General features: G+C 39.0%; 6 protein-coding genes across 16 annotated transcripts in view; 3 read left to right on the forward strand and 3 right to left on the reverse strand.

Annotated features, from left to right (window-relative positions):
• Positions 1-10,020: 10,020 nt before the first annotated feature.
• LOC126871278 (uncharacterized) lies at positions 10,021-34,943 on the reverse strand. Of its 8 annotated transcripts, none has more exons than XM_050629898.1 (12): positions 34,543-34,943; positions 33,927-34,122; positions 32,445-32,609; positions 21,716-21,843; positions 21,493-21,618; positions 19,861-20,215; positions 19,565-19,736; positions 19,383-19,482; positions 19,124-19,298; positions 18,891-19,034; positions 18,436-18,609; positions 10,021-17,961 (listed from the first exon to the last, which is right to left on the reverse strand). In XM_050629898.1, the coding sequence occupies exons 1-12, from the start codon at positions 34,924-34,926 to the stop codon at positions 13,526-13,528; spliced, it is 6,555 nt and encodes a 2,184-aa protein (XP_050485855.1). In that variant the 5' UTR covers positions 34,927-34,943; the 3' UTR covers positions 10,021-13,525. The 8 variants fall into 8 exon arrangements, with proteins under 8 accessions (XP_050485855.1, XP_050485853.1, XP_050485860.1 ...); XM_050629896.1 differs by having other exon boundaries at positions 18,436-18,672; XM_050629903.1 differs by lacking the exons at positions 32,445-32,609; positions 33,927-34,122; positions 34,543-34,943 and adding exons at positions 23,703-23,988; positions 25,637-26,056 and having other exon boundaries at positions 18,436-18,672.
• A 3,880-nt stretch (positions 34,944-38,823) lies between these two features.
• On the forward strand, positions 38,824-40,263 carry LOC126871281 (insulin-like growth factor-binding protein complex acid labile subunit). Its single transcript, XM_050629907.1, has one exon. The coding sequence runs from the start codon at positions 38,824-38,826 to the stop codon at positions 40,105-40,107; it is 1,284 nt and encodes a 427-aa protein (XP_050485864.1). The 3' UTR covers positions 40,108-40,263.
• A 570-nt stretch (positions 40,264-40,833) lies between these two features.
• Positions 40,834-89,703, reverse strand: LOC126871279 (synapsin). Of its 2 annotated transcripts, none has more exons than XM_050629905.1 (10): positions 89,542-89,703; positions 84,509-84,934; positions 82,468-82,792; positions 81,218-81,471; positions 79,795-79,930; positions 79,573-79,677; positions 52,309-52,514; positions 51,572-51,836; positions 50,952-51,198; positions 40,834-50,857 (listed from the first exon to the last, which is right to left on the reverse strand). In XM_050629905.1, exons 3-10 carry the CDS (start codon positions 82,723-82,725, stop codon positions 50,685-50,687), a joined length of 1,644 nt encoding a protein of 547 aa, XP_050485862.1. In that variant the 5' UTR covers positions 82,726-82,792; positions 84,509-84,934; positions 89,542-89,703; the 3' UTR covers positions 40,834-50,684. The 2 variants fall into 2 exon arrangements, with proteins under 2 accessions (XP_050485862.1, XP_050485863.1); XM_050629906.1 differs by having other exon boundaries at positions 82,468-82,804.
• Positions 55,800-79,510, forward strand: LOC126871282 (metalloproteinase inhibitor 3). 3 transcript variants are annotated; one of them, XM_050629909.1, is made up of 5 exons: positions 55,800-56,296; positions 76,659-76,785; positions 76,869-76,951; positions 77,028-77,264; positions 77,701-79,510. In XM_050629909.1, exons 2-5 carry the CDS (start codon positions 76,659-76,661, stop codon positions 77,920-77,922), a joined length of 669 nt encoding a protein of 222 aa, XP_050485866.1. In that variant the 5' UTR covers positions 55,800-56,296; the 3' UTR covers positions 77,923-79,510. The 3 variants fall into 3 exon arrangements, with proteins under 3 accessions (XP_050485866.1, XP_050485865.1, XP_050485867.1); XM_050629908.1 differs by lacking the exon at positions 55,800-56,296 and adding an exon at positions 65,924-66,077; XM_050629910.1 differs by lacking the exon at positions 55,800-56,296 and adding an exon at positions 66,466-66,514.
• Positions 89,704-91,962: 2,259 nt separating the features above from the next.
• On the forward strand, positions 91,963-115,306 carry LOC126871157 (uncharacterized). Its single transcript, XM_050629634.1, has 9 exons — positions 91,963-92,382; positions 111,019-111,255; positions 111,617-111,729; positions 111,854-111,963; positions 112,086-112,164; positions 112,429-112,568; positions 112,882-113,028; positions 113,250-113,472; positions 113,977-115,306. The coding sequence occupies exons 1-9, from the start codon at positions 92,293-92,295 to the stop codon at positions 114,173-114,175; spliced, it is 1,338 nt and encodes a 445-aa protein (XP_050485591.1). The 5' UTR covers positions 91,963-92,292; the 3' UTR covers positions 114,176-115,306.
• Positions 115,307-116,603: 1,297 nt separating this feature from the next.
• LOC126871154 (uncharacterized) overlaps positions 116,604-144,179 on the reverse strand; it is a 45,825-nt gene continuing 18,249 nt past the window's right edge. Inside the window, exons 2-10 of the mRNA XM_050629630.1 lie at positions 123,533-123,893; positions 123,000-123,284; positions 122,630-122,903; positions 121,655-121,859; positions 121,333-121,517; positions 120,703-120,898; positions 120,330-120,542; positions 119,495-119,725; positions 116,604-119,415 (exon numbers count right to left, since the gene is read on the reverse strand). Coding sequence (XP_050485587.1) covers positions 119,246-119,415; positions 119,495-119,725; positions 120,330-120,542; positions 120,703-120,898; positions 121,333-121,517; positions 121,655-121,859; positions 122,630-122,903; positions 123,000-123,284; positions 123,533-123,893 — 2,120 coding nt within the window. The 3' untranslated portion in view covers positions 116,604-119,245. The remainder of the gene's footprint in view (positions 119,416-119,494; positions 119,726-120,329; positions 120,543-120,702; positions 120,899-121,332; positions 121,518-121,654; positions 121,860-122,629; positions 122,904-122,999; positions 123,285-123,532; positions 123,894-144,179) is intronic.

Genomic DNA, 144,179 nt, shown 5'->3' on the forward strand with positions numbered 1-144,179 from the left:
ATTCCGTGAAACATACGAATTCATTATAATGTGTATTGTCTAATTAAATTGATTAAGTATATTATATTTCGTATCCTACACATTTTCATATCACTACAAAAATATAATAGATAAAGTGAGAATGAAATGTGTAGTACCTAATAAACAAAAGATTTCATTGGAAAGTAAGAGTACAAATAGTTATTGTAACCACTGTACTCATTTTATTCAATCTATATACAAAACCAACTAAATCATCGATTGATCATGATTGTTCAGTGAAGCATGGATCGTGCCCAGATGTTGGTTTTTATATCAAAAAAGAAACTTCACAGAACATGCGAATCCATTAAAACGCATACCTACAAAGCGTCGTAAACAGGTGGAAAGAAGGCGCGGGAGCATGAGCATCTGCGCGCAACGATATCTAAATACGTAAATTGCCAGGAGCTTCCGTGGCGGCAGCGTCGTTTGAATGAGCTGAACAGAAGATGAATGCCGGGAACGGGAGGAACGGTGGCGCGCAGAAAAATAAAAAAAAGTAAAAGTGTCCGTGCGTGTCTTTGAGCGAGAGTGGAAGCGTTTCTTTCGGTTTGCATCCGCTACCTTACCATCGCTGCATTCGAGAGTTGCAACGCGCGCTCCTTCTTGTCCGCCTTTGTATCCAGTTTGCGTGAAGACGTAAATAAAACGACACGCAATTTATTCGCCGAAGCCAAGCGCTGCCAGTTTCCTCCGTGAGAACATATATCCGCAGGTTGCTCGCTTTCCGCAGGAAACACATACGAGCGTGGTTTTCTTTCTCCTCTTGGCCACCTTCCTTTACACGCTCGTGAATACGAATCTCGCCCGGTGAGTTGACGTTCTTTTGTTACTTTCGATATGGAATTTCATTCCATCAACCGTGGCGTGGCTCGAGTATTGAAAACCCTGTCCAAAACTTCGCCGGCTTTCCTTCTTTCGGGCATCGTGACACGCAGGTTAAAATCGTGTCATTGTGCTCGCGAATCGTGGCTCGTTCGTGTTGCGCGTGTCTTTCCACGGCCAGATTCTCGTTACGTTCTTGAAAGAGTATGGACAACGTGTAACTAAGGTTACTATATCCGCAGTAACTCCATATAGGAATGATGTATGAGCCATTCAGAAGTCACGTTGACCAGTTCCAAAATTGGAAAATAAAGAATAGTGCCATATTATTATCACGGGCATTGATTCTAAAATTTATCTTGCAATTTGCTATTGTTTGTATTATCTCTCTATCACAAACGAATTTATGAAAATAAGTTATTTGTTATTTTTAGAATTGAATATCAATTGTGGGTTTGATCAGTTTAGCTTCAGAGAGGCGCAAATGTACAACATATATGCACGGTAAATGTCGTGCAATTCCTATTATACATTTCCAGATTGGTTCCAAATTTTACCAATATAATTATGATAGTCGAATTACGTTGTAGTACTAATGAAATTTCAAAAGGTTTCATATAACAGACACAATATATTCGTAAAAGTTCTCCATGTGTAATATATTCGCGAATTACTTGATTCTTGTATAATTTGTAAAGTTATAATATTTTATATGTAACTATTACACATTAATATGCTTCATATTTTGTAAGTTAGTAAGTCCAACTTTGTGAAAGATAATACAGAATACGATTGTTTCGACAGCTTTGAACTAAGAAGTAATCCTCCTTATTATACCACCTCCCCCGTTTCGTCTCCTTTTATACGATATATTCGGTATGTTAATCGTTAAAAACTTCAGTGAATATAAAAGACCGCATAATGCACCACTGACAAACACATACAAATGTTGCCCAGAGTGGTTGCATCTGCTTAATTTTCGTTTCGTATATAAATTTTCAAAAATGACAATACCACGTTCGCATTCTAGTTTAATTTAGACGAGTTAAATGTTTCAAAGGTATACTAAGAGATATAAAACTACAATTGATATTCATAAATAAGCACGTCTAACGTAAGGGTCATTTGTCTCGTCGTTATGGCGCATATTTTCAGACTGAACAAATCCTTAGAACTATAATGAAACCGTGCTCCCGCGTTCTTTCCATTCACCAGATAATTTTCATGAGTCCGGAAACGGATATTACATTACTCTGAATCCGTCGGCTTCGAAGGAAGCACAAGGTCTATCTCCCTCTCTGTCTCTCTGTCTCTCTCTCTCTCTCTCTGTCTCTCTCTCTGTCTGTCTCTCTCTCTCTCTCTTTCTGTCTCTCTGTCATTCCCTCCGTGTCCTGTACCGATCCAATGAACTAAAGAAAAAGGAAGGTAATCCCGCGACAGTCTCGCCGAAATAAAAGGATTTCTCCGGTATGCTTTCCAGAAATGTTTCAAGCAAATAGTTCAGCAGGGAGAGACAGGACTGGAACAAGTTTTCCACGAGGAACTTTGCAATCACGACAAAGAGACGCGTGATGCACGCGTGACTCTTCGTACTTTCGTTTGACGGGTGTGCGAGTTCATTCTTTCACCACGCGAGACGGAAACTGTTTCGTACCAATCCTTTTGTCCTAGTGGCTGCCGTTGCCTTTAAGGTTTGAGTGGTTTCGGGGGCCGTACTCCGTGGAAAGAATCGTCGGTGGAAGTTCGCTTTGACCGGTTAAGGTATAATTTTCGGATAGTTCCCAGGCACTTTCAGCCCGGCCACTTGTCAGCGAAGCCAATTTCGCTCGAAAGAACTTTGGAACCCGAGTTCACTGGTGAAACGGACTGGATACTCCGAAAGGAGTTCCCGTAAAGAAACGCGTCGTTTTTCCGACGAATATTAAGTACACGCAGAGATGGAAACGTCGCAAATTTGCGTGATAACGATCGAATGCCTGCCTCGACGATCTCGAATTTTTTCCCTGCAAGTAGTTTTGACATTCTTGACTGTTATCTTCGATCTGATTATTAAAACTGCAAAGATCATGGTTGATTTAATAAATACGGATGAAACCTTTTTATAAATATTTTATAATATATAATTTGTCCGTCGTTTGGAATTGAGCTACAAAAAACAGGGAAAAAAGTGAAGGAACAAGAAAAGATATGGAAGAAGAGAAGAAAGAGAGGAAAATAAATATATACCATTGTACCTCTTAGGATTGAAGCAGAAGTAATCTCATGCTTCAGATTACAAGTATTTATTAACTCTACAGAAGATTTGATTTGCCTAATACACGCGAACTTTTATAACACAGAAGATGACATTATTCGCGGAATAAACTAATTCTATTTTCAAAATAATTGAGTACCAATGTAAAATGATAATTTTGATAGACTTTAACGGCTTTCTAATCAGTATGACCCGACTTGGCGTTAGGTACCCGAAATATAAGCCAGGAACGAGTAAGTTCAGAAATTAATTTGCGAGGTCGAAAGCTGCAAGCGATACTTTACGATGTCAGCTCCAATTTCATGCGGGGTGGATTAAATCTTATGGCGCACTTATCTCGCCATTAACACTGGAAATCCGGTCCGTTTCTATTCACATTCGCTTTCCAGCAGGGTACCACGATTAAAATTCATCCGAGGCCACGATCGTTTGTCGTGTAACACCGCTACCTTGCCCGTCGTCCAGGCTGCGTATTATACAAGCAATGATTGGCCCGAAATTTCTCGAAATCTCTGGCTACCTCTTAAATTAATCGAGCCACGCCGATCCTTATTAATGCTGGACAGGCGAAACGGAAATTTGCATTATTACCGAAGCGTGTATGCTGGTCTGATGGTTCTTGACGAACGCAGCAGGCTACGCGTAATCATCGTCGGCAGGTGGAGGAAGGAATTTTGGAGACATAATGGCGAAGTTCTCCTCGACCGCCATTAGACGCCGCTGAAACGACCACTAAAAACCGACATTAAATATTCGGTGTTCGCCTCCAGCTAACCCTTGATGCCACTGATCAACAACGTATTACCATTCCTACGATTCCAAATAAGAAATCGGTTAGGGATAATAAGACAGTTATGTCGGTGATGCGACAATTATCTTGCATAATACGAATAATAATTATGAACACAAGTTAAACGTGAGCCGCTAAAGTGTAGTGACCGACGAACAAAATGACACGATTAGAAACAGAGCGTTCACCTTTTCAATGTCTTGATTCCAGAATGAAAAATGTTCTGTTCCAAGATTCAAGTGTCTGACCGAAGACAAATGATCGTTTCTTATTAAATGCGCTTACGTTATCGCGAAAGAAATTACAATTTTCCCAAGTGAATTTTTATGTTCTCTCGTTTACAGTTCTCATATAGTATCACGATTCGGAAACCGTGTTGCTTTTCCTAACAACCGTCGCGATATGTCATCTATAATCGTGATAATACGTATGCATTTCTGGTTTTGTATAATACGTTTTTTCGCTAATCAAGCTCAGATTCAAAGAGTTACCTTTCGGGACGCGAGGCACGCGATAGCGTTTCGCGATGATAATCTCTTTTCCCCGTTCTCATTTGCCATTTCCGAGATCACGCAACGCAAAGGGGCAATGTACATGCTTCCCTTTCTCTCTCTTCTTTTCTATTTTCCTCTTTCACTCTATTTCTCTCTCATTTTTTTCACGTATTCATCGAGTTGGTAATTCAAACGAATGAAAAGTTTTCAAGCGGCGCGTCCGGCATCTCCTCCTTGTGTTACACGATTCTACATCTTTCAATAATGGCGATGCGTTGGCGATTTCACTCTGTCGGATGAAAAAAAGCCGCGCAGACGGCGTATCGTCCCGCAACTTTTTATCCTTTCTCCCGCGTTGCAAGTTCATTTCCGCATCAGTGGAGGCTCCGCGTCGATGTTTCAATGCTAATGTTTCTTGCCAAAAGGCGAGCGCGTACCCCGGCACCGCTCTTATCTCAATTGAAAACCGTCAGCCCCCGATTATTACCTTCAGCAAATTTAAACATCCCATTACACTTTCTCTTGGCCCTCGCACGCCCTGTTACACCCTAACAGAGGCCGACAGAGGGGAGGATCTTGTTCAGAACATTCATAAAAATTCCGGCGATTTTTTAATGAATCGTAACTACGAGACAGAAGGTAAGTATATAATTACAGTCATGATTTTACTCATGAACACGTGCCTCGTACTTCTTCGCCACTTTTTTCCTTTATTTTTCTTTTACTGTCCTCCTCCTACCTATCCCTTTTCACTCCTGGGCTTTTCTTACCGGAAGGGAAGCCGCAGCCAGAGGAAAAAACGAACATAGTACTTCCACTAGTTAATTTAATCGATAACGAAGTGAAAAATAATGTCTCCCGTTATTTTAATAGACTTGTTAAGAAATCACGTTATTCCATCGCTCGAACTGCGTCGCTTGTATTAAGTGAACATACTCGCTGACGATCGGCCACGGCTACCATTATGCGTTAAGACAAACACGTTTGAAATGAAACTGACAATCTGCATAAAATTTTCTGGATTATTTCCAATATCTGTTTATGGTCTGAAAATGTACTATTTGTAATCCAGAATTTACATTCACGAATGGTAAATGATTTTTAAAGATCAACGTTTGCGGCGATTGCTTTCGCAACGACAATTATTATTCACGAGAATTCGGCAATATCGAGCATGCCAACGCTGTAACAGACAGGGGAAGAGACGAGGTCTGGTATTGTCACCGTTGCATTCATTGCGGGCAAGTTGGTCGCTTGCCTGATACATAATAGTTGAACCATTGTGTCATTTGATTGCATAATTCTAGTTAGACAACGAGCGACCTGTGTAACGTGCACGCGCAGCCGCGTATACTTCGCTACCATCAATTTAATATCAATTCATTACGACTAGATCCCGGCTGGATGGGACTTCACGTTCCAGATTTTGATCGATATTCCTGTAACTTTAACGCCCTCGTATTATAAACGTTCGCTGCATTGTCTTTCGCGTACCTATTGTACATCGTTTCCTTTTCAACGCGAAAATATACGAGTTAACACGAGATTCTTCTATTTTCTTTTTTCCTCCTCGACCGTATAAAACAGTGAAAGGAAAGCCATCATTTATTTCGAAAGTGCTTTTAAAACGATTCCGTTATTATTCGAGTATGCTCGTTTCATATTTAATGATACATTCTATTTAATTCAATGCCAGCAGCACAGTGGCAAAATGAAAATTCTTGCGTTGGAAAAATAAAAAAATCCTTAATTTCAAAATATAAAATTTACATGGAGAACGGAGCGACGAGGTATGAATTTCGATGGGCGAATTTCTCTAAAACTGCGCTCAACTTTACGCGGTGCGTCGCGGCGCAAGTGAAACCGTTCTATCTTTCTCGTTACAACGTTTCTATCTTCTACCATCGACGTGTGTTTTCGTATTAAAATGCAGATCGACGTACCCTATGTTCGAATACAACCGCATTTTTTTTGTTCGGGAATTTTCTCGAAAATGGTTTGGTAATTCGCGCGCGCTCCAAAGTGCGCGGGTACTTTCAAATTTTCCCATTACAATGCAGATCAATCGCGCTCTCCGGACCTCCATAGTTCTCTGGCCGCCTCTCTGAAAACGATTTTTACAGGATTGTCGAAATTTCAATGCATACTGGCCGATTCCGTGCCGCTATAGCGATCCGGTAATTTCCTTCGATTTGTCGTCGAAAGAATGAACGCTGTTGGGGCAAACAGTCGGTCAATTTCGCCGAACATTCAAGTTGTTATAACGGAAAAAATCGAAAAATCTTTTATTCTCGGTCAATTTCTACGAAGAATCCAGCGCGGCAATTTTCAAATTACTACCATTAAATCCGTATACGTCAGAGTAGAGTGTAAACTATGGAAACAGTTTGTAACACGTTATATTTCTCCTCGAACCAACCGCCATCTAACTCTCAGATCACGAAGCGGCGGGACAAGAAACAGCACACGTTCTTCGATTATTCCGATTTCGTGATGGGATTCTTGGGTGTAACTCGAGATTCAGAGCTATCGAAGATGTATTGTCAGTGGGCGTGATATGAGGGCAAGAAGCAAGAGAACCAGAGCTATTGGAGCGACATTACAGATGCAGTGGATGTTACTGATCGGATTGCCGTGTGCTCGCGCGCTCTCGTGTATACACACCTTCGGTCATGCTCATTTCCATATCGGAATAGGTGCATATTACTCTGCGTAACCACAACTCTGTGCACTCGCTTCTCTGGCCAACCACCTTTGCTTTGTGTTTCTCGTTTTTGTTCTCCATTTTTCCGGTTTTTGTGCGCTCTCTTACTTCCATCTTTCCCTTTGTACTGCTCTAGGACTTTAGTTTTTCTTATCATTTACTGTCTCTTCTTTATCATCGTTTCTTATTCTCCGAGTTCTTTGTTGTCCCTTTTCCATTACTTTCCTGGTGCTTCCATAACCAGTCCAGAAGTTCGAGTTGAAATGCAAGATGGAAATTCATACGATCGAACGGATGCCGTTTCTCGTTTCTCTTTCTTTCTCTCTCTTTTTTTCTTTTTTCTTTTTTTGTAGCTTTGTGCGCTTCTGAGGATGCTCGATCGGAATTACAGAATAATCGGAGCGAAATTTCTCGCAACATTGGACTAGAGTTGAAGCAAGACTCGCAGTATTGAAAATCGCAAGTTTCAAGAGGACATTTGCTGCTATTCCGCGAAGCATTCTGCGTCGGAAGAAATTTTTGTCAAGCTGTTTTAAACACAGCTGGTAGAAAAAATGCCCGTGATTAGTCACCGTACCTTTTCTTCTCTCGGTTTCCTTAACATTTAGTGCCTGCATTTTATCGTTACTTCTCGTTGCCTAGTTCCTTTGTTTCTGCCTTCCAGATATTTCCGTTGGTTTCTTAACCAGCCGTATATTTCAATCAAAAAATGCGAGATACAAAAGTGGATATTGGAACAATCGACATAGAAAAAAGTAACGATGTTCGTCCATTTTCAGACTCATCTTCTCTTTTTATTTTTGTCACGGATGGATTGGGCTAAAAAAAAATGTACGAGCCGGTCGGTAGTTCCTGAATTTTTTCCGGAAATTACGTGATCCGCTCGCAGTTAATCAAACGAGACCGTGAAAAAAACGCGGGGGTGGAAGGTAAACGAATTTATTACGGGAGTGAAAAAAAATATTGAATGAAAGGATCGAAGCACGGATAGGACGGTTGTTCAATCGGCGAATCGACGTTCTCCGTCCACGGGACGAACGAACTGTCGAATTGTCATTTTGCCAAACGGATAAATTGCGAGAACAGATATTTCATCGAACAAATTGCTGAATATGTTGTGTCGGCAATAAGCGAGCTCACCGGTACGTATGCCTCTTTTTCTCTCTTCATATTAAACGCGATGAATGGATTTATTAAACTTTTGTATCCTTTGGAGCGGTGCATTGCGTTGGCGTTGACTTGAAATTCTCAAAGCCACCGCAACGATCATGATTTCGATAAAAAAAAAAGACAAAATAGTGAAAAGAAGAGATAAGAGAGAAATGTTTCATGAAATCGGATTCATTTCGACGCATTTAACCCTCGACGTGTGTATTTTCGGCGATTTTCCATCCTTTCTTTCATGGTTTCGCTGTTTTCCAATGGAAAATCGAAGAATTGAAAGATGTAACGTTGGCGCGTAAAACCGAAGAATGCAAATTGCTTCTTTGTTTTATGCAGAAGCGAAATTATCTCTGAGTTTCTAGGAGTTTAAAACAATTTCTAAAAATAAAATGAATCGGTTGATCCCACTTTTAGTTGCCTCACTGACGGCAGTTTTATTTGTACGCAAATTTTTGTAATAACGCGAATCGTTTTGTTTCAATTCGTTAATATTCGAAAATATTCGTTAATATCACTTGCTACTTTTAAAACATTTAAATCAGCGTCGATTATCGAGTGAAATATAGAAAAAAAATATTCTCGCTGCGAAGTGTATTAACGCTATTACAATTCGATATATTTGTATAACATGGACAGAAACGTATCGAGTAATATCGAGTTTTAATTTTAATTCCATATCCGAATTCAAAGAAGCCCATGTGCTGAGGCACTCGGGAAAATTAAAACAGATCCTTGAGCGACGAAACCCTGGTGGTTAATAGAAAAATTCCTGAGGGAAACGTTAAAACGTTTAAAATCGGGCTGATGAGGATTTCAATATGAAAGGAATTCCGAAACAAATATCGGACAAACGTTAAATAAAAATCAGCGGGCGCTTGATAAAATTCGCTCGATTAATTCATACGGGGAGCGGGGCGAGATGTAATTGTTGCGAATACGTTTTAATTTATGAATGAAAACGTGGTCGCCCGGGGCGTTGCCGGTGTAAAACCACCGCGCGAAACAACAGGGAACTGGCGAAAGGCGAATAGGTTTCCGATTTTGTGCGTCATTAAAATTTCATTCGGGCCGACTCAAAGGTATCAGTGTTTGCCAGTTATATACATCTCGTACGGCGCATACGTACGTAGATACGTGCACACGGTCGCACGTTACCAGCCAAAGAACCCATAGTAGTCGCATATTTATCCAGGGAGGAGAGAACGAGCAGGTGTATAACACTGGACACCTTTTGATTGGTAAACATGCATATTTTATCCGGCCTCGCAATCGGATAACGTGTTGTTCGTATCAATTATTCTCCAAAACTCAACGCTACCACCTAATGGGGAACAGAGTTTTAATTGAAACGTAATCCCAATTAAAATGAGTTCACGATACTCTGCGCACGAATACGCGTAATCGTGTTAACGAAATGAAATGTCCACTCTGGCGCAAGATATCGGGGTGGTACTGTTCGCGGAAAAAGGTATGGCAAGAGCTTTTTAGTCGATAAGTTTCAACCTATTTCCTACGATAGATTTTATTTTCCTTCCCTTGCTCGTTTCTTCTATTTTCTCTCTTTCTCTCTTTTTCTTCCTCTTTCTTCTTTTAATATCCCTTTGCGAGCGAAGCGAAACGCTCCATGTTAAAATAGAATATTGTTTCCCTTTCTGATGGAGGAAAATTCTAGGAATGGTATTTTTATTAAAGGATATCGTGAATGTTATTCAATACTAGGAATTCATCCCGGTTCCACGTAAAATCGAAGAAACATCAGGACAAAGTGTATTCCTCAATGTATTTGTTCCGTTTATTTTTTATTCATAACGACTTACATCTCTATGCTCTTCAAATATACAGTCTTATATCTGGCATGATTCTCGTACCGATAGATATTTACAACAACGTCTCACAAAACGTCACGTAACAACATCATACATACCCTTTTTTTTGTAAATATAACATTTCTTTATAAATGACTTTTTTTCTAATAGGACTCGTGTGCCCTCTCGTAACAATCACGTTCTCCACAACGATCGTCACACGAAGGCAACATTCTGCTTAAAACACGCCCTTCATTTTTTCACTTCCCGATTACGTTTTTCCCTTTCGATTACCTGCGTAGAAAAAGCTCTGACCGCTGTCTGTTACGATAATTTTCATGTGTTAACTTGTGTATGTACGTTAAAAAATGCTCCCGCCGTTAAGAAGTAACCTTAGAAAACGAATCGAGAACGCCTGTTATATTGTCGGATCAACGATACATCCGGAAAGTTGTTACAAATAAAGTAAACCGAATTTATTACGAACCGAATACTGGGAATCAACGTGAACCACGCGATATTCCGCCCTTCGAAAACGACCATTCGCAAGAAACAACGAACAAACGATATTATATCATCGATTCCTTACCAGCTACCTACGTCCTAGATAGTTTTTATTCTTGTTTGTTTCCCTAACGCATCAAAATGTCTCGCTAAAGCACCTTTTACGAATACTTTCTATTCCTCACAGGCTTCTGAAACGGATCATCGGATTCGTTTCACTGGATTTGTTTGCTCGTCAGCGGAAGAACATGACGACGGCGATTCCTCGTCTTCGTTCACGTTGGCCATGAAAAATATTACGTTGTAACATCGTAGACAACGCTAATTCGTACTTACGATTACGATTTCTTTACGCAGGAGAAAAGGTTTCTTCTTATGCATCGTTTAATCGAGTGCAAAGTTATCTCATAAGCTTCGCGTGCCATGATTCACATGTTTTCTCGTAGATCGTGGTAACTGTGAATTATCTCGAGAATTATCTCTTCTTCGCGATAAAATTAGCGAATTGTATCTAGAAGCTAGTTTATAATACGCGTAGAATTTTATCTACAAGCGTGACTTTTTTTTCTTAGAGTAATCGACGTAGATAAAAAGAACTATAACCGATGTCACACGACGTCGAAAAGAATTTCTGGTTTTCTTGACGCGCAGATATTTTCTCTTTTTTTCTTTTTTTGTTTGTCCAAGTTCTCGGCATGTCGTTGTAAATTAGCCGAAACTTGACGCGGGTTGATCGCAGAGGCACATTAACGCATCCAGCTACTTCGGAAAATTTTATCAACGATCTTCGCTTCTGCTTCTAGTTAACCGTCGAGCTTATGTTTCTTCCGACTCGATTGTTGAGTATAAAAATCTGCACGCGTCAGATTGCGAATTGACGATTCTACCTGCCATCAATGATTAAATTGGACGTAATGGTCGACAGACTGTCATCTATATCGCTATGCAAGCCGATGAAAATAAATTGCATGTTATCAGCCTATGTATATTTTTTCCGTGGTGTTACTTCGTTAACGCATGTTCCAGAATTCTGAGATTAGATCTTTTATTTCTTGTCTGTCAGATTACCTTCGTGGCAATTTTGAAATTTCTGATTATCGACATGAACGACAGTTCAAATTACAATAGAATGAAACCTGTATTTATAAAATATCGATTGAAGGTGTTATAGAGGTTCGCGTTACGATCCTCTATAGGAGATATATAATTATATAAAAGATATTATATTTTAAAAGATATATATGTATATATATAATATATATTATAAAAGTAACTGAATAATATTCAATTGAAAGATTTTTCTTTAAACTTGTAGACCATTTTAAATTTAAATTTATTTGAAACAATGGATTGCCTCCTTTTCAGTCGTACCGGTAACAAAGAATATGCAAAAAGAACGATCGTTCTCGCGACAAGCGTAGCTCATTGCCAGCTAAGCTCGTTCAGTGACGGCGACGATACGAAGATTTATCTCATATTAGAAACATCTAAAAATACTACTTCTTTTATTTTATATAAAAAGATTTAGAACGACTCTCAAGCTCCACACAACCCCATTCTCTTTCCCTTCCCAACCTCTTTTTGTTTAATAATATACAATTAACGTCTATGTAGTTATGTACAATTTGTTTTTTCTGCCTTACTGCCTCTTTTGTGTCTCTGGCCTCGAATAATGGTACTTACTCGGTCTTTACTTAAACGATACGCCCACTGCACGTCTAGGTTTTGCGCGAAACGTACGGATAAATTAAGCTCTATATCGCTGCTCCGTCGTAACAACTTCTATAATTTTATACAATCTATGTGGTTGTATTATATATCGTATCTGTTCAAAGGAAATTTCACGTTACCACGGTCTCGCGATCAGTGTCATGATTTACGATCGCATGCGAGATTACCGTAGTAAAGTGAATCGCGTTCGAAGGAATGGAAGGCATTTTGTAACGTTTCCCTCGTCCTTTTTCCTTTTATTTTCCCCTTTCTTCCACTAGTAAGCTTCGTGCGCTTCCACAGACTATTTAGCATAAATTTAGTGAATAATCGAGACGCGATAACGAGGTTTTTCCTGCGTGATTGGAGGGAGATTGAAGGCATTGCATTAGAAATCGCACGAGTACGTTTCGCCAAGGATTTGTACGCTATTTTCACAAGCTTCTCTTCTTTTCTCTTCACCTTATATTTTTTCTTCTATTTGTATTTTTACATCGAAGAGATTTTTGTGTGTTAAGCTGTATGAAGCAGAGCTCGTAGAAAAAAAAATGATTTTTAATTACTCAACGTTCGTAGACTATAAACGTTTGAGGAAACGAGTTAATGATTAACATTAAAGAGTAAGTATGCGATAAATCGTGAAACTCGTGTTCAACGTTCATTTCGTTGAGCGATATCCTCGAAGTTGTGCCTCTTCTTCTGACACGTCCCTCTATACACCGTCGTAGATAATTTTATATAAATCCATATTCTTATGAATATGGTTAGAGGAACGCATGCTTAAGCAGAGATTTGTTACATCCGTCAAATATTATAACGGATACTGTGTATTCTATGCATTTTTGTATCTTTAAATTTCCCAAGCATCTGCACAAATAGAATCCACAGGGAATGTATTAATAACCGACACAATATTAGACAAGAAACGCCAACTTAGAACAAACAATCGTTTGTCGTGATCATAGTACGTTCGTGTCAGATGAAGGCAGACTTCGCAATTTCTACGATCGATATCCGCACATAAACTTACATAACGTGTTACGCTGGTAACGATTAGTTTCAGCTGTTGGCAACATCAGGCACCACAAACGATAAGTTAGGCCCATTTTGGTAATATCGTAGTCACTGTCAATGCGAACATTCCTTTAACAAAGACAATTCATCTGATACATTTCGCAGAATCAACAACAAACAACCATTTAGAACAGATAAATCAACGCGATAAACCAGAAGCAGAATTTTTATCGTCCTACACTATGACCTTTTTAACTGTCCTGTATCAGAACCTTTGGGCGAATAGAGGCCCAATTTCAGCGTAAGTTCTTTCGGCTTCCTAGGAGCGTTTCTAACGGGAAAGGGACTGAACTGCGTTTTTGGACTGGTCACAGTGTTGAAATTATTATCAGCTCCTTTACTCGAGTGTCCTATGTTACCTAAGCTAAGAGATGATTTCTTGTAACTGCTGGAACTTCTATCGGGTAATTCTGCATATTTCCCAACATTCATCTTGCCAGGGAATTCCGGATGAGAAACCGGTCGTTTCGATTCGTCAGAGAGACCTGATGAAAGTTTCGAGGTGTAGTGATGATTGATAGTAGAAGGAAAGTGATCAGGAAACTGACGATTCGGTGATAGAGAATGATAATCTCGGTGTCTCGTCGGTAAATACGATCCTGTCTCTGTTCCAGGTTCTATAGGAGGTAACGTGCCTAAGTGTCTATCATAATCCGTCGTACTCTTGGTATGAGTGTACTCCTTAGGAGACAAAGCGTCGTATTTTCGACGAAGAAGGTCGGAAGATTCGCTGGGATAGTTCAGAAACGAGGTACCACCAGTATCCAAGATTCTTTCCTCCTTAGAAATATATTTCGTAGGCGTTAACGGTTCGGTATTTCCATTGCTGAAATAAGGAGACTTGCTCGGGGTAGTAATCGATCTACTTTCTGGCTGGAGAGACATGTAATCGGTGTTAACTTCTCTGACTGGATCATCGTCGTATCTGACACGAAACTCTAGCGATTCCTTCGTCATCATTGGACTCTTCAAATGTAGATCATACGTATTGATCGAGATCTCTGGTTTATGGTTAATGTACTCGAAAGCGGTATCCACCACAGGTTTCTCATACGTAGCTGACACAAATGGATTAGTGGAAACGTGTTTAGGTGACAACTTGGGCTTGAAGTCGAAGGTCTTGTAGGGATCGTAAGAAGTCTTCAGGGGTGAAGTGTCGTATTGAGCCGGCTTGGAAGTGTACCTCAATGGTGACACATCCTTGAAGGGCGACGTATTTGGAACGTACGGAATCGAGGACAATTCCTTCTGTGGAAGCTCCAAAGTCGGATCTGGTAACACCTGTGCGGAAGAGATCTTATCGAGTTTCTCCAATTCTCTGTAGATGTCTATGTCACTTTTAGGTGATGAGTCGTCCACGTGATACTTCGGTACGGCGTATGCCGTATATTTCGGAAACTTGTCAACGGGAATGGACGGTTCCTGCGTCGAGCCTAAGTCGCTTCTCGTGTCAATGGAGTCATTGGATGATTTATAGGAAAATACGTTAGTTGAAATACTGGACAGATCCAGTCCTTCGATCTCGCTAATATTCTGGCTGGATGGTCCTTTGTCCAAACTCACCATACTAGCTGGAGAATGATCGTCGTAGTTTGCCAATAATTTCGACAATTCCTCGTTTATCTTACGATCTATTAGAGCTTCTCTCGTGTTCAAGTATTCGTGGGATATCACCTCGTCCACGTCGAAATGGTCCATTTGCTCCGTCTCGTCGATCAGAGAAAGCTTCGATAATTCCTCGTTAATCTTTGCATCAAACTCGGACACACTGGTAGCGGTCATGTTGTCGAAATCCTTGAAATTGATTCTCGCCAATTCCTCGTTAATCTCGTGTTCGTTTAATCCCATTTTCTCTAATATCGGACTAAAGATCTTCGAAATCTCCTCGTTTATAGGGCTAATGGTAATTTCTTTCGATATCTCCTCCAGGTCTGGCAGACGCTTTTTTGCCTGACACGCAAGAATCTTCTGAAGTATAGCGGAGTTTTCTTGAATGATCTTCAACGCCCTGTCGCTGTTCCTCCGCCCATTGTCACTCTTTTTACGAGGCTTCACCTTCGTCCACACGCCCAACTTCGACTCCCTGCCATCATCTGTGCCGTTACTCTTACCACAGGCCATAGTCTTCAATATGCTGTCGCTATTTTCGTCGATATTGATCTTCGGATGTACTACGTACGATTTTCTGCTTTCTCCGGTTATATTTATATCCGGTATCTCCAGACGATGTTTCGAAAAGTTCCTCGCTGAATCACTAAAGGTATCTTGCCTCCTGGCTTCTAAATTCTTCATATCCTCCCAAATATAACTGCTCTTCTTCGTCAACATCCCATTATCCGACGACCCATCGTTTGCTTTCGCTTCCAAGTGTTTAATATCTTCTAAAATGTCACTGGATCTCTTCTGCGCGATCGACGCTGAAAATTCATCGGTGGAAGCCGATGACTTCATATCAGCGTACCTTCTACTGTCCAAACTGCTTGAACTTCTTTCCAACAACTTCGATCTATCTCTATATCGATAGTTCAAATAATGTTTATCTAGCTTCTCCTGAGGCAAAGAAGGTACCACGTCTTTCTCCGATGACGGATCATCCCCTCCGTCATCAAAAATATCCTTATCCTTGCGATAGTAATCCGTACTCGTTGTTTGATAATACTTAACATCACTAACATTGATTCTTCTATCCGTCAAATTAATACTCGAATCTTCATTCCTCGTGATGAACTCTGGTCTGACGAATGTGTCACCTTTTCGTGCTGTACCGTCTACATCTTTCATATCAGACGTCTTTATGGAGGAGTCAAATTTCGACTGATAACCTAGAAACTTGTTCGACTCCCTCGAACTGGTCGATTTCTGCTCAGGTGACGTTTCGTTGCTGTCCAAACTGGATCTTCTTCTAGAAGCACTGTACGGGGACGTCGGAGTTTTTTGATTCGGATTCGAGATCGGATAAAACGGCGAGGTAGCGCTGCTCAAGTCCATTGGCGAGCCTGATACGTCATCTTGGCCCCGTCTACTGAAATTCGAGGTATACTTTATGGAGTTGGCACTTATTGGCGATTGCAGGTCCGAACTGAACGACCTCTCGGAAGACTTTAATTTACTCGGGCTACACGATTCACTGGAGCTGCTCACGACTAGTTTTGGGCTGGCTTCTGATTTCTGCAACGAGTCCATGCTGATAGGTGTCGCCGAATTGGAAATCTCATACATTTTCTTCGCGTCGGTTTTCGTGCTGTCCCTCGTACTGTCTGAATCTGCAGAATGAAGAACCAAAGTCTTCGAGTCTGAGCTAACTGACGAACACAGGGATTTGTCCATAGGGAAATCTCGAGATTCTGATCTAATCGGCGTCCTTGGGCTAACTGTCAGACTCGATGGTTTCGAATCAGGTCCCATGGTTTCACCTGAACTGAATGATTTGTTGCTTTCCGGTGTTTTAGGACTCTTCACTAGGTCTGAATAAATTTTCGTTTGAGTCGTCTGTATTCTATCGTTATATGACGTGTTCTCTAACGTTTTATGTACAATTTCAGGCGTTTCACGAGTTAATACAGTAGTATTATGCGTTGTATGTATACTGGGTGTCACTCTGCTTAATTTTTGATCAACTGTTACAGGTGAAATAGGAAGATGACCAACGTAGGCCTTGCCATAAAGCGTTCTTTCAGTATTCACTGTGTCTGCAGTGTCACTGGTTAAACTTCCTACTTTTGAAGTTTCATACGGTTTCAAGTCCAAAGATATTCTACTAGAGAAATCGAAGGATGTTTTATATCGGTCGGATCTAATTTCATTTTCTATCTCTACATCGAGGCTTGATTTATCTTTGATTCTATCGTATTTCTTGTCCAAGGATGCTGAATAATCCAAGTATATGTTTAAAGAATCCTGTTTCATAGTCGTAGTTATCTTGTCTTCAGTTTGGTCTTTCTTGATTGTCGCAACTTCGTCTCGAGGTATATCTACAATCTCGTTTGTTGTCTGTTTAGATCGATGCCTTTCGTGCACTAATACTTCATCTTCTTTCGAACTGATCTTACTGCCACTGAAACCTAGATAATCGTACTCGTTCAAGTCCAATGACGATTTTTTAATGATATTACTATCGGAAGTGTAATCTATAGATAGATCTGATATGGATTTCTCTTTTTTCAATTCTTTCGTCGATTGTTCTTCCGGTGATTCTTTGCTCTGCACGCTAAATTTTTGAGGAACCATGGAATTATTGTCATCCTCTGCTGATAATCGTCTTATTTGGTCGGTAATCTTAGCGATTGATATGTCACCAAGGTTTTCCTCGGAGCTTTTCGAGTCCTTCGAATCTTCGGCGTTGATTGGTTCTATCTTCTCCTCGAGAAACGAACGATCGAGTGGCTTCTCGCGAATCGGTGATCCGGTGATTCGAGAGTTTTTCTCCTCATCCGTACCGACGACACAGGATTCGGATGCTGACGTCAGGTCTTCGCTGTCAACGTCACTGAGACGGTCCGGTTCGTCGCACAATTCCGTCGATGTGCTGTCGCTATCACTGTCACCGTTACTCCGCTTTGGAGAAGCCAGCTCAGCTTCCGTGGATTGCATTGCTACAACGCTGCATTCCACCGTTTCTGAAAGGTACATGAAGGTACATTGGCCCATTATATACACTTGACTACAATTTGATTATCATAAAGGACGAGATATTTTTAGTTAAAGTTTCATAATAATTTTTATTTATCGACCTCTTGTTGTTTCATTATAATATTAAATTAACACATACATGCTAAATCAGCGATGTAAATGCAAAGCATGTTATTTAATTTCAAGGATACTTCCCTTTCTATCGTAGGTAAAGCAGATACAAACTAACTGTTGGTAAGAATCGTTTACCAACTGATGATACATATGAATACAATCTGTAGTTTCCTGTATTACCATTTATCGGTGCTTCATTACTTTTAATCGATAAGTAAACTATTTCGTCAAATAATATATTTAAAAACTAGCAAGTGGTGAATTAGAAGAAACAGAAATTTACCTGCTATCTGCAAACAAATCTTATAAGAACCATTGTATATAAGTATTGTTCGTGTTATTTGTACCTGGTAAATTCGAGGGTTTCTGCTTCGGTTTTTTGGTGTCTTTCCAGTGAAGCGTGACGCCTTGTCTGTCCCTTCGGTTTTGATTTAGCGTCGTAGGTCTTATCTTCGTCGTTGCAGCACCAGAAGGTAGGCTCAGGGGTCGATTCTTCCCACTCACGAGCGCACTTTTGCCCACTAAAAGATGATTCATGGCCTGAGAAGTAGGAGGTGGTACCATGGTCTGCCTTGCACATGCAGCTGCGCCAGGAAAAAAAAGTAACGTATGCATTCTTGTAGCCGTTCAATTTGCAACAGACATACTTCCATTGGTCTTATTCTACTGTCAAATGCCTTAATATATGCGAAACATTTATGTCAAGCACGCATCTCAAAAGCGATGGAGGAAACGAGATGATTTATCGTGCCTTAAACCTTAGCAAAATACATTTAATTCTATGATTAGAATCTGTAATTACCAGAAAGTATAATATGCGCTTGTCGTTGACGTTCGCGTAGCTTGGCGTACTGCTGTTTCAAAGTGGTAATGTCCAAAGCGAGCCGTTCTCGGTCGCTGCTGGGTGCCATTGCCTGCAGCGCTCCAATCGTTTGAGGTATACGATCTGCGAACATGTTTTTACGATGTGAAACAACCACAGCTAATATCCTAACGGTACAATGATTACAATGTTAACGTATTTTTATTTCGTACCTTTCTTCAATCGCTGTGCCATACTGAACATCGCAGCAGCCACGGCCAGCCTTTCATCCTCCTCCGTGTCGCTGTCCTCGTCGTCGCTCAATTTTCTTGCCCAAGGTGTGATATTGTATCTATGTTTCTCTCTTAGCCCCGTTACACCATGCAAAGATCCCATACTAACGATATTCTATCAAAGTGACACAATTATATCATTCGTCACGTATTCGATCTAATAATTCTTTCAATAATTCTATAAAGGGTTCTGGCAAACCTTTATGAGGTTATTAGTATCCGTGAACTCGAGCATCTCCCTTGTCAGCACTCCCATTATACTATAAAACTCGTCCGCCGATGTCACCGTCATAATACGACTGAAACCGAACAATATCACTCTATATGTAACTGAACAAACGAAGCTATAGAATTATAGATATTCAATCCGATTCTACTTACTCGGAAAGTCCTTCCCAGATGGCCAGTGCGGTTCTAAGCAATATCTCATCTCCTTCGAGAAATATGAGGTCCCATACGCGCAGGACAGCCTCTTGTGGCAAACAGTGACAGAAAAGAGTAAGGAACCATTGCATCGTGAACACATTCGTCAGAGGTGGCTCGTAACTGCTGCCTGAACAAATTTTTGTTGTTTTTTCGCGAATAAGATAAGCCAGTACAACGCCCCTGGGACCGATCTCGCAGTCCCTACAACTGAATTGAACAGAGAGTTACGATTGCACAACCAGTTTGGTTACCTGTCGCCTTGTCCTTAGCATCGTTCTGCAGAGCCTCCAGATGTTTCGAGAGCTTGGGCAGTCTGCCCCGGAGGAGATCTCGAAATACCGCCATGTCGACCGACAGGCCACGGAGATTGTCCGCGAAGTAACCCTCGGGCAGGACACCCTCTATCAAGTAGATCATCACCTTCACCGCGGCGGACTCGGCGCGATCCATTACTTGCAAAACGAGGGCGGCCAACACGTTCAGGCCCTGGCAATAGCCGACGGACTTGTTCCATCGGGCAAAACCAAGCAGAACTCGACGAAGCACCGCTTGATTGTCTCTGCCAGCTGCACCGCAAAACAGACTGCAGCCCGTTCTGTGTAGGTCCTAAAAAGTTCGTTCAAATACAGTGTGTATAATGGTGTACATGTTCGTGCAATATCACCTAAGCTTCAATATTATAAAATTCTAAAATTATGACTTACTAATATAACATAATCGTGAATAATTGACTATTCAAATATTTTCATGATCTTCGACGTTTCTATACATTTCTGATTTATACACATGTTCAGATTCGTTGCAAATTTTAGCAATATAATCACGACAATAATGTCGTATTACAGTGCTAATGAAATTTCAAATTTCAATATTGCGTAGTATATTCAGAAATAGCTTGTACAAGTGTTCAAACAGGGTTAGGTTTGATTTGGTCACTATTTCGTGAACCATTCATAATTATATTTATAATGTGGAATACTTAATAAAATAAAATTTGTTAGAGTTTTCCAATAGCGATAATATTTATAACAGGCGGTGTATATAGGATTTTATAGTTATGGAACTCTAACGGGACGAATTACGATTCCGATAGAAACCGAAGGAAAATGAAACGAGCTGGCTGGTGACTCGGCCAGATTCATTAAAGGTCAGTTTTTCTCGTCGCAAGCGAGTTTAATTGGAAGGCTCATTGGCGACACTTAATTGCTCGGCGTCGAAGTGATTGATGATCGAAATTTAATTGCGCTTAATTATACGAAGAATGAGGGCGAATATAAGGAAGGAATCGTAGCAGTGGTGTCAAATTTTCGTGGGCACGTGAAACGTGAATGGAAAACTGGTTTCGACTGTTTTCGTTCTGTAAAGGAAGATTATTTGGAAAGTATTTGGTTGAAACGTGGGAAAAGTAACGGAGAGTGAAAGCTATTTGGAAGTTGGGAAATATTTAAAGTGCGTGGTTTGAAACGTTGTTTGACGACAGAGATAAAAAAATATTAATAGCTATTTATACGGCGAATGAATAATTCAGTAAACGAACGACGAACAAGTATTTATTAGTAGTCAGTTTGAAGTCCTATTAGTTAACAAGCAACGGAAAATTACTTCTTCCTCTCTATCTAAATAAGCTTGTACCTAATAGCACTCGTTAATGATAAAACAAATAAAAAATGTAAGTCAATCAAAAATGTAAAAACAACGATATATACATGGAGAAAAATAAAAAGGCATAGATATATATTTGCATTTCAAATTTAGATATTGCTCTCGAAAAATCATGTCGCTCTCGTCATTACGACAGCCAGAGATGGTGAGCAATAAGTTCATAAGAACACCGATGTACATGAGCAACTGTTATAAAAAGTATGTACGTTCCGCAGCCTTACTTTAACGATTTGTATACCAAGCTCTTCATCGTCAGGATTGCTCCACTCGTTGAAGCAGATCTTTTCAGCCTGCTTCCAATCTACGCCGCGCTGCTCTAGATGACGTTCTGCCAGTGTCAGCCACAACTGTGAAATATTTAGAAAAAAAGAGGATAGAGAGAAATGAGGATGCATTCTATAGGACAATAAGCTGGTAGATGTTGGAATCTAGTCTGATACTCGCCTTCTTTCGAAATTCCGGCGGAATTCCTCCTGGTAACCTGGCAACCATTTTCATCGCGTCCAGCCATTGTATAAAACCACTTTCTCCTGGTTGCGGCGTCAGGCTAAATCTCATCTTCGTGTCTTCGACTGTAAATTCAATTTATGCTCGAGAAATATCTGGGGTTGATGAAGAAATTTGTGCAAACAGCAGTTCGACGTTGCTATGAATAAAATGAAATTGAAAAAAAGTGAAACGAAAAATATAGAGAAAAATACAAAGATATTCGAGTAACAATCCTCTAACTGAATATGGAACTTGTTAAACATTGAAGATCAAAAAGAAAAACGAGAGGATCGAGGTTAGAGAGGACACGGGCACTCGTTAAATTGCTCGAGTTGTATAAATTGCGTTGAACAAACAGAAACGTTAATATCTGTAATTCGATCGAAATGTCAACTCCCATTCAGCTTGGTTTACGAACTTTTGCAATCAAACGTCAGATCTAACACAAGGCGACGCGCAGAACAAACGACGAAAGATGGACAGTTAAATCGGAATTGAATGCTTCGATCATCATGAAACCTCGAAGCATATTAATACATTTATCGGCCAGACGGCTTTATCGTCGTTAATGCTATTATTTAATTAGCCGTCGTGAATCTTCAAATCGGATACATGACACACTCTGCGTGGACGACTCCGTTGATATTCTTACGATTGATCCATTCGATTTTGTAAAACCTCAATTCAAAATTTTGAATTTTTGAAATTTGAACTTGAAAATTTATTTTTTAATAAATATATTAATGAATACATAATAGTATATTTATTTAACGTATATTTAATTACTCCCTAAATGAATGTTTCCTTACTTTTACAGTTTCACACAAACATTTTTCTTTTCTTTTTAAGTATAGGTACGAAATATCACCTCAACCTATTACGAATTAAAATGAGAGGAACATGTTTACATTGAAATCTAATTTAGTTAAATACGAAATCATTAACTAAATAAATGTATTTCGCGTCAACAAGTTGAAATGGCCATATGTTCCATTATAAATTTTACAATCGCGCTCCGATAAATATAAAATCTATAACTCGTCTATCAGAATGTATTACGGATACAAATGTGAACTGATTTCCATTATCCCTTTGTTGCCCAAGGATAAATTCCGCAAATTCCGTAACTCGAATCACCCAGTACATGTAACCGAATTTCCTTTTGAACTGTAGGATTTGGTTTGAACGAAAAGTCCATTAATAGAGACTCGTTCGACTTGAAATAAAGTACGACGCCAATGCGTGTGATCAACTTTTCGAGAAACTCGATTCTAACTTATTCAATCGTCAAACGTTTCATGAATTTCTAGTAGTTCGTGGGAGTACATACTTTGCATCCTTGGAATTTATGTGCCTTAGAAGGAAATTCATAATCAGCGAAGCGCAACTTAAGATTTCTGTTGTGTACACAATTAAAAAGTATTCGAATTTACACAACGAAATAATATTTCCCGTTACTAATACAAGAGTAAAGACTCCTTCAAAAGCATCGTTGTTGACTCTTAGAACGACGGAGACAAAGTTACATTCCTCCGTTCCAAGAAGTTGCCAATGCAAGCATCGTATCAATCTCGGCAAACGTTTAAGTTACACAATAAATATTACCATAGTCGATCGTAAAGAATAGCCCAAGAGTCTGACTCTATCTATATTTAAAAATCCTATTTCGATCAGTGGCGAACGAATCAAGCAGTAATTACGGCGCTTTCGAATCAAGTCGAAAAATGAAATCACATCGCATTCGGTGATCTCGTTTTCAAAGCAAAAGCGATTCAGCCGAAACGAAAACAGAGCTTTGAAACGTAAAGCCGCGAAGCGAAAGTTAATTGAAATTCGCATGCACAGTCGAACGAAACGAAACCAAACGTTGATTCCCATTTGCTGAGAAACGGAGCACACAGAGACAGTCGCATGCACCGGACGTTGAAATTGTTTTGTTCACCTTCCAATTCTTCGTACTTCGAGGCAGAGCTGGCAGCGTACGCGGCTCCTGACGCGAAGTTTTTCAGGGAGTTGAAAAATCCGCTCATTCTCCAATTAGGAACGCCTCTCTTTCTTCTTCATCGTCACTTTCACCTCAGCCGCCTCTTGTTGTACGCAGTGCAGCCGCCTTTCAGCCGTTTTCGTGATTCATGATCCGTCGACCTTCCGCTTATTTCCTCGGGATCATGTTTGCTAGTCGCGCTCTGCGAACCTTCTGTCGTGCGAGATGCATTTTTATCACGTGTCTGAAATCCCGATGGCAACGTTTACCTCGCGCAAAACCTTCTCTAAAAATAACATTTGTCGGCGTTACGCGCATTCGATCTCGAGGGAAGTTTCTCCTCGATAACGCTGCGGTCGACGCTGATACGTCATGGTTGTCGACCAGTTTGAAAAGTTGATACACCGTGAGTTATGAGCAGAACAACTAGCCGTTATTATCCAACACACACGTATCGTATACGATAGCGTTCGAGTACTATATATGAAAATCGAACGAAGAAATTCCTTTAGTTACGGTTACGAATATGCATGTGTATTGATAAAATAATGGGTAACCATATATGTACCGAGAGGAGCCGATTATTAACATATGTGCCTTTTGCTTATTCAAATGGTCGATATACATAAAGCTTAGGTATTGTAGAGAACAAACGAACTTAAATAGCTACTCCACTGTTAAAAACAACGAAGGAATTATTAATTTCTTAAAAGCGTATCAAGGAATCAGGAAGCTCAGCTTGAAAACATTAATTTTTAGAAAGCACGAGCAATTTTCTAAATCGGGATCCTGGTGACAAACGAAAACGCGTTCCCAGCGTGGTTTTTGTTAATCGCGTCTACATGAAGTATACCACCTGTTACAAAGCGTTTAATGCGGACGTACCACTGATACGTAATGCACGCGCACAATTCTACGAAGAAGTTGGTGATACTGGGACAAATCGATTGGTTATCAGTGTTTCAATGGAAAGCATGTGACGCACGGAGCGTAACGTATACATTAGAAATCTCTGGTCTTCCGATGGGACGAAAATTTTTAGTATAATATAAATCATTTGGCGTCGATGAAAAGTTAACAGATTCGAATATCACTGTCGAAGATAAAAGCGGTTTGTTCTTAGACTGCGTTGGCAATAAAAAGAACAAGTTTACCACGTAACTATTTTCAATATAAATTTCTTCATAAAGTGAAGACATTTTTAATAATGCTCAAAGTATTACAGAGTTAACGATAAAAATAACAAAAGGTCATTTAAAAAGGTTGTTAAATATCTTCTAGATTCGTCCGAAAAAACTTAGAGAATGGTTTAAAAGGCTGCATATGGTTGCTACGCACCCCACGAACACGTACACGAACACAAGCACGAACCAACATCAACGCGAGCACGTACACGTTCACCGCGAATCGCAGCTTGAAACGAGGCATTAACATCGGTCGAACTGGTGTATCGAACGTTTTGGTTTATCTAATCCTATTCAGCCGTTGAATACACATCGATTTCTCCGCTCTTTGAAGGCCTACTTATTTCTTGGCCAAGGAAAAGGATGTCCCCCCTCCTCTACCGAATAGAACGTTCCAAGCAAAGAGAAGCAAAAGAACTTAACGAAACTTTCAACGTCCTCTTTCCCTTCGTCCTGTGTTCGCGTGTACTCGAAGCTGCACAGATACGAGAACGATCATTGTCGTTCGATAAATCAACGTGCTTCGACGCGGTCAAGGAAGCTACCAAAACACATCCCCGCGAGACTGCTCCAGGGACGTCTTACCATTGTCAGTGCGCGAATCAACGTCGTGAACGTGAAGTGGACGGCTTGTCCTCGGGAAAACCGCACGTCGTATTACGCATCTGGCCTCGTGTCACTGAGCACACACGTTCCTCGAACACTCACCAGAAGCACATCCCCGTAGTGCACCCCTCCGACACTGACGCGTACTGGTTCACCCTCTTGTGTACGTGAGAGAGAGAGAGACAGCAAGAGAGAGAGAGAGAGAGAGAGAGGGAAAGAGAGAAATCGTTGGAATTTACACGACGCACTGTAACGACGATACACACGACGTGATGTTTCACTTTTTGGTTCAGACCAAACTTTCTTTTTTATGGACAATTGTACTGAGCGAGAGTACACAATCAGGACGACGACAACGACGTGGTCGTAGACGAATACGTCGAGTTAGCTTAACGACCACTACGCCGGCGGAAGCACAGAGATGCGCGCGCGCGCGTACGTCCGCCGTGAAAATAACTATGGTGCCTGGCGTGTATGGGAGGGGTAGTTGTCTCGTGGAACCCTGCAATAGGCACACTGAAGCCGTTTCACGAACCGTTCGCTGTGGCAGCCTTAGCGATCAAGCCACTCCCGTTAGATCGCATGCGCTAGCGCCCCCGCACCACCCCACTGGTGAGGAATTTGTATCTGTGGGGGTGCTCGCGTGCGCCAACGTCTTCGTGGCCAACGGGAACGCCGTGACCGCTCCGTAGGGGTAGCTCGAATTCGGTTATTCGACGACGTTGCCGCGATTATTCCCGTTCTGTCCTGCTGCTATTTTTCGTTTCCACGAATACTTCGGGGCACACTTTCTCTTCGTTGTTGGACGAGTGCTGCGATTGAATAATTGGAGGAGCTCTTCCATTATCTTTCTTTTTCTTCTTCTTGTACTTTGCTTGAGAGTTCTTTTGTTAGGGAAATGGGTATCCTTAAATAGAGTTACCCTTGTCGTCGTGAGAAATTATTGCAGTTTTTTCAATGACTTTTGTTATCTTTGTACGTTGCTTCTCGTTATTGTGTTCGTTTGAAGGTAGTTTTTAAGTTTTCAGTTATTTTTATTGCAATGTTCCGTCATAAATGAGTATTTCCATAGCGTACGCGATAGTAGAAGTAAGAGATTTTATCACCACGTCATATCGCGGTGCAGCAGTCGATTTTAATCCGCGTACACAACAAAGCCATGTTCCTTCGATCGATGAACTTATCGACTCGGTCCTTTATGGGTCAGTCGGAAATGTCGTCAGAGTCAGTAGCAACACGACGAAGAGACTAAGGCCATCAGATACATTCGTGGATATAGTGTCTATCTCGACGATCCTCTTGAGTATAAAATAAAGCTCTCAAGATAAAAACTGAAAAATAGCTGTTATTTTTGTAATGCTATATTGCTCGTGTTCCGTTCTACATTATTAATAACCTTGCCAGCGTGTGAACTGATGTGTTCTAACTGATACGAATCGTTGTCGCATAGTTAACGAACTAGTATTTACGTACATATATTGTGCATGAACTTGATAATCTACTTTATCATGAACCATTCTATTTTTCTCCCCCTATAAGTATTATACAGAGTGGTTGGTAACTGGCGATATAAGCAGAAAGGGGGTGATTCTACGCGAAAAAAGAAGTCGAAAATATAGAATAAAAATTTTATTTTTTAATTTTTTTCTTTTTTTTTAAATTTTTCCATCGAGACAACGATCTGCAGTGAGATCCGTTATAACGTACCGCACGCGTACCGAGCGAAAATTCAAAGTCGATTTTCTCGAAAACAAACCCTCAAACGAAAAATTTTTATTCTATATCTTCGACTTCTTTTTTCGCGTAGAATCACTCCCTTTCCGCTTGTACCACCAGTTAACAACCACCCTGCATATCATTCAAATTTAACGAGGTTTCTGGGAGTTTCAAAATTCATTCTATAGTCAAATTTATGATAACTCATTCCGTAGTTAAATATTGAGAGTCTGAAATATGCGCATGTAAATATTTGCTTCTGATAAAAGAATAGAAATGTGAAAGAACTATGTATATCGTTTCGTTTTCTTTCGATCAGAAATGATCATTAATATTAGGCATTATCGTTGACATTGACAACTGTCGGAAATAATTAACAACAATGTCAAGATATCAGCGATACGATTCATTTTTACAGCTAACTGGAAGAAACGACGAAAATGGAAAAATTTAAGTTATCGACGTCTTTCGATCGCGTTTCCAGGACTCCCATCTCGTACATGGAAAATCTGATCGAACATGAATTAAAGACGAGCTTAGCGTTTGTAGATAGAATTACCTTTGTCCGTATCAACAATGCTACATTGCAAGTCCATATTCGATTGAGACACGCGATCCTTTTCGCGCGAATTCGACCCAATTCAATTCGTTTCAATCCAGCTGGAGTCTCGTCTGACCGCTTATTTTCAGCTTCCAGGGTTATTCTTTCTGTCGATCATCATGGTCGTGTTCCAATGGATGATACTTCCAAGCCAATGTTAGTAATTTTAGCGTGTAGTTATTTAGTGAAACCGAAAGAAATATTTTTTACGAGCTTTCTATTTTCTTATTTGCAAAAAGGAAAGTTTAATACATGACTCGTGATAGAATATAATCGTCCAAATAAAATTGTAGATTAAAATTCGAGATGATAGAATTGTAATCTATATCAAAATATAATCCGAAATATTTGAATAATTTAACGCTAGAATTTAATATTTAAAACATGTTAAAAGATAAAGGTTGAGCTGTTGTGAATTAAATATAAAAACTAAACTGGTGTATACAGTTTACGTGAAAAAAATTGCATTTTCTGCGTGACGCGAGCCAGGGGTATCACGATAATCGATGCAATCATCAACGCATAATCCGCGCGGATATATTCAGCAGATACGCTCATTTCGCAAGACCATGTTTTTGCCGCTTTTGCAAGCACATCGGGGTAATGGCTTGGAAACAGTTACTTAATATTTTGCACGCTCGGTTGAGCCATTGAAGCACTCCGGCAAAGGACAGAGTTTAGAAGCTGTGTTTGAAAAATTGTGCGAGGTCGATAAGTTTCTCGAGTTAAGGATGAAAAATTGTTCGACGAAAGTGTCATCTTGTCCTGAGTAAAACGAATACCATGACCAGGATCGTAGTGAAGGGAACGGTGAAATCGGTAATAAAAACTAATTGTTACGTCGCGTAACACTCTACCTAGCCCAGGCCACACACCGCGGGCAAGATGGCAACCAGATGTCTTCGGATACTCACTGCGTACCCTCAATAGCCTCAAGTACCTTCCATAAATCTCATAGATTTCCTAGAAAGGTCCTTCAAACCAAACAAACGTCTATTTCCGAAGAATTTCTAAAGACTATTGTTTACCAAGGACAAGGGAAAGTTAATTTTTCTCACGTACGCTGCAACTTTCCTCCACTAACCACTTTCTCTCGGGGGCGGTTAACACCCTTCGTTTAACCAATTAACAACGAAGCCTATTTCCCTCACTCTCTTAACTAACATCGGCACCAACAAATCCGATGGTCCCGTGCGCTAGACACACCCATCCTTAGCTTTCCTCCGACACAGCATCGTCTCCCAAGACAGTACTGATTTCACATCCTTCGAACGGTCAACATCCTTCCACCGGGTATACACACCCGTAGATCAGTCACTCACTCATCTCGTACATACGCACCAGCGTAACTGCCTTCGTTATAAGTTGCTGGAATAAACGGTGAAATATAACTTACTCTACTGTGTCATATTCATTTAACCACCTCTGTTATCTTAACCGAAACAGGGGAACGACTACTTCGCGGCGTCGATTCACCGAATCGTAGCGAGAATTTACGCCTCTCGCAGACGCGTTTTCCTCGCGACCGCGTCTCTCCGCGAACGGTCGTAACGCTAATAAATTGATAAATGACAGGAAGGAGATTAATTCTTCGTAAGTCGATAATGTAGAATTACAAACTGTTAAGTGCAAACTCGTTCCAGAAAAATATTTAGGATTTTTTGATTACCTAGACTAGATCCCAAATAATTTACTCGCCGTACTCGTCGTACTTACTGCATATAATATTAAAACAACCTATTTTGAACACCAAATGAAATTATTTGAAATGTCTATCATATTCCTATTTCAAATAACAATCTGTTAAATGCAAAAATTAAAGGAGGAAAATTATAAGATTGAATAATATAAATATAAAAATCGATATTGCATATAGAATGAAAATAATTGCATGTCCTTAAAAATGCATTTATTAATTAACTATTTGTGTTCATTGATTAAAACACAATGAAAACAAGAAACAATTACATCAACAATTAGATATAAAGTCATTTCATTCGCATATTTTTTAAAGAATTGTTGCAGTTTTAAACTTTTTAATATAGATAATTACATTTAAGCAAATTAGGTGAAGTTAGGATCCGCAATCAATAAGGATCCTACTATTTATATATATCTTTACGAAGTATGGAAGTACCACGAAGCACTTAGTCGACGATGTTCTTCCAAATTAAATGTCGCACACTAAGGTTCATGGAAAGATGTGTGGCTCCCAGAACTTTTCACGAGAGTTGTTCGAATCCATTACTTTTTCAATTTCTATGTGTACCTAGATCGAAGCTGACCTTTATGGGTCAAGTTGAACCGACCCACTAATCGAGTACTTGCCCGGGACATTGTGCACTCTGTGGGCAGTCAGTGATCACTTTGTGCAAAATCATCCTTTCAGAATATCTGACTACGTCTGAAGAATCCTTTTCCAGTAACTATTTCTAACAATAGTGATCCATTTAAAATCGATCATGGAAAATGATCTATTACTGTAGGAGCTTCCTTGAAATGAAATGAGGACTTAGAGAAGTTTACAGGAGCATATAGAAAAATGATCCTACTACAGAATTGTTTTCAAGAAGTCAGAAATTTTAGAAATAAGAAAAAAACCTACATATACAATATACAGGAGATCCGTCGTAAGATATCGAAAAGAAAAATTCCTACAGTAAAAATTGCAGTGCAAGAGTATCTAAAAAGAGAAATAAAAAAAGAGGGAGTGCAGAAGTACTAAAAAAGGGATTCCAATAATAGGCACGACAATACCGATAAAAAGAATGCGCAATGTCATCGACATTCGAGAAAAATAATTGACATATATTAAAATAGGTGTTTAACTACTAAAAAATAAAAATTAAGTGAAGCCAAGTAAACGACCTTTAAATTTTAATGTCATTACAATGTATATTTAAGTACACTTCGACTTTAAGTATAACAGTATGACCCCACTCGTTCGTGTGGTGAAAACTCAACCATAAAATTGCTTATGTGAAAATATCACACGATATAAGCGAACTATGCAAAACTGGAGGTAAACACAGATATGAAATGTTTGCCTAGTGGTCGGAGCGTGCCAGTTTAGTTGTGCATCGGCTCGCGCGATGCATCGGGTTCATCGCACTAAATGCAGATCTAAAGTTAAAGAGAAGACCGAGGAAAGTTCCGCATTTCCGGTTCGCAGGCGCAACATCATTAAAACTTTATCAATGACGCTATGCCGCGAGGTTCAGCCGCACTTACCGCACGCCGGGCATGCGTGTCGCGCACGATACGCGCGGCAAAGTCTAATTATTGATCACCGAGCGCGCGTCGTGCCACGTGAAAAAGAAGGCCCTCTTTGTTTTCCGGATGAGTCGACCATCAGCGTAATATTTTTCGCGATACGCCATGATAATAACACATTAAAAGTATCGATAATACGTTTTCTGAAGCGTGAACAATTTTAGAGCAATGCCTTCCTGCTCCAAAATGGACATGAAGTTACAGAGTAACATGGTCGTGTTAATAACGTAATTTCATTCCATAACAGCACATACTAAGTATTATTTTTTCCACATTTTCTGCAAGTATGGTGAGGAGATCAAGGTTTCTATAAAAAATCGGGGAATAGAGAAATTGAAATTGCTAGCAAAAATCCATATAGTTGGACGATAACTTTGAATTCTCGGGCATGCGCAGCAGACGCAGCGTAAAACACGAACTTTCAAAGTTGTTTAGTAAAGTAGTGACTAGAAAATGTATTTGCATACCGTTATATTTATTATAGAATTTACTTATTAATTAATTAATTTCCAGTATATTATATTTCGTATTATCCAACGACGCCTTTTGACTACACAAATTTCATACTATGAAAATGAAATGTCGAACTTGATTAATTTTATGTTTTAATCATTGTATATAGAACTATTGACGCGACAAATTTAATTGAAATAGATGACGATCGAACCCAAGGCCTCCTTTATAATTTAGAGATATTAGACATAGGAGTTCGTATCAAAAAAATTAATATTGTGTTAGAATTTTTAATGAGAATAATTTTGTAAGTTTGTAAAATATAACTTTGTGTCTTTCTTAAGAATGCACATAATTTGCGTATCTGTGCCACAGATCTGGACACCGGTTCGAATTCCTGTTCCAACTGTTTTCCATATTTATAAATGCAAAACGACGATAAGATAAACAATAAGTTGCCAGCGGTTAACGAAGAGGCGGTATAAATCGCGCGGTTGTTTCTCGCGTCGAGACGAAACACGAAGATCGCTTTTGTGCGGCGACGGTTTTATTGTCAGAAAGGGAAATACGGAGCTTGAAGCAACTCCATGCGAACAGCTGTGTTTTCCTATTATATGAAGCTCTATTGTTTGTCCGGCGACATTATCGTCGACATTGGAAGAACGTTGCTGTTTGTTTAAACGCTACTTCTTTCCCCTAAGCCAATTTTAGTGGTTATAAATATCATGCGAGTAAATCATGAAACGATACGATCGCTTAACTTAAAACTAAATGAAGGAATACCGAAATACAAGCGTACGTGTATGTCATGCTTGAAGTTCGAAAAAACCAACAACAAGATTGTAAAAATTCTGAAAATATACTCACCGCATTTTGGGCTGACTGCCAGAAGGTGAGCCGTAATTATGGCGCATAGTTTCTCACATTTGGTGACGAGATGATCTTTACGACGCAACTGCCGAATGAGTATTTCACCAGTGTGATTAATATGGTCGCGTAAATTCAGCACTAAAACTTGAAGCTCGTGCTCACCTGAAATGAATTCAACATGCGTTACATAACGAGCAGGAAAAAAACTTTTAATCTCGTGAGAGTTACAGTGTAACGAGCACGTACAATATTCTGAATTGCACGGGGTTATTTCGAAATTGGGGATCGCGTGTTTTATATTCTGACGCGGATAAAAGGCGAGACACTTGGAGAAATCTTTGAATTCGCGTTGCAATCTTGATAACGGCCCGAAAGGGCTCACCCTGTGTACACAGCGTCCGAAGATTGAAGTTTCCCAACCCTTCCGCTTATGCTCCTCGCGTACTTCGATGAAATGAGCGTGCACTCCCTCCGACTGTTTCTTTTCGCCATTCCAGAAACATGTTCGTCTCGCAAATTCGTCAAAGTTTTCGATAACTAAGTTAAATTATGTTAACTTTCGCGTTAAAATTTAGATGGTAAAAATTGAGGGAACGACTCATCGTCTATAATACGTAAGATGCTTAAAAAGAATCTCGAATAACTGTCACGTTTCACGGATCAAATTTAGAGATTTAATGAAATGTCGTGTAATTTAATTTCTTCACGTAGCAGGAGATAAAATTGATCCGTCAAATATATATTCTATCTTTATTTATAATTATTTATAATTGCTTCTTTTAATGCGTTTCTAATGTTTCTATGAAATAAATATATGTATCGATTTATATCGATTTGATCATTTCTACGTTTTTTGTGATGTTTTAGCTCAAGACGTGTAATCTCTCCTCTGTATTTCCTTATGTATGTTCAACGAGGTAGAATGAAGCAGCATCGCGTATAGAGATAAAAGAAGTGCTTCTCCTTCGAAAAAAAGAAGGAAAAAGAAGGAGGAAAAAGTAGTACTCCAAGTCAAAGAACCTTCGTGCCTCGAAGTCAACGAGGTCGCTTGTCTGTCTTGTCTCTACGACCTCTTGTCTCGTCAGCTCCTGCCAAAGTATCTTTGCCTAATCTGGTCACATTTCAAACTTCATGCGTTGAATTACGTTTAAATATCATAAACGAAGTGGCACTGTGCTCTTCATCAGCGACATTCGTGATTAACGCGAAAAATTTAGTTGAGAATTGCGATTTTTCACGCGATGCAGCAAAAGCATTCTTATTTTAAAATAGAAGCTAGTATTTCTTTTAATAAAGTGTTTTTCACTGGAACGTATCCAACCATTTCTCTTCCATAATTTTATTTTTAAGAGTAGCTACTGTGCTTCTGGGAGAAATATGCTTTACAATAAATGTTCTCGAGCTAACGTGTTTATCCACCACCCACGAACGCTCTATTCTTTCCTCCGACATATCCAACTCTTATTGAATTACTCTTACTTTTCCAGAGTAAACGCGCCTTCTGCAGGTGCTGATGTTGCGGACGTATCTTCAGGGATGAGGCTGTCGAGTCACTTTCTGATCGTCTTCTGTCATCGTCTGGCAATCCATAAATATCTAGCAACAATTGATCAACTAACGAAGACACAGTTCCTTTTTTGTTCTCGGGTGGATTCGGTAACGGTGATGGATATGTCTGAATGGAAGAAATAATATGCTTATTTGCATTGTATGGGGATTTTAGAACCAAATTTTTTAGAAACATATTTTACGTCTATTACTTCCTCAGTTACATTTACGTGGTATTTTTACTATATTTTACCAAACTACAGTGGCTACAAAAAGTATTAGAGCACGTCCTTTATTTTTCATCGAAACATTTTTCATTAGGTTTTACATTTCATATTCAAAGTATCAAATATTTGTAGTCCTACGAAAATACTGTTAAACAACAAGAATAATTTTATTTTTTACGCGATATAAAACGTGAATACAAAGCTTTTTCTTGTTCTCTTCGCTTTATCCCTATAGAATAAAATACTCGATATTGGTAACAGCAACCTATCTATAATCTAACCTACGCCGAGCAAGGATTAATATTTTTCTATAAGCCTACCTTTGGCTTGCAAATGTAATTTTCATCTTTCGAATTGTTAGCATTTTTGCAATCAGTTTCGATTACGTCCCACGTGTCACCCAAAGATTTCGACCTCTTCAAATTTGTTCTCTCCACTTTGGTCGGCATGCAACTAGCCCTTCTGATCGGCTTTTTCCGATTCAATTCCATGAAATCCGGACCTTCCCATGATTTCTGAATCAGATTGCGTCTGCTTCTGTTATACAACGAGGGAAACTGATATCCATCTGCGCAATACAGCAAATTTCGTGTTTGTTGTGTGACGTACACGTCACCAAACACGCGCTCATTTTCCACGGCCACACATTTCACGCGGTAACTAATTTCCGCGTACTTCTTCAGAGGCATCACGTTACAGCTCATGGTTCATCAACGTGACTGTTAAGCTATTATACTTATTAGTATAGTCATTCGAGCTCACTGGAACTTCTTGTGGGTGGTACGAGGTTTAAGAAACATCGTGCTTACGATCGTTTCACCTCTTTTGACAATAGAGTTGATTATTTATGAAATGTCAGTAATATTGTTCAGCGAGAGCATTGAGAATACGTTTACGTCTGACTTGCCAGGAAAACATTTCACATTCAAACGGAATTCGCGCGCGTCAACGTGACAGAATGTTAGTTTCTCATTCTCTTGGTTATTACTCTCGTTTCAAGTTGTAAATACACAATGCTAGGCAACTTCAATGCGAAAGTTCGTTAGCAGGACCTTTCACACAATGCTTTAATAACTAGTGGTATTAACAATTTAAGACTAAATTATTTATTTATTGTTACTTGTAACAAATGGCAAATAAACGATAAAGGTTTAAAACAATAAAGGTTTAAATCCAATAGAATATAATTATAATTTGTAAAGTTGACCTATAGAACTTTATTTGTTTTACTGCTAAACTTGTTACTGTTAAGAGAATCAAGTGAAATGCGAAGAGATATGAATGACAAGTTAGATATAAATTTCTATTCTTTGTGTCTGCTAATTGCCGGGAATGCTTGAAATAAATTACCAGCAACCACAATTGAATGTACACAAAGTGGCGCATATGAAGATATAATAAAAATTGACCAAGTGTAGTTAAATGAACGAATAAATTGCAGGACAATACTTCTTTGACATTGGCATGAGGATGTAGATAATGAATGACCTTCTTACAATTGAAATTATCTAACATTTATCATTTTTAATACACGCGCACTCGTAATTGCTTCCACCGCGATTAGGAAAAATCAAGGCTGAAGAAACGTTCGAAACGCACACGTTTTCATTTGTGTTTATAAAATGGAAGCGACTATCGCCGTCGATGGAATAGGTGCTGTAAATTGCGGAATGATATTTACAAACAATTCCATACGAATACCATCAGATCGTAGTTCGAAATAATAAATTAAATATATTATGCGTTGTCTTGGTCTTTGTCTAGAATTCGTTTAACGAAGGCGGCGACTTAATGCACACACGTATGAAAATACCAATATAGAAAATTTATGGCACATTTAAATGTCACACGTTTCATACTTCCGCGAGAATGAGTTTCAAATGTCGCGCAGGATATTTATAATACTAAATTAGAGTCATCGGGTGTCTATTTCTAAGAGAAATTTTATTTCACTTTTCACTTGTCATCACAGTACACATATTCACTTCAGAACTTTTAAAGACGATGTTTATACATTTAAGATTACTATTATGTTTGCTTGTCGTGATTTTAATCTGTAATTTACTCTTATTACTAGCAGCTTTTATTCGTAACATTTTCTGTCTTTTTAACAGCTTCCGCGTCTTGGCGTCGACGAATATTTTTCGAGACTGTTTTATTGCATTCTCTACGCGTCGTAACCCTTATCGCGAGGCCAGTAATTCGCTTCTGGTGGCCAGACCGCAACTGGAAGTGGCGGCGATGATAATCGTTTCATTAAGTCCATACCTCCACTTACGTCGTCGACCAACTAGTTGACAGAGGTGGTGTACACAACAAACGAAACAGCTGTCGTTATTTATAATTGCCATGAGTCCAACGAAAACGCAAAGATCTCTTTGTATGTTAATCACACTAGTAAATTTACGCTAGTAAATACTGGCAATATTTCCTTTTCTTCCCAAACAAATATTGTTCTCATAAAATGGTTAATATTTGAATGAAAAATAAAGATTAAAATTTGTATTACTTTTTTCTCCAGTCATACTTCCTTTCTTCATAGATTGCGTAAGATTGTTAACAAGGAATGATTTTTACTATACAATTAATTACATAACGCTCTGTTTGTTTTGCTTAGATTCTCAATAAGGGGAAGTGTGATTTCAAGGCGGTCATCGAAACCGCTACTGTTATCGGCTGTTGCTGATAACGCGGTCGATGTAATGTACTGCATACTCAGCTAGAATTTTAAATGCTTGCTGGGTGTGCAGTAGTCGTTCACCTGGTCGGTTCAATAACCCTTTTCCTAACAAAAAACTGCTCATCGAAGAAGCGGACCCCGTTTCTGTGCTCATGAGTGCAGATAAGCATAAAATATTCCTTATGGAGTAAGAAATTAAAACGACAGTGCTCGATGAACAAAAAGTTTCAATGAACCCTTCACTTTAATGCCCATTTGATTGGAAATAACGTTTATCGGACATAGAAACCAGAATTATATATCTTCAGCGACGGACGAATAATTTAATTTCACATTCAAATTTTTTGATTCTGAATTTCAATATTGAATTTTTATTTGAATTTAAATGAAGATTGAACTTTTTAACATTAAATCTAACTTTTGTGAATTCTTGTTCCTTATTTCGAAATTTTAAATTTAAATTTCTAAATCTAAATCTTTTAATTTCGAACTGTCAGAATTTGTCACTTATATTCTAAGGTTTTTAATTTTTATTTTGAAACGAATATGACCGAGAAGTTGACCGAGCAACGTAAATCGATGCCCGTTTGATCGATACCAATGTCGCGTACAAGATAGAGTCACCATAGAAACGAAACATTTATGGTCAATGTCGCAGCAGAAATTGCAGCGTATTTTCACTGTGTTCTATGAAGATTATGTTTTGCTGTTCGGGAGCATTATGATACGTTTACGAATTGATTGAGCCGCTCGTAATCCGAAAATGATCAAAACGCCGTGCATATGCAAAGAAAAAAAGAAGGATGCGGAGGGAGAGGAAATTTCTTTCGGTCCACGCACCGATGACATTTATCGAACCTGTAATCTTCCAACACGATTTATGTACCCACGTAAGTCTGTATAATTTATTAACGTGACGTTTTTCATATTTAACAAGTGACATAGTCTTAATTGTACGGCCAGATCGGTTCTCCACACATCAATCGATATTTTTAATCTTATTTTATTCTTTTGAACGAAAATGTTTCTCTCAAACGTTTTATGAAGTTCGTTGAATTGGTTTGGAGATTGATTTCGCGTGTCATGAAAACATCTCATTTCGTGGTAGACTACACGACAAGAAGTTCTTCGTACTAAAACGATAACGTTCTGCTATTAATAAGTCAGTGTTGACGATCGGTACGTTCGTCGAAGCTTATCGGTAATACAGACATTTTTGCACATGTCACAGGAACCTTTCACAAGATACGTCTTGCTTAAAATATACGCGATTCCGTCACTTCATGTATTTTCCGTTTAAGAGATTAACTTCGTTTCGCGATAAAAGAAAAAAGATGATTTGAAGCGTGTCGAAATACATATATCTACGCTCAAGTTCACTTGTGAACGTCCATGTTTCTCAGATACGTTTCTTTTGCCATAAGAGTGAAGCGTGTATCTGACGCTCTCGGATATTAAAAACGTCGCTTTAACATTTTCATTTGTAAATCATCTGTTTAAAATAAGAACACGTTCGTCTCTGGTTCGAATATTCATTTCGTGAAACATCGGCGTAACACTGTGAACGCTAGATTCAAAATTCTATAGCGTCGTCTTTCTCGGTGTCTCGAACAATGCGAAACGATCCTACAGGAAAATAACTTGCCCGACGCGAAACCTCGGATCACGAGATTGCGGGAGACGGCGAATAAATGTGTCCTTTGAAATCCCAGCCATGTTTCCAGAACAGCGACAAAGAACAGTTTTCATATACGCAAACCGAACACATAACGTTGCATCGATAAAAATGCAGGCAGGGTTCCCGCGAAGGGTCCTTATCTCTCTAACTTCGTGGAAATTATGAATTTGAATATCAGCTACGAAGAAACAGCTACTTTGGATCGATGTGCAAACGTTGATTTCAATAAAATTGAATTTCAAGATGAAACGTTGCTATGTAACCGTATCATCCGCGGACACAGAGCCACTGTTAAAGTGGGCAACCGCGGGGCGTGTGTTTAAAATGAATAAAACATCCAATTTCTGCGGAACTGAACTTCATCGTCGAGTTATACTGTACACGGTATGGCTGATATATTTGTCCAATCGTATCTGTCGAACGGTAACCGTCGGTTTGTTCCCTTGGCTGCACATCGAAACTCTGCTCTTCCACGCGTTCAGTGCGTATCCAGCATCTGAGCACACCATGTGCTTCCTCTTGCTCGTTTATCTTCTCTTATCGGTCACCACTCAAGACGTTCGCGCGGAGGAAATCGACTGCCAAGTTTATAACCATCTTTACGTTTGTCTGGCCAACAGCGTGTTATACAGTGTCGCGTTCGAGGATGTCAACGCGGTGCAGACGATCGAGGACATAGAATTACACCTGGAGGGTCTTGGGATCATCGACATAGCCAAGGACGCTTTTCTCGAAGTCAGCAACTCGTCCGCCTTGTACATTCGTGACAACCACTTGTCTACAATTTTTAGACACTATTTCTCTGGTTTGGACCAACTGACGTATTTGGATCTGAAGAATAACAGTATAACCGAGATAGAAGACGGTGCCTTTGCCAAATTGCACAGTCTAGAAACGTTGCTGCTGGATAACAATAATATTACTGCGTTTCGACCTGGAATGTGGAAGGGTCTCACCGATCTTCGTGAATTGTACGCCACAAATAACAATATTGCCTTGAAGAGAAACATATTCAGAGGACTGCGACACCTGGAAACCTTAGCGTTGGATTGTAACGGTATCACGGAGGTACCTATTGGAGCGTTTAATGGACTGCCTCACATCGATCTCCTCTATCTGTCGAGAAACAAAATTTCGTCCCTGCAACCCGAGGTTTTTCGTGGTCTTGGTGAAATCAACGAACTAGATTTGGGACGGAATCGATTGAAAAATGTGTCTGGAGGAATTTTCCGACATCTGAAAAACTTAAATTCTCTTTGGCTCAACGGAAATCAAATTATCATGCTGAAGGGGGACGCTTTCGATGGATTGGATAATTTGTTGCTTCTGTTCTTGAACAGCAACGAACTGCGTTTTGTGGACATGTCCGCTTTCGTCAAGATGAAGAATGTTACCACCGACCCAGGTTTCAAGATAGCCGGGACGACTATTGATAATGTTTCCAAAGTGCAAGGACGATTTCAATGCAGCAACGTCGAGTATCAGCTGCCCTACGAGTGCACAGAGATCGAGTCTCAAGTTCATTAAAATACGGTTTACAGAGTGAACAGTGTTGCTTCGATATGGAAACGCGAATCTGTATCCGAAACGTCGTTTGACAAATTTTTAGTTATATAGGATATGCTTGTTAACGATGATTTATGTAAAGTATTGGAAAATATATTAATACAACGAAACAGAGACGTTACACTGCATTCATCTATTTAGGGGTAAAGTACAAGTTTATCCGATAGAAGTCGTTTTTCCAGGAGTGTTCAAAGGATACCGACAGGACGAGAGTCCGCCTCCGCATCCTTGTTACAGGAGCACGTCGATGGATTACGGATGGTACGCACCGACGATTCACACCGTGCCCACCTCTTATTATCCACGAAATACTTGTTTCAGCGACAACCAGGCCCGTGGTGGCATGTACCGTAATTGCTCGCTCAATACGGAACTGGATAAAAGCATAGTTTAATTTTTTTGCACATCCTCTTTAACGATAATTTTTTTCAATTTGTTTAAATCACAGTATCTTTTGTAAAGTAAATCGTAGTTTCATATCGATGGTGTACTATATAATGTATCCAATAAATTTAAAAAATGTGAAGCTTGTGCATTGAAAGGCGCTAAAAATTAAATCGTATTTGATATTTAAGAAAGTATAATTTGATATTTCAAGTCTTTATATCTAGAAATTATTTTGATAATTTTTATATTTAAAAAATATTTCAAAATTAGTTGGTGATGAGGTTGTGAGATTGACGGCAGTCAGAAGTATAATATTTTATTTTGTTTTTATTGTTACAGTTTAGCTTGACGTATCGCAGTAATCGTATTTCAACGAGAACCTAGTCGAGCTACGCAGAATTACACGGTGTCCCGAAATCTAGCACAGAATCGAAAGTCGTTCTTCTTCTCATACGATCGCGACAACTGGGTTTTATCATTCACGTACTTGTTTTCACTAACGTTTGTTTTCGTTACAGCTTCATTTAGGATTTAATAATCAGGGCCTGAAAGTCACTCTGTGTTACTCGACCTCGGAAGTAATTACGACATCTTATAATTTTTAAGCGCATGTCATTCATCCATTACGCTGCTTGGTATGACCATCATAGAAGTAATTATAACTTCAACATATATATAAGAGTTTTTAATACTTTTAATACAATGTCTTAACAACCATATGACGACTTCGAAAATGTTTTTGACAACGTTTCACAGTCCAATATGGCAATATTTTTCATTTTCTGTTGGTATGCAATGGATGAATACACGATTTTAGTTGAAGAAACTCTGTAACGTATGTCCATATTCGTTTGTTAACAGGCCACGTCGATCGTCTTACGGAGACACCATAAAGATATTTCATGTTTGATAGTATGACATGAGACCAGTATAGTCAGAAATGATCACAATAATCAGAAACACGCGACAGTTTATTCTTCCTCACGTGGCCCCTTTAATTCATTCTTATTCAGTCATATGTAACTTTGCTTCTTGAAAAATTCCTCTATTCGGTGCTTCATTCGTTGAAAAATTTTCCACAATTGCGTCATGTATCAAAACTCTTTCAGCGGTTTCGTGTGAAGAAACGCGCAAAAAAGAACGACGCAGAATCGGTATAAAATCTTTCCAGATCAATCGAATCAGTCGTCGATAAGAGTCGTGGGGCACGTTAAAGCGTCGATCGAAATTTTACACGAAGTTAGCACAAAACATCGGCCCATCGATATCGCAAACGAAGTTCGCAAAATACACTGAATTTAATACAATATTCACCAGTACTTTTCGTACTCCGTTTGGTATGCGTTGGCCATTCGTGTCGTCGTCATAGACATTTTTTTCGTTTTATCGCGACAAACGCGATGTCGCGATTACGAAGACACTTGACCCCTAATGAAAATTTGATTAAGGCCATAAAATGATCACCGAGCGTCGAGTGTCGTTTGCCATCGCGAGGAAGACTCTCTTGATGTTCCATGAAACGGCGTGCTCGTTACCTATCGACCACCCCAGGTTATCATGAGATCCCTCGGTGAAAAGGGCCGTTGCACTTCGATTACTCGCAGATAGTGAATAGAAAACGGTCGAAAACGTTTCCGTGGTATCTCAAGAAGCTTAGAGGAACGATCTTGTTAGGCTTTCGTCCGTAAATACCTTTCAACGTTGAACCAATGGGAAGGGATCGGTAACGAGCGCTCGACGTGTGCCCCAAGACCGATACCTCTTTACATATGTCCTCGAGTATCTATACACAAACCTATACATTGTACTACTTGTTATTTTTTCCCGTATTTTTTCAATGTGCTGCGCTTACGTGGTACGCTTACTTGGATTAGAACTACCCCCATTTACTTTGATGATGAATCCTTAACAGCTAAAACGATGACAGATAGAACTCGCATTTTACTCGCATTTTTAATCTTTAAACATTCCTTCTTTCCTTCTTCTCTTATACTTGGCGGTTAGATAAAGGTAATAAATGGTCGTACGATCGGAGAACTCGTAATAATCGTGTTCAATTCGAGCGATCATCTCGGCGAGACGCCGCGTCGTGATCGCTGCCCACTCGACCGCGATGATTCGTTGTCCACTTGATATCTTATAATCACACGCTTAAAACACCCGTCATCAATATTAAGCGGCCTTGACTATGAGCACGGGAGAAAAATAAGCGAGCAAATGCGATCGACGACGGGGCGACCGCGAACAGTACGCGCGATCCAACGATCGAGATCGATCGTTCAGTAAAGCGATGATTCTTTAATGAAATAATCAACGAATGAATTGCAAAAATCTCGATAGTTGGATCGCGCGCTGTTTCAGAGGAATGTTCCAAATGATTTCGCGACGCATCTAGGATACGCGCGCCACGAAAGGGAACATCGAGATTAATAGGTACTAACTTGCTACTCTCTCACATTTGTCTCGTTCGAGAAGGGTGAACGCTCGTGGCGCGTTACTCTACTCGTGATACCTTATATTGTCATACAATTGATATCGAATATCGGCATAACAAAGGTACGTTCTGTGCTACGGTGACTCTAGTCGAAGATTTGGTATAAATTAATCGACGATAAGAGACACCGGTCCATTTCCCGAACGAAATGTAGCGCTAGTCGCACGAGAACGTTCCATTTTTATTCTTTTTCTTCTTTTTTTCTTCCGTAACTGTATTCGCTTTTCTTTTCGGGTTACAATAGCATTCCGATCGATTTACAATTAATTAGACCTGAAGCACCCTTACACTTTACAACGTCGTTTAATACATTCCTAGAATAATAGACATAGAATGTTATGTTGTTTATGTTATAATGTTATGTGTATATATAATATGTCGTGTTTATATATTCATGTGTTGAGAATACGAGTGTTAAGTAATTATAATACATGTGACATTTTTTTATACGTGAGGAAATAGTCATGGACACCTCGCCGCTCTTCTGGGAAGCGGCGGAGTAGTGTCGAACTTACCGATTAAAACTCCACGGTGGCTCACCTGACGCTCAACAGGGGTGCCCCGGGATCTCCTTATATTCTTGCAACGTTTTTTTCTTTTTTTTATACGTGAGGAAATAGTCATGGACACCTTGCCGCTCTTTTGGAAAGCAGTAGGATAGTGTCGGACTTACCGACTAAAACCACACCGTGACCTACCTAATGCTTAATAGGAGTGCCCCGGGAATAATACATGTGACTAGCACTCATTGAAATCAAGGAGGTAACATACGGTTACATATAGAGCCTACCGTATTCTTAACTAGCCTACTATGATAATCTCACCTTAACGATTGTTATTGTTAACACTATTATTATTACCTTAAGTTTCGTTACACATAGACATTGATTAATCATAATTAGAAGGACGAGCGTTCGCGTTGATCGAGGCGAAATCCGGAAATATCGTCTAGCCAGCCAGATTCTACTCCTATGAGAAAGTTGCTTGATAATATTCACCCCTTCCATATATTCGTTGTAATTAGTCTCGTATAGTGTTTTGGTGTTTCGTTTCACGAGCCGAGAAGTATCGATAAGGAACAAAGAAAGTGGAAGAAAATTATTGGTGTTCGCGAACGCATCATTCAAGTCGAGTAAGGAAAAGGAACGATTCGATCGTGGCGTAACTTTCTGTTCGATTCGCGACCGAAGGAATTTATTAATATAGGCATAAGTGATCTTATATAGACACGAATATTGCGACATGATTTGAACTCGAAGTTACTAGAAAGAAAATTGCTAAAAGAAGGGAAAGTAACGAGGCACTAAATTGACAGCAAATGCCATGAGCTAAGATCGCTAATTCGACTGGCGCACGACAGGATTTGGCCCCGATTTTTTGCGTCGAATGCTCGATATTTTTCGATACTCGGCGAGATGATTAGAATTGTCACTTGCCATATTCTATAGTGTAACTCTAGGCTATTCGATCGAATGCATTTGGAAGCTTCGCCACATGATCTTACGGTGATTCAAGCACCATGAAAAAAGCTACGAAACAACGATAGTAACACAAAATTACACTACTGCTGCGTTATCATCGAGCCTGGCCTGTCTTCTCGTTTTCTTTTTTTCCGTTTTTTTTTTTTTATTTTTAATTATTTTTCTGTTGGAGCTTACCTTATACGATGTCGTTATCCAAGACATCTAAATTAGTTCCACGACCTTAAAAGTATTTCTAAGAATGGTAAATCTTAACCAACAACGGTATTACAGTGATGCAAGGATCCTAAGTAAGATTAGCCTAGCAGTAATATTATTACTTCCGCCAAAAAGGAAACAGATTGAATGACGAAAATTCGGCGCGAAAAAGCACTGTGCTTTTTTTTTAAACTAGACTCGAATTTACGAAGCGAAGCGAGTCTTCGTATGGAATAAAGAATCTATTAGCCTGCCAAATTACGCTGACATGTGGCTGCGACGAAATCAAACGCAGTGTGGACACATCAACACGTTTAAAACTAATGGGAAGATGTCGTAACAGTGCTGCTCACTACATCACACGGGCACTAGAACAAATTACAATGTCGTCGATCGAAGATTCTTATAAGATCAAGCAGCGTGAAATGCCTAACAATGTGATTTCTGTGTTCTGTTTGGTGTTCTGTTTGATTTGATCATCTATTCGATTTTAACGAATAATTAATTATTTTCAAATTATATCTGTAAATTTAAAAGTCTAAACGATTAAAACTAAATTAAACATTAACTTGTTTCAAGCAAATATTGTCAATGTCAACGAAATGATTGATATGCTTGTAAGAATTGACGTTAAATCGACAAATATGCGATTAACACATCTGTACAAAACACTGTAACGTTGCATAAAGAAGTTCTTTCAAATAGTTACAAATGTAGATGATCGTTTTGCGGATCCGATTCCACAAGTTCTATCCTTAAATGGATAATCGCTGCGATTTTTCCGAAGAAGCGTGCTTGCTAAGTGACTAGTCGTCGTAGGTATCAAAGTCAATGCCGTTAATTCGTCTAGGCAGCAACAACACTTGAACCCAACTGTCTCTTCTATCTCATCTTTTTCTATCCTACCTTGTGCTTAGACTTGCACCCCTGAGATATTCGTTATCTTTAACCGCGTCTACGTATCAGTACAGATTCCGTATCGCATCGAATGCATCCATCTTAACGAATCTATCAAGCTTTCGCGTTTCGCTTCTCCTCATGCGTCGTGGCGTCAGCTCTGAAAGCCAGTCTCAGCAGCAGCTTTCGTTCTTCGAGAATAATTTTTGTACTTTATCGGGCAACTACAACTTTTTCAGCAGCGAAGATTGTCCAGGATTTTTTGTTTGTTACATGTTCTTATTTAGTTATCCCTTAAAGTACTATTTTTTCCAATGTTGGTAGGTCCGATAATCTATTTCTCGCGATATCTATTGCAAGTCTGATTTTACTTAGATCGTACGTACGAGCGAGTTTTTGAATTAAGTCGCGAAATTAGACAGCCTTTTATAACATTAATTCCAGAAGCTTCTGCTCTATTCTCTCACTGTTCTTTCACTCTAAACACTCTTTAAGACTATTTTCTTTCTCTACGTGTCATTGCCTATCGTAATGATGAATAATTTTTAAATAAGAATTAAGCGTGAAAGAACGTAAATCTAAATGCACTAAATCGCGAACGCTGAGGAATGAAAAAGAGTAAAGTCGTAGTATCGAGCTACCGCGAATATTGACGAACGATAATAGGTTCGCTTGTTCGATCGATTGACGTTTCGAGTGATACCAACGTCTTCGTTCGCTGTTGATCATACTTTGGACGGTGTACCTGCACTTATCCACGGTATCGAGGTGCCTGATGAATCAATAAGCAGCTCGTTAGAGATGATCATGCGAAAAGGTAAAACGATGCACGCGTTTAGTGTATAAAAAGTACAAACAACAGAGAGATTCTCATGGTTAAGTGCATAGTAAAAAGTGCACGTTGACACGCGCTTCGACTACTTCGAATGGGCAAGAAACGTGACAAGAAGGGCACTTAAGTATTCAAGGCACTTCAAAAACCAAACCATTGGACGTCTATTACTTGGAAATTAATTCGTAACCGTTTGTGACACTATGTAACCGTTTGTAATACTATGTAACCGTTTGTGACGCTATGTAACCGTTTGTAACACTATGTAACCGTTTGTAATCGTTTAAATTCGTGTACCATGTATCTTCTAACAAATGACTAATGCATTAATTTACATCTATATACACACACAGGAATATCGATCAATTAGTCGTGCAATAGAGAATTGATCAAGTTCACGTCTTTGCGTTCATTTACTTGATATTCCTAAATTCGATAAAGCAATGTGTTGATAATAGGAGACAATAAATCAGAACGAGAAGAGGCAATACATTCCTTTTACGATCCTATGCGTTCCTCTACTATATTCTTGCAACTTCTTTTTTTATACGTGAGGGAATAGTCATAGACACCCCGCCACTCTTCCGTGCAGCATTGGGGCAGTGTCAGATTTATCGACAAAAACGCTAGGGGTGTCCCGGGGCTATATTCGAAACGTTATGTAACGGAACAAACTACACTTTTTTCTTTATATGTGAGGAAATCGTCATGGACACCTCGCCGTTCTTCTGGGAAGCGGCAGGGTAGTGTCGGACTTACCGACTAAAGCTTCACGGTGGCCTGCCTGACGCTCACCAGCGGTGCACTGGGACCTCCTTATATTCTTGCAGCATTTTCTTTTTTATACGCGAGGAAATAGTCATAGATACCCCGCCGCTCTTCCGTGAAACGGTGGGGCAGTGTCAGATTTATCGACAAAAACGTCAGGGATGTCCTGGGACTATATTTGAAACGCTATGAAACGGAACAAACTACACTTTTCTTTCTTATACGTGAGGAAATCGTCATGGACACCTCGCCTCTTCTGGGAAGCGGCGGGGCAGTGTCGGACTTACCGACTAAAACTCCACGATGGCTAGCCTGACGCTCAACAGGGGTGCCCCGGGATCTCTTGATATTCTTGCAACTAACGTAGGTTTAAGTAAAATTAATTTTCCTAAGTGCCTCTTTGACAAAAGTCACATAATCGAAATGTGAAATTAAATTAGAACAGAATATTAAACGGACGAACTTATTATAGTTCTTTTCAAAGCTGACACCACGAGGTCTATCTTTCGTCGTAATGCCTTTATTAGCTCTTACGCTAAGGTAAATTGAGATCATTTGGACAATTGTAGTAAAAATAAAGGACGCATATTCTGAAGTTAAAGACATCAACGCAGGGGTACTGCAAGGAAGCGTCTTAGAACCAATATTATACACACTATACACGGCCAACGTACCAATAACTATCAACAGCAAAATACTGATATTCGCAGACGACACGGCTGTACTAGTCAGGCACACTAATCCAGAAACAGCAGTCACGTTACTACAAGAGCATATCACAAAAATAGAAAAATGGATACAAGATAAACAAATAAAAGCAAACCCCAACAATGGTAACCATATTACATTTACACTAGGAAAACGGAAACCACCAAATATCCAATTGAATGGCACGTACATAACACGAACAAGGCAAGTCAAATACCTAGGACTCCACTTAGACACACAACTTACATGGAAGCAACATACTGCCTAACTAGTCGAAACTCTAAACTCAGCATGGAAAATAAACTAAAAATTTACAAAACGATAATGAAACCAATTTGGTCGTACGGAATACCACTATGGGGAACAGCAGCAATGAGCCACATAAATAAACTAGAGTCGCTAGAATCGAAGATACTCAGAACAATAGTCAACTCCCCATGGTATGTCAGAAACGAGGATATACGCAAAGACTTAAAAATACCAACAGTTAAAGAAGAAATCGGCAGGTACGCAAAAAAATACAAGGAAAGAACGGCAACATATCCAAACCAGCTAGCTGCTGAAGCGAGCAAAACTTTCATAAAAAGAAGACTAAAGAGAAAACACTCCACTGACCTCACTAAAGGAATAAAATAGACAAACTCGAAGATGGTATCCCGCTGGGGATAGCCATCCACATGTTATTTAGCAATAAAGCTAGAAAAATTTACCGTATGTCCAGCTGGACAAATTGTAAAGTACAAATTAAATAATAAAAAAAAGAAAAATTTGGACAAAGACATTTCGTTCTCTCTTCTCGCTTTCGTCGATTGGCTTTTACTTCGCAAATCCAGATCCTTCTCCAGCGGGTACTGAATCAAAGGAGCTTCAGTTGAATCAAGTTAACTCAGGCAAGCAAACACGATTATATTTGCAGATCATCAAAAGGTTGCTTGGTGTGCTTCGGATTTTTTGCACGATCGCAAAGAATCGCGATTTACTGAATGCCCATGTTTTTTTTTTAATCATTCTCGCGGCAACTAGCGGCCGCTTCCCTTTCGCTTCCCGTTCCTAGTTCACGAACCCGTTTATTACATTTTGATTTCATCGGTAATTGTTCTTAAAGCCTACGGAGCAACGAACATCTCTTTTTTCATGAATTTTCAGCAAGCGTACCAAATCGCCTTGCGCAAGTTCCTTTTTTCCTTTACAAATGACCTACAAATGCGTGAAAATTTAGGAAAAAGAAATAGTTCGTTATCGGAATGCAGGACAGTTTTCAACATCGAGATGCTCAATACTATTCGAGACAATGAATTTTGAATAATCCAAATCGAAAGGTCGCCGGCCGAGGAATTACACTTTTTGCAGGCCGAAACATATCATTGTTCAAGAACCGGCGACTCTGCAGAAGAATTTTTTTCATTTCTCCCTCACCATAAGTCCCGTTTATTAGACCAAACGTTTGCGTTGTTCACATGCACGATGTCAAAGTACTGCCCGTGTCTCGAAATCCTAATGACTATTTGTGCGCTTAAGATACAGACTGGTCGATCTTGTTCTTCCATTGGCCCGGCATTGAGTGCCGGGCGATCGATCCGAAGTCTTCTCTAGCCAAATGTTCAGTATAATGCCCGAATCTCCTCTTTTTTTGTTTTCCTCAATCATTTTGAATGACGTCGGCTTACAAATACTTTTTAATAATTTTACAAATATGTATTTTACTGCAGGACTTCCATCAGCCATTTAAATTTATAACTCATCTTCCATTTTTTCCTCTCTCCAGCTTTCTCGTTCTTTTCATTCCGCATCATTCCCGTTCCCTCGCCTTTAGACAATGCTATAATCGAAAGTTAAGCCTAAAAAGTGGACGCCTGAAGTAAAGTCGGATGAGGAGATGACAGGGGCCTATGGTACTGTTGCCTGTTGGAATCGAAAAACCAAGTGGCGGCGTTCCCCGTAAACGAGACGAGTATGCAGAACGGATACGTCGATGGTAACGAAACATAACTGGACACTTGGAAAAGTATTCATTCTTTTACTATTTTAACCTGAGAGAATTTTCCCTAGCCACTATGTAAATGCTGAATACATCGAATACATAGAATCTACATTACGATTTTTTTATTTTTTTACTTTTTAATATACATAAACGACCACGACTCTTTCTTTAAATCCCCCATTAATTTTTACTTACCCTCCCTTTATCGAAAATACGTAGTTAATATTTGAATAGCAACCGATGCGTTGAATACGCGATATCGATTAATAATCAAGTACAGAGTAATAGCAACGCGATTAGCAAGAATTCTAGAAGAATAAATTTCCAACGATATTTTCTTTCGCTCAACGTAATCGAATGGCAAGAAACGGATGAATTATTGAACTGATAAAAAACGAAAAGTTAAGTTATGTTTATGTTTATACACATCGCCGTGGACCGTTAGCAAAATTTACATTGTTATATGGCGTCCAGTGTGGGACGCGAGCGTCATTTAGATGAGCTTGATGATCTACAAATATATCGACTATATTATATATTCCTTTCCAGTACATTTTCATATTCGACAAATTAATTTAAATACATCTTCCAACTGTTTAACAAAAATCCTATAATTGCAAAATTATTCCTATACATCACTGATAATGAAGAAGCTATATAAAAAAATACGATCTTTCGTTCAAAATATTAACTAACTCATTTACATTTTAAATACTTTTTGTTCACTAACTTAAATTTGATGATAATCCTAAAATGATCTCCTTTGCTCCAGTACACTTTCGTTCGAAAAATTTACATGTCTCCAAAGATTCCTGCAAACGTTTTCCGAAGGTTCTTCATGGTGTCTTCGGTGTCTTCGCTCTGGGATTGGCTGCCTTGTCTGTGGAAAGGTACTCTCGATGTTGGAACATCTTCTTGGCGTCGACCAACCGATGGAGCGCTGCTCACTGTACTCGATTGCGATGCTGCAGATAAATAAATAAATATTTCGATATTTTAGTTATCCTTGATTTAATTATATTTCAATAATTGTAAACCGAATCCATAGTTCTTACGAACCTTGAGAATCGCGTCGTTGCAATTGATGGTGGCTGTCAGAACTAGTTACATCACCCGCCATTGCTGTCGTGGAGCCCATGGAACCTAAGCTTCCTATGCTAGCCATGGACCCCATGCTTCCATGCGATCCTAGCGGAGCTGTTGGTGGCACAGTGCGATCTTCTACAGGACTCGTTGCCTGACTGGAGCCAGACATCGATCCTCTGGATGTCGTTTTCGTCAACACGCTTGGAGGTCGACAGCATGCCTAGATATTGGAGAAAGTAATGCATCATGTGATAAAAATTTGTCGACTTATTAATTTTTATAATTTATAGTGACTAAAAGTGGTATTGGTACATTATTGTATTTATTATAATTAGACCATGAATTTTTATGTAAATTAATATTTTTGAAAATACAATTAAGAAAATAGAATCTCTATAGAAAATTGTTTTACCAATTATTACAGAAAGTACTCTATTTTAGATATTTTGTATATTTTTTTCATACTATGTGCATTTTGTGCAATTTTGCACTTTAAAATGTTCTATAAATATATACAAACCCGCAGTCTGATTATAACATTTACATACTAATTAATTTAGTCTAAGTATATTAAATTTCGTATCACTTTTTACCTGCATTTTCGCGGTGACGAGGTCTGCAATGTGACGACGGTCTTCCTCTTGTGAGTCTCCCATTAACGACAGCGCGCTATCATTCACCTCGATTATGTATTCTCGACCATCCTTCCCGACTAACAGCTCGATCGCACAGATATCCAATCCACCGAATAATTGGGCCACGTGATCAACCCAGGTGCGATGTCTTTCGCTCACGGCTAATTGCTCCAACATCGCCGAACCGGTGTTAGACTTCCAGTTTCCGCTTATGCTCTTCCGCCTGAGAGGAACGTCGATGATCGTGGTTGTTAATTAAATACGTTGCTATTCTTGTCGCAATTGTCTAGTTGGTTAACCCTCGACTGATAGAAGGCGGATGGATTAAAGTTTCGATCGTTCAAAAAGATATATTTAGAAAGGTGTAACATGACAACTTCTTGATCCTGCTTCGAGAATCGAATGACAATGTGCAGGATCCTGTATTGTTCTGTGAGTCATACAATGCGTATTACCATAAATATGCTTACATATTCAGTCACGTAAAATGTGAAAAAAATAGATGGATTTGAAACGATCCCGGCGCTGGTCGTTACATAACTTACGTTTCACCTTACCAGCCGAGAGTTAAGCTACGCGTTCTAATTTCCATTTTTGTACAGCGGGGAAACCGTAGTACCCATTGACAAGCTACTCGGTAACATTTGCAACGACAGATCACGGGATCGATCTGGCAGACATTTCGCGGCACTCACATGAACGCCTTGTAGTTATTGCCTATTTTCTGCACGTGAACGTCGTATTTGGTGTCGACGTACGGTTCCGACGTGCAATAAGTGTTCGCCAAAGCAGCCAAAGAGGCGAGATCTAGAAACTCTTGATTCGTCTCGGCACGGGCTTTTCCCACTCCACCGTGGGCGTGCCCGAGTTTCACCACAACCGGATAACGAGATGCACTCACCTGCAAAGACGATCAACGTTCAAAAAGAGAAAGAATTAATGGGTACATGGTGTTCGATCGCGAATCGATTGGCTTCGACTGCGTCACCAAACGACTTGTAGCATAACTACAACTCTTCAAACGTTGAACTGCAAACGTTCTGTAATTCTGAATATATTCGATGCTTCTCGGATGCATTTTCAACGTGGTATCGAGACTTCTGCGTGGAGAATCGATTAACAATGCACGCGTATTCTGCATTCCGCTCTAATCGACGGAAACCAGTCCGAAGGGACGCCTACAGCAATATCTCGGGCTAGTCTTCAATAATCGAATACATTAACCGACATCTATGGATGAAGATCAAAGTCAGCCGATATACAGGCGGTTGATTAAACAGTCTACGATATTCGCGTGGGTCGCAAGAGATTATTAAACGATGATGCTGCGTATTCGTTGCATCCGTCAGTCGATTCGTTTGGAACGATCTTCCAGGATCGTGAAACATATCCTCTCGAGATTTATTTTTCTTACGCGAACCGGAGCATGCTAAAAATATGCGTGATATGAGATGAGTATTTCATTCGACGTTGAAATAATTTCTTTGAAACGTAAGGTCGTCGGAAGTTTGCAAACCATACGTACCGGTTTCGTTCCTAGTAATTAAGATTCACTCGAAGCTTACGATCTTCACCCGATTCCATGGTAATCGAGTTAGGAAAAAAGGGTGAAGGCGACATAAAATGTGAACTCCCTCTCCTGGTTATCCCGTTAGCGCAGATAACCAAGGAATTCCTCGTTAAAAGAAACAAATCGAAGCCAGCCGAGCTTAAGTGGATAACTCCACTTAAATTGAACCTTAATCTCCTTCGTCCAGTTTTTCTCAGAACTTGGGACAACTTGAGGAATGTCAATCGATTCTTCGATATATATCATTTCCCATGAAATTCTTTGTATGTTTAATAGACACAAAGTTTATTTCTTTTCAAATCTACTGCGTTCTCTCTTTCAGACTTTAAAATTTCAGTTGATCGTTCAATATTTTCTACCTTCCTCAGAATTCCTCCTTGCAAATTTCACGATATAAAACTTGTTCAGCTTATGCTTTTACTCGCGACGTAGAATAAAATTAAGAAATGAGCTGTTCTCAGGCCAAAGTTAAATAACTCGACGTTACAACTTTTTTGAAATAATTTTGAAATAATACCAAAGCATTTGATCGATGCTTATCTTATATAATTTTATCAATTTTCTCTACTTTCTGTTTCGTGGGCATATGAGGGTATTTGTGGAAATAAATGGTACAAATGTTAATCGATCGTTAATTCCCTATGAAATTAGTTTGTGAAACATTTAATAGTCACAAAGCGCATGGCAATTCAGGAAACTAAATGACGGAGCTGTTTAAAAGCGACGTGGAAAAAGGAAGTGGTTGTTGAACGAATCGTCTCATGGGCGTACGTCCGGCCACCACAGGCTGGCTGCGCTGATTCTCCGATGGACAGTGCTCAAATCGTATCGTATCCACGTGTTTATGTCGGCACGTGGGTGTCGCAAAAGTGACTTTCTGAGCACCGCTGGACGCGTGTCCGTTCCCCCGTGGCACGAACACCAACGACGGGGATCAACGGCGAGGGACACGGAGATAAATCATTTATCGTGCTCGAGGGGACTGTCGAGGACTCCGAGGGCAGACATACACAGGGGTGTCGCCTTCGATTTTGTTCGTCGTACTTGAACGCACTAAAAATAATGCGCCGTTCATGTCCGCGAAACCAACGTTTATATCTGCTGCGAAATTTTCGGTGATAATCCATCCAAGGTTATTTGACGAGTCACACCCACTTTCGATAACGTTTGTCCGATTTTCTAATCGTTCTGCACCATCATCGACTTCTGCCCATATTTTAAATTTAGAAACGTAAAAAATCAAATTCCGCTTTCATTAAAATATCTTATCTAATATCTCACAATTTAATTAGTGTATAATTTTATTTTAAACATTTCAATGTATCTTTAGAAATGCTGATTACTGAAAAATTAGAAATAGAGTTCTATGAATTTTGATCAACTACCATTTTGTTCAATAAAGAAAGAATACGCACGCCGTGTTTTTTTTAAATCATGTAACGAAAAAAGATCCTATTAGTATAAACCAATCAAATCTGCATTCCTCCCGCTATCCAACATTCCAGCCACGAAGTTTATATAATGTGTACAAATGTGTGTAGCTAATCTCGTCTAGAAAGCATCATCAGACTCAAAGAAGAAACCACAAGCTATCGAATTTATGTGAATTACCGTTTATCAAGCGAATAAACATTATGGACATATATTACCAGTCTCTGTTTACCGAGTAGGCTATGGTAGGGCTCTTTGAATGCTAATAGAACCGATCTGTTCTACGTTTGCGGGCGTTTCAAAGACAAAATATGTTTCTGGCCCTTCCCGGCTCGTGTTTCGTGAAGGGAACTATAAAAAAGGCCGGCGGACGTATTGAATGACAGTAATCGTGGATCAAACGGTGATGAGTGGAACCCCCGCGAGCGCGTTTTGGCGAACAAGGAAGGCACGTAGCGAAGCTTAAGGTCGTGTTGTGGGAAGAGGAGGGCGATTGGCCAAGAAAAATGTAAGTAGATCGACGAAGTTCGAAATAAGAGAGAGAGAAAGAGAGGAAGACGAAGCATCGGTTAAACGGAGAGAGAAGACGAGAGAAAGAGAAAGAGGACTGTGGGTGGCCGGCAGGAGACGCAAAGCGAGCAAGGTATACCGACAAAGTGGGGGATGAGAGCGTTGGAAGGGGGAAAACTCCAATGGTAGGAGAAGTTGAGGATCGGGACAGGAGGAGAACGATAATGAAAATGCATGACGAAGATATAGGTAAGAAGCTGCGGAAGATGAAGAAGGAAGAACAGAAGAGCGAGCAAGGACACGAGGAAAGTAGACGAGGAAGGTAACGAGAAAACAAGAGGGATAAACGAAAGAAATGAGGGGGAGGGGGGGGGGAGAGGTATGAAAAAAGATGATCGAGTTCGAAAGAGAGAAAAAGAGCGTAGCACGCTGGAACGAGCAAAGTTCTCCGAGAGGAAGAGAGAGCAGAAGAGCACGGTATAGAGCGAGAGAGAATGGTAAAAGTCAGAAATGGGGACAGAGACGGAGGACAGGTATGATTGAACGGGAGTGAGGAGGATAGCAGGGTAGGAGAAAAAGAGAGAGAGAGAGGAGGAGTGGATCGGAAGGGAGACAGAAACAGCAGCGAGATCGACGTAAGAACGTAGGAAGGAACGAGAGGCTCCCGTGTCGTTCGCGCTTGCATTGCTTTTCGAAGCTCGCGCGCGAACGGTCCGCTCTTGTTGGACGTATACGTGTGCGCCGATCGATAAACACACGTGAAAATCCAGTCGGTCCTCGTTTACGGTCGATGGTGTATCGGCTGATATAGTTGGCGAACTCGAGATCGTTTATTTATAACACGGTTGCGGGAAAGCTTCCACTCATCGTTAAGTACGATTCGTGTTCGTTCGATTATCAGTTCTATCGTAGTTTCCGCAAACGAAGGAGAAAAACGTGGTGCACGCGAATCGAATCACGCGGAACTCGCCGGCTCACGGAGAGGCAGTCGCTTCTGAAAGATCTACCGGCTGCGTCGACCCGTCGACGGACTCTGGTACAACCATTCGCAGTTTCGAAGAATGATTGCGCGTCTTTGAGGTCAAGGAGAATAACGGAGAGAAAGGTAGAGTGCAAGTAAACTTTACGAGGAAAGCCGAAGCGGAAGGATCTACGCGGGGTCACGAAGAAAGGTATCTGTGCACCGCATGTACGATTTTCACGTTGTACCTGAAAGCGGTTTCGTGTTCCTGTACTGATCGTGTCTTTAATTATATACCTTTGTGTCTCTAACGTACTTCTCTCTACTCGCTTCTTATTTATCAATCGATATATTATCGACATATTTACGACTTTCTGTTATTTATCTATCATTCAGACAATTTACTGTTCCATATGATCCGTAGATAGATTTTATGTCAATAAAACTTTCTAGTAAAGCGTTCGAAGATTAGTAGATACGAGAATAACATTCGCTACTAAAAGTGGCTGCACTTTGACTCCATTTGGCCTTAAGTTATACATTTGTCGCTTAATCGTAGTAGCAATCAAAACGATGACATCATACTCGCTCGCGAGCCAAAATAAACTTCGCTAATCGTGCACCGAGAAAACGCAGAACCGCGTTCTCTGAGGCTCTCTTTTCTAATCAAAGTGTATTCAATCGAATAGACTAATGTGTTCTAGACAATCGAGTCTACGTTTTACGCGTTTCTGGCAGCGAATTTACCGATGTTTAGATAAAAACGTAGAAATTATGCGTTGTTTCAAGGCATTGTTGTTAAATACTGCGAATTTTGCAGCGCTAGTTGTATAAATAAAACGATAAGTCTAAACCAGACAACATGAGCACGGTAGAGGATCGTTTATGCTAGCTCTAAGACCGTGTCATATGAACCTTATGCGAAGACAGACATTCCAGCCACGAATGCCATGGTTGAAACGCGAGAATCCACGCGAATCGTGAAAATAACAGAGACGTAGACTTTTACGATCGTTTCATTATGTTAATTCTATCCAGCAACATCTACTATGTTCCTGGTATTCGTGTACCCAGCGTTTTTCGAAAGAAGATCCTAATACCTGCTATTTCTCGCTACTACACGCAAATAAAACCCTCGCATCTCGTTATATTCTGTCATCGTTATGTTCTTTAAACGACAGCTCACGATATGAATAATTCATGATACTAATTAGTCGAGGTTCGACCTATCGTGTCCAGTAATGTCTATGATCGCCTTCTTTTCCTCTTCGCTTTGCCGATATCGATAACGACGAATACCTTTGTGATAATAGAAATGTAAGAAGTTATTTACCCAGCGAACGAGAATTAATTAACTGTAAATTGAGACGTATTTAAAGTTACTATTAAGAAGTCTACATTACTTATTTGCTAAAATACATTATAGTTTCAATATTTCGCGATAAACAAAATAATACAAATTATTAGGGTAATACGTAGCGAAGAATAATTTCAAAAGTTCCTCAATTTATGCTAACGAAATTCTAATAATCTGTTGTCAATTACTGCCAACAAGGTGAAGGTGAGGAAATTGAATTAATTTCAATTTGACACATGTTAGTATTTCCAATATGTGTTTAAAAGGAATTTCATATTCATGGCTGTGTAGGTATTTCTTGAGAACAAACTTTCAATCCACCTTTTCATCGATTCGATATAGGGCGGTGAACAACCATTTGCTCGTTAGCTTGTCCAATTTATCATTTTCAGCGTGTGGAGCACACCTCATTAAATACAATACATTAACGTTAGATAGGTACTAAACGTCCGACGACATTATTAAATATCAAAATTTGACGATCTTACTTAACCGGTTGTTAACTGTGGATTATATGTTCCACGCTTGATCGGAAAGTCAAAGAAAGATCGCATATTGTAAAGCTCAAGAGAAGCTTCGTTCGATGTTCAATTGGCGAAACCGATATCCATGTAATCGGATTCGGTATGCTGTCGAGGAATCGATTTCGATAAAGCGGACGACAGAAAATATGAGGACATGAACTTCGAGTTGACTATATTGTACCTCTCGTACGGAGGAATGTACCTGCCGGCGCCGCTTTGTGGCGTCGAGTTAATGATTGAACCTTTCGCATGAACCGTTTATATACGCTTCCAAACAAACATCATTGGAAACAAAGTTATTATAGTGACAATTGAATACGGTATTCTGTTTGAATGGAGTCTGAAGATATGCTTCACGTAACCGTAATCAAAGTTTCTCATTCTTATCTCTCTTATCCTCTTTATCAATTTGCTCGTAAAACTTGTAAGGGAATTCTGAAAGCATTTCTCCATTCAGAAGGAGGTATCACGCAATTATATGAAGAATTTTATGTTATTTCACACTAAAGAAACTACTTAATTTAACCGAAAAAATTATTAGTTTAATCAAGTGCAATTTACTATTTCCATCTACAAAATCTAAATACTTTCTGTACAAGAAAAAGACTCTTTAACTTGATAGCGATACCAGTTTATTTTCAAATTACAACTACAATACTCTGAACCTACAATGAGACCTTCGAGTTTTGAATTGAGGTGAAACGTTTCACACTGATAGATTTCGTCACTCTGTTCTCAAAAATATTCCATCATAGGACAAAATACTCAATATTTCTTACGATATCGTCAATTAAAGTTTTAATTGCAAATCTCCTACATGCACTTTCTTCGTGTCCAGGAACAATTTCGTGGAACGATCGAGAATGATCGTGGTCGCTGTTCATTAGACTAAAGCGACTTCCCTGAAGTACAAACAGGGATGACTAGCCTGGGATGTGTTATAAATCCTTTCTGACCTCCTCACGTTGCGACGTAGTATTGTGATACGCCGATTAAGGAAGATTGGAAGAGGAAGATATAATCCCCCGATTCGACTCTCATAAGAGAACGTAATGCACGGGTCATATCGGCGTGTACGATATTACGTTTATTACGCGTTTCTCCGATACGCTATGAGAGGACCGAGTGGCGCCAACCAGCCGGTCTCCGCTTATGTATACCTAGCTATCTACGTACGTTTCTTCAGAAACGTGTATTAGGCCCGCGTATTCGCATGGTCACCCGTCCACTGTGTCTACCTATGCTCTACACGCGTTTTATTTCCATTCGAAGAATAAGCGACGGCTCTCTGTAGACTTGGTAGACCTGGTATACCTCGTCCGCCAACAGATTAGAGCAGCGAATCGAATATTTATAGCAGCCCGTTTTCATGATCGCACGCGCGCCGTTCAACGATGTACAGAGGATAGGGGGACACAGTGCCTGTGTACAGTGTTGCGTTTCGATAACGCCACGGGAGTTCGCGATCCATTCTTCTTCTTCTTCTTCTTCTTCTTCCTCTTCTTCCGGATTTTTTCTTCTTCTTTTCTATTCTTTCATGGCAACTGGAGATAGCGTAATCTGGGAATCTGGTCGATAAATCCTGAACTATTCCGAGATCAAACGCACCACAGACTCAAACGTACGTCTCGGAGTTATTGGCAATTTTCTTGTTATTTATGCCTATAGCGCTGCTTTATGTCCGTCCCGCGATCCTGATTACAGTGTGCACGAGAGGCGTTCTTTATCCGGCGCCTGTTACCGCGCGTTTGGTAATATTTATATTTATATTCTTACGTCGCACGAATTAACAACGTTTTGCATCCGTTATTTTCGTAGTTCTGGTATTATTTCACGACCTCATTCGAACCGGTCCTGTGCACTTTCGACTACGCGAATGCACGCGAGCTATGTTGGTGATTAACGACGTTCCTCCGTCCTTGGCTATTTCCAATACATGTCTCTGGCGCCAATAATAAATTAATAATTTCCGTGGAATTCGCGATACCTGTCCTTCCCTGATATATATTTCTTTTTTCTTTTCCTTTATCAAAACGTGACATTATTGAGTCGAAGGTCAGCCAAATTAATGGAATGCGGCATTATTTGTCACTGTTTTCGATTGTGTTCTCTCGATCAATTAAAATTGTCACTCTGTGTGAACGTAGTTGCTCCCAATTGTACTGTTCCAAGACGCGAGACACAGTCTTGCTGTTTGTACTAACGAGCAACAACGTTCAACGGACTCGTGAAACTGCCGAGACCACAAACTTACTCTTCTTGTCCACCCGGAAACATCGCACGGTGCTATATTTCTCACGCAGTGATTACTTCGCTTGCGGTTCAAGAACCTTCGACAGACCAGCGGTCCTTAATACAGAGAATGCAGATTAATGGTAACGTAGTTACTCCGCGAACTCGAATAATTTCTATAATTTAAACTACATTAAGCATTCGTCAGAAAAATTCATTTAATACATAATTTGCAGAACACTTGCATCTTATTAACCGCATGTCAAGGTAATAGCCAGGATGAAAGTCATGGATATCTTAAAAAAGTGATTGTACAGTTTGCCCCACATTAAACATCTAACACTACATAACCATAAAAATACATTTAATACATAATTCCGAAAATACCGACATGAATCACAGACCACGAATCTTACTTGCCGCATCTCAAGGTAATGTCCAGGATGTACGCCATGGAATGGCCAAAAACATGTTATGGGGAGCAAGCAGCATCGCAATGGCCTTGCCTAAAAGTCGGTAGCTTACGAAACAGCACGTGGCTGCGGTATCGTCGGGGTGTGGTCTTTGCGGTTTCTCCCGTTACATCATCACAAATATATGGTCAGTCTAGTCATGCACTTTCTGCCCGCGGTTAGCATTCTTTTTTTTTACCTTTTCCTTTTCTCTTCTTCGTCTTAATCTTCTTCGCGAGTCTCTGCACGCGCTCAGGAGGATTCACTCGTAAACGCGTATAAGATTACGTGGCACACATAATCGAGCGCGCGAGCTTTAATTAACCCTCGCTATTATTCGTTGGCACGAAGAACCGATCGCATTACGCGCGGCTGAAGCATTAAGCTGCGGTAATGAAGGAGTACGACAACCCTTGCACGTGCTGCATTCGTTTCTAAAGGTATATTCGTAAGTTTCAACCAACGAAACGTTCATTTCCTTAAGCCTTTGTAACAAAAATTGATTGAGATCCTAGCAGCTTGAATCACTGTGTTTCTACGTTTCTATAATAGTATCACGATGTTTCCCAGTCGCGTTTCTACTATCTTGGTATTCCAGAGTCGTGTGAAATTCTCGTACAGCGAATTCCGTATGAATATGAAATCAGGTACACGTTTCGCGGTTTCTTTGGCGAAAGGTATTCTTTAAACAAACTGTTTGTTCGACATTCTTTAGTACTGAGTAATCAAATTACAAGTGGCTTCGTAGTATCGATGGAAACAATTCCTCGTACAACTTTGCATTCCCACCTCAGTGTCTGGTGAGCGCGATGTTTTGCGGTCGTGGTTCGCGGAAAGTACGGAATCGGTTGGCAGAAGGAATGAATTTTCAGCAGAAAGCGGGCTGCTTTGAAGTGCAGGCGGATCGCTGCCGTTGAGTCAGTCCTTGGCATCGATCGCCATAAGTTAGCGATCGACAAGTTCGTGTACATACGCAGAAAGCCTTCGTGCGTCGTGCACGATCAATCAGCGGGTCTTTTTAAAAATTTCAGCCACGTATTACGACTATTACGAGTGATACTTAGAGGTAGTCAGCTCTCCCTTTCTCTCTCTTTCTCTCTCTCTCTGTTCTCTGACGTCTGCCGCGTTCTTTCGCGGGCCAGCTAACGCTGCTACTACGAGCAGAGTGACTCAGCGGCCAGCAATCTCATTCATCGACGCGAAAGAGGAGTATTGCGGCGAACCGCGTGTATAGAACGCTTTTGCAACGACGCTTCGGGGAACGAGATGTTTTCTAGGATGGGAAAGCGTTTTAGTAATTAGAGCCATTCGTTAAACGCGACGTCCCGTCGTTGCTTCGTGTATTCAACTTATTTTTCACATCCCTTATCCCCCCCCCCCCTCATCTCTCTCTATTTCTCTCTAGTCTATTCGTTCTTGAGTTAGTTCACGACAGCTCCAACGACATACGCAGATTTACTATTCGTATATAACGCGAGCCACGTGAACTTTCAGTGATAAATTCGATTTTCTGAAATTCTAACCGAGCCCGATGCCTGGTAAATCCGTAGGGAGAATTAATTACCCGTTATAGGCAAACATGTAACTCTCCCGAATACATTCTTCACATGTAGCACGCGATATTTTGTAGCCAGTATCGGAGTCGCGCGGCTCCTTTCACGGGGCGAAGGAGGAGACGCGATCCGCGGCTCCCTTTTTGACAGATGTTCCGTGAAATCATGCCATGCAAATGGTGTACCCGCGTCAAAGGAAGTCTACATTTTTCTCCTCTACCCACGCTTCGAGCTGGCAATTCAAAGTGCACGCTTGATAATAATCGGCTGTGATTTCATCTGTTATTTTCATGAGTTGTCGTCAGTGGGTAGGCAATTCTCGAGGTCTAAAATATATTGGTTGCTTTGATACGCCTATGTACATTCACTTTTGTGGTATTGATATTGTTTAATAAGAAACAATTTTACGCAGAATCGCATAATCCTATTGCAATTAACTTTCAACGCATCATTCCTTGGAATATCGGAGTTAAAAGTTGAAAACTATAAAGATACAGTCGTCTAATCTATATAGAAACGTATGTATTTAATTCCAACAAGAAGAACAATGTGTCGTTCGTTCGGTAAATAAAAGGATTAGAATGTTTCTCGTTGGCACGCAGATAAGTACATCGTTGTAATTCTTCGCGGTAGATTCGCACCAAAGATAGAGCTATTCGTCAGTCAGCGGCTCTATTTTTTCCCTGTCTGGTTAAAAATAGATACAGACAATCCGTGTCAGCGGTTTGTGACCCACGGGCTGTTTTGAAACACTTTTATTTCTTCGATGCGCGTGAAAATAGCTGCCCATTTATTTCTGTGTCGTTAGCTGCCCTATATTTTTGGTCCAGTAATTTACTAAATCCAAACACTCTGATAAATATATCGCGTACCCATCTACGCGCTATCGCCCGAGGTCGATCATTTTCTTCATTCTATACCGTGAGTGATTCGTTATTACTATAATTTTCAACGTTTTATCCGTAACAATCGAATTTGCATAATGATATAGTAAAAGTTTCACAAAATAGAAAGTGTCGCTAATAGCCTAATCTGTACCATTGTTTACAAGGTAAAAGCTCTCTATCAGCTACGTCCTATCAACCGGACCGTTTCGAAAGAGACCTGGCGTTTTTAGAATCGAATCACGTCAAATTTCCCAGTTGCGCTCTGACTACGAAATTACACTTCATTGTTCACCAACCGCAATTTACATACACGGCAGAGCACGGTTATCGCTATTAAACCGTGCACGAAACATGCCCGCACGCAATTTCGTGGCAATGCTAAGGCCAGATTTTTCTCGCAAATTGATCGTTGATTCTGTTTCCTCTCTGCTTCCCCAACCGGTTGTATGCAACTTGCGACGACTTCCTCTTGGCAATTTATAGCCAGACGTTTTCTTTGCCAACGATTATTTTCACAAATGCGAACACTTCCATGAACATGCTTCTTCTTTATTCTACAAACATGTGTTTTGTGGAAGCGATAAAATTCCGTTTACTATCAATAACGATCGCACCCAAGGCCTGGCTGTCTTGTACATCTGTCGTAGACCGTCCTAAATGTACTTGACAATCGTTCCGCCCTCTCGTTTCTCTTCCCGACAGTCGTCCACGAAATTGCATCTTAACGTAATCCTCCAGGATCGATGCTGAATCATACATAGAGACTTCCAAAGCGTACGAGACGTGCATTATTCTACGCTTACGAATCTTCGAATTAATGCAGCTCGTGCGTGCATTACGGTGAATCGGCGCGATTACGTTTTTATTTCGATCGGTAAATGAAGACTGGCGGATTGTTATCGGGTCGCAATAGCGGCCGATTTAACGAGGCGCAAATTGTCGACCACCAGTATCGCTTTAGTTCCTTCGTTATTTACACTGAGTCACACTGTAAATATAGATACGCATTCATGACGCGAACACCACGAGAGCAGCGTTGGATACTTTTATCGCCGTGACTTTCCCCGTTGCATCGGTGATTACCCTAATTCCCTCGATTACCATAATAAAACGTTTCGACCTGTCAATTTGCCCGCTGATCAAACCTCCGCGGGAAATTGGAACGTTAACGGTATTGAGATCAGTTTTAACAATTCAACAAAGTCGAATCCCGGATGGTTACAAAAACAGACTGATTCGTCATGATCGTATCTAATGTCTTACACATGTTTCCCGTGGGAATTTTGTTTATTAGCTTTCGAACGAAGAGCAGGAACTTGATTCACGAGCTTCCACGTGGTTGGAGAAAAATTGCGCTGAACGTAACGAAATTGCAATGTTACGCATTGGATTAATAATAGCGGGTATCGTGGAGCAGTTGTGCAAAACCGTAGAGAGATGAATTGCCATTCGAGTTTGAAACCATGCCAGGTCTCGTCAATTCTTTTTTTGTCTTTCATTTTAAATCCGTACTCCCTCTGGTATCGTTCATAACAAAGTACTTACGTATGTGTCAAATGTAGTAAATTCTTCAGTATACGTACCTATGTGTTTGTGCACAGTAAACGAGCAACACGACACGATGTTCAAATACATGATTAATCGTGCTATCGTCCCGAGCAGTGGCATCGATATCGAAATGTAATTAAAAGGCATATCGCTATCTCCGTTTTCACTGTTAAGAATATCGAATTTGATGCAAAATCTCGGCACAAGTACGAAGATATATGTATCTGGAATCTCGTATCGAGGAATTCGTAATACTTTTTTCTGTGCGTATTATTCAGTGTATAATATCATTCAGTTCGTTATCGTCTTTTTGCAACTCGTTTTGACGAAATTTTGACGGAGTTGATTGACAAAACACCCAAAATTGCGCGACACGTTGATAACGTATTTACATGTGCGTCTATAAAATTTTAATCTTTTAAATAAGCTCAGACTACATACTTATCAGCAGCGATAAATATATGAACCAATACAATGTTGATTTCCATTGTTCCGCTTAAATATAATACAAATATCAGAGATATGCACATATTCAATATACTTATTATGTCATGGTTTCGTTTTAATATTAGATACAAGAATCGTGATTTATGTGGTACCAGATATCACTAACTGACTCACAAATCTTGCTATACGCTTTCCCAAGTTATCAAATTTCTTCTTTAATTCCAAAATCATCTCGTAAATAAGCCAAATTGATCAGCTCCACTTCTTACAAAGTTCTTAATCTTATTACTCAGCTATATAATCAGTATTTAACATCATAAAAAAGAAACGAATTAGGGATAGCATAAACGATTGTAAAAATCCATATTTGTAGTCGTAACTTGTTACACTAACGTGACGACTAGAGATGATCAGTGTGGCTTTTAAGAAATTCAAATCTAACGATCTATCAATTTCACAGTTGTTTCATTCTAATAATACGTCCCAATTCGTAGATGACAGTGACATGGTCATAAATAATAACAAGCAAACAGAAATAATAAGTGAAACGGGTTTATATTAAAATCTGCAAGATCGACGGCAACACCGATCCATCGTTTTTACTGAGAAGAATCGACGTAATCGTCGGCTAGTCGGTTGCACTTCCGACTACGTATCGTTGGTCACGACATGACGTAACGTCCAAATTTATGATTAATCGCTGTTCGGATAGTCTCGCGTTCCTTCTTTCGGCTCGGCTTCGTAGCTTCTGCACGTCGCGACAGTATATTCGCGTTGACGAACAAGCGAGTGAGTGAGCTGGCAAGTGTACACGAGCTCAGAGCTCATGCGTACACGCATGTACGGATGCTGCCGCGGAATATAATAGCGGTAATACGATGGAACTGGGGCAGTCCTGCTTTGACGGGCGTCTTAGAAGCCTCTACCTGGCTGCTGCTCCGTTTCGCCATCGTCACGCGAATTTTTATTTTTGGAAACGTTCGATTCTAGAGGTTCGTTCCTTTTTTACTCGATTCGACGTTCGCGAAATTCTGGGGACGAATTGTGAATTGTGAAAATTTGATATCCACGATTAGGCTGCAGATTTTTATACGTTTGTGAAAAATTTAAAGATGCGATATAAAATTTCCGAAGTAGAATATTCGTTATAATATTTATTAAGCGAAAGAAATATCGTTTATTCAGTCGTGATCACGAAAATTTGTTTCTACATAAATATCCGCAGTCTATTCATGATTGATAATTGAATCGCGGTGAATTTTTTTTAGAAATCAAATTGTTTTAAAAATTCATATTTTGTTCGTCTTTCTTCCTTTGGGTGATCTAGTGAATTTGGAGATGTGAGATTTTTAAATCGAGTGAAATGTCGGTAGGTTAGGATTGTATTAGAAGCGGACAAGTAAAGCTTCGACATTCCGTGGAAACTAGAGTGAGTTCATCCAGTTCAATTTAATAGACGGTCACGTGTAAACTAGCAAAGGTTAACATGACAGAAGCGATAGACATCCGCAAGCGATAACTGTCGACTTTCACGTCGATTTATTTTTCCCATCTTACGAAAGCTAATGTATATCTTTTTCGTTTTCTTCGTTTTACTTCTTAACGATTTCTACGGATTATCGCTTAAATACACATCACGAATATTACATATGCGGTGTAGTAGCGTAAAAGATAGCAATATTTACTTTCAATCAACGTTATCCACGCATGATACGGTGAACGAGAAAATTCTTAGAATCACTAATCGTTTTCTTCTCTCGAACTTATCCATTTTTGTACTTACACACGTACACAAATAAGATAGGGAAACAAAAATCCATAAAATAATTACAAATGGCTGGTATCGAAATACTGCAATATTTCGGAGCCTTAGCTCGATGTATAAGCTTGTTTTAAAATGTTTAATTTCTGCCAGTGCACCGGTTGAGTCATGAACTTTCATCGAAGATGAACCGCCTCAGGTGAAAACTAGTTGCTCTTTAGATGAATGTCAGATAATGACGATAAGCGATGTGTATTTATACGTTGATTATCCTCGTGACATATTGTGTTCGTGCGCATTTCGCGGCACGCGTGATGCTGCTCTGTTATTAGCCTCGGTGCAATTATCAATTTGCAACACTTGCTATAGCACAGTGTTCGCGGTAGTACTGCGTGTCTCAGGATCGAGTGGCCATTTATTAAATTGTTTTCATTAATCGAACGCTGTTTGCGGCAAATGGCTCGGAAAATGTAAATCAGCGATCGGTACCATCGTCGATTTATCTCTCGCGCGGCGATGATTCGAAATCACGCGCGCTTCGTGACATCGTGGCGGTCGTCATCCAACCATTCATTTGCCGGTGATTGATCAATCGTATAATTAATACTTGTCTGCATCGCATCTGCACTTGCAGTCGCGGATTTAGAACGTAAATGATTCGACTGTTTCTGAGGAAAACTGCAGATTTATCTTATTACTCGACGCATGGCCAGACGTTGGACGTTACTTCAGTGTATTTTTATCTAGATTGTAACAAAATGTTGCTCTGTGTTCGCATTATTCGATACTTAGATCACTTTTAAACGTGGAATTAAGAATATAGATCGATTGTTTGCTATACGATCGATGCTATACAAAATATTTTTCATTTAGTAATTAAACGTGGAAATTGAGGGACAAATTAGCCAAAACAGCTCCTGTCAAGTTTTCCGCCCATTTAGATGATAATACATGTAATATAGTATTCAGAAGATTATATTCTGTCTTACAACCAAAAAAAAAAAAAAAAAAAAGAAATGAACTAAACCATCTACAATAAGTACAAATACATTGATAACAATTGTGTAATATGATAAATGTTTTTTTCAAACAGTTTGAACATATAGAAGAAAAATTAAAGATGTCAGAGTATTTTTTTGTTTCTCTGAAGAAAAACAAACCTGCACAAAGGTCATTTTTGTTATGAGCCCTTTTTTGTTATTTATTATGCACTTTTTATATATCTTCTTAGATAAATAAGAATAGAAAGTAAAAGATAAGTCGCTAAAGCAACATGCGAATACAATGCTTTATATGTACATACACATCTATTTCGTTTACGCAATATGTTTCCAGATTTGCATGGCTTTTCAACTGATGTCACATTCCGGAATTATGATAAACATAACGAATATTTGAACCAAGGGAACATCGTCTTGGGGGAAGGACGTTTCAAGAATCGTTCAACTTTTCTTTAAATATTTCATGATATTTCTGAACAAAAATATTTTTGCAAATCCGCTAAGAATTCTTGGCAATGTTTTTCATGCAATTCAATTCACATCGTTCGCATGAAATTACGCAAGTGCACGTCAATGCGAGACGTCATTTCTTGCGCATTAATTACATGCACTGTTAGCAAACACAGCGATGAACTTCAAACGACGTGTTTGAAAGCCTCTGTACAGCACTTAGCTTGCCCGATTGTGAGAGATGCTAATTGCTATCTACATAAACGTTGAGTCTTCCAACTCTTGTTAAGTGTGCGCAGAAATTACATCGCTCTGATTTGCTGCTCTTATTACTGACATTACTGTGACTACTAACTGTGACATACTACTTCAAGCAAACACGAAATGTTTAGGATTATTTATGTTTAATTAATGAAATTTTATACATTCTGTAAAAAACGATATATTCAGAAATAGAATAGAATTCGAGGGTGATTAAAAATTGAAATTTTACATATGAAATTTATATATATAACTTGTCTGGTGTGTAGCGATTAAACCGGTATTCATGGTCGATGACGCGACGAAAGCGAGTAATCGATTTATCCAGGCCGAGATGAAAAGGCCAGTCAATTCATTGAGAGAAAATTTTGGGCATCATATTTCCCGCGTGTTAACGTAACGCTGAATTAATGAATACATAAGTAGATACTGATGAAAATGATGGTTCTTCAATAAAGTACATTGTGATTACCATTAAAATGTACAATACGTCGTTTACTGAAAAATGCTCGCCAATTTATTTTTATAACTTTCTTCTCTACGTCGCATCGATTTAGCTGATTCCCTACAGGAGCCTGTCTCTTCGCCACTAAAGGGTTGTTATTAACTTTTAATGAGGTGCAGTTCGTTATAAATTCCATTCAACATCAACGAGGCAATCTCGTATCTCGAAAATCGACGACCACAAAAATTTATGTTCGAATATATTTCTGCAATTTTTTGGAGCATCAAGAAATGTTTAACACTGTATGCTTACGTTTAATTAAAGAAGAAACGAGTCTCTGCATTTCTTACATGGTATCTATCTCAATTTTTTGTTTATTGAATTTGCAAATACCCGCGAAGTTACCCAGAAACGTGGAAACTAACCTTTTCTTATCCTTGAAATTTAAAAATAGACCGAGCGTATTTTCAGAAAGATTTCCAAGAATTCTAATCCAGCGAAACGACTTCTGGTAACGATAACGAGAACAATTGTTCTTGGCTTAATGTATGTGCTACTTCGAAATCGGGAGTTCGTTAAATCTAAGCATAACGTTGGAACTCGTTCGAACGATATGCAATCCGTTTATTCTTGAAGCGAGCAATAATTAATTGCGAGTCTTGATAATCAAAAGAACAATCGTTCATTCGATCCGTAAACAATTATTCCTTCTCACTTAATCTTAAGTCAATGAGAAAGCGTTTTATAAAGCATAATTTATGTTAAAAGCCAAATAGCGTCTCAAATATCTCAATATACGCTTCGATAAACCTTCACGATTTATAGACGTATTTATGATTTTATGTCATCGCTAATTTTCAATCTTGTTACCGTGGCAAAATGTTAATCGAACGGGTTTTATATTCCACGCCTCTTCCGTTTCTGATAAAAGTTTCAACATTTGAACCACTCGGTGGAAATATACTCGTTGAGTTAAGCACAATATTATCATCTGGCTGCTTGGATAATAGTTTACACGATATATTTCTCCTGTTCGTGAGATCGGAGTCCTGTAAACTCGTAAGACGATGAACATTTTCACGCTTGGAACTAGTGAGCCGGTGCACGCCCCGGTATATTTGATACGAGCTGCTGTCGCTGCCGCTGCTGTCAGCTGTAACGTAATATAAAACTTCAAGAACTTGCTGAGAACGCGTTCTAATGGTCGCGTAAATCCGCCCACTGTATCTTGTAAACAATTGCAAGAATGCCTGATGCAAGTCAGTATTCAATTACTGCCGCGATTGTCTTCCTTGTTTTGAAAGAAATTCTTCCTAGATGCTCTTTTGTACTATCGTGTGTAATATTACTTCCGGTTCATCGTATAATGTCAGGTAGATGAAGAAGTAATGTCGATTTTGAGGATGTAGCAGTAAATCAACTTAGTATGATGTTAATTTATTTGACCGTTCTGTTTGGTGTAATTTTTATACGATTGCGTCATCATTTTGGAAGTTTCTTAGTAGGTACTATCGTCATTTCATTGAAATAATTTTGTAATGACCTAAAACGATGATAATCTGACAGTGCCGTCTGGAGTATAGTGAGGACGAGAAAGACTAATACAATGTTGTTACTTTTTCTAAATTTACATAATATAATTGACCAAGAAGAGACTTTGTTGTGTTCTACGTCTAACTATAGAAACTGCTCGATCTATACTCATTTTTATACCTTATGATATTTTATAAATATAGAACACAATTTTTTATTGTAAACCATGATAAACATGAAACATTTGAAACTGATTTTCTTACTATGATCAAACATCGAAATCATTTCTCTGCAAACGCAATATTTCTCAAACTATTCTTCGAACTTTAAACATTCAATTGTTCATAATTCAAGTTGCGTTCGGCTTAAACTGCATTGATTTCAAAAGCGAAACAAATTTTTTATTCGCAGAGTCATGTTCGCGTGATATTTATTGGTAAGAAAATCAGCTCAAGTTCACGCTCGTGAATAGGACGGAAACGGAACGTAAATTAATTGGTTCGACGCGACGGGGAATAACGATCTCCGCGAGCAACTCGAGTAGCAGGGAGTCTGTAAGTTGCAACGATACGCCGCAAATGAAAACGCGAGATCGGAGAAAGTAGACACACGTATGTAGGTAAGAAAAGATCTGGTAAACGTGTTAACGTCGTTACAATCACGAGAAGTGCACTCGACACGTTATTATGACGCGCTTTGATCCCTTTGAATCACCACAACGCATCGCGTTCATTTTCAAGTCGTTTTGCCACGGTGACTCGTGGAATTCTGCGTCGAGATGACCTTTTAAAGCGTGCACCATCTAAACATGGTCGTTCGACATCATCACGCACAGCATCGTTCCGATGTTCCCGTCTTAATGAAGATATACGAAAGCGATAAACGTTACGACCGGACCGGGCACGAGGCAATCCTTTCGCTGATGTACCCGATATAAATCGGCACGTATTTGAACGCACCGGTAAAGTTACGTAAAGTCACGTGCAGGCGGGACGAGTGTGATTTTAATGCTCCCGATAAGGAAATGCTGAATCAATAGATATTAACTCGTATAGGACTATTATGTAACTTAGTTGATCCGTCGGATGTTTCATCATCGAAGAGCCGTAAGAGTGGTCATGAGAGTCGAATGTTGTAGTTCATCGTGGTTTTGTAAACGTAAACCAGGCGAAAACCTTCCTACTTCATAAGGGAAACAATTTAAATATTCAGTCCGTTGTCAAACCAGCCCACGTTACTAAACTTGTCTAAGTATATTTCATTTTGGAGCTAAACATCTGTTTTTTTAACAATTGTTTTTGTTTTGTTTACAATTTTAAACTGTTTAGATATCGCGCGAGACAATATTCAAATATCGAAGGTATTAAAATATTACTTGTCTTAATAATTCTGTCCGTGTAGTTGATTGGTATTTGTACCATGCATTCCTGCCAATTTCGGACCATTACAGATTTTTTTGGATAATCTGTCGTTCGTAGCAACGATGCGCGTGAATTATCACAACGTTTAGCCTTGCGCTTGTACTAGACTCGAGAAAAATGCGGAGGAGTTATATTATTGCACTTATATGTATGCTCGTTTTAGATTACCATAAGTATGAGTTGTAGCGAGTATGCGTGGCCTGACGCTCATTTACGTTCAACAGCGCTACGCCGTGTATAAACTTATTCGGAGTTTAAGGTTAATTGGCGTAGCCTTGCGCACTTATTTACATCCGTGCAATCACAAATCTTCAGGCCAGAATTATCGATCGTAAATTACTTCGTACATCGTACGCCAGTCGGATCGCTCGTTCTGCTAACACGAAATGGTAATACTGTTCACCTTTGGTTGCATTCGATCTTCGTAAAACGAACATTTTTATGTCACTCCGTTGGTTTTAGCGAATTGAGCCTCGAACGTCTTAATTCTCCACGAAAAAAAAATCCCAACGGATCTACCGTAAGTTTCGATACTTTACAACCAAAGTATGATTTTCAGGAAGTTCGAAACGAAATAAGATTCTTAATTTTATCTCTTCAACTAAAGGTTAACCAAGAAATTTTCGTAACTTGAAACGAGTCCACAAATCTTCAAACAGTTATTTTGCTTCTGAATGCAACCATGACCACAACTTAGCGCGTAGAAACAAAACTCGCTCGAACTAGAGCAGGACGAAATCGAATCCGTCCTCAGCATATCGGGTAATACTCACTTCACACCGGGTTGCAAACCTAACACCAAACTAGCACAATTCGATTGGGAAATAATTATATGATCAACTGCATAAACAAAGCCGCGTAATAACTAAATTTCAGACGAAATACACAGGCTCACGAAAATATTTAAGCAGTTGTAGACAACTTCTGCGTGTTATATAAAACATTTTGAAATCTCATTAACACTATTATGAGATATGACTATCGCAATCGTATTTGTAATGTTTGAAGTAAATCTGAAAATATCTATAGAAACTACGACATATTTTGGACATAAAATTATTTGAAGTCAATTACCCGTTATATTAATAAACCTCGATATTCAGTATAATGAACTTTGACACTTATTATACAGTTGAGAAAGCTATGCATGGTGTATACTAATTTTTTACTAAATACATATATACATATACCTATGCAATAAATATCTTTCTAGTTTCTATATAGTATATATATTTTCAGAGTTTCAAAATTGACCAATATAATTATGACAGTCGTGTCTTCTTACGGTGCTAATGAAATTTCAAAACGTTTTATATAACATATACAATATGGACATGAAAGATTTCTATGATAAGTGTTCAAATACTCGTACTTTTGGTGTAAATCGTGATGCGTTTGACGAATAATGTTTGGGTGCGCAATAGGTCGTCATGTCGATGCGTCACGAGGTGTGGGTCGAACGATCCATTCGCGTATGTTTATTATTGCCGATGGAAATAAAAATAATGCAAGTACGTAGCTGCCTATATGACATCAGCCAATCAATTCGTTTTGCGTGATGATGCATGAAGTGCATCGGATGAATGCTGCGTGAGAGTATCGGTGTCATCATTTGGGTGTGGGTGCTACGAACTGTGGCTCCGTTGAAATTCTTGCACGCAATTAACTATTTCGATACACTTTGCGCTCGATCGGTTACATTCATTTTCCTGATAATTGCATGAACGCATGTCCGCCAATTGGAAATGTAAACTTCAATAGTTGGCAGAATTTATAACAACGGTGAAACACCATTTATTTGAACTTGTTGCACGGCAGACTATTCGGGTAATTGGAATTAAATAATTATTCCGACTATCTATGATTTTTTCTTTGATCGATATGCGTTCATGTTCAGATAAGTGAATTCAATCGATGGAAGTTTAATTAATAACGTTAAATTTAAATTTCGTCCTTAGAAAGGAAATTTTGTTACAATAAAGTATTACATTTTTCGAAAGTAACTATCAGATTGCGAATTTGTTTGCATTTATGGGAAATTTGGAGATGCACAAATGTACATGGTGTGCACAAATGTGTAAAATAAAAATATGAATTCTGAGGACATTTGAATTAGTGAGTTTGCAGGCACCTATAGAATGCCATCCAGAATGAAGTCTAGCGAGTTAAATTTATGTTTATTCTTAACCACAGTATATCAAATAGAATTTTTCATCCGCGTTATGTAGAAAGTTTCCAGTCACGGCTACTGCAAATTGTTCGTTATCCACTCGAGTTCGAACTCATAACTCTGGGACACGCTATATTCCGTACGTAATTACAATAATCAGACAGAGCTTTATGATCTTTAAACATAAAATTGTTTCTTGTTAGTGGCACTATAATACTCAACTCCCTCGACGGCAGTGATAAAACCACGAAATAAGACTGGAAACGCAAATAAAATCAAATTTGCAAGCCGGAGAGAACACAGTTGAGCAAGTGGCTCTTGACGTTAGCGTAACGTGGTTCAATTCACTCAAATTGCCTTTGCTATTAACATTCATTCCGCCTGAAATGGCTAACTCGTTGTCAACTAACCAATAAATTTTTTAAAACCATTGCGTAACGAAAGCTTATCACACGAAATGTTCAATGATAGTGCATGAGTGCTATTGGAAAGCGTGTTAAACGATTCCAACGAGAACACCTACGAATTTGTCTGTCATTTACTATAAATGTACTTTGCGCTTTGAAGTAACACTGTGTGTTACGCTTCGTAAACGTATATTTTCGAGCATGATGTATCGATACAGGGTTGAATATCGTGACTGCCTGAGCACGCTAACGATCTGTGCACGTTCAGTACATTCCGTTGAAGTTCGATGGCGATATAGTTCACCGAAATCGTTTTCGTGTTCGTGTCTTAACCTCTTTGCTCCTACTGAAACAAATATGTTTCACGATTTTACTATTTATAGGCCGAGCCTACTACATGCTTTCGTGCATTATCGTTCGTTTTGTAAATAAAATTTCTTGATCAAAATTTGTATGCGTTACTAGTGAGAGATGTGAGTTCTCTAACAAATGGATGAGCATTACGGAAAGAAATCTTTATGGCATCGGAAAATTACTTTGTGTACCATTGCTGTCTTGTCTTGTTTACTACGCACAACTATTTTCAGTATCTGAATTGCTATGATTATTTATGTGCGTATTCGTATTCCAATTCCATGTTTTGTTAATAGTTATATCTACGTTTAAAAAATATCTCATTTTTACCGTGATTTACCCTATCAGTCCTCATAGAACACATATATAGAGGGCGTATATGTCTCACCCCATTTTCTCCTTTGATTTGTTACATTAACATAAGAAATATTTTGTTAATTCGTTCGTTGGATCTATTTCTGATTAGAAACTTTTATTGGAAATTGAAAAAGTAGTTCAAGATTTCTGGCATAAAGCATTAATATTCTTTAAGTTCTCCGTTATAGTATAAAGTATTAGTTAACTAGTTAAAACTTAGTTATAAAAGTAGTATAGTGTGTGTGTGCGTGCGCATGCGCGCTCGCACGTGTGTGTGTAAATACCAACAATTCATTTGGAATTTATCGATGCACATAATCACAGTATAGTTACCGAAGAAAGTTTTGCAGCAGCCAGTCGGTTCCGTTAGGAATGCCTAGATTCTAAGCTGTCCACCGGTCTATTCTCGCAGTCCAAGGAAACGTATCGTCAATACGATCTTTGAAACGGCTCACAGCGTTTCTGGTCCGTGTTGGACTTCGGTTTCCATTTTACGTCTATGTTTAGATCTGGCCCAGCTGATGTCGATAAACTAGGCCGAATTGCAGCGCTTCCGTAACGTTTATTGTCGGTCCAAAGGTGATTCTTCCCCATTATACTCGGTGTTATGAATGAATTTATAACATTGTTCTCCATGATTGATGTTTCTACTCGTAACACTATTTTCGAGTATTTTCATTGATTTAAAAAGATTTAGTCACTATGCGTGACTCAGGAGTCCATTTAAACAAGTTTTGTCAACTATTCTCTGCTCGGATAGTTTCGTGTTTGAGGTCAGTGGCAGCTTATTCAAGACCTCGTGTTAACAATTGTTGATCGTCAGTTTCGCAGAATTCGCACATCAATTTAACCACACGTTACAGCTCTGCAAGGATTGAATAAATTTGCATTAACGAGGTTTGCAGGTGGGCTGCCGAGATACCAGATTTAGATGGAGCAATAGCAAATTCAGATTAGTCGTTTAGGAACAGTCATGATTCACCTCGACGCGATGCTTCGTTTGTTGCATCAAAAACGAGACACGCATTCTCATGACTTAGTCAGTCAGTTTCTCGTTCGTCGAATAGAGTTATACGTTACGCCGTATCCGACAGGTGACAACTGTCTCGGATCGTTCGGATACATGTAATCAGATTTCGGAGATAAATGGATCTTGTCTGAGAGCACAAGCATTTCTCAGAAGTCTCATTATCTTCTTACAATGGTTACACGTCTTCGATTCAAGATCGTTTCATTACCTTGCCTCTTATCGTATCATTTCTACCTTTCACTCTTATCTTTGATAAACATTTAATCTAATTCCAATGATACTTGATAAGATTTAATGCATCTTTTTTTATTGCCACCAATAAAACATCCAGAAACTACTTTTCACTTTCACCATGTAATTGAATCGATTCTTCTGTTTCCAGATGTGGCAATTGAGGTTTTGGATGTACATTCTGCTCATAGCGCTGTCGCTGGCTCCATTGCAGAGGGTCGCGGCGTGTAGCTGCATGAGCAGTCACCCTCAAATACTATTTTGCAATTCAGATTTCGGTAAGAATTTGCATGAAATTTGCTAGAAAAATACGATCTCTTCTGTTACTTTATAAACATGCTTTTTCTCTCCTCTATGATAGTCGTTCTTGTAAGAGTGAAGAAGATGATGAACATGAACGAGCATGAAATCGCCTATAGCGTGAAAATCAATAAAATCTTCAAGGTTCGTATGGCAGTTGCACTATTTTTACTTATCAGTTTTGTATCGTAATCTACACCTGATTGTTTTTTAATTACAGGTAAACAACAAGACATCGTACACCGTCCTGAAGAAAAATATTTTATGGACCGCATCGTCCGAAGTTTTATGTGGAGTGGACCTTGAAGTTGGAGAAACTTACGTTGTTAGCGGCAAAACTTATGATGGTGAAAAGGCGAACATATCGTTGTGTGGTATAAAGATGGCCTGGCGTTCTGTGACGAGCAGACAACGAAAAGGTTTCAGGCATTTGTATCGTTACGGTTGCCCGTGTAACGTAAGTGAGAAATTTTTATTTGTACAAATATGAAGCTTTCATGACACATTTTTCTGTCGATTACTTTCCTAAATATGCAAAAATCCTAATTTTAATACTGAAAAATATTTAAAATTCTATCAATCGACTAACGATGTAAAATCAATCATTTGAGATCTTTTTTACAGTAATTTACCAACTATTAACGTTAGTAAATTAACACATTGCAAATTGTACTTATAGAGTTCCTTTTCCATCTCTTATAACTTGTGACTTGTAAAATTTCGCTAATAATGATTAGTTCAATAGTGCAAGACGACACAGACAGTTGCATGTGACCGAATTCTCATCTCAGCTACGATCAATTTTAACCAATCGGCCATAATATCGAATCCTTATTGACCAAGAATTCCACTGTTTTCTTTCAATTATACTCTGCTCGTTTCATGAATTGCAGATCTATTACACACCTTGGTGGACCAAGGGTGCCGCTCTAGAAGGCACGGATGGCAAAGAATGTCTATGGGAGAGCAAACCTGGTCCGGAAGAGTGCCAGAGGGATTATGGCGTTTGCATGCCAGGACCAGCTGGATGCTCTTGGGTCCCGTCGGTTCCTTATAAGAACTGCATCAAGGAGTATCAACAGAAACGCGAGCAACAGAGGGCGCGAGAACCTTAAATCTTTCTATTTCGATGCATGCGAAAGTTCTACGGTGGAACGAGAAAATCGATCACGCTGGCGAAAAATCGACGTTGCTCGTGCCAAGTCACGTAGCATGCCTCGATTTACGAACGTATTTGTGAAATTTCGCAGAATCCCCACGAGAATAATGTTACTTCGTGTGCAATGAGCGTTCCAATATGCAGCAAATTGGCGCTGTACCATGTAAACATGTTGACAAATTAATGCTATCTTATAACGTGTGTTGTAGCGAACTGTGTACCCAATGTGGTATCTTCAAAGAAGAAATATTTGTAATAATTAAATATTCAAGAAATTTTCCAAGTCAAATGGTCGAGATAGCATTAATTCGCAATGTAATTTTTTCATTTCTGTATCGTGTCATGCTCTATTTATTGTTGCGTTCCATTAGAAGTATTAATCGGGTAGTGATATATCGACGAGTACAAAAGTTGTACGCTGATTAAATACACGAAGCAGGGAATCGATTGGGGAAAATCGTACACAGCTAGCTGAGGGGAAGCTGTTATTCAGGGGTATAATATAAACCGTCGAACTCTTGAAACTGCTTGCATTTTCATGATAAATTACTTCCTTGATGTTTCGATGTCTATTTCATCGCGTTTGTAATAATTGATATTCTATTTTCATCTTTTCTTTAATCGGTCGTCGGTAATATTTATTCTGAGATCGTTGACTTCTTTCACAAACCGAATAATAAACGTCGTTAAATATATTCAACGTTTAATTAATCCGCGTTAAGAAGAATAATCGATAAAAAACTTTGTTCGTATCGATTCAGATTGAAATTTTCCTCTTCTACCGTTAATCATCGCTGTTAACCTTATTTCGTTTAATTGAATCGTAGACTAACGTTGACTCGCAATATGAATCGACTGAATTTCGTGAAATCTGAAATAGCAGATATAGATGATTGGCCATCTTTTTAGTTGTATATATTAGGCTATTGATGTATATTATACATTTTTAAATTATTCTCATTTCATTTCGTTGTACGTAGTTTCTTCTTCTTTTATTTCTTCTATATAAGAAACTGTTAACACGTATTTAATTTTTAGCAAAATCTTGTACAGGTCTCTGAATATTTGAAACTAAGTTACAATCGAGTCAGTTAAAAAAAAATAAATGAATAAATAAAAGAAAAAGAGATATTTTATAGTATTAAAAAACAATGTTTAAGGAATATAATTTCTTACGAAAAAAAAATTCAAGTTTCCTTTTAACGATCATGTTGTCTCATTATTCGGAGGGTAGCACAAAGATGCTAAGCGTTGTGTTAGAAATGTTACAATCAAGTTAGGTACTCTAACCTATCAACTATGTATCTAAACGTAATCACGTATTGTTTCTCGATAAGAGTGACAAGAAACAAAAACCCTGCACATGGGTAGGACTTTAGTACAAAACACTAAAAAACGCGCGACGTGACGGAAGTTAGCCGGCATTTCCTAGCTTGAGAACGTAACACGAGACGATGTATGTTCTTAGTCTTAGTTCTTTCATTTGATAACTTTTGTAAAGTATTATAATACTTAAACGATGGGAAATAAATGAGAAACTCATATTCGTTCGTTCTATATACAGACCTAAGTAGTTACCTTATTTTAATTATATTCTATAACTTACCATTTCACGATGGTTGGGATAGTAAGTTTGCTCGATCAAGGGGAAGTTGTCTTTTCCTAAACGACGTTGAAGTCCCAATAGGTGTGCGAACACCCATGGTTTATCCTGAAAAAAGAAGCACGATTAAGAAATCCATTTTCATGCGAAATTGTTAAAGTTCTTAATCGTTTCCTTTATTCGAAGTATCTTCAATGTGGTCGTTAGCTCACGCAAAGTTCATACCTGAAAGTTGTAAATTGCCGTGAGATTGTTAATGCTCGGGACACCGCCGTACATTAAACCGAGAAGAAGGTTCTTGTTGTCTTCTCCGGCGTCCTTTAGGTTCTGTCGTATCAGGACGAAATCAGGTTTGAAAGATCTGTCGACAGAATTTGTCTGTTTTACTTTCGCAGTGAAAATAAACAATACATATTGATTAAAATAAGTAGAATACGTACATATACATATAAATAAATAAATATTATGATATAATATACATATAACAAATAGACTGCGGATGTTTATGTAAATTCATATTTTCATGATTGGTTTCCTCTACTAAATATTATAGTGAATTCTATACTTCCGATATTTTATGCATTTTTACATATTCAACACGTTCTATGCATTTTTGCACCTTTAAATTTCTCAAAAAAAAAATATATATTATATATATGTCGGAGATGAAAGGACACCGGGGCCTTCCTTTGGAATTCTTCGGAAAATCCCCAATATTTTAGCCTCTATAACTTAACTCGAATATAATTGTTCGAGATTTGTGATAATGAGCTTGACTCGAAGCGACAACAAGTCGCTGAACGTAGCCGCGGTCACGGGATGAATGTTCTTACCTAACATAGAGCTGGAGTAATTCTATAGCTCTCCTTAAAAGAAATAGTTGTAGCGGCACTCGACAGTAAACATTCCAACGGTTTCTTGTAACGGACCCGTTACAAATCTTAAGATTTAGTTAACTGAAGTCCTTCAAACAGGCAAACAGTCTTTGTTCCAACTACGGGAAGATAGGGGAAATCTATTTTTCTCACGAACGATGCTTCCCGCTAGTAATTTTCTCTCAAGGGCGGCTAGCATCCTTCTCTAATCACCAACATGGAAACTAACCAATTAACAGGAACGTCCGTTTCCCTCACTTTCCGAACGAAGACCTTTCTCGACAAATTCGATGATCTCGTGTCCTTAGATACACCCCATCATAGTCTACCTCTCGTGACGGAAAGTCATTCTCTCGTGAGGTCTCATTAGCGAGTTACATAGCGTCTTTACGCTCGGTGGATATTCCACGTTTTAACAAAGAGGTAGTTCAGTAATATCTGTACCGTAGACAAGCAAGTTGAGTGCAACTTGGGTTTTGGAAGAAAGCGCATTTTGTTATCCCGTTGACCGCGGATTCGTTATTGAACCTAGGATCATTGTCATTAGCATCTCGAGTATCTAATTACCACGATTACTTGTCAAATTCTGCACTAATGATATTTGCACTAGTCAACATCTCTATTGCATAACAACAATGTGTAATCCAAATGAAGATTCGTTTCACGCCCCTAACCCTAATCATAATGTGAACCCGACATATATATAGATAAATTTAAGTGAGAGAGATACGTAAATTGAAAGATAACATATAATTATAATTAATAATAATTACCGGATGACTTTGGTTCCGTTACGATAAACCGCCATGGACACAATAGTACCAGTCTCGCTCGCAGTTAACGACAATTCCCTAAATTCAGCCTGTTCTACACGGATCTCGTAATCACCGTGAAGCCTACGACCCCGGAAGTATTTGCTCCAGTCGGTATTCTGGTCATCGATGACTAGCAGGGTGAAACACCGATCTTTGTTGTAAGATGGCCCTCTAGTTGTACCTGACACCGCCGCTCCTAGAATCGATGCACCCTGTTTGTAAAGAAGATTTAGACAATTAGTTACACTACTGCATTCCCACAATTTACACGCAAAAAAAGAAAGAATTTTTCTTCTACATATAGGGCTACGTCTTAACAGATCCAAACGCTCCAAATGGTATAATGGGATAATGAATACTGAAGAGATTAATGGGATTTCGTGCACGCAAATGCTTGCGTATTTCTTCGAAAGCATTAGAAAGACCAGATAACGCGTTGAACATGCAAGAACGCAATTTTAGCTTGAAATCTGGCTAACGTCGTTCTATCGAAGGTTTTGCACCGCACGTTTCTACGATTACATTTCTATGTAATCTGACTGTTTGAGAATGAGTAACCATTTATATGTTACACACTGTGTGTACACCTTGGAATTGGACTTGAAGATGGAACTCATTCACGGAAGTAATCATGCTTAGTCATATATTTCTCTCGTACAGTGATAAACCAAAGGAGACTTAAAAGGCAAATGGTACGAAAAACACTGTAATTTTAGAAAACGACATTATATTTGACAGGAGATACGAATAGACGTAATATATCTGTCAGAACGGATGGCTGTTACTAATATGATAAAAAGAGTCTAATATAAAACAGATCAAATATACATGTATATCTTTCTTTCGTTCATTATTATATAATTTAACCTTTATCACTCCGATCAATTGCAATGCTATCAAATATAAGCCAGGGTTCTACCCTAATTGTCAGCAGTAGGGTAATAAATAAACTGTGGATGTTTATACAAATTTATATTTATAATTAAGAAATAGAATCTTGCCCCGGACATTTGTTCCGTCTAAATATAACGTGTACTATATATTTTCGTCTATTATGCATGTGGATTCTGTGTATTTTTGTAGCTTTTAATTTCCTTAATAAATGTATAAATATTCATAACTTAGTGATAAGGATTAAAAATTCGTACCCCAGCTTAACTTTTCTGTACTAAGTTTTTCTAATTATTTAAAAAGAAGATGAAGTGTACCTGGTCGCGAGCAGCTCCGGTCAAACTTTGAACCCTCTGGAGTAAACTTTCCCGGGTCTTGGCCGGCGAGGAAGGAGCGCTGGTGGTTCTCGATCCGGGTCTCAGGTTGAGACTTAGATCGCCGCCAACGGGTTGAGGTGGTCCAGACGGCGGTGCTCCAGGTACCGGTGGCTGGTTAGCCGGTGGAACAGGAGTCGGCTGAGACTGCAATGGCCGATCCGGTACCGCTTGATACGATTGGGACGAATCCCTGGCCATGGAGGCCAGCCCGGAGTCTGTGCTTGGTTCATCGTCGAGCTCCGAGCTCAAATCCCCTGACGAGAACCTGGAAGACAAACTATGGTCGTGGTCGTGATAGTGGCAATCGGTCCGATCGTCCAGTGATTTCACGCTTTTTGCATTTTTTTATTTTGCTTGGTTGCTTTTTGGCAGATCACACGGCTTAGTTTATAATGCACACATCGAACAGCCAGAGGTGCTCGGGGTATAAATGGCATAGATGGCGCGCCGGCGATGATGGACGATTGCTGATTGCTGGTTTGCATGCGTGACACGGGATGTGATGACATATTTGGTTCTGATGCGCGTAGCTGGTAGTCGGATGGTGTCTTTTAGTAGTGGACATGTCTCGTCTTGCGGTGTCTTGCGTGAAATACGGCTCGACGATCGCTCGTGCTTTGCAAGGTACAGGTAGAGACGACTTCCCCCTGACGACGAGACAATCGGATGACAGATACCCGATAGCGACGTTTTGCTTGGTTGGACAATAAATTGTAACGAAGACATGGAATGCGTGGTAAGCTTGAAATAATTTGAAATATTTAGCGTAATATCGTTACGGGTTTAAATGATACGAAGCGGTGGCTGTAATTAACACAAAAAGTTGTTCTTAGAGCTTTTAAATCACTCGTCTAATACCAAGATGGAAAACGTCGAGCCTTAGGCTGATTTTGCACGATGCCAAAAGCACTTTCTTGGATAATTTGCATGCATACATACATCGAGATTTATAAAACATGAAGAAACACCGAGATGCTTGCGTGGTATTTTACTCCACTTCTTTTTGCGGTATTAATTTACGCTTAATTGTGCTATAATTAAATAATAGCCGTTATGATGTAGTTGGAATTATCGGCCCATCGCTTGGGTCTCGTGGAACTCGAATACCGGCTGTTAATTATAGTTCAATGGATAAATCAGATAGTCGTCCCAGGGTTAATTGAACGAGCAATTTATTCGCCGAGATATTATACGACATATCACCATTCGGAATATATACATATAGAAGACCATTCAACTAAGCTTTCTATCAAGATGGTCGTTCATTATTTTAGGCTTCTATTATAAGACTCTGTCTTCAGGTTCAATGAAAAGGCTGCGACAAATGTACTCTTCTGCAAGCATCTATCGTACAACGACCCGGACTCTTTGTTTCGAGTTGCTTTATACATTTCCATGTACTGGCATGTACTGTTATGAACGTATCTGGACGTTCTCAACTACGAGAAACAAAGTTACAGTTTTCATTGTTGACAGGGACGTTAATCTATCATAATGTTCTAAAAAGAAGCTCAGTGACCTTTCAATCTAAACGATGTTTGACGATGATTTAATACTAGATTCCTTCTCGTGGGACCTTCAATTATACTTTTTTTATATATTAAAAGCAATAGCCAAAAAATTTCGAATTTATTATCTTGAGTTAATTATTTTAAATAATTCATATAACAGCACTTGTCATTCTTTCGAGTATAAAAACCTCCGAGTATTTCCAGTCGTTAGGCGGGGAATTAACTTTTACCGGCTTGCTAATGACTAGTACTTTTAGTATTAATCACTCAACAAACAAGGCTTGAAGCTATTGAACGAACAAATAGAAATCTGAAGATATCCGAAGCATCTCGCTTCCGAATTCCTCGAATCTCTCGAGACGGTCAGAAGGGAAAGTGTTGAAATTCCATCGGCCAAGTGTTATCGAGCATGCAAAGAGACAACAGAATAGGCATCGCGCTGTTGGACACAGAAAGAGACAGGCACTCACCTCCGTTTCAGGTAGTTAACATTGGAAGTGAAGGACTGTCGAAAGCTGGAGAATGAAATGTTGCCGGGTGAAGGGGCTGTACCACAGTATTTGGCGCAACCGCCGCGGCCGGTAATCTTGCTGGTTTAACACCGACCTCGTCCTCCTGACCAAAACCGCAGAATTCCGGTGGCTTTTGGTGGTCGGATGGTCACCGTATGCGACGATCTTCGTGTTCTTCGAGCGGCTTAGGAACGGGAGGCGGAGGCGGAGATTTTGTGTCTTGGGCTTTGTGGCTCGCTCGACGACGTTCACTACCGATTCGTCTCTTTGTTGTGCCCTTTTTTTCCCAAGTTGTGGAATAACACTTCAACGTAAGGTAATCCAAAAGGAAAGGATGAAATAAGAGAGGTGAGGAAGGAGAAACTAAACAATCCAAGTTGAAATCTGCAAATGGAATGGTACGCGATGATTAGAGAAGGTTAGAATGGTTTCTGGTTTGTAATATTGAATGAATGTCCATTGATGGAATACTGTTGGATTAATATAAAATTCCTCCAACTACTTAAGCACTTCTCATACATGTAGGGGATTATGACGCGTTGATTACGTAAATGTCCGAGGTATAGTGTTACTATAGTATACACATTATGTCAGGACAAGAGTGTCATTCAAGTTTTTAAAATCTTCTTCGAAAGTGACTGGCATATTTAAAAGAACGAGTTACGGGTATAGATTGTTGAAAGCCATGGAAATATCTGGCAACCGGTTTAAAAAAAGAGGAGATACATTCTTTTTTTACTCTCCTTTTTTATACTGAAGTATCGCTATAATTAAACCTCTATGTTCTTAGTAAGGAACAACGAGTGCTCGTGCGAGGTCCGTGATAAAAACGTCCACGCGAACACTCAGAGTGTGCGAGATGGAGACCCTCACAGAAATTTAGCACAGTAAAAGTGGAGCTTGATATTCCGCTGATCGATACCGACGCTGCGTGACTTTACATGTTGAAGAACTTTTTTACGCGGACCGTGTTTTGCTTTCTCCGATAGGAAGCATGATTTTAGCTTCGATATCGGACCGCGATAGAAACGCCTGATAACGTTGTATTGCCTCGTACAATTTTTACCAAGGCTACCAGGAAATGGTGGGCCATCAATTTGTTTCTACGATAAAAGTGGCGTCTCGTTGAAATTCTTCGGAATTATTCGCTGGTGTTACTCGTTGAACGCGACACGCTATTTCGTGACCGTAAAGTAGCAGCAGCAAAGAAAGAATTGAAAAGTGGAAACTTTTCACTGAATGTCGAGAGAAGCTTCGTGATTTCTTTAAAGCCGAAACTTCCAGCTAGTCGCTTTCCCCGTGAAAGCATTTTCTAATCAGAGTAACTCGAAACTTTAAACTAACAAAGTTCGCAGTTGCATGCGACAACTTGGCGAACTGTCTGCATTCAATTAATGTCAGAGATTCTAGACGTAATTGAATTTTAAATGAACTCCCACGAAATTCGGTCTTCCTTCTAATTTCCACGTGTTTTTAGATATATCTTCTTTTCCTCGATCTTATTAACTCGTGACAGCTTATCTAACTTGGGAGATTCACTTTATTTATTTTTATGTTTAGAATGTACTAAACGTCATACTGATCAATTAGCAGATCTTGACAACTATTCCTAATTTTAATATAGATAGGTGGAGTAACAATTTTCCAAATTGTTGACAGTACTGCGTAGCCGATTGTCACGAGGGATAAAGTGATAAAACGTTTTAAATCAATAAATTTCTTGGCGCACCCCATCGTTCAAACATTTACTGTGTACAGAACGTATTCGGATATACCGTATATTTAATTAAGTGTTAGGGTAAACTTTCTTTCCAATGTATTAGACATAATTTGCTTAATTAATCGGCATGCGAAACATGGGAATAGCTACGTTGGATTTGTATTTGTACGCACTTGTATTTTCACGGATCTACGCTGATCATATTATTTCTAGGGGCTTTAGCTTAGACTCTAGTAATAATCGATGATGGAAATCCCTAGGCGTTAGGAAAGGGCAGGCGCATTGACCGCTCAAAGCTGCGCATATAGAAACGTGCATCTGTCGTAAGAGTTGAAAAAAATGAACAAATACTTACCATGGAATATTTAATTTTGAGTAATTGTGTAATTATTTGTATTTGTATTTACACCACGTTTATTCTGGTGACTAATGCTCTTTATTCTTTGTGCTAAGGGGCGTAGTATTGTATTTAATGCAATCACTTAACGTTTTTTAAACGTAAAACAACGCGTAACTTCAACTAGATTCTTTTTTATTCAATTCTTTTTACAAAAACCGTTTATGTTTATCATTATTAAATATACGTATTTAAATGGTGATTTCGTACATCAGAAATCAAACATTTCAATAAAAACTTCTTTGTAACGAGCGGCGCGCGAAAGAATGTGTTTTGGTATCGAAGAATTGGAAGAATCTAATTGGTGGAAAAAAGTAGAGATCACAGAATCGAAACGTCACGTGAAAATAACGCGCAACATACCGTCACTTTACTTTATGCACACTATAAATTGTTATCTCGTAGAAACTCTTCGATCAACATAGTACCGTTGCGTTTATAGGCTCCCGCGTAAAATTAAAATGAATACGAGTCTCGACTAATAACATACTTAACACTAAACCTATCGACACTTCGTGTATATCTATTTGTACCGTGCCCGGTCAAAATGACCGATGATTAAAGAAGTAATAGTTTTTATGATTTAAATTAGATAATGGTTAATTTATAACTGAATGTATATAAAATGGTGAACTTTCATAAAATTTCGTCCAAATTTACTTTTGTTTAATTTCAATTCTAGACTTAAATAAAGTTACACTTTTATTTATATAAAGATATATCTTATTCAACTTCACTGCATTTTTTACAGATTATCTTATTATCAAATGTACATTTGCCGCATGCATATTTCCTGCATTTTGAACAAATTTTCGTAGTTTTGTAATCTTTACAACTTTTTACTAGACAAGTTTTTTGTAGTAATGAATCTGAACTTGTTGATAGTTACATTATATGGTTTTTTCCCGCGATTCTTTATACAAAAGTAATGTATGCACCAGGTTGATAACAATTTTGTGAATTCTCTATAAATGAGTCCCATACTGTAGGTACCATTGCAAATTTATTGGTTCCTAAATGTTGGCTTCTTTCGCTCTTCTTATCAAATCGTATAAACCTCATAATTTCAGTAAAGTCATTCCTGCTCATTGTTTTTGAAAAAATGCAGGTCACCAAATTTTATTCCACAAATGTGAGACATCTAAATTCTTTGCCTGATATGCACCGCGGGCATATAGCAGAGCAATAAATGCATCTAGTTTTGTCCCAGTGCTCTAAATGTTTCTTCTTCCGTACATTTTATTATATGATCTCTTATACTTTACTTGTCCTTTCATTATATGCCGTTTAGCATATCCCTAAAAATATTATCAACTGATGTCCGCCAGGTTTGGGACTTGCATCTATTTCTTTCCAAACTGTTCCATCAGGCCCGTTGTGATACGTTGGTTTTCTACATCAGTCTCATTCTCTTCTGTCAATAATAGTTTCTTTCCTCTTTGCCCTGGACGTGAACGCTTATTTATAATATTAAACTCTGAATCGGTCGTAAATAGTTTTTCATGTGTTTCCATCCTGTTTTCAGTTGCTGAAGTTTCTTGTTCATCGCACACTGAACAGTCTTCTTCTATGTCCGTTATTATATATGCTTTACTTTTTCTTTTATAACAACTTTACACAAAACGCCCTGAGATGCTTTCCGTCTGAGATTTAGAGATAACAAGTTTAGATGTCGACTGATTCACTAACTAACTAAGACGTATACTGGTCGGAAGGACGATAGCAAGTAAGAATCTGTGACGGCAATATTTATACGAAAATATTGATGGGTGCTGGCCGTTCTCCACCAACGGTTGTTCGAGGGTGGAATTGACCGTTGAACATTGGAAAACTCCGCTTTACCCGTGTTTTATCAGAATGAGCAACAACCCTAAGAAACTTTTCGACTTTTAAAATGTTTGTAACAATTGACCGTAAAAGATGCTAAATTTTATGGCGCTTCCTTAGGATTATTATAGGCCTGAGTTGATATGTTTTGATACCTGGTGACCATCTTGATCTAGGGATGAATTATGATTTATGACAAGATTACGGGCGTAACAGTTATTATTATTTGTTATTACTGATTTTGTTTGTCATCTGACTTTGAGATAGCTCTTCCTTTGTACTGATTGTATTTATTTTGAGAGTAATTAAAATATTTTATCGGTCAGTTAAACTGACCGTCCGCGGTAGGCAGGACAGAATACAATTTTTTCTAAGAAAAGAAAAAAGCAAACTAGAAGTAAATACCGAAAAATATATTGTATGCACGTTTTAGGAAAAGTCGGAAATTATGAAGCAATATGATAACGTTCAAATATGGTTAAATTTGTGTAGAAGTTTGAAAACGATCAATTTAATCAGCACTGGTAGGTTTAGTGTTAAAACGCAAAACCAATTATCAATCACTATTATTTTCGAATTAAAATATTTCTTGCTTGCCACGCCTACCTATTTCACATAAATCTTTATTATTATATGATTAAAATATAAATAACTCTATCAACTTCGAAAAACTCTATTCAACAGCGAAAAAACGCGATATCAACTATCTATTTGAAACCTTATTTACTTACTAATATGACAAAGAAACCTCAAAAATATTCTCTACCTAAAAATCAATTTCTTATTCCTTTCAACCCCCCAATGACCGTTGCGAGTACCCCGCGAAAGAAGTACGACCTAGCCAAAAACCGATCCGACTACGATACCAAACACTGAACTACCAAACAAAGAAAATATCATTATCAATAGAAAACAAATTTATAAACTGATTCACTTGTTCTTCGGCCAATCTTTCGGTTAGAAGAATTATTTTAGACGTCGATTTTATCCCAAACATTCTCTGTTAGATTACACTTAGAAGGCAAAATTTGAGAAGCTGGTACTCACCTGTGTCGCGTGCGTGTACTACCCACTAGTTCGCCGGAGAAGCAGTGAGCTTCGGCTGAGGATCGCAAGGGTGTTACCCGGAGGGTTAGCTGGTCGATAGGTTCGCGCTTGCGTTCTTCTTATCATCCCCTCCAGCGTGTCGCGAGCTAACGACTAGGGGGAAACTGGACGAGCCCCTGGTTTCCCGATATGCCCAGGCTTGGTTCTCTCTCGTGTTTGTATAGGATGATGTTGTTCGATGCACATCAAACACGCCCCACCTGCTGGTCGTCTGAAGATGAAATGTCAGGTTACGCATTGGTAAAACGTGGTTGTGTCTATATCGAACCATTGCGATACTATTTCGTGTCCCGGGTTGCGCAACTCTACACGATCGAAGCTTGTTTTTAAAACTTATGACGAACCTCTAAAGCGTCTGCATGTGAAATGAAATCAAAGCAGGGGATGAGATATAACTCGGGAGCAAATCCGACAATATTATTTCTGTACTTTATTTTTGTATCTGCGACGTTCTCTTTCCTGATATCTTAATGATTATAGATAGCGTGCCGGCGAGATGTTGATTTCCCGGTTCTATCGCTTCTGTTCACTCGACCGGCTCTGCGTTTCACAAGCTCAAGCTGCATAAAAGAATTAATGCAGCGACCCAGTTATTCATGATTCCTCGGCGTTGCACTTACGGAGCTTTTGTGCCTATGGAGATCGTACTTTGAAATCTTTCGAGAGATAGAATTTCTATTGTTTGGGGCTGTGTTAGTTAGGCGTGCGGACTCGTGTAGGTAAAGTGCGGAAACGGATTCTTCTTTTGGAATAAAATTTCATTGTTTATAGCATTCAGTGCGGCAGCTCTGGTTTACGTTCACGCGGACGCAATAAAATTGATATATTCGCAACAGTGTCTGCCCTTTTGCGTGTTACTATAGACAGAGGTAGTATTCAACGCGAGAAGACGGTTCTTTTCTTCTCTCCCGTTTTCTTTTTCCCCCTTTTTCTTCTCTTCGCGTAGGGAAGTCGACATTAGAGCTGTTTTTTCTGTGGGGAAGTGGGTCACAAACATTTTTCCGAAGTAAAAACCTTCAAAGGAAACAAAAACGTCTGGATTTTTATTAAGATTACATTTTCAGTACGCTTTAGATATAACGTCTCGTCTTGTTACGTAAGAAAATATGAATTAGCACTGGCTTCTCTTTGAATGAAAATTTTATTCCTTTTTCATGCCTTCAAGTTTCCCGAGAGACCAATTAAGCCACTCGGCTTGAGTAGGTGGCTTCGCGTTAACACATAAGAAAAATAGCCCCAGTAAAACTTTTATCCTCATAGCTTTAACTTTTTATTACCGCGTTTAAATGAATACTTTTCATCCACTTATCGCTACAAGTGTCTACATATATTTAGTAATTTATTCTGTACATCATGTCATTAACTGTATTCATTTATAAACGTAAGTACTTCCATTCTTGTACTTACGTTTATAATAATATGAAATTGCACAAACATACGCAATCTAATAATATCGTTACATCTTGTATATATTTATGTACAATTGTTGGATGGATTGGAAAAACGTAATAAAAAAATTATCTGTGCGTAAAGGTAACGATGCATCATTATCTTAGATGGTTTTTACATCATCGATGAATGATTCCATAAGCATCGTATTGTCTTCGATATTCACCTTCATCCGCATTGTGATAAACTTAAGAGGTGCTACGACAATACCCTTACCAGCGTCACGACTATCGACAGTTCTGTGATTCCTACAATCTTCGTTCAATCAATATCTATGGAATCGTTTCTTGGACGTAATTGTTCGATTATTGCCAATTATTGCATTCAAATTTTCGTACATATAATCAGGCAAAATAATAAACGTCTAATTCAAATGTTTAAAAACCAAAATATTTCATTTTTCAGGCATGGGGCTTAGACTTTCCGAAATTTAAGTGTTAAAGCAGATGAATCGTTTTCCGAAATCAATATTCACATCTGACAATTTAAACCGAGCGTCTCTTTAAAAATATTCAATATATTCAATGGAAAATTCCAAATTCTATTTTCTTTTACATCGACATTAACAATCAAATATAATTAACATAAAAAGAAACATTTTCCAATCTGTGAAAAAAATGAAAGGTCACCTTTTGCAAATTAAGGTCACCATCTAGTAGAAAAGAGTTTCGAAACCATATGAGAACGTTCTCGAATTTCCCAGGCACGTCGATAAAGAGATTTTCTACGCGAGTCATGTGCGGCGTGCACAGTGCTGACCTCGCGCAGCAACCATGAGAAATATACAAAGCTCATTGCCGGATTCGGAGACATGAATGCGTGGATCGCATACAATATCGGATGAAAAGGGAATGGCCGCTGCGGCACGATCTATCCCCACCAAAAACGCTGAACACCTGAGCGTCCCTGGGGGCAGTTCAGGAGGAACAGTCATTATTGCGCCAGTATAACATTCGCTTCCAGTTCTCTTGAACGAACCATCGAGTTTTCGAGACATCATCCACGAGATCACGATACGGGCGTGCTCACGATCGCCACGTTTCCTCGGTTCGTCGTTACGGAAAAGCAAAAACCGCGTGGTCGCCTCGAAACCGTCCCATCATTCGCTGAACGCGCGCGATACGATGAGATTGTTCTCGGCAAATAACGAAAATGTGACGTGAGATTGGCCTTAAGAGAGCCTTGGCAAGAACGTGACACGTTTCGCAGTCGGTCGTTCAGTGTGGCACGCACTCTGCCAAAATGCCAGTGAGAAGGACCAATTTTCACGCGTTCACCAGTGCGCTTGTGTCGATACTGTTCTTGGTTCTGGTGGCGCTTCGCGTCGGCCAGGTAAGTTTGGCAATGTCCAGTCACGAAGTTCTACGTACAACACATTTTGCAACGATTTCTTTTATATTGTCAATAAATGAAGTACTTCACGAAATATTCGTAGCTGTTTTTATTGAAATAATTTTTATTTGCAAAATACTTTTATGTTACGATACATTATTAATCGATAGCCGAAGGAATCTCTCCATAGATGCGGATGTTTGGAGATAATTTCGTTTGAATCTTAATGATTTTTTACCCCAATCATATTACGATTGGTTTCTTGGATAGATAAGACCTCAATATCCGATTACTTTAAACAACTTTTATGAATTAAGTATTAATTAAACTTTTGTGGACCTTTTTCTCAATGTCCCCATCGAGAAGTACATTATACCCGCCGGAATGCAGGCTTGATGCAGTTGCTCTGTTACCTGTATCACTGTCGTTTATTCATCTGTGTATCGACACGAGTTAAGATCAGCGGTACGCAATCGTCGTTGGACAAACAGAATCGCGGGAAAATAGAAGTGGAATCGAAATGGAAGATGACTGTTCTTTATCTTGCTGGGATAACGCGAGATACATATAAACGCACATTCGCCGACGATAAATCGCCGCGATCGAGTGCCGAGTCTCCAGCTGACTCATTCATCTCGCGCAAATACACTCCCGTCGCTTCTAAATCGGTGTCACTGACGTTTAACCGTTAAACAAATTAGATAAATGTACAATAAGCTGCAGTCATAAATCGGTCGTTATCTAACGATTCCAATAATTTACTAAAATCTTCGTCTATCATCTCATTAGGAGAATTAGGAAAAACTTCAAGGATCCACAAGGATTGAACGGTACTCGAAAGTAGTATCACGAAACCGTTCATGAAAAAAGCAGATTGCTTAGGCATTCGCGTGCTCACCACGCAATACGATATGATACAGTAATCTATCGGCAAGTAGGTACGCTAACGGCCGCAAACGTAGCCTTTCCACATTGTTTCGGTAAGAGCGTTGCGCTCCCTCGCCGAGAAAAATTCAGATAGACCGGCTGGAGCATGGCCAGCTTCGTTGGTTTCTGCGAGAACGCGATACAGGAATGCATGTCCAGCGGGAGGGCTGCATCGTTGGATGGCACGGTTCTCTGTGTCTCGTTCCAGTCGAAATATATCGTGCGTCGAAATGCCGCGGATCCTCTGGATCTGCCTATGACCAGCAAGAATGCGGGCTACCACGAACGCGGCCACGCGTGTGCGTGTATCGATGGGACGGGCATCGAATGCGTGAATTGCACAATTACGTGTGCTGGATAAAAGAGCGAACAAACGAACGGTGTGTATTTATGCGTGAATTGAATAGGAGATATAGAAACATGTTTAAAGCTCGTACCAATGGAATGTAAATACTGGGTGAATATGAAAAACATTAGCATTATTCATCTCTTCTCCTAAGAAAATGATTCTTTTTAGAGGTACCTTGATATAAAGGAAATCTTAAGCTATTCATAAGCGAACTTTCCATTATGGATAATGCAGAAGCGTAAGTTGCTTCTATAAGAAATATCATAATCTCAGGGTGACTAGATATTTGTCTGGACTGGTTCATAACGCGTACATAACGCCCGATGCAACGAACACCCGGTATGTATCGTGCAAACACGTACCGTTTAAGTGGGCAGTGAGAAACAATGATGCACACAGCCGCTCGGCCGTATACCACTCCTCGCGGACCGAACTTTTACTTAATTAAAAAATCTATTTAACAGGAAACTGGCCTTGCCTCATACGGGGTTATCTACGACGTAAATCGTAGATACAACTTGGCTTTGGTTCGAATCCCGCGCGTATAAATAGACCTTACTCTTGGGACCCTCTCCGTGAATCGAACGTCGTCTTTTTACGTACGCACAATTACGTTCGTGTCAGCGGCGAGAAACCGCATCGGGGGGATACACAGCGAATGTTATCGAAATCGGCGATATACTCTGGAAAGCTTCGCCACACAAGAGATTCGAAAGCAAGTTGCGCAAGCTCGCAGGGAATTTTAATGGCGTTCGCCGGCTGTCGAGCTGAGTATCGGCGAATTAATTGCAAACGCTTGTATCGAACTTGCCAAGAACTTTAAGGCTCTTCTCATTTCTCTGCGATGCTTGTCAATCGAGGGCATTACCGATCATTCGTAATAGTAGGTGGCCTTATTAAAGCGTACGGCCTCGCGCTGATCAATTTACACAACGCCGCTTTATTAATATTTATGAGTTACCTTACCATATCACCGCGATATAGAACGTACGGACTCGATCTGTGACACGCCGAGGTGACAAGTTTGGGTTCGTTGAGCAATTATTTTGCGCCAGTTTCGCTATGCTCCTTGCGCGTGTACGCGCGATTGCGAGTCGCACGCTACCGTCTCGAAGAATAGAACGCAATAAACAAGGATAATCATAAAATCGCGCTAACGTTGCTTGATAATTCCACATTTTATTCAACAGATGTTTCAACGCGCATCATGTAATTCTAGCTAATGGTAACATACCTTATGGAATAATTCTTGTATGGTCGAATTATGATCCGATTAACCCTATGGAATAATTTTTGTATGGTCGAATTATGATCCGATTACGAGAATTTCCGGATGTAAAAACACTGTGAATACTAAGTTTGCTGTTTAATTTTATTAACTGTAAATTTTTGCACAAATCAGCAAAATTTCAGATTTTTGTTTCTATTAAAATCGTGCAGGTGCTTTTAGTAAAATTAACGCTAATTTTCATTGCAGCGGAATGAACATGAAAGCACTTGCATACTGGCAGTAACTGCAAAACCTGGATTATATCAGAAATTTTTATGAGATGAAAATATAAATAAATTTGTTTTCCTGCATAGTACAATAAAATACACATTAAAGTTTAACATGTAGTTTTCGTGAACAAATCTTTTTTTAGTGAGTTACATAGTACCAACTCTTTTCATGGCTCAGAGTAACAGATGTGTGTCACTACTGGTATGACTACATACGGTAGAAAAAGAGCGCGATCCTCTTAGTTAAATATTCAATCACGTTGAAATGACGCAACGCAAACTAGACATCGCCGCGTCGAAAGAAAAATCCATTCCTTCATCCTTGCACTCATCCGTGTGCGCGACATACCATTGCGCGTCCTCGAGAGCGACAGTCTCGCACAGAAAATCTTATGCTTCTCATATACCTATCTTATTTCTCAACGAGCAGAGGAATTCTCACTTTCCGCGAGAATTCCACGGGGCGCTCTGTGAAATCCACGATCACGCATGTACACTCAGCATCGTTCCTTCTGTGGCAATCGACAGAATTTAAAACGTGACGGCATCCCTCGCGTTTATTCCACCTTTGTAATCCTCTTACGTCGGACATTTTTCGTCGAGCAGACAACCGTGCGGGTTCGTAAATTCAGCCGTTTATAAGTCCACAAACTGTGATCAAAAATCACAGTCGGATCACAACTACAATGCTCCAACGATGACATTCTATCCATTTTTGACACGTTGGACTTCGTCTAAGACCTTGGACTTAAGGATTATATTTTCGTATTGGTTTCGTACTGCGTCTCCTTTTGAAATGAAGTTTAAAAGTTAAATCAAACCGACGGATTCGTAACTATGATAGTATGTGAATGTATAGATGTAACAATAAATACGTAGACATGTTATTGAAAATAATATTCTAATCGGTTAGCTTGATCATGCTGGTTACAAGAGCAGTTTGACGAATTAGAATATCAAATCTTAACTAGATGCAATAATATCGGAATGGTTTCTTCGGAAATGTTCCATGGTTCACCGAAGGCATGATGCAACGCACAATTAATTCTTACATGGTACATATTACTTACGGTCGATCAATCGACAAGATTTTCAACGAATTCGTGCTCTTACTTGGGTCTCTTTGAACGAATTCGCTGGTCGGGTAGGAGGATGGGTAAAGAACGAGCAAATGTCGAAGGATTTTTTTCGTTTTGCTGCAGTGTAAGTGCACTGCCATATACAGAATCTTGTACAAAAACGGACAGAACCTCTGTTGTTGCATACTTTTCCTCTCATTGGCGTGTCCATTTTGGGAGAACGAGCACGGACCAGATAGCGTCTCTGCCTACGCCACAGGAGCGGCCTACGTTCGGCCGCGATAATATGTCTTTCGTTCGAGATTGCGAAAGGTACGAGAACGGGTACGAGAGGGTTACGAGCGCCGGGAGAATATCGACGATCCACCCAACGCATGGCTGGCTATAACTACTCGCAGCTGGTATATCATACGTTATATCTACATCGAAGATCAAACACGTACACACGACCGGCGACACGGAAGTATAACGCGTATTGTCCGATTTTAGACGACAGAAACATGTTCCAACGTTGCATATAAAATACTTTCTTTATTATGATAACAGTGAGATATCTATGGAGATTGGAGGTTTTGTAACTAGGATATTTCTCGGTTCTCCTGGTTGATTACATGACACGGTTCTTCGTTAAGTTGGACTTATTGAGGTAGGGCTATTTCGAATACGGGTTCCACGGATTTATATGAATTTAGTTCAAGAATAACTAAGGAGAAGTTCTATGTGTTTGGAATAAGTGTAACTGTAATTCTAATTGTCAGATGTTCAACTAGTTACGAGAAAAGCATGTTTGGAATTTGGAAGAATTTGAATTATTGAAGAATGATGATGTGATAATAAGTTATTCTACATGACTGACAAGAAGTGTGACCGAAGTGAGAATGACGATAATAAGGTTTCAAATTTTTGAACAATTATGTCAAATGTTATTAGTATAGACATATGAGCCATGTTATAGAATTTTTGTTGAATCATTTCATTTTCTCATAACTGATTGACTACAAACAAGTCCAAAGTAGTTACAGATTCTTATAAATTATTCAACATTATTACTTTACTAAATTTCGTTCAAATTAATGAGGATCACATCTGAAGTAGAATTAATGTTCGAATTAGTCAAATCAAATATGTATGAGTTTGCATCACCTGCAACACACTCTGATTACCTAAATCCAGTTGAAGAAATGAAATTTGTACAATCTTGATTAATTACGCTATTACGCTTTAAAAATGTTGTGGCACTCAGATAGCTGGACCAAATATGGCCGAACAGTTTATAACCATCATGCCAGTCTGGTCTTTTTCTCTGGCATCACTGCACTTTCGAACAGACTGGTACGAAGTTCTTTTACATAGGAATGCAGATGTTCGAGGCTATGGAAAGATACAGCGTTAACGCTGCGAGGCGTCGTTTTTTCATCGATTTGCATTGGTAAATTCTAGAATGATCTGGCCGCTGGGAATCACGCATCGTTTCAACGTTACGAGCTGCGCTGTGTATCAGAGCGAACGGAAACGGTGCTAATGATGACGCGTTCCAGCCACGGCGTGCATACTATGCATCGTACTACGTACAATACGCGATTTCACCGCTATTCCCGGCTTCATTATTTTCCCGCCTATCGAGATATTACTAAACGGCAATGAAAGTGAATATGTTTAAACAATGCTGTCGCTCATAATTCTTCATATATCATTTAATGCGTATAATGCGCGAAATTCATTTATTGATGAATCATCGCGATCAAAATTATAATCGTGAAAAGATAACATGGAGTGCCATGAACATATCTTTTTTTGCACATTGAAATTTCCTATCAATATATGTAAATTCAAAGCTCAATGATAATGGGTGTCTTACGGATTTATCCTTATTAGAAATTAAGAGACATTACGTGTGTGATTTTCTGAGCGACGTTATTTCTGAAGTAAATAAATCTCGAGACTATTGTTCTCCAAGTTTGATCAGTTCAGACGAAATGCAAGTGCGCTTTTTCCCAAAAACACGAGCATGAAATAATACATGACATCCATATTTATTTAGAGACTATGGGTTTCTAAACTTTTATAACTATGTACCACAGTACTGTGTTCATACTAAATCTTATCTACAATTCTCTCAACTTAAGTATATCGTCACTTGCACCATCTTCTCCTGATATTATCATTTCATTAGAACAAAGATTTGCAGATTTTTAACAAGATGTGCACCATATCTTTTGTTATGCTTCTTGGGTGGCAAAGCCCAAGACAAAGGAGCTTCGAGCTCTGAATATTCTCGGCTACGCCGCAATTAATTCTTTCTTCATCCTCATTCTCGTTTTCTTAATGCCAGCGATGCTGACAAATAAGCACCGCACCGAGTATTCGTCTTCCTCCTACGCCGCAAGGCCAGCAAAGCGTTAATACCTCGTTAAAATATTTCTCGGGAAGCGTCGTAATTAAAGGCGATCCACCTAGTCACACCTTCTATTACCATCGTGCAAATCGTTGGACAAACACGAGGAAATAGTCGTGTAATTAATGCCTCGACTACTGAATAGATAACGATATCATTCCAAATATGAGGAACTGCAATGGTAAACGAAGTAGATACCAGAAGCAAAAGCTTCAAACAGATACAAGAAAACGCATTTTTTTTAATTTGATAAGTTACATTATCCGTTACTTACAAGCTATGAACTTTCAGCGTTTATCACATTCAGAAATTTCAAGGAAGTATAAATAAAGTGTATTGGATTGGGTAAATTTATTTATTTGTATTTTACATTTCCATCTCTTTCAATCACGGCGTAATTAGGATTTATCATAGCGATACTCTTAAAAGCTCGAATAAATTAATAAATCGTTTACCATTCCAACTTCTCAATTACCAAACAATTTTAACGGCACCCAGCAACTTTTACCATTTTCTAATACCGACTCTCTTGTAATAGGATCAGTAGTTATTTCTTCGTCATTTTATATAGCGATAAAAATGCTAGATCGTTAAATCCTCGGATGAAAAACCGCATATTTAATATTACCACCGTCGGTGGAGAAGACTCGCTCGTTCCCAACCGGAGGAACACTGCCACAAAAGTTCGATTCTCTTGGTTCGTGGTTTCACCGGTGCTTCCTCGACTTCCAGATAGGATTCACGGACGCTTACATCTTTACGACAATGCCATTTCGTACGCGGCGAGATGTGTTGCCAGCGGACGGTCTGTGCACGTACACGTCGAACACAAAGAGAACCCGGGGTACTGCACACGAAGCGTGAAGAACGTACCTCTCCGTCGATTTCGTCCTGGCGTCGCCCTCGGGAGAACTACGGATATAAATCACGATCTCCACTGACGTGGCTGATTTGCCGACTGCCGTGGGCAAACCTATATGACTGCTCCATGGATCGAACCATGTCAAGTGTTTAAACTACCTATGGGCTCCGGTCCACGGAACCCAATGTGGTACCAAGGGGAGAAAAGGGATACGGAGGAAGAAGAAAGGCGAACGTACAGAGCGTTTCAGAGGTGGAATTGTAAAGTTTTGGAGGATATAATACGAATAATGATGCTTAATTCATAGGCGGTAGATATCGTGGAAACGTCTGTTTGAAAGATTATACGATTGAAAATCAGAGAAAAGGGATACAGATTGAGAGGAAAGACGAACGTAGAGAGTATTTGAGAAAAGGAGTTGTAAACTTTTGAAAGATACGAGTAGTAATGATCCTCAATCTATAGTTATCGAATAGATATCATAGAAATGTTTATTCGAAGATTATACGATTCCTCGTACCAACTGGTTTCTGCGAGTAATATAAACGTATCTGTTAGATATGCGAAGAAAGTGTGAAGAATCAAATGCATCATAACTGACTAAAACGCGTATTCTCTTACAGGTCATTTATATTAGTATAAACAGCCAACTTTTATACGCATATTTGCCATGATCCACCCTTGTTTAATCATAGATACTGCAATTTTCATTTCAGTGACAACCAAGTTAGCTTTGAAGCAACCTGTAAAACCACGAATCGTACCCCTCGAATTCCCTCGGTTCTACCGTTCGACTCGAAATCGAATTCACCTGGGCTCTGAATTCTTCATCGTTTTCTGGGAAACGAGGTAGAACGGCCCAGACTGCCGCATGAAATCACGCCGCTGTTTTAATGTCCCGTTCCTCCAGCTATGCACTTCCTTCTTCATCGGATTCTTGCTGTTCTCGTTCTCCTGTTCGACGCCATTATCCATCGGTTAGCTCATCGGCTTATGAGTCGACGTTCCGAAGGACAATCGTCGGAAACGTATCGCTACGTCGGATCTCCCGTAAATTCTGTGTCCCATCGAGTTTCGATACCTTCTTTATTTCGTATTTCCTTTCACGTGGCGTCACCCTTTGCAATCGAATCGTTCGTTGGGTACCGTAAAATACGCCAGTATTCGCCGCGTACGGAATCGTTGTTCTGCTGGAACAATAAACGCGCGCCGTGTGTTGACGTTCGCAAACGTAATGATACCGTTTCGCGAAAGATAAACGGCACAGTTAAGAAAATAGTATCGGAGCAGATATTACTCCGTCCCGTTGTCATACACACACATTATCCGTGTTGTGCGAAATTATTGAAACGTTTTCATCCAGCTTTGTACGCTTGTTCCTTCGAATGTTTGGGTACTGTCCTTATGTGCAATATAGTAATTTAATTACGTTGTAGTAGAAAATTCTACACGTCAAAAAGATATCCATGAAATTGATGGAACATATTCTTTTCTATACTTGGCAATTTTAAATGAAAATTCATGAAAGTAGATTTTTGATAATTAGATGTGAATGTTTATGTGTATTTATTACAGGTTTATGAAAAAATGTACAGTGACATATTAAATACAGTGATTGGAAGAAGTAATTCAGAATGAAATGTGGAATTTGCTAAAAATATGCTTCACTGCATAATAAGGATACGTGCAAATATTTCTTGTAACCACTTCATAGAAGAACATATAAAATACTTGTTATAGCATGTGGTAGATAAAATAGATCTCAATCTTCCTTTAATGTAGGTGGACGTATGAATTTACATAGACATTTGCAATCTTGTGTCCATAGTTACTTAAATTATTCAGTATACTGCTATACATTTCGAAAGATATCGTAAATTCGAAGCTTTTAAAACATGTTCTTGTGAAGTATACCTAAAAGCTAAAGGACGGTCGTTTAGAAGTAAACTAGTTAATTTACAAATAAACAACAAAATAAATATAACAACTCGAAATCGAGTGGTTAATGAAATAGTGCATTTAACTTCTTAAGAACAATTTCGAAAGATTTATGTACAGCGCTCCTGTCTGGAAGTCAAGGCTTTCGAAGCCACGGGAGCATCGATTTCGCCACGATACGATAGCTGGACCAGTGACCTCAACCGGTCATAAAATCGAGCGTAGTTTTGCCTTTTTGCTTTTAAATTTCGTCGCTTTCACTTTTCGTCATACTTTTCCGTCTGGCCACTGGCTGCGACTCTGTCTTGCTCTTCGACGAACCCTTTCCTTCGTAATGTTTCTCTCTCAAGACGACGAGAAACGCTCGATCCCGTTTATTAATCGGAATGCGGCTCTGAGAGGAACGTCCAAGGCAGCACGCAATTCATATTCAGATTCCAAGTTGCAAACACGCCAACGAAGTTGTAGAAAAAATATTTTATAATTATGATCAATCATAAATAACATCCTTTTTAAATCATTTCTTTTATTCTGACTATGTATTTGAATAATTTGATTTGAAATGAATATAAAATTAATGATGATAGATAAGAATCTAGCAATTTCTAGCCATTTTAGATTCTGATAAGAAAACTGGAACTAATTGCAACAATATCATGATATTTTAATAATTTAATCGGCTTGATGAGTGGCTAGCGACAGAGTAGCAGAAGTTGCACGTGAAGATGAAATATGTATTAATTGCTATGCTTTTATTATGCTTGCACGAACTGCTTAAACTCGATGTAGAATTAATCACAACGAAAGAGAGAGAGGCTCCCTTTCTTGGAATTCCGATAGAAGCTGTGGAAACATACGTTATTTTCATTTCAGTGGTTTTATATTCGACGCAGGCTTAACGGCGCGACGTCGGAAAGTATCCGATTTTCTTTACCCAGACACAAAAAGATGATTCTCTTTCAATCTGTCTAATGAGTTATCGTTGAAGATTAAGCAACCATACAGTCAGCCGCGATAAACGATCCGCCGTTGATACAACAATTTATTAATAAGCATACCTGGTTCCGAGCGTAAGTCTACGAAATTTGCAATCGTGTCAGAGATTAATTAAAACCGCGTAGAAAAGGCTGTCGAGGTACCGAGGTTCTCTGGGCTTTATTCGCCATGTATCGTTCATTTTAATTTCTTCCATGTGTGCCCGCGATTATTAAAGAAGAGCTGCTCGCTCTACGAGAAATTACATCGACCGCCGCCGCTGTAAGATTTATTAATTGCACCGTACGTACGTTCCTCATTCAGGTTTTAACAGTTCAATTAAAAACAGCGATAACTGGACTACGATATTAACATCGACCTCATCGATTAAATTCCATATGATTATACAGAATTTGTATTTCGCGTGATGCTTCATCGTTCAAAAGTACTCGGACACTTGCTTCTTTATATTATAATAACTTTGCATAATAGCATACTATGGCACTATCGAACTGATTTTTAAATATACTATACGCAATAATTAAATTGACGTTTGTAATTTTTAAAATTGTTGGAAATATTTTGGTACCTCATGAGCTTATTGTTCTTAGATATTTTAATTTGTGAATTTTGATTTACATTAAGAAAAACTTCCTGGTTAAATGAAAAGACTTCTGACGTTAATGCAAGGGATGATATTATAAAATATAATATTAAATATATGCAGATATATACAGATATATACAGACATACAGTAAATAGCAAAATATATTATTTCTATCTTTCAATGGGTAATTTAAATCTACGATGTGTTAGGTAGTAAACACTGCTTCTGATGATTAATTCATCGTTAACTTATATTCACTTCCAATTTCAAAATTCATTTTGATTAAATTCACCATCTTATTTTGCCATATACATTTGAGTATTCTTTCTTCCTACAAATCTGCTGTATAAACGATCACGTAGTATATGCGTTTGCATATACGTGTCTATTATATTAAACTGGCGCCATAGTTCCTTTGTTCGTATTACGATAAAAAATCATTATGGTAAAAATTCACCCAGATAGGTAACATCGTAGATGTTGTAGGGAACAGCATCGGCATCCACCCGTTCAAACACCTTAACATTATTGAAACTTATCGTTTATCTATTTATCGACGCAGGTGGTGAAGGTAATAAGCAACGTTACTCTCGCGCCACGCGCGTTTTGTATAATCGTAATAATTTCACGCAATTCACTTTCGCCATTCAATAACACGCATGCAGAAAGCGTATAGTATACATCCATACACTGACCATTAGCCAACACCGACGTATAGTACCACACATATGTACACATAAATGCGTTCGCGCGATCTCTTGCGGTTATTAAACCTACGATACGCGGACATACGTGTGAATGTATTCATGACCGTGCGTGTGCATTTCTATTAGTCCGTAATATATACGATAAGAAACAAACTCGTTGCGAATCTCATCTCCGCGTTATTTGCACAAGGCGTAATCGGTTACTTTTCAGAAAGAAAGCGGATTCCTTGACGCGAAGATTTACGTAACTTAAGACGACAGAATCGATCGCTTGAAACACAATGACGCACGACAAAAGAGTAAAATAACGGAATACCATTAGCCACTATACAAATTTAACGTCTAACGTTTCATGGTATACTATACAAATTTCATAAAAACGTGACCGATATCCTATACGTATTGTCGAGAACGAAGGGGTGAAATCAATATTTTCCATCGTTAAAATTGCAAGTGGTAATAATACGAGGATCATATAGACATCGTTCGGTTTCAACAGAGCGAGCTTTATGGGCTGTTTTTCTGCCACAAGCAAACTGATTAGAGGAACGCTTATTGAAACGATTGTATCGTTCCTAACTACCAATGCAACCGATCATGCTGGCTATAAAAGTACATATATGTTTCTCTATCGAATTAACTCGATATCCATCGGCAGTGCTCGTGTTCAAATTTACAAGGTCTAACGAAGGTAACTCAATATATTACGCGCGTACACCACGTTCCTTTCATCGTTCCACTAATTGCGTCGAGTGCATCAAATATGCTTTCACTTGATGTTTTAGAAGAAAATCACGGAGGCTCTCTTTGAGCGCATTGTCTCGTGAACGACGCGGAACATAATAGAACGGAATGCGGGAGCTCTCCCGCGAGTCGAACGCTCGCTTGTACACAGAGCGGAATCTTCTGCGGATCGCACACTTTCACGTGTCCCGGCTTTTCTTTCGAACCGTTTCTACCATGCGTAAATTTAACAGACAGCGTGCCAGGGCCCGGTGCACACTCTGCTTTCACTTACACGCTTTCGGGTTTCGAGAGGATCGCGCTCCCGTAAAAGTGGGAGGAGATGACGCGCCCGCCCGATCAGATACCGCGAAACTTAAATTTACAATTACTTCCGACGATGATTAATCTGATAATTTCCGAGTCGAAATATTGAACGGACGAAAGCGAGTTTCATCTCTTACAAAGTGTCTTGTAGCTTTCGCGAGGCTCCTCCCAGTCCTTAAATATTACAAACAATTAAGCCAATCGTGGCCATTGAGGCCTTTTTATGAGGTGAGTTCCTTGCGATGCGGGTTTTAATTCATCGTTTTCAGCGAAGATTGCGTTGGGTTATGACGTTTCTTTTTGTAAAATGGGAACAATTTGGAAAATAGTATGGGCAAATGTTCAACATTTGAAATACTATTAGTATATGATAAAGCGATGCCACTTTTATATTAAATAATCTTATAGTTTGTAGTTGGCTTGTCTAGTAGTTCAAGTTAGTTACAAGATAATTTTAACAACAATATATGTACGAATATTTACGGTAAGATGGATAATTGTACATAGTTTTCTACATTTCAGGCTTCATTCGATAATTTCACAATCACGGTAACCAAACCTAAGTTTTGAACCCAATAATTTCGTAATTCTCAAAAATCGAACTTACTTTGAACAATGTACCGTGTATTTTGAAAGAACGACAAATATGTCTGTTCTCTTAGACCAATCAATCAAAACTACATCTTATGTTGATTTACGACAAAGAGGCTATAAAACCAATGTATATATATATAAATATTTACTGATGGCGAATGGTTCTTTATCGATGAGAAGGAAATCGAAGTTTCACCGAGTCCCCCTCTTAGAAATTTCTTCGAGGATCTTCCTTCTCGGAAGTCATTTGTCTGGTTGCGTACCGTTCGACATAACCGTTTTCCCTGAATGCTTCCGTGTAAACGGTCATTATTAAACAATGTGTGTGTTAAACAATGTGCCGTTAAACGTCCAGGCATAAAACTTGCCAAACGATCGGATCGCAAATTGTACGACGAAATGGTGAGCGCCATTTCTGGCGAAAATGCCGCTGGCTTGGGTTTCGGTGGACGTGAAAAAAAAGGAGAAAAGGAAAAGAACAGGAAGAAAGGGAAAAAGAAAAGAAAGAAAGAAAGGAGAGAAAATCGACGACACAGACGGTTAGACGAAAGAACCTGAAGAAGGCAGGGTCAATAACATACGTTTCGGCTGTCTCCTTCTTCCTTTTTCCTCGCAAGATAATTCGAGAGCTGGCTCGAGCCCTCTGGCCAAAGAATGCGCTTTCTACGTTGCATGTATCCAGCGTACGTGCAAGCAGTTCACATTGACAAACGCCTTAGAGCTCTGCCTGTAATAATCGTAAAGAAAAGGAACAAAAAGGAACGATACATCTGATAACGTCGTAATTGTTATATTAATGTCTGGTAGTCTGCTTTGTACGTAATTTTATCGTTCGAAGGTGTTGCATGATCGCCACGTTACCTTCATGGACGTATTTCTTCGTAATGATATAATTTATGCTTCGAACACGGCCCAACTGTATGTTAATCGGAAGTATGTGTTTTTCGGGTTTAATCGACCATGTAAATAAAGAATCATTTGGAATCATAGCTATAAACTCGAGCAGTTAGGGAAAGATTCTTAACAGACACTTCATAGATACCACGGATTTTCTTTCTAAGTGAAATCAACTTGTGAGATCGCTCTTTATTTACAAAAAAGGTGTTCGAATTCTCTACTAATTAATTCAGCGCTCTATAAAAAATAAACTTTCACAATGCATTTCTCATTATTGTTCTTGTTATGCTGTCGATGGTACAGACAAAATTAATTAATAACCAGTTCATTAAAATCACGACTCTACTTTCGACACACTGATATTTTAAGGCATTATATGCATATTTTAGCACGCTAATGTGTACCTCTTTTTTGTATAAGTTCTCAATCGTGCATCTTTGAAACGCTCTATACTTTCGAACGTTTAAAGAATGCAGGCAATGAGTGAGAAACTGATATATTTCCTTTTCAAGTTCAGGTTCCTGTGCGTTGGCGAACATATTGAGAGACAGAGAGTGTTTTCACGAAAAAACAATGGTACATCGAACGTGAAAGAAGGTCGGGAGGCATGTAAACAATTACTGCAAGTTGTTTCTTGAAACTTGCTTCCTCAGGAAGACCGGTGGCATTGTAAACGCCTGTAGTATATTACAGTTTGCGAGTGTGACACAGCAGCATTGTTCCACGGAGACGTGACTTCCTCGTATTTTTCAATTACTCGGCCGTACCACGTGCTGTTCCGCGCACATTTAGTATTTTTCCAGAGCTTCGTTATAACTTTCCGCTTGGAAGACTTGCCAGTGAATCAAAAAAGATCATCTCTGTTCTATGTACGGTATTTATTTCTACGAACGAACGACAGTTTTATAGCGATCATCATCGTTTTCAGAACGGAAGGACTCCATTTACTGGTATGAAATTTTAATCGGTGCTTGATTAAATGAATTACTGTCAATTGAATCCAATTAATTGTACATTTAATGTTTTTAGTACAAATAAAAAATCGTAGGTAGTAAAGAGAATCACTGAATTCCTATTATGCGAATTCCAGATACAGTGACTCACAAATATACTTGAACACACTGAACACAATAAAGACCTACCTGTACATACGTAATGAGACATTGAGAATAAAAGCGAACCACGATATTCAACAGATTGAGTAATTCATTGTATAAAATGGATGTGAGTAGAAAATATTCACTACAGTAACTGTTTTCGTTATGCTACCTGACGAAGGGTTTGATTTGAACAAACCAAATTATTTCATGTTTGTATGATTCATATAGCTTATTGGAATAAAGTTTTTAGGACAAAATTAATGATACATTACGTTAAGAAAGAATACGATTTATAATTAGTCTGCTTTTGCTCTCTCTGTCTCGTTTGATGATACATATTCAAATATTTTCGTGAGTCACTGCATATAAACTGTCTATTTTTCGATAGATACAAGTAAGTATCCACTGTGACCAAAAAAGGAAGAATTTGAAAAGTTTTAAACAACACCCCGGCCTATCCTCCGGCTACTTCTACGAACTTGGATCGAAATGTGCAATACGTATCTCCTACTCCTCCCGAAGAAACGATAAAAAGAATCGGAAATCCTGATAAACTACGGCCATCCAAAGAGAACAGTAAAACTTTCTTTCGAAACCCCTTTATCTCGAACAAGCAGAAGTTTCACGGTTTAGCGGCGGTGTGTACTCGAAACCCTATACCTATTCACGTATTTAATAAAAGCGATACGGCGAAGCGAAGGTTCGCGTATGTCCGACGTTTCGATAAGTCCGCCAATATATTTCATTCGATTCGGAAAAAATAGTCGCCGCTTCACAGTCGATACTATTCCGCCCTCGTTCCTGCGGCTCGCATACTTGCCCCATGGGTGTGTACTATCGGAATGTGTTGAAACATTGCGGCCACAAGGCGGTCGGATTAAATCTTGATACATTGCCGCTATCCACGCGTAAAATTCGCGCTCGCGCGAGCACACCGCGCGCGCGCGCTCTCGTGCACACACACACCTCTATGAAGATGTTGTTACACAGTTTCGCCTATATAGACGAAGCCGAAAAAATTCATTGATTTATCGACCGGGGTTTTGATTGTCGATAGCGTGCATTCTATCGTAGCGAATTACTAAGTGGCCACTTGCCCGCCACGGTTCCTTGTACATGAATTATTCTATTTCGTGACCGGCCGTCGCGCGTCCGCGCCGGCTAATTGTTGCTTTCCCCGTGGACGAGTAAAATCGCTCGTTAGCGAGTTACATCGATCGTTGATCCGTTCGAACGCCGCTTCCAGCCCGTGTTCCTCGTGTCCCACGCAAAATTCGCCAACAACCCGACACGTTCTAGATGTTATCTAACCAGCGCGCTAGCTCGGATCGCGTTAACTTTCGTTTATATAAGCAGCCGGTTCCGTGATGTCACCCTCATTTTCTTCTGCCCACTATTCTCGTCTCTCCGCTACCTGGACAAGGCACAGTGTTCAGCAATTGATTGCGTCACCTTAGACATCAAATGGGGAAGGGGGGCGTGTTCCATGGCGTGAGCACACGTTTTTTACGTCTCCAACGCAGGAAGAAAGCTATGCTCACTACAATGTCGACTTCAATTAACGTCTAGCACGCGACCATAGTTTCGCGTGAATCCACCAGAGGAGATGTATAAAAGATTTCGTGTAATATCAAATGTTGCGTGCATTTACGACCCGCCCAATGATCGTGAATCATAGTAATTACGCACATATCGTGATTCTCCTTACGATCGTAGAAATTAGAAAAGACCTCTGCGTTTCTTATAACGATGCAATGGTAGAGCCGTGTCCTTCATTGGAGCTCGTCTCACATTCGAAGCCTCGAGGACCTCTGGTCTCGTTTCTTCTCCTGCCGGCCTCTTCTTGAAGTATTCGTTAATTGGAGCTACCGTATCGATTACGTAAAGCCTCGGGTCTCAACCGTATACTCGCAATCAGCCTATAATTAACGCATTCCCTTCTCCTGCAATCGCAAGTCTCGAGAAAATGAATTCGTTGTTGTTTGCAATACGACTGGCAAATAGATAAGTAGGCTAAACGTATAACTGACTATAACGAAATAACAAGTCTAAGATCACAGCTAACTTAGCCAAGGTATATTACGAAAAAACGAACGATCCACGAGGATCGCGTTAACCAATGGAACTAATCGTTCCGAACGAAAGAAGTTGGCATAAAAAGAAATTCGGAAGGATGTCATTCGTCAGTGTCGAAAGGAAGACAAAGGCGGTCTGAGTTTTGGTATTCTAAGGATAATAGAATATAGACGGCGAACGAGATAGGGATACCATAAGCATGCAGAACAGAGACCGAAAAAGGAGCAATCAGTAAAACGCAAGGACGCGCGTATACGTTACCATGTCGTGTTCTCATAATCGATTAGCCGTTCGCGAAGAGGAGGAATCCTTTTCTGTAACCCAACACGTCTCTGATCTTTCTCTCTTTCTCCGCGGAGAGAGGCCACTGAAGCATTTAGGACCGTTGGCCTTGCAACCGCCTACGTTCCAGACCTTTGTCTCGCTTCCAAGAGACTCGATGCTTGTCGCGGTGGCATCTCTTTCGCTCGTCTCTAGCTCGGTTCTATTTTATTGTTGGCGTATATCCGTCTGGCACTTCTGGACGTACTTATATGTATACATGTCTACCATATACCGTGGCAAGAACGTGGTGAGGCCACATGAAATTGAAAGTTAGCGTGGGTCGATAGCTGCCGCCCAGACCGGTCCAAGTTTACTTGGGCATTAAGTTAGCGATTGGCACGAGAAAATATCACCGATCTTTCGTTATGACTCAAGAGCTTCGATGGGTATGCATGGCCGAGCAAAAACTCGTGAATTTCGATCGTTTTCTATAGGGGTATCCGGCACATAATTCGCCATGGTCACGAGAATTCTTCCCCTTGTCTGATTGTAATTAATTAAATAATTTATAACCACGAGACGAACGGTGGACGCTTGAGGCCTGGTATGCGATCTTTAAAGGGCAAGGGGCAATTAACTGAGTATAATTAAAGCTGGCAGACTAATTAGCCTGGTATGTTAATATTAATTGTGTCTTGGTTCATTTTTTTGTATCTTTTACAACTGCGATTCTCATGATCCAACTGTTGCAATCTTCAGCTGTCGATATATCTGTACTATACGCAAATGTTGGAAAACGAAAGTGGAGAAACGAGCTTTACCAGCGTGTCTTCCTTCAGATTGAAAATCGACCATCCCGATGAATATATATTTTGATATTCGTTTTCACTGCCTATCTTTGCAACAGAGTAGAGAATATCTTTGTACTGTTATATTCTAGTTGCAAGTGAATCTCTTAGAAACTAAACTAATCAATTACGTTTCTTTTTCTTAATTCATTAAATTCATACATGATAAGTATTCAACTCTAAAAAAACCAAAGATTGATTACTATATGCAGAAAATAATTCTCAATTTGAACATAAATTTCAAAAAATAATATTTGTGGTACCATCGTTCTTCTTTACCTTCCAATATATGGAGTCGATTAGTATGGCCCCTGGCTGACCTAGATATCGCTTAGCGTTCATCGAAAAAACTACCGTAACAAACAAACAACTTTAGTAACCATCTACAGTAGTTGAATTCGTTATCAAAGTCTCACTCGATCAGGCTGTTTGCTGTCAAAAGTCAATGTAATTCTTGTTCAATCGCAGGTCACCGGACAATTATTGGACACGGAGTTTCAACCGACGGTTACAGCAACATGTAAAGCCGGCCACATGACGATACGAGTGAACCTGAATCAAAGTTTCGTGGGAGCTATTCATGCCAGAGATTTTCGGACGCCGCAATGTATGGCGCCCGGAAACGGCTCTACACACGCCACGCTCGCCATTAATCTTCTCGCGCCTAAAGGCTCCCCGGATTATTGTGGCGTTTTGGTAAACAACGTAAGCGATCTTTTCCATTTCTATGATTAAACCTCAAACACATACTGATACCACTTCTCAATGTGAAAAGATGTACTTGTTGAAACAAATGCTTTAAAATCGAAAAGTAAGGTCAGATAAGGCAAATGCTCAATTTACTGTCGCATTTTAAATTCGTTCTTGATCTTCAGATATTACGAAACATTCTGTATAACTATGCTTGCGAAACGATATCACAGAAATATCAGAATAGAACACCGCGTTCAACTCTTATTACTTCGGCCGATAACATCAAGAGACTCTATTCGTTTGGTGGAAAACGTCGTCCTTCATTAAACGCGCTCGCAACAAATTTCCCTTAATCCCGTTGTAATTCTTGCAGGACACCGAGGAACGGTCCATTCCTATCGCGGTAAGGATACACAAGACGTTAGAGCTGGCGGACGATAAATTTTACGTGATCACGTGCGGAAAAGCTGGATTCAAAAACGCCAAGTACATATCACAGTTTATTAATATTATCCTGTATCTCGGTGGAATCGCCAGCAATCCACGAGAGTGGATTGCTACACAGAAAGACTTTAATATCCTAACACGACACGTTAATTTCTTTGCTCAGAAACGAGACCTCGCTAGTATCTTTGCGCCTTTTGGACGGAGGCCACAAAGTGCAAGAGGCTATTTATGGTCACAACTACACTTTGCGTGCGGAGATCTCGCGACCAGATGGTTCGTACACAGCAACTCTTACTCTGTTTCACTCCCTACGTTTAATTGGAATTAACGAGCACGCGTAGCGCGTGAACGCGCGGCCGCGTTCACGCGTTCTCATCGATCTTTCTCGTTTGCAGGAATGTACGGAATCAAAGTAAAGTCCTGTTTTGCGTTCAACAAACGAAACAGCAGCGTACAACTGATCGACGATAAAGGGTACGTTTTACATCCACCCCGTTTATCTTCATTTGTTCGTCCTCTAGGACGAATTCATTTATCAAAATCGTTCGTGTACCTATAAAGTTTGTGGAAATCTAATCTATAATAGTTACGTAAAACTGTCGATTACTTTTGTCGAACGGATCAATGATAATTCCAACAGAGTTACATAATCCCGATATGAATTTTACGCGATTCAAGCTGTCACGGCTGTGATCACGATCATAACCAGTTGCGTAACGTTCATTTTCCATGACAAAGGTGTCCCGTAAAGGCTCGGGTCATGACGAAATTCATCTACGATCGAAACACTGGCCTGGCGGATGCGACATTGTTCTCGATGTTCCGGTTCCCTGACAGTCCGCAGGTGCATTTTCAATGTGACATCGCCGTGTGCAGAGGTAAACTGATTCGCTGAATGATTTCCGATTACGGCCTGCTTCGATCTGGGTTACAGCGTGCCGTTCAACTCGGTTCGGCAATTAACATATACCCTCGAAACTTTCTTTGGACGTTTAGTAAACGCGTTATTCGAACGGACACCGACAACCATAGTCGTATCGCGTCTAGGTTCGTTCGATTACGCTTCCTACTTTGCAAGAAGAGATTTCAGAACGCTTTCCTCGCGGTGGTCGAGCGAGTGTCGAACGGTAAATAATGCGTCGTAATAGATAACAGGTGAAACGTAAAACGGTTTATCTTCTTTTCCACCAGGAAGCTGCGGTATCCCCGTTTGCGAAGGCGATAACGAGGAAGATATAAAGGGAGCGTCCTTAATTAATGGGCAAAGCGTGAGCGGCGAGGAAGGAGTGCTCCTAGCCGGCACGAGCGTGTTCGTTCTTGACCCTGGTCAAACGCCATGTAAATATCACGCCATACTTTTCATACTATACCATCGCTTCCTGCTTACTCCGTGGATAACACCGCGTGATTATACTCATACCTCCTACTTGAACTCCTACCTCCGGAGTTGAATTAATTAGCCACCACGCAGCAGGTTCTCCATTTCGACGAGATTCTCTGTTCTCAATTTTCCACAGGAGAGGTTTCTTATAGTTGTTAACGCGGTACTTGTTTCATAGCCGTTCAGACATTGTACGAGGATGGCAGCGTTCACCCGTTATGGCTGCTGTGGCTGGCAGTAGCTCTTGGCATTCTGTTCCTCATCATGCTGATAATCAATATATTCCTCTGCTCCGCGATGACCTGCAGCTGCACCAGGACGGACATTATCGAGAAAGAGCCATCGATTATCGAGGACTACGATCCGTATCGTAGCTGGCATGGCTCCCAATACGGCTCGAGGTTCGATTTTATTTCTCATTGGAACGACGTTTCAGATCATAAGAACACGAAGACGAAAGATTCCTTGAAATTCCACGGAACTTGTAATTAGCCCGAAGGCGAAAGAGATTCTCTTTTAGTGCGGAGTGTAATTGAGATGTTTAGAAAAGGAGGATTCGAGGAATTTGCGTGCTTCGAATTGATTGAAACACGGTAGTGAATTCTTTGGATCGATTGCTAGCTTGTTGAAGGGAAATAATGAATATTGCTCGCGTGAGCTAAACGAGCATATGAAATACATAGCGAAGAAAAAATACTTCTTTCTTTTCAAACATATTTTAGTCAATTTAGTATTGCTCGTGAAACTTGATGCTACTTCGTACGTCATATTTAAAAAATATTATGGCCTTTAATTATTATATTCAAAGTGACTAATCGTCTACGTGTTTGATTTATCAACGCATTGTCATCAAGATTATTTTTAGCAACGATCGAACACTCGACTGAATCATTGCCTGTGTTTAGGTACTCCTTAAACGGGAAGCAAGGATATGCTTCCGGAGGATCGACGATGAATTCAACCAGGTCGATATCGACGAACAGCGATCACTACGCCATAGTCCATTCAAGGCCAGGAAGCAGATATTCCGGACCAGGTCAAAAGCATCATCACCATCACAGAGGGCCGCCGTCGAACATCGGTTCGCACTATTCTGGAAAATAATATTCATCAAACTTACATATATAACGAAAAAAGAAAAGATGGATAGAACAAACTATCATTTTGATTAATATTTCGAACATAATTGAAGCTCTTCTATAACAACGCAACCACGCGTAACGGGTATCTAGATTTGATAGAGTCATTGCTCACACTGTTCAAAGACAAACTACACGAATATCGAGATAATAGACAATGGTTGATCCTTGACTCGAAACAAAAGCATACAGACGCGTTGCAATAATATGCTTGATTATATTCTTAACAAAGAACAGTAATGAACACTTACACTGTTTGGGAATTTTTTTCGCGTTAAGGATTGACTTACGTATAGCTTGATACGTCCTCAATAGTTACTACTAATATATGATACACTTAGTTCGCAATTCCTGCCTTCAAAGAGTATTTTTGTATTAATATTCAACTATCGTCTGACTCGTACTCCCGTTTTCTCAAAAAGGCAGGAAACTTGAGAAAGATCAAATATTAATTTGTACGCGGATTCTACAATGAAATAACACATTTCATTCGTAGGTATATCGAGATATGGCAATCCGTTCCATTTACTTTTAGTATCTCTGTACGAGAGAAGGTTCTTCAACTAGATCGTATATGTATCATATGATAGTCATAAATATAGGTATTTAGCATTCTTTTTTACTATGTTGCGTAATATCTACTTAATTAAGATGGAATTACACGAACGCTTTTGTACATAAATTCATTAATCAGAAACATCATCCTTTGTCCTAGCGACGCGTAGGAACGTTCTTTCGTGCGCATGTATGGTTCTCGCACCGTTCAACTAGAGGTATTATCATCATGAACAAAATTTGTATTTTGTATAAAGAAAAGAAAAAAAAATCTACGAATTCTGGAAAGTAGCTGGAACAAAGAATGTAGTAACTTGAAAATTAATCTGTCGCGGACAACAAAATAAATTTTGCATTTTGTACAAAGAAAGAAGCAAGAAAATCTACGAATTCTAGACAATGGAACAAGAAATAGACTTAGAGAGTCACTTCGTTTTTTCGTTGACACGAATTTTTATTGTTACAGCTCAATGAAACATTCCATGTTCAACGAGTTACAAGTATATGCCTTTTTAAATACAGTAAAAATGTAGAAAAAGTTTCTGGAAACGTTTATTCTACCTGGACCCATTCAAATCTGCAATTTTCGAACGATGCTAAAATTTATTCCACGAATAAGATTTCGTTTTCATAGAGAGTAACGTTTCGAATTCAATGGATGCATAAGTATGATAAATTCCCTTTCTATCAAGCAGACGATGCACAAGTGAATGAACGCTGGAGTGAAACGTGGATCGCGTGACTTACCTACTTTACAAAGAAAATCAAACGTTTTGAAATATTATAGATGCAGTTATTCTGTAATTAAATCTGTACGTGTTCTCGTAAGATGGTATTATCAGTAAAAATATGCGACACCGGTTGTTGGGGTGTGTTGCATACCAGTCGTTCATGAATACATCTAGTCACGTAAATACGCACGTACATTATTCGCTTTGTCATACTAAATACCTACTTCATGGGGGACGAATACGATACTGCATTATGGTAAACTGCAGTTAACATATCTAAAGTTTCAGATTTATAAATGATAACTAATATATAAATAATAAATAGGTTACGGACATTTATGCAGATTCGTGCTTTTGTAAACCCAAGCACTACTAAATTTTACCTATTAAGTATTGTTATAATGAATATTCTACTTTGGATATTTCATATATTTTTGTTTATTGCCTGCATTCTGTGTATCTTTATATCCTCAAATTTCTCATAAATGCATAAAATTCCGACAAATTTCTGCAGATTTATCTTTAAATAAACGCAAAGAAATGGAATATAAATAGATATTTGTTTCACCTACTAAATACATATTACAATGAACATTCTATTTTCAATATTTTATATATCTTTCTGTACTTTTACGTCTCCAAATTTCCTATAAGTGCATAAAAATCTGCAGTTTTTTAATAAACGTCTAATAAAATATAATTAAACACCAATAACGAAAAATGTTATTGAAAATGTTTAAATATCACGTTTAACCAAGTTACGAACTAATACATTTCGAAACGAGACCTCTTGAATGTTCCTTTCATTGAATGTGACGCCGTTAGTTATTCGGAAGAGATCACATATCCGGGTTAAGCGTGCTGTTCTCCTCTGGCTTAATTGACTGAATCTGAGTACCGCTACTTTTGCAACTTCATTTAACGCGGAACTTGTTAACGTTAACGATAACAGTATTCTAGTTTCATGCATGGTCGTTGTCCTCGGTTTTTAAGAAAGTTAGGTCAGCATCTTATCACGTAGCATAGTGATAAAAGAATGAAATGATCTTTTATAGACCATGCAATGGGATTATGAGATTTTCATCGACCAAAGTAAAAAGATAGTCGAGCTTTTAAAAAAAAATTTATTATTAAATGTACATCTTCACTTGATAACGGCATATACGCGAATTACTCGCTTAAATACTACCTGTACAAAAAACACGAAAACTCATCTCTTCATGTGGACAATAACCGCTGAATCTGTCAGAAATTTTCGTTGCATAAATTATTATTAGAAATGTTCGACTTTTTGTAATTTTGTCATTGAACATTTTGGTTAAGCACACAGTACGTTTTTAGTGACACTTCTCTGTACATTCAGTGACAATCTCTGCTAGTTGATCTTATAAAAGTGTATTTGTACGTTATAGATCCACCATCAAAAGTGTATAAATAAGTTAAAAGGGGAAGAAAATTAATTCATAACAGAAATAACATGCAATATTTCAATATCCTTTGTCAACACGAAACTCGTGTAGAGAAACAAAATTTTTCATAAATAAATAGTGATTGAACGTCTGACTAATGACAGTTCTTCGTTCTCGAAAACTTGCCCTTATCGAACACGTGTAAAAGAACGTTGCCCTGAGAAATTCAAGGCAGGCCAATAAAAATAAATGGTCTCGCAGAAAAAATTCTGAAAACGAAGATTAGCGTACGTGTTTTATCTTTAACAATACCAAAGAGAGTACCTCTGGTTGTTATTTCTTTCCTGTTAGAAAGGTTGAGCTTCTTCACCATAAATTACGTGAAATAAATCACAGGGGTTCCATAGCGGGCCGTGCAACGTCAGAGACACTCTCTTCTACGAAACAAACGTGCTATCATCGCTAAAAAGCGACGTCATAAAATACATATCCGTATAGACGACGTACACCATGTTAATCCGTCAGTGATTAAGTATCGCCACGATCGAGTATTTCGTGTTTTAACGGTTTTGTTGAGTGTATTTAGCGAAGTGAAATAGAAGAATATTATCTACAAAACGGCGAGTATCGTGACGTGGTGCACGTGTGTTTGTCGTGCGCGACTCGCGAGGATGCAGTTAGCACTGAGTCGTGATCGCTCTCAACGGTATCAAGCCTTGTAATTGTGAGTTGCGAGTAGTTGTTTTAACATGAATTCTCTAATATCGTGATAGAATAAAACAAAAAAATAGTAGAAGGAAAAATGGAAGCACCATGAATAAGTGTAGAAATATATAGGTATGTATAAATCAGCGACAGCAAATCTGTCTACGTGCTAATGTTTGCTTATTTAACGATAAAATATCGACTGTCATTCGAAAAATGGTTAAGTACTATAAGAACAAGTATAGCCTGAATATACATTATAGTTGATCGAGTATTGATTCAAGGATTCAATGTTCGCAAATGACCAATGAAATGGTTCGCCCGCTGTGTTAAGCTCAGCGAGGAATCGAACGTACCCGAGATTAAGTCGAAATTTCATGCTGAGCAAAATAAATAATGAATAGTATCGTAAATCGTTAATTTCTAGAACAAAAAGAGGAAGGCAAGTAACGATGCAGCCTGGTGCGTGTATTTCGTAAAAGGTGAACGGAAATACCGATACATCCGCGGCTACGTCGAGAAATTTCTTCGACATTCCAACCATCTTCTTTGACACTAATTATCTACGAATATTTTTTGTATCTTTTTCTCATTTCTTTTAATTCTCCACATATTAGGTGATACGCTAAAGTTACCTTTCCTCCAGTATGTATATACCCTAACTGCACTACTTGAAATGCTGACAAGGACAAGAACGAAAGCCACATGCGCCAGTTATGGGCACGAATTTTCCTTCCTAACTAAAAAGGCCACTTTAGGAACCTGCACTCGATCCAGCGAAGCGTTTCGTCGCTCGTGTATCGGGCCATTTCGCTCAAGCTAGTGGTCTACGCTCATTCAAATGAAACGGATCGAATATCCTTATACAGCGTTACTCTAATGATCGCTGATCGATCATCTCATGGTGAAAGGTTTCCACGCCGTGCGCATTGTTTTCGCAAAGATTCCTCCGCGCGCCATTTTATCCCAAACAACTCCCACGTTAATGTCTTGTTAAAATGTAACACAATTATTTCTACATTATGTACACAGTTACAAATGTTAGTAACTTTTCACGATTTCCTTTCGGCAACCGGCTGAGGATACTCTCGAGTACCGGTGTATAGATCACCGGCGTCGTTCTTTCTTGACGCGTTTCTTTCTTGTCACGTAATTGAAATGGGGCGTTGATTCGCATAAAGTGGCAAAGTAAAGCATCTAGGACATAATAAATATTGGCTGTTGCCAGCGAGTGGATTCGTTACCGTCTTTTGGGAACGATCGCCATTGCGGCAGCAAAAGGGATGTCTGTTGGTGTGCCTGATTAAGAATTCTCTTTCCGCCTGTTCTCCTATCGTTTGATTCATGAACCTCGTATTTTCGAAGACCATGAGTCTCTTTTACTCTCTTCTTTCACTCTGACTCTTTCTCTCTCTCCCTCCCTCTCTCTCTCTTTCTCTCTTATACACTCTTTCGCTCGCTCTGTTCCTCCATTTTTTTTGTTTCTCGCGTAGAGCGTTCTCTGACGAACGATCCAACGAGAGGAAAATTTACGAAATAGATTCGCTACAGCATACTGACTACTTTACAGGAATACGCTAAAAATATCGTGTATGCTTTGGACCGCCTCTAATTTCTCACTTTCCTTAGGATGGATCAGTGAAATGAGTCTAATAACGATGGCGGTGTTATGGGCGGTAGGTGATCTCCGCATCTTGGGAAATTCGGCGGCACTGGTGGAAGATCGGCATGTGTTCCAACGTGTAGAATTAAATTCATTCCGATAAGGATGTGGAATAAGAAGTGACAATGGAACAGCCAGTATCCTGAAAAGGAGAAATGACGTTGAATGATCGCAATGATTTCAATTATAAACGTGTAATCGCGTTGCGCAGTTTCGCTCACCAGGATTGTCTGCGCGGAAGCGGAAAATGACGTAGCCGTTGTTTGGAACAGCTATAGTGTCCTTGGCAGGTGGCAAATTGAACTGTCGATTGAGAAGACCCCTTTTATCGAGATCCAACGCGTGTTTCAGATTGATCTTCTTCACGTTTTTGTCCGGGGAGCGACCGATACCAATTACATTGAAAGCGTAACCGTGTAGGTGGAAAGGATGCGACAGATTGGGTTGCTGAACTGTAGAAAAATTAATCATACCATAGAATTACTTTCTATATATCCAGATTTGTAAGGGGTATATGCACTTGGAATTTGATTTACAGCAATACAACATCAAAAAGCCACGGGTTTTATTTCTAGAACTTAATATTTCTAAGACTTTATACATCTTTAGAAAATCCCAAGTGTATTCCGTCTTCATCGAACACGAGAGAGTTACGAATGTCTGACCTTACTTATTATTACTCTACGAAATTAACTTCACAAACCGATGGACTAGCTAACGAAATAAAATCCCAGCGAGTTAAGACAATGCTAGTGTGTATATGTATGTATTGTATATGAAGACTACATAAGAGAAACATGGTTAGTCCGCTTTTCTTGATTTTCTAAATTTCACGTTACCTGATTGGTAAAGGAAAGCATCTTAGTATGAAATTGAAGTATTAATAATATATATAAATTTATGAAATTTTATGAAAAATAAGAGAATGATGAAAATATGTAGATAAAATTTAATAAAAGGATATTGCCTTGATAAAATGAAAAATATGACTCATCACGTTTTTGTTCTATGATCTTCATATGTTTCCAAAGTTCTTTTTTTAGAAAAAGATCGTACCTTCATCTACGAGAACCACTTCGACGACCGCGTTGTGCGGGATATCAACCTGATGGGTGCACATGCAGTTAGCGCCGCAGTCAGCAGGCCTGTTGTCACCGTTGCAAAACTGTTCGGGCGGGATATCATCGATTTGCGAAAGCGGAGGCGCCGGCGGAAATGTGAACGAGATTTCATCGACGAGAGAGATTACATGATCTCCGGTCGGGGCGACTGTGAAAAGTACAAACGCGGAATGATAAACGGCTTGGTTTGAATTCCATCTTAATGGATTCGATGGTAATGAATTCTTGCGACAGATCAAAGGAAAAAGAAGCCATCCTTTAAGAAAGGAACCTAGTGCGATTTTGAAATCGTCCGTAAGGCCGCTTACCCAAGAATCGATTATACGTTTGAGGCTGGAAGACTTCTTCTGGCCTGTAGAAGAGGAAGCGGAATGGCAAGAATATTTTCACATCTGGACGTTGTTGAAGAATTCCTTGATCAATTTGACGAGCATTCTTCAGCTGGCTCACGCAAATCGCATCATCTCGTTGACGATTGCAAATCGCGTCCAGAGGATTCAGTACCTGCAAATAAGTGGTTTGGTAATCAGGAAATATCGAGTCTCTTTATCTACTACTGGTAAGATAGAAAGTTCTTCGATTTTTGTGTTATCTATAGTTGACCGTAGCTGATAAGTATAAACGATACATATAGATCATTGACAGATTAGTTTCTTGCTTTATTTTAAATTTCCTAAGACATATTCTTCATTCCATCAATTGCCTATAGATATTAATGACAAAATTCTAAAAATTATTTTATTTTATTGAATCTTTTTGGATCCTTTCCACTCATAGAAACAAGGCTGTTCCCATTACCTGTCTAGAAGAAGTACTTTATTGCACTAATTTGGTTTGTTTGCTTAACATTTACTTTAGTTAAATTCCTGCAATTAAAGGAACTACTTCTACTCAAAGTATGGCTCTTTATTTAAAGTAATGACATTTGTGATACTTACAACACCTTGCGGGAGACCAAAATCGTAAGTTGGTGCCGTAGTAGTCGGTTGGTAAGGACCACGAGCGTATCGTAATATGGCTAGCTGTTGAGCACGCGGAATACCGCATTCGCCGAGCGAACGAACTTGAATCCAATACGCGCCGACCGGTTGATCCGCATTTATTACGAAGTCGTATCGTTCGCCTGTAAATCATGCAAGTAGATACTTCACTTTCACAACCGTACCTCAATTAAAGTCTAGGAAAATAAAAGCGAATGCGCTTTCCCTCTGATCTCGGAGGGTATATAAAATCGAGTAATCGAGGTTAGAGGATTTTTACCGGAGAATGAGATGATCGTGTCCACCGTGGCTGGCTGGACTGCTTCTCCGTCGGTCGCGATCACGGTAAGGGAGTGACCTTCGAACGTGATCTGAGATGGACAGACCGATCCAAAGGAATTGATCAGTCGGAAACGATAACGACGGCCGGGAGTTATAGTGAACACCTCTAAGGGTGTATTCGTCATGAAACCGGTGTTGGGATCCTGCGGACAGAAACGGGTTCTAGAATGTCTCACGTCGTTTGTATGGGGCTTCATCAGAGTTTCAGGATTTTTTCAGTCAGTTTACAGACTGAAATATGAGATCATGGGGATGATTGAAAATTTATATGCTGATGGAGGTCGTGTTTTGAGTGACGAGATTTATTAAAATCTAGTAGAGGAATGAGAGATTTTAGATGCGGTGACTATGGTATTCCGTCATTGGGGTGATTGGAAATTTATATGCTAATGAGGTTCCTATTTTGGGCGACAAGATTTATTAAGATTTAAAAGAGAAGTAAAAGAAAGTAAAGTAAGTAAGTAAGAGGGTATGTGCAGTGGTAAATAATTTTTCTACACGATATAAACATTGAAATATGAAGTCACTAGACTAATTATACATTTATATATTAGTCAAGATCCTATTTTGGGTAAGGAAGTGATCATTAAAAAATATGAGGAGAAGGAAACACAGTATAAAAGATTATGTAGTTATGAATAATTCTTGCGAATAGTTGAGACACTGAAATTGAGACTGATGAAATAAGATTCACCAAAATGATGAAAAATTTATACGTGAATAAGGTTCCAATTCTGGGTGAAGAAATTTTTATTAGGATGTCCAGACAATTAGAAACAGACTCAGAGAGAAAGGAAAAGTGAACGAAGTAAGGACATATATGATTACGACTTAATTTATAGGTATCGTAAATATTTTTCGAAGATGGAAAAACAAGACATAACATAACGAGGATAAATTTGACGATTTGTACCCTGAATTGCCCTTTCCCGTTGATCAATACGCTTTCAGGCGCTTGACCGGTGTTAACTGCAAGACGACCAGGGAAACGCTCGGCCGCGTTCTCGTGGAACCAGTCGCTAAGGAGGACAACGTGGGTAGTGAGATCGTAGTCGTAAAGGTTGCTGTTAGGGTCTTTGCTTGGTGGTTGACGTATTACGATACTTCCGTAGAGACCGTCTATTTTCTGTAATCCTGTGTGAGCATGCCAGAAATGCGTACCTTCGTTCCCAGCTAACCATTGGTACCTATGCGTACACAAGCACGTGATAAATGTATGAAAAGAAAAGCGAAATGTTTGGAAAGAAAAGCGAAATGAAGAAACAAAATTGGTTTATAGTTACCTGAATGTGCTACCCTCCTGAATAGGACATTGCGTTACAAACGGTACACCATCGTAATATTGGCTTCCTCTTTGCCATACACCGTGCCAGTGAATGGTAACTTCCATACCTTCGATGTGATTTTCCACGTCAATCACGACTTTGTCACCCTGACAGACTTGAATGCTTGGTCCCGGAACCATTCTATTCGCTGTTAAAATACCTCGTTCCACGCCATCTGCTAAAACGCACTGGCAGTCGCTCCAAACGACGTTAGTTGCGTTGGGAGTGCAAATTTGGCATGCCCTATAAATTATGAAAAAATATTAAAATTGCATAAATTTGAGTTTGGAAATTTAAATGTCTCAATTTGAAGTTTGAGTGTCTAATAGACTAAAAATTTGAAAGTGAATTAAAAAGTTTGAGAATTTAAATGCAGATTTGTTTCTTTATTATTCTCATTTCTGTTTTCCTATCGCAGCTAAGATGTTAAGAAAGAATTTTATATTCATGAATTTTGTTCTTGGCTAAAGATTCTGAAAGATGATACTCACGCTCCAAGTACAGTATAGTACTCAAGAGTGAAGTGATAGTAGCATATCCTCGGAGGTTCATTTTCGCGACAAGCTCTGGCACACTCGTCCGGCGAGGAAAGCGCCGGATTTCGTCGTAATTCAGCCGTGGCGCGTTCGCTATAGTCAAGGGGTCTCGTCCTTGGTGGCCTGACAGTCACCCCCCGACTACCAAGATTGTCGATTCCGCCGAAACCACTTCTAAATACGTTACCGGTCGGATGGGTCTGCACCAAGCCATGACTCGAGGGGAAAAAGTCGGCGCTATCATCGGTAAAGATATTGCCTGTCTTAATAGTTGGAGTCCAGAAAGAAGATGCTGGCGTCTGATCGGCGATCACATCTGTAATTAGTCGTTTAAAATTAAAAAATGTAAATTTTAGAATTTGAATTTGAAAGTTAAAATATCTGAATTTAAATTAACATTTAATTCGCTATATCTAATAAATTACATAAATGGTACGATTAAAACAACAGTGTCCTATTTAATTTAAAATTAAGAAAACTGGTTTTACAGGATATGACCAAAGGTGATTTAAAGGTTTCGAATAAACGTAGAACTCAACACGAAGAGAGAAGCTGCCAGCAAGAAGACTAAGAAAACGATCGACAGGTAAACTGGAAGGTGCTTTTCTTCGAGGTTTTCGCGATATAATAACGCGCAGGTGAAAAATATTGTAGCAGAACGAGTATAAGGTACAATACAGCAGATGTAGATAATTAACAGCGGGTAAACGATACAATCTATTGCTATTTATAACAGGTAAATACATGTTTCAACGCTACAGCATTCCATAACTATAACAGTTACGACGATGGTGATGCGACATACTATACACGTGCAATACGGCGCCTAATATTGTTTCAACGCTACCATTATGACGATAGATGAAACAAGCGTGGCACGAAGAAAGCAACGAGACTTGCAAAAAATTCGAAAGGTTCTCTTGTATCGTTTCACGTGGTACGTGTAAAAGTTACTCCTCGATTTATAAGGAAAAATAGCCCCGATTAAAACGCGCTACCGGCTCCTAATGCACATTCACAGTCCTAAAAACGATCATTTATCTCGGGCGTGCTTGTCGGTTCAATGCTACAAAAGTATGCGAGAGAAGGCGATTTACGAGAGAAATTGTTCTTGGGTACAGACGCAAACTCTCGCGAGTCAAGGTAGACGTTATCGTTGAATTATCTTTATCTTGACCCTCGACGAAGATAGCGAATAGATGATTTTGTTGTGCAACTAATAAGCCTGTCCTCGTTGCTTCGATCGTGACAAACGTTGAGAAAGAAAAAAATTCACCGTCCCCGAAATTGCATTATTAGTCAATAGGATAATTAATAGCAGGTACAAAGAACGATTAACACATTAATTATAACGGCTACAGGTCGAGTTATAACCACGAGGTGTGCGGCCCAGGATGAGAGTAACGCGCGAGCGAACCACGATTAATTTGATGGTCACATTAGCAGCACGCTTCGTGCTATATTTTCCCTTTAATTATCGCGACGCTCGAGTGACTTTCGCGAGCGGTTTTCACAACATAGATGCCACGGCCCGCGGCCACTCGGATACCCAATTATAGAACACCGTATTCGTAATTTATTTTTCTGTTATTATCTCGGATTTCGTTTCAATACCTCAAGCAATTCTGATTTTATTTCGATTGCATTACTTGTTGGTTTCTATGAAATATTCATGGGAAAATCAGTTTCCTTTTGCAAAATTTTTGTTAACGTTTGTAACATTGTTTTTCCTGGTTCTTTTACAAAAGGAAACTCAATCTTGAGCAATTTTTTCGCGTATAATCCGTTGCTGTCTGAAATCGAAATGAACAGAATTCTAACGGAGATAATTTGGAACTTCTATGAATATCATAGTTTCGGTTAAAAATCATTGCCGAGCTAGACAGTGCTTTACAAACCGGTTTTGCCACGTGAAAAAAATCGTGAGCACGAGAACATTAAAAAAGGATCTGAAGGAATTTCGGATTGCGTAGCACTCGCCGCGGCTTCAAAGCTCTCGTAGAATGTTGATCTAGGGTAACGTTCGATGAATAAAAATCACGCGGTACACTTGCCTCACCGTATTTGTTCATTGCCGCGGTAAAACCGTCGATGTCGCGTGGGACTTCCAATGAAACTGGAAAATCTGGTGTTACTCATGTAACGAGTGTACAATTGTGAAGAATGACATTGATGGAAAGTAGAGAAAGATAAATATTCATCGATAAAACAGCGTCGATTAAGTATACATACAATATACATCAATTGAACACTGGAAAAATTCGAAAGTTCGATATACATTCATACGTACTTATTTTATCTGACAAGGAAGAAATTCTTTATTCTTAGAACTGTATCAAATACTGTTTCTCTAAGAGATAAATAGTTTCCTACTATTTGTCATTAAAAAAATTATCATATCATCTCATAAGTAATCGTCAAAACATGTGTTAGTTCTCAGATGTTTTAATCGATCTGTATTAAGATCATATGAATTTTCTATGAAAAAATGTTACGTTTTATTTCAAAACGTCTTCCGCTGTTTAAGACTCATAAGCAATATCAAAACCGTGTGGCGTAATAGTGTAATTAATAAATTTCTCAGTAGAAGCGTTTTCCTATTTCTTAATAATGACCTTCATTGTGTAAAACTTAGAACTGGTACGAGAAACGTTATAACCTAATAGACTAATTAATCAAATTCTCCATGCACGATTGACACTATTATTTACCTGTACTTTTCTATGGGAACAAGACTGAGCACCGAATTGACACAAGAACTGTTTTTGGATATTTAACGATCCTACGCAACTATTCTTAAAGGTTTATAGTATTGTAATTCAGCGTTCTATCCGGTCGCACGCCAGGCGGTCGGCCTCGTCCGCAACTGGCATAGGCGTGCATTATTTACGACCCTACACCGAACAGACATCGTGACGTAAAAATTCTTTGCGGATGAATTATGCCGCTCGCTTGGTATGCGAATTTTTTTCCCAGACAGCCGCGGTACATCTACAAAGCTTTGAACTTCGCGTATAAGCTTGAAAGCTACCATTTGTCTAAACTGTACCATAGCTTTCGTGGTGAACACGATGGCAACCACGCTCTTTGAATATTCCACGAAGAAGACAGAAAATAATGCAGCGGAAAGAAGTACGGAACTACACTATCTCGATTATTTTTCTCAATACGTTAAGTAAGCGTGACTATGAAAACTGTTGTTACCGAACGAACCATCTTCCACAAATCAAGAAGGCAAATATAAATTTGAACGTAAATTATCATCCATTAGGCCACACTACGAACTTCGTGTTATTTTGATCATTTCCCGCATCTAGATACATTCACGCCTGACATTTCTTCGAAAGTATATGCAAATCGCTGTTCGATCAATCCGTTTTGCAACGTTTCCGCGTAAAAGTTTGCAGCGATGCGATTGCTGGAGAAATTTCTCTGAAGGATCACAATTTCTTCTTCTTTCTAATGCTTCTAAGCTATCTGAATTGATGGATTCTGTCGATGAAAAAATTGAAATTTATAATATATATACATATATAATGTTCGATAATTATTGCATTCCACGGGGTTTTCTTGAGCTTCGTTCGCGCTACCAGCAAATTACTTGTTACCGATTGGTACTAAACGAATGGTTGATAAAACAAAGCACGATTCGCTTGAAAAGGAATTCTGTCGCAACGGCATTTTAGTAATCGATACTTGGACTCGCAATGAGTTCTCGTTAATGAAAAAAAAGGTCTATAAAATAGATAAGAGCATAAGTGAAGCTGGTTTTTCGCTCTTCTACAATTCTCGTAGCAATTTCGTAAACCATTCGATTACCTAACTGAGTAGGTAAGAAAAGAATGTAGATTAAAATTTACTGTTGTTAGAGGGTCGGTAAAACTCTCAATTTCAGCACAGTCCAATGTAGAAAGTTTTGCATTTGTTCCCTGATTTATCATTCGTCCGGAAGAACACGATTTGTCACATTGTTGCGCAGCTGGGAAGCCATTAGCAACAAGATAATGGGACGAAAAACGTGAAACACGAAATTAACAGGATCTGCGATAACTTGTCAGATTACGATATCCTCGGATAACTTATAAGCTACGAATCTCCAGGTAATCGTCGAAATATTGTAATTTCGCGAAATATCGTTTTATATCTAATGCCACGAGATTATCGCCCGAGCATTGTGTGGCTACTGTTCTGTGCTAAAGGCGATGTAAACTCGGTAAAGACAAATAATATACGAGAACGTTTACAAGTGGTAAGAATAGAAAGCGTGAATAAATTCACGCATTTAATGATTTCTGTGATTCGGATTTTGAAATACGTGAAAACTGGTCCTGCGTGAAGGCACGGGATGCGTTAAGAAAACGTCAAAGTCACCTGCGCTACGCCGTGTTTCAATTGGTCTTTAAACGACTTGCACTTATCGTTAGAAACGGTCGAACAAATTTGTCAAAACAACATTGTGGCTGCGATGCCGCCCTGACGGCAGACTTTCACTGTATTTCGCACGCCACCTGTAATGACGGATCTCCAGTTCGATGTGTCATCATCTGACGTCTCGTGGATTGTATTCTATTACGCAATTTTCATAGGTTTATGTAAGATGGAACTCGTAAGGAAACGCGGTTTACATAATATACCAGCCGCATGTCTATGGTCGAACTCGCAGACCGGGGTTAGAGAGTCCACCTACGTCGGCTGACTAGAAACCCTGTCACGCGAATGCCTTTTATGATGACACGGCGATAAAGCAATGGTCGTGACAGTCCAGTTTGTACGTCATGGGAGGAAAGAACAATACGAATGTGTAATGTGTCCAGCAATTCCTTCAGTCCTTCGTTGGGAAAATGCTAGTTTTGTTGTTAGTCAAGGTAAGAGTACGGTTACGGAAGGGAAGATGGACCATTGTGAAAGAAAGATAGAACTGAGTCAAATGAAATGACGAAAGAAACGATGTTTTGGAAGGGTTTTAGGTCACTTGTAGTGGCTAAAAAGGTATTGGCGCACTATTGTATTTATTATGGCATTTAATATATTATTTAATAAGGCCAAAGTGAATGAAGTTTCGTATGATTTGATAGTTCTTTCGTGTAGCGATAATAATTTGATACTATGAAAATTAAATGTAAAACCTGGTACAAAAAGGCTTGCTTAAAAAATAAGGATACGTTTGTGTGAAAACTGGATTGATGGAGAAATTGTTAATAATTTATTTTAAGACTCCTTCACATTAGTTTGAAGTAACTGGATTTGAAATTTATGTTTATAAAAGTCAAGTGATTTGGCTAATGAAAACCAGGATATTAAAATTTGAAAGGATAATTTCAGTTTAGTAAATAACAGATTTACATTAATAAAGTAATTTAACTGGTCTGAACAAGGCTTAGAAAATGGTAATCTGAACAGATCATGAGAGATATTCAAATTCGTAATTTGCCTCTACAAGACATGAATTGAGGCGTTCCGTACATAAATGAACACGTCGGTTGTCAAGCTGACGCGAATCAACGAATTGGAAGCAATTAAAGAGATTTAAAATTAAGACATCTTTTGAAGGATTGGTGTGAACAAGCGGTATTCGATTAAGGTTAACAAGGGTTAAGAAGTAAATAAATTAAACTGGGGTTTGAACGCCGAATTTCGATCAGAGCAGCCGAGAAATTAACAAGAAAGCCGTGCTTCGAAATGTGTTTTCTTAAATCTTTCACTTTCATTTCTTTTATCGAACATGTCAGGTTAATAACGTGCACAATGAAGTATATTTCACACCTGTGCTGTCTTATTAACCTCTATTTAAGGAGTAGTTAATTTAGTATACGTCAAAACCTCCCACGTCGCCTTAACATCTTAATTTAGAAAATCTTTCCAGTTACGCCATACTTATGCTGTAATTCATCGGTTATACAATGCCGTCTTCCATGTTTCATTACATTAACGACGAGTTTCACGATTACTGTACGATGTAATAAGCCAATTGATCGACTCCATTGAAACTAATAGTTTGATTAATGGATTGATGAAAAATGAGATAAATATTCAGAGGAATTGAAATGGAAAAAAATTTTACGAAAGAAAAATTCCTTTCATTTATATGAATTAATAATAGTACGTTCTTTTAATTGTAGAAACTTGCGAATGTAGGATTTCTAGTTTACCATTACCATAAAATTACCAGTTGAAAACGTGTTAATTTCATCGTCTCACGTAGATTTCATGATACGAAACTCTCGAATAGTATACGTTGCTTTTAAACTGTTGTAATTTGCGCGTGCTCTTTGTTCTGATTCAGTATTCTTATAGGCGATCGATCCGTTTCACACGCTCGAAAGGATAGTTCGAAACAACAGGACGTCGAACTGGGACAAAGGAAATAAAACGGGACCGTTGGCAACGCTTAAATGTCAAGCCTTCGACGTCGATCGTGTCACGAGTCAAAGTTTGTCCTTTCCTTTGGTATGCGATTGAACTTTGGCGTCGTACTTGAATAAACAGGGGAACGTTGATGCGCGCAAAACGAACTGTTCGGTGTCTAACCTTTAATTAAATTATCGGACGGATGGTCGTTCGTTCCATACTGCTCGGGTAGATCTAACGAGACATTAAACTGTTCTTTCGAGATTTATAGTGAATGTTATATAGTTTCACGTCGTTATATTATTTTATTAATATTAAACGTTACATTATTTGTAATTACAATATTATTGTACATTATACGTTATATACATTTATATGAACTACATTTATTTGAATAAAGCTTTAATTAATGCCTGATAAAATGAACTGCTGTCTGTCGAATCCAGTTATCTGGATTATATAAACTAGTTGCTTCCCGACAAGTTTATATAAATGGAGTTCTACTATAAATATAATATTGCAAACAATAAAAATAGAAAAGTAAAATTAAAATAAAAAAATTTACAGACAGATCTGACTACCTTTATCAAGCGCAGTTTATTCACGGTGTTTATAAATAATTGTGATAAATGTGAGTATCGCAACGTGCAACGGTCGTTCGATAATATATCGTATTCGCGGCTAGATTTGCAAGCGCGTAAGGAAGTGAGAGCAGAATTTAGCGTGTTGCGTGAGGATATTACGGTTTCGTTTTATTACGTATCGTTAATGATCGCGATAATTATTTCCCGCACAGTTAGATGATTGAATTATTGTTCCTGTTGTGTAATCTACCAATATTTTTTATTTCTTTGTAAATAAAACGTTAATGAAATGCTCTCAGATGCTTTTTTCTAACACGATTATTTTGAACCGCAGAATAATCGACGAAGAAGTGACTAACTGTGCATAAGATTCGTTTCGTAGGCGGACCGTTATTCGGCGATATTCGCATGATATTTGTAGTCACGAGACTACATGGTCACAAAGGCTCATCGCTCTAAAGTTCAAACAAAAGGTAAAGTTCAAACAAAGTGAGATCGTAACGGAATGCTATTGATTCGAGGCTTAATGTTGCGCCTTGATCGTAGTTTCGCGTCCTCGTTCTTACTGTCGACGATCGAGTAATCAAAATGTCAGACTGTTTATATTACACAAAGACACTTTCGTGTCTTGACATTGTAAAAAATTACCTCACTATCCTTCGAGACTATTAGATAATAACGATCATCTATTATTATAATACACCGTTCCATTATTGGAATGAAATTATTCCAACTATTGAACCATCGATTACTCGCCCGATTGTTCCATATACCTTGACCCGTTTACATTTCGACGTTTTTACATTTGTTCACGAATAGATCAAACAATCATGTCCAACTATTTCCTCGATATCTATAGATGGAAACAGATTAAAAACTCTATCCTAATTATCACGCTGCAAAAAGCTACTGCATTTATCTCATTAACATTCCTTGCTCTTTTCCAAGCAATGCCCTTCGAGAACTCAACTAACGATACTTTTTACCAGCACAATAAATAAAGAAATAAGAATATCGTATATATATTCCAGTGCACGTGAATGTCATAGATATTAGCGTGAAAAAGAGGAGATTAAAGGATGCTGTGTATAGCTTGAAATACAAGCTAAGATAGAAAGCGTGATGATCCGCGAATGAACTTGGCCTTGTCCTTGTCCTCGTCTCATCTTACGGAACACGCTCGACAAGCGTTCCTCGAGTTGTGCAAAAGCTAGGTATTGTGCAAACGGCAGGAGAGCGTCAGAAGGTGAAGGGAAGGTTCAGCGAGTGTTGCATCGCGTTCGTTCGTAACGTCGGCGCCGCATAAACACCGTTTCGATTGCGCTAATGAATGTAATAACAGTTCACTCCGAACGAAAGCTTTCTAGTCATCGGAATTACGTCTACATAGATTGCCGTGTACAATTGAACGCGGCCGTCTTTTATGTCTCACTTTTCTCTTGCTTTCATCAAACCTATCATCTGCATGATTTATGCGTCAACGTGATTGTTGTTTCGCGCGGCACCATTGCATGGCGTTGGTTTAATAAAAGCCACCGTTTCTTGTCCGAGGTTATTAAGTCGTTTTGTTCATTTGCTTCCTAACGTTTGACGCGAGATGAATGGCCTTCGTCATCTATCATCTGTTTTTTATGCTTTTGTTTGTCAAGGCGTCGCCTGCAGATCGCTCCAAAGCAAACAACTCTTGACAGTTGTATATTTCAAACAAGATATATTTCAAACATTTTCAAAATAAGATTGCAGATATTTTAACGAGGCGTATAACTGGCCATTTCTGGGATCCGTTTCCGCGTGTTTATACGACGTGCCGTTTCCCGGAGAGACGTCCCCTCTGTGATCAAACGTACACGGGTTTAAACGATTTCGTTGTGTACACCGGCGATAAATTCACCGTATAAACGAGGCAATCGCAGCCTGGTCAAATTAATGACTCGGTGGAGCGGCTGACGCAAGTGAAAGGCTTACGATCTCAGGCGATGAGACACCGGAAGTACGCGTGCACGAGCTCGCCATGAAATTTCACGGCCGATTCTATCATTAAAATCGCCCTACTAACGTCCAATGCTTCGCTTTCCTTGATTCCCCACAGGTATTATACTCAGACCGGCAGCTCACAGAGACGAAACAAAATGTGTATGTACTTTCGTCGAGAAATGTTCCGTGAAATTATAGCTCCTCCCACGTGTCCGATTACTTCTGTAATGGGTGACGTATATTTTTGTTCGTATTTTCTCATTCTCAATCATTTCGCGTGGAGATTGGTTCAAAACGATCAAAACGGTTCTACACTTTCTAGTGGATGGAAATTGATCCTGTACATTGAGATACACCCTATCCTTTCATTTCAGTACTTTTATAATGGATACTTTTATAATGATGTATATTTTTGTACATCCTTAATCACTGCACGCAAAGAATTTGCTTAAAACGATCAGAAAGGTTCCAATCTTTCTAGTGAGTGAAAATTGATCCTTCCTATTGAAGCACCTTCTGTCCTTTCGTCTGAGTACTTCTATAGTTAATAGGCGATGCATATTTTTGTTTATCCTTAATCACTTTGGACAGAGGGTTGTTTAAAACGATCAAATAGTATCTGCATTTCCTAGATTGAAAATAAGTCTTCTCGAGTTGAAGGATATCTGTTTCTTTCTTTTAGTTCTAAACGTTTAATAATTTAATTATTAATTACGCGGCGAAAGTCGATGGTTTTTACGTGATGCCAAATTGGCTCTTTCACAGAACGCGCCCCTTTTAATGAGGCTGTAAATGTCGGAGTCATAAAATCTGAACTCTGTTATGTTTTCCAAATACTTTTCCTTATAGTCGTTCGTACTGTCTCCGCGAGTTATGTACGAAGACATAATTCAACTTTTACGATGAACATTTTATGTGTTTCCTTTCGTTTTTCTCCAGGATACGCGAATTGGTATAAACAATTTCTCGGCTAATCAAAAGTTTGTCGTTTTATCTTTGTAATTTTCTGGGCGATTATTCAAGTAGGTGTCTCGGTAAAACGCTTTTGGACCTTATTCTGCCGTGAAAACGTTTATTAGAACCCCATTCAGACTTAATTACACTTTACATAGTACATATGGCTTTATAAATCTATTATTTTCGAGGTAAGTTTCACATCCGTAATATCGACTATGATAGTGATCGGTAACTGCATTTCACTTTATCAGATATACCTAGTGGAAATTAGTTTTGATTGCTTGGCGGAGTTATTCGAAAATTACTTCAGATACCGATCTAATTTTTTACGTAACGAATGCAATAAAGTTTCCAGAGATTATCGAAACAACATTCTATAATAGTTATTATGCAGTACGAATGTTGATGCATTTGTGGAAAATTATATAAAATACGAAATATACAATAGAACGTTTAAAGTAAAATATTTATTTCTGAAGAAAAGGGAAGGGTAATGAAAGGAGCTGGTTAAAAAGAGACATTATTGTAAATGAAATTTATTCCCGACTGCGCTCGACTATTTCACTAAATATCTATAATATTTGATTAACGAAGGCCGATTGAAAGATCGACGACTGTGGAATTTCAAAATGCATTAATTTCAGAATTTTTTCAAAGTCCAAAGCATTGCATCCAGGAAGCTTCAGACATCAGAATCTATTAAGTTGCAAACTTCGAACATGAATATTTAGGAACCTCTGAATGGCTGCGAGGGATTTTAGAACGATAATTACGATATTTAGTGAGTGAAACAAGTTTCTGTCTAGATTCTATTTTCATTTCGTTACATTCGTAAAAATTCAAATTCTCATAAATATCCGCAGTCCGCTAACAACGTAAAACGAAAGACTACTCGAAGCGTTTTGTCAGCGTCGATACAAGACAATTACGTTGGAAAAAATAATGTATGATAGAAGATGCACGCACTCGCGTCTAGGTTTGCATCTCGTCTAGAGAGCCTACTCGTTCCTCTCGTTCGCACTTTTATTTCCATCCGTTCGTTTCTTAGCGAGACAGACAGCCGGTTGATGACTCGCGGTTTATTTTCGCCAGGATACCGCTTGCAGGAATACATGAATCATGATTGCTGCCTACGAAATACATGTACACAACCCCTCGACATGTCGTCCACCACGCCGGAATGATTCTTCTGATGTCATGGCATCGTTCATCCCGCCGATGTTATGCAAAGATGAGGCGGGAGGTTCATGAGATTTCGTGATTTCCGTGGCAAAGGTTACATTGTGCCAGCGGATTATTTAATAGAACGTACGGATCTCTTCGTGCAAATGTTTTGACGGGACAAAGAGTCACGTCAGTCAGGAAATGAACAAAGAAATGGTGTAATTGATCCTGACGAATATCCAAATACAAACGTCGTGCAACTTGAAAAATTATGCCATTGTGAGGTATTTGGTTAATAGTTCCTTGTCAAAACGGTAGAATACAGTCTTCAAGTGTAATCGAATCATTAGTTGCTTAAACTAGTTGCTTAAACAGTTTTAATTTATCGGTGGTTATCGCGCAGTGATCGTTTTGATAATTGAGTTATTATCAGACTGCGGATGTTTCAATAAATTTGTATTTAAACGAATTTAATAAGAAATCCAAGACTTAATTAGAAGGCCAAAATAGTATAAATTAATTACTTTATTTTTTGTAGTTTCCCTATTTATGTTTCTGTATTTTTTAAATTTCCATAAGTGCATACAACCTACATAGTTTACGTATTACGAAACCAAAGTGGCACTTCTACGCTTTCATAGGCGCTAATCGCTTGCGATACGCTTGGAACTCGTTAGAAAATACGATTAAATTAAACGTATCACTTTTGAAGTATGCGTCAAACGACCGTTCCGCAATTTAAACGCGAATACATCGAATAAAACATCGCCTTACATCACACTTTAGATCATAAGTGTTCTAAATTCTGATCTCGTCGAATATTACACGTGGTACACGAGTGCGGGTTAGTTATATTTTCTTTTGAAGCAGCTTCAATTCCTGTAACTAGTTTATTTTCGACAAGTAGAAAGAAATAACAAGAAATCCAGCAAGAAGAGCATTGCACACGAATCGGTGCAATTATGCATCGGAATAAATGAAAAATCTCGCAGATTTAATGTCAAATTATTTTTTTGAGCTTGCAGGATGTGAATTCGCGAAATTAGGTTGATATATTGTTGGCAGCTGTCCCACGGGAAAAAGTAGTGCACAAGGGGATAAAGCTTTCTCGTCAATTAGAATCGGAAATCCAGTTTCCGTTCGGTCGCGATTTCTCACAACACGAACCTTGATAACCGTTTGAAAAACAGCAAACATCGCTTACGACCATTTGTTCTGGTGAAACCGCACGGCAGAAGAAAGACATTACATCACGAACACTATTCCTTTTTATCGACTTTCAGTTTACTATTGGAAATTGAGTGTTACTTGCACAATTTCGCGGGTGGGGAAACGCGACAGAAAAATGGAAGAGTGACAGGCCACCGACTTGGCGAAAGGAATCGATCCTTCGTGGGAATTCTTATTCTACATCCATGAACCATACAGATTTTATTTATATAATTTCTTCCTTTTTATCTTCCTGATTTGAAAAGTAGGCTTAAGAAATATTGTAGAATTCCGTCTATATGGACTCCATTTTTTTTTCTTTTTTTTTGACAAAATTTTACTTAATATCCGATTAAAGGAACTTTTGCTTTGAACGCTAAGCGCTACTTATGAACGAAAAGTCGTAAATAGTAGGGAGAATGTGAGAATTCTCATTATACGAATTCTAATTATGGGAACTATTTATGCCACAAGTTCTTGTAAACGAAGTTTTATTGTAGTATAATTGGACAATTTAAGAAAGAGAAGTTCCAATTTGAAGATGGTATTGCAAAATGTTCAACAACGTGAAGTCGATATGAATCCACGTGCTGCTGGTGAAATGCAATACGTAAAAGGTACAAGCTTGACATCGTTTTCTTAACGAGGCGCGTTCCTATCTTTTCATCGTCTCCCCATGAAAAAGCGACTGGCTGCATACCCAAGGGAGATCAGGAATCACTTGATTCTTGAATTGAGTTTCTTTCCACCGTAAAACACGTTCACTCTGATAACCTTACCTTGAAGAACCTAACGAGAGAAATACCATCGAACGACATACTAAGAATTTCACTTAATTAAGTAAAACAAAAAGAGGCGCACGCGTTTTACTGGTTTCACGGTAAAACAAACGCGATAAGATTAAATCTCGGGATGGATCGGGATGTAACATCAAAATGAATAAGATTGATACTTTTACTACATAGTATTACAAATCTGTTAGCCGGAAGGAATATTCAATTACGCTTTCATAACGAGCACGTAACCTCGTCGTTCGATTAGCTCAACGACAGAGTTGCTGAAAGTAAGTACCGTAACAGTCCATTCGATTTTTTTCTAGCCCGTAATCGCAGCGATCGTCGATTCCTTTACGACTGTCATCTACCAAATCACCTTCGATTCCTTGCCAGAAGGCTTCGATCAAGTTCTATCGACGTTGATAAAAGCGGAAGGCCAGGTACTGTTGTCACGATCGACTTGCACGGGAACGAATCAGTCTGAGATCGGTTTCGTTCGCGTTTGATTGGCTGCTTATTGGCCGAGTAGTGATGCAGAAAGCGTGACACAGTTTCAAAGTAGCGATCGTGGGACAGTCGCCACGGAAATGGAGAGCGATCCGGCGATCTACGTATATCTACTATATTTTCACTATTACAGTAGCTTACCACATTTTTTCGATGCATCCAAGTGTATCATTTATTATAGAAAACTTTTATGTATATATATAATTGTATTATATATGTTATATGAAACAATTTGAAATTTCATTATCACTATAATGAGATACAACTGTCATGATTATGTTAATAATATATAGAAATTGCAAGTTACCTTTTCTGCTTATTTGATTGGCAATAAATATTTCATTTAACGTTAAGAGTCTTATTTTCGATATATAATCTAAATACCAACTCTGACGACTTCGAGTAGATTTGTGCTTTCGATCTCTGTAATGAAGTCGATCGATCGTTACATTGATTTACAACAAACCCATATTACCCAATTAGTCTTCGTTTATGAGTGGCAATAACGATGCTTTTTATATTCTGACATTAATTTTCTCTTCGATCTTTTCGAGTATTATAAATTTGCTTAATGAAACTTAATAAAGTCTTATGGTGGTCTGTTGAGAAACATATTGGAATCTAAGCGCGATGGAAATTATCTTATGACTAATCGAATTTGCGATCATACAACTGTCAGAAGCACATTTCTCTCACATGCCAGTCATTAATCTCAAGCATCGCTATTAATAAGATACGGACATCCTCTCGAACTTGAAACATTCGTAAAAATTGTCACTTTTTTTTCGTATACTTAACGATGCCAAACCTTGACCATGATCGGATTAGTTTCTTATTATACTCCAAAAATTGGGTATCAATATTACAATTTGCACTTCTTTTGGTCTACCTAATGATCCCGAGCCTCGACCGCAATCAGATTAGTTTCAAGTTTGCATCTTCTTTCTTTTACTTAACCACCGAGTTTTTAGCACAATCGGTCTAGTTTCTCACTATACTCTGAACTATTTTCTACTGACAGCACCCAATCTTACAGGATATAGCGTTACAGATATCTATTGCGTTCCGATGTCGGTAGGTATCGTGTTTTATCCGTGTGTATTATGTTACACGCGAAATAGCAACTGGCTGTAAGCGATGAATCGAGTCGACAGTGGTTCGATCCTCACCATTGACCTTGGCCAACGACATCGAGGCTCATTTGCCGATAAAAGATGGCATTCGACAGTCAACGACCGGCAGAAAAGCGGTCGAACTAGTTTTGTGTATGCACGAATCATGGCCTACTGGTTTCACCAATGTCAAGTGCACGACGGACTTCGGTCGAAGACCGGGTCCCTCTTGCTTAATACCCGCTTTAATGGATTCTCTGCCCTGGCGTTGTTCGCCTTCGAATCTCTTTTCGAGACCGGTACAAGAACCTCGGACTTGCTTCGACGCCAACGATTCAATGTCATTCGAATTCAACAGCGGTGCATAAACGAGCTTGGCGTGGGCGTCGAGGAAGATAAAAAAGAAATAAAAGACCTAGAAGAAAAAAGGTTGCTATCTTTTTAAAGAGATGCGTCCAAGTACGGCGAATTGTTTGGTAATCAACTTAATTAAGCAACTAGAGTTTCGTATGGTTAATGAACCCACGTCGAGAAGTAATTTATTCTCGACCAAATGAAAGCAGGCGAACTTTTGATGCGTGGAATGGACGCTACGCGTTGCAATCGAGACACACACGGTTAATTGAAAACAGCTCGTTGGTCCAAATTCAGGGGTAACGCGCTATAATTAACTGTCGCGCCGACGACCAGGGATTTTTCGTTGGTTCCTAGGGAGTTCGTGTAATTAATCGATGCTAACGGAGCGTCCACGGGGATTGCGACTCTCGTGAATTATTTACACGTCGATAATTTCAATTAGATGGTACACATGGGATTCGATTACTGAAAATCCAGTGGAACATCGATGATTAGTTAACTAATGAATCGTTAATCGGTGGAACAAGGAGGGAAAACGAATCGTTGTTTTGTTCCACTTTTTCTGTTTCTTCGTGACCGCGCTGTTTTCCCAACGTACGCTTAACTAATTTTCAGACCTTTATGGAAACTATATCGGGAATAGTACGCGCAATAAAAACAAACGTTCTTTCTTAATGATTCTTTTATTTAAACCTACTTCTTACTTGGCCAATGGAAGTCTTTTATCAATCTTTTAACTTGGGAATATAAGTTTATCTATCACTTGGATTCCAATTCCTTCAATATAATAATTTCTTTAATTTCTTTAATTTTCCTGGCTTTTACGTATCGTTTCGTTTTTGTTAAAAGTGAATTATATCATATGATTCACAAGGTTTAAACTCAATATAAAAGATTAACTTTATTAGCTTTTAATCCCGTGGCTATATAAATGATGTATTACTTAAAGAACAGCTCGATTAACAAATTAATTGGGAAACTTAGAAGAAAAGTGACACACGTGACAAAATCTTTCATTTGAGGATGAACTACTAATAAATTTACATTTGAATTAAAAAAAGACTATGTTTTCATAAAAAGTTGAAGACTCGTAGTAAAATTCTTCAAACAAATACAAATATCAAAACCATTCTATATGCATATATAATTTGTATTGCAAAATTACCAATTTATCTTTGTGAATGTCTTGATAGTTTCAGTGCTAACACTTTGCTGCAAACCCTGCAAATACTACAAAGAGATTTTATCGCACGTTTCAGACGAAGAACAATGACAGAGAAGTGCAAACAATTCGATCCCCTTCTCGGTGTCGAGTATGTTACTGGTGAATAGAACGAGCTAATTGTTCGCAAAAGCGGAAGGAAGGTTCGTGGACGCTTTGATCACCGAAACGAACGAGTTTTCACTCGAAGTTCTTCCGTGCAGATACAAGGATCGAGGCCACGTGAAAGGCCTTTTGTGCGTTCTTTAGAGACAGTTCACGAAACGCAACGTGAGTTCGTTTCCCTTAGTCCTCCTCGTGTATCTGTATATATATCGTGTTATATAAGTTTTAACCTTTATGTGACTGCAGTGACCTAGCCCTCCTCGCCTCAACGTTTACTGACCTTTAACGGTACTTTTATCGTTAATGAAGTCAGTAAATTCTCATTGTAATCTCAAGAGTTGTTCTGCCACTACTTTTGCAGCTACGTTCCTGTCTGCTCGAGGGGAATTAAACACAGAGACAACTCGTCCCTCCGAGCGTTCCCACCGATGAAAACGTAATGCGGCTCAATTGCAGACATTTGAATCAATTTGCGCCGATTTACCTGACTTCTTGCGAACAGTCGTTTCTAGGTCATACCTTGCACTGGAACGCTAGGTGGTAGACCCCGTGCTTTCTTAATTGAACTCTAATGGATGATGAATGAACGATCGATGCAATTCTTGGCAGAGATAAACGTTTCTAACGTTACAACTATGGAGAAGAAAATTGTCAATAATCTTTGAATTGAAGAGGTTTTTGAAAACATGAACTACAGATCGATGGCAAGTATATGTAGAGGAGACATGGGTATCTTTCTCCAATTTTTATTTATTTTGTAAATGAACAAAACGAACAAAGGTCTTTAGTAGCCATTGTAATAGGTATTCGTGCAAATTCATATTTCATATATTCTCCTATGTTATATGCATACGTACTGTTGCATCTTCAACGTTCGCACAAATGCATAAAGATCCACAATCTAATAATCACCAATCCAAACATAGCTAATGTTAAAAAACTGAAACTTCCAATACCTAGAATAGGCTCGATTTTTCATCTTGTCTTATGAGCCCTTTTTCTAAAAAGTTCCTTAATTAATAATGGCCCCTGGCTCTTATATTTTTGAGTATATTTCTTTCATTTTGTTTTCACCTTTCGCTCGTGTCGCAATGCTCTTAGCGGCATACCAAGGGAAAAGATTTCCAGAGGTATTAAATATTACTCGACCTTAACAGAGACACATTTTCGGTGTTCCACTATCTGACCGTTCTGCGTAAAATATGGCACAGATTACACGGTTGCAAGTGGAAGTTTACATCAGAGACACGTGACTGAAAACGAAATCAGACGAAAATTCAACAACTTTCATCAGCTTAAGATAGACACGCACCAAAAAATTTCTATAATGCTAACCACGTATTATAACTGGTCAAAATTTTTGTGTTCTTTGATCATCAGCAGAGCGTGCGACTCATCAAAAAATACGTGACATGCGTACTAATTCTCTTAATTTTCTCTTGAATTAATGTTATTTTAATTCGTCGACCATGATGATATACAAAGCGTGTCGCATGTAAACTTGACATTTGATCAATGAACGAAACGCAAATCGATAATTATAGACACACGTTCTATGATAGAATAGAATACGTGTATCTGATATAGAGAAATGGAGCAAACACAGAAGGCAATAGAATATATAGGGCATCTTGTCCAGTGAGCAAGCGAACACATGACTGGCATGAAAGTTTGCGAATTAGAAGCGTACGTAACTGGAATTTGATTACGTTTCGTGTACTTGAAGCAAGTTGAAAGTAAAAGGCATGACTAGGAGCTAACCTAGCTCGCTGTTACCGGACTGCAGCATCGGACTGCTCGAACTCGTGAAAAACTTACGGAGGAATATTTAGTGAACCTATAAAACTGTTCGTATAATTCAAATCACAGAGAATATATTAGAAAGAGAAAATTTTTTATACTTACTATAATTTTATTTTAATTTATATTATCAATTACTTCATATTCCTAAACACGAATTAATAAATGCTCTTCAATCAATAACGATATCTAATAATTATACAAAAATAATGGAATAGTTAAAAATTAAATAGAGTTTTAAAACAGAATTTAAAATAAAAAAGACACTTTCTACAAACAAAAGCAAAATTTTATCACAGTTCTATGTAAGAAGGACGGAGACTCCCAACAGTATTTCACAAATAATCGTCTCTATTATTCAACTGTATACTCTCGTCAATATTCACGTCACCGATTCACGTAACAAGATTAACCGATGCTATAGGAAATAATTTATCTATATACAAAGTGACTGAACATGCATTCATAATCTCGACGACGACAAAAACGAGCGGATGCGATAAATTAAGCAGGAAGCGAGGAATCGGTACGACGTCGATTTACAGCGTATTTCGTGTCGAGTATCATCCCCTGAACCTAATATTATCATCTGTCGCGATGTTTCGTGCATTTAGGTTCGATATGCCGAAGGATGACTTTCTCCTCGCATATTCATGTGCGGAAGAGGAGATCGCGTCGTCAATGGAAAAAAAGTGTTCGCATCCAGGAACTAGAGTGTAATTCCACTAGATAGAACAAGTTTCACTTTGCATCTTCTAGCTTCTTCGTCAAATATTTCTGACGTAGGAATTCATCTTGAAATTATGTGGGAAACTTATGGTAGAATTAATTAAAACAATTATCATTCTGCGATTGCTTTGAATAATTGAATCAATTTCAATTTTTGTAAAAATTGCAATATTCGACATACTTTCCCTTATGAAATTAATCAATAAAACGAATTAAGAACAAATTAAGAGTAATTATGTTTCTGAGTAGCACAAATAGTACAACAACATTCATATTTCTGTGTAACTTTAAAACCGTGGCCATAATTAAATTCATTATTTGTTGCCTTGGCAGAACATAATACTAATGTCAAAAATTCCGAAAGTCCCTTCGTTTTGTGTAGGCTTAAAGAAAAAACATCCACCAATTAATTGCATTCCCCACCACACGATTTCCTGTCGATCCCGTGCGAATAAAACCGCGAACAAACATAATTTCGTATAATTCCAGCTCATAAATATTATCGATCGAGTTCCACGCGGTGGTGGAAAAAGGTTGCCAAGGCCGCGGAATATTTCGCGCGAAAACATTGCACTGTTGCCCGAGTAAATGAAGTTCGAACGAAAGTTAGGATAAAATAGTTAATCCAAGTATTTTACGCTCGTGATGTTGAATTCTTTTCGATTCTGTCTGAAAGGTCTGGTTTCGGAAGGTTCGTATTACTGCAAGATAGATAGTTCATATAATAGAAAATTCACCAAGTTTCCAAATTATCAGTTACTTTTCGTTCGCTTAATAGAAATTTACATTCAGATAAATAGATTGAATCGGTAAAAGTGCAATTAAATAACATTAAATAAATGTTCGTTCTAATAAGTAAAGTTCTACTGTATATAAATCTATACTCTTTCGTTCACCACGTGACTCCAATTATATCGAATGGATAGAAAATTTTGTTAGAACACTGTATTCCGTAAATAGAGCACATAGCCGTGGATTTGCGTAACCTTTGGTTTATTGTTATACCGCTTTCTTTTCACGGGGGATATCGCCTTCTATCTCGTTCAATTTCGCCGTTTAATCGACGGTAAATTTCTTCGCTCTATCGCCAGTGGATAACAGCTTCGAGTCACGGTTGTATCGCTGTATTCGCTATGGTACAACGAGGGCAACAGCAATAACTGAAAACAATGATTAGTAACCGCACGAGCTACAAGGCGGTATTTTACGACGATAAATAAAGGACACGACACACTATTCGTTTAAGTGACAATTTTCACGCCCACTGAAACGCGACTTTCACTGGTCCAGAACTTCTCACTTTCGAGCAATTGAGCTGCACGCGACCATCGAACGAAAAGTGTCCGATCATAACGATACTCAATCTACTGTCAAAGATGAATAGTCAGTATGCATATAGTTACTTTGGTGTTAATTTACACTAGAATTCGTGATTAGAATGATTAATTCATAATTTCTCATGGATCATATTTATAATAATAAATTTTAGGATTTTTAAGAGAGGGGGAGAATTTAACTAATTCATTGTAAAGTATGTGCACGGATAAAGTTTCTCTTTTCGTTGCATTGTACACCTTTTCACATATCATCAATTTTTAACTTTTTAGTACAAGTTTTATATCTTAATTGCTGGTGGATACAGTGGATTGCGATTTCACACTTTCGACGTAAATTAAATACAGGAAAATAATTGTGCAACGCAGGATTCGTTTTCTGACTCGAGGTCTTGTTTTTTCGTTGAAACTGACACGTTTACAG

Source organism: Bombus huntii, chromosome 11 (genome assembly GCF_024542735.1).
Source record: "Bombus huntii isolate Logan2020A chromosome 11, iyBomHunt1.1, whole genome shotgun sequence".
NCBI lineage: Eukaryota > Metazoa > Arthropoda > Insecta > Hymenoptera > Apidae > Bombus > Bombus huntii.

Excerpts from the sequence above, each read along its gene's own strand:
- LOC126871278 (XM_050629896.1), bottom strand. The coding sequence starts at position 34,926 with ATGAGCTGTAACGTGATGCCTCTGAAGAAGTACGCGGAAATTAGTTAC. Across the intron at positions 19,483-19,564 it reads ATCTGGGAAGGACTTTCCGA|TCGTATTATGACGGTGACAT; the intron begins GTAAGTAGAATC and ends GTTCGGTTTCAG. Across the intron at positions 19,299-19,382 it reads ATACTAATAACCTCATAAAG|AATATCGTTAGTATGGGATC; the intron begins GTTTGCCAGAAC and ends TCACTTTGATAG.
- LOC126871281 (XM_050629907.1), top strand. The coding sequence starts at position 38,824 with ATGAAACGTTGCTATGTAACCGTATCATCCGCGGACACAGAGCCACTG.
- LOC126871282 (XM_050629908.1), top strand. The coding sequence starts at position 65,964 with ATGGAACTGGGGCAGTCCTGCTTTGACGGGCGTCTTAGAAGCCTCTAC. Across the intron at positions 76,786-76,868 it reads ATTTTGCAATTCAGATTTCG|TCGTTCTTGTAAGAGTGAAG; the intron begins GTAAGAATTTGC and ends CCTCTATGATAG. Across the intron at positions 76,952-77,027 it reads AAATCAATAAAATCTTCAAG|GTAAACAACAAGACATCGTA; the intron begins GTTCGTATGGCA and ends TTTTAATTACAG.
- LOC126871279 (XM_050629905.1), bottom strand. The coding sequence starts at position 82,725 with ATGGCCAGGGATTCGTCCCAATCGTATCAAGCGGTACCGGATCGGCCA. Across the intron at positions 79,931-81,217 it reads AACGGAACCAAAGTCATCCG|ATCTTTCAAACCTGATTTCG; the intron begins GTAATTATTATT and ends TTCTGTCGACAG. Across the intron at positions 79,678-79,794 it reads CGGCAATTTACAACTTTCAG|GATAAACCATGGGTGTTCGC; the intron begins GTATGAACTTTG and ends TTCTTTTTTCAG.
- LOC126871157 (XM_050629634.1), top strand. The coding sequence starts at position 92,293 with ATGCCAGTGAGAAGGACCAATTTTCACGCGTTCACCAGTGCGCTTGTG. Across the intron at positions 113,029-113,249 it reads TGACCCTGGTCAAACGCCAT|CCGTTCAGACATTGTACGAG; the intron begins GTAAATATCACG and ends CTTGTTTCATAG. Across the intron at positions 113,473-113,976 it reads GGCTCCCAATACGGCTCGAG|GTACTCCTTAAACGGGAAGC; the intron begins GTTCGATTTTAT and ends GCCTGTGTTTAG.